General features: G+C 35.6%; 5 protein-coding genes across 6 annotated transcripts; 1 reads left to right on the top strand and 4 right to left on the bottom strand.

Moving 5' to 3' along the window:
- Positions 1 to 9,915: 9,915 nt before the first annotated feature.
- LOC128555244 (uncharacterized) lies at positions 9,916 to 21,642 on the bottom strand. Its single transcript, XM_053537037.1, has 5 exons — positions 20,524 to 21,642; positions 19,883 to 20,040; positions 19,350 to 19,728; positions 17,790 to 17,858; positions 9,916 to 17,376 (listed from the first exon to the last, which is right to left on the bottom strand). The coding sequence occupies exons 4-5, from the start codon at positions 17,800 to 17,802 to the stop codon at positions 15,020 to 15,022; spliced, it is 2,370 nt and encodes a 789-aa protein (XP_053393012.1). The 5' UTR covers positions 17,803 to 17,858; positions 19,350 to 19,728; positions 19,883 to 20,040; positions 20,524 to 21,642; the 3' UTR covers positions 9,916 to 15,019.
- An 8,706-nt stretch (positions 21,643 to 30,348) lies between these two features.
- On the bottom strand, positions 30,349 to 63,846 carry LOC123564394 (uncharacterized). 2 transcript variants are annotated; one of them, XM_053537036.1, is made up of 5 exons: positions 63,157 to 63,846; positions 55,971 to 56,089; positions 51,847 to 51,914; positions 42,695 to 42,769; positions 30,349 to 41,629 (listed from the first exon to the last, which is right to left on the bottom strand). In XM_053537036.1, the coding sequence occupies exons 1-4, from the start codon at positions 63,844 to 63,846 to the stop codon at positions 42,717 to 42,719; spliced, it is 930 nt and encodes a 309-aa protein (XP_053393011.1). In that variant the 3' UTR covers positions 30,349 to 41,629; positions 42,695 to 42,716. The 2 variants fall into 2 exon arrangements, with proteins under 2 accessions (XP_053393011.1, XP_053393010.1); XM_053537035.1 differs by having other exon boundaries at positions 30,349 to 42,769.
- A 68-nt stretch (positions 63,847 to 63,914) lies between these two features.
- Positions 63,915 to 97,105, bottom strand: LOC128545945 (uncharacterized). Its single transcript, XM_045357942.2, has 5 exons — positions 96,790 to 97,105; positions 77,363 to 77,537; positions 70,376 to 70,471; positions 65,140 to 65,278; positions 63,915 to 64,207 (listed from the first exon to the last, which is right to left on the bottom strand). Exons 2-5 carry the CDS (start codon positions 77,534 to 77,536, stop codon positions 63,915 to 63,917), a joined length of 702 nt encoding a protein of 233 aa, XP_045213877.2. The 5' UTR covers position 77,537; positions 96,790 to 97,105.
- Positions 93,176 to 94,513, bottom strand: LOC128549630 (uncharacterized). Its single transcript, XM_053526745.1, has one exon. The coding sequence runs from the start codon at positions 94,511 to 94,513 to the stop codon at positions 93,176 to 93,178; it is 1,338 nt and encodes a 445-aa protein (XP_053382720.1).
- A 9,423-nt stretch (positions 97,106 to 106,528) lies between the features above and the next one.
- LOC123564393 (caspase-3-like) lies at positions 106,529 to 128,738 on the top strand. The gene is made up of 7 exons (XM_045357940.2): positions 106,529 to 106,669; positions 113,563 to 113,637; positions 114,776 to 114,833; positions 117,369 to 117,619; positions 118,769 to 118,989; positions 120,761 to 120,902; positions 123,862 to 128,738. Exons 2-7 carry the CDS (start codon positions 113,604 to 113,606, stop codon positions 124,113 to 124,115), a joined length of 960 nt encoding a protein of 319 aa, XP_045213875.2. The 5' UTR covers positions 106,529 to 106,669; positions 113,563 to 113,603; the 3' UTR covers positions 124,116 to 128,738.
- Positions 128,739 to 144,179: the final 15,441 nt, after the last annotated feature.

The raw sequence follows: 144,179 nt of genomic DNA, 5'->3' as shown, positions 1-144,179 counted from the left end.
CCGGTCACGACTGACCAAATATCCCTGTCAGCAGATGCTCACTTCGGGACATTTCTATTTTAGTTCAAGACGTGATTGACAGAATAAATTCAATCGACCCCGGAAAGGCATGTGGTCAAGATTTGGTCAGTCCCCGTCTTATTCGGGAGGGATCCAGCGTTTTTGCTAAACCCCTGTCCATCTACTTCAACAAGCTCCTTTAGTAATCTTTCTTTCCTTCTTCTTGGAAACTCGCTAATGTCACGCCAGTATTCAAGAAGTGCGACCCATCCAAACCGTCTAACTATCGTCCTGTCTCGCTCTTAAGCTGCATAGGCAAACTTATGGAACGCTGTATCCACAAGAACGTCTACAATTACCTTGTCGCTAACAAATTCATAACCCCGCATCAATCTGGTTTCATAAAAGGTGATTCAACGGCTGACCTTCTTTTTCAATGAAATATGTCAAGCACTGGATGAGGAAGTGCGAGCGGTGTTTTGTGATATATCAAAAGCCTTCGATAGAGTCTGGCATCGGGGTCTCCTTCACAAACTTTCTTTTTTTGGAATCCACGGAAAGCTCCTAGAGTCGTTCTCGTCACACCTTTCGGGCCGTCAGCAACGAGTTGTTATTTCAAATACTTCTTCGTCCTGGCGAGACATTTCCGCTGGCATTCCTCAGGGTTCAATTCTTGGACCGCTTTTGTTTCTCATCTATATTGACGATATTGTAAATGATCTCCAGGCCAACATCTGGCTGTTTGCCGATGATACTACACTTTACATAACTGTTGATTCCTCGGATGCATCCGCTGTTATCCTAAGTTCTGATCTTCGTAAAATAACAAACTAGTCAAGATCTTGGCTGGTGGATTTTAACCCCCAAAAAACTGAAACTGTTCTCTTCTCTAGGAAGACAGATCGTGTAAACCACCCCCCTCTAATCATGGACGACGTCCCTATTTCTCCTGTTAAAACTCACAAACATCTTGGTATTTCATTTTCCGAGGACGCTAAGTGGAAGGAGCATAATTATATCTTCGTCTGTACATAAAGCCTGACAGAGGTTAGGCATAATGCGATCGCTGAAATTTATCTTGTCACGTTCCAGTTTGGAAAGAATGTACTTTTCATTCGTTAGGCCTCTTCTTGAGTACGGAGATGTTATATGGGACAATTGTTCTGTAGAATTAAAAAAAAATGATATAGATGCTGTACAAAACGAGGCTGCGAGGATCGTTACTGGTGCGACCAAATTATGCAATATTCAAACGATGCTGTCAGAGCTTCGGTGGGAGACCCTTTCAATAATGCCTAAGAAAAACAGGCCCTTTCTATTCTACAAAATGACAAACGGTCTTACTCCTCATTATCTCAGTAGTTTGATTCCTGAAAACAACCAAAAGCGATATCCTTTAAGAAATTCCGATAACATACCTACGATACCATCCAGAACGCAACTTTATAACTCTTCCTTTTTGCCAGTAACTAATCGCGACTAGAATTCTCTCACATCTGACGTTCGAAATTGTAACACTCTTCACACCTTCAAAACCAAAATCACAAAACAACAAACAAAGTCTCCCGTCCTTTTTAACGTTGGAACACGTAAAAACCAGATATTACATACTCGTCTACGTCTCGGGTGCAGCTCTTTAAATTTTGACCTTCACAGGAAAAACATTACCGACACTGCCCTCTGCAGATGCGAAGCCCCTGAGACTTTTTCCCATTTCTTGCTTCAATGTCCCCGTTACACCAGAGACAAGAAAACCTTAGAAATCTCCCATGTGCAAATACAGTTAGCAATCTCCTTTATGGAGATGAGCACCTCACGTTCGATCAAAACAGTCAGATGTTTCTAAAAGTGCAAAGCTTTATATCTTCTTGTAAACGATTTGGTTAATGATATAGCCGGATGTTGTGATATTCGTATTTGGACTGATGTCAAGAGCTGTGTGAGCCCCTCCTTTCTCTTCTTTTCTTTTCTATCGATTTTATTGTTCTAACTCATTTCTCACATTAAAATTTTATTTGATAGTAGTAACGTGATATATACATATATTTAAAAGTGTCCGTGTACTTAGTACTTAGGTTTCTTCTCACGACGGGTTACCCCAAACAATTTTCCAACTCTTGAAACATTATTCAACGTATTAACTGAAATATCTCGTTACAATGTATATTAATGTCATACTGATCGTAACCTTGTACATGTACTACTTAAGAAATAATTTATAGCAAAACAGTGCTTTATCGTTATTTATACACGATGGGCGGTTATACGTCGGGCGTAATAATTTCACGAGGGCGCAAATTCAGATTTGTTGATTGGGGTATTTGTACTTTACAGAACGTAACTAGGAAGGAGTGGATGGGTGGGGTCCAAATGGGTTATTTTTGTATCAAATATAAAGCAATACTTGTGCTTCAAATCCATTATATGTTTTACATTTTAACATAACTATGAAAAATCTTAGTCTTTTTCTTGTACCGATCTGTTTCCTTAAATCCAAATAAAATGCATTATTTGGTACACTGTGGAATGGAACGGAACAAGGACACGCAATACAACATAAAACTATATTATTATATACGTTACTATAAATAGTAACACAAAAGCTGTTTAAAACGGTCATTACGGCTTCTATTGACGAATCCACAAAGGCGCACTGCGCCTCACGCGCCATAATCATAACCGGAACATCAGCGCGTTCTGACGTTGACGTCATTTAGCAACGTCATTATGGTGGGTGAAAGTGTGCTGAATCATTTTCAGATCGATTTTCAAATAATGACGGCACTGTTGATGAAAAAACCAATACAAATCATGCTTATGTCCCATAAGTTTGAAGAAAAGATATATAAAAGGAAAATAACAAGATGAGTATGAAGCGAAGGTATATAATAAAAAGGTCAATAAACGGCTGGTTGTGCCTTCTAGACATAATGGCACACCTAGTTTCACAATGGCCCTCAGGCTAAAGCCCTCGGGCAATTACGACACTAGGTGTGCCATTATGGCAGGAAGGAACAACCAAGCCGTATATTTACCTCTTATTAAAAATATCAGCATTAACATTACCAGAGGAAGTTAGCTAAAATTAGGTTTGACTATACATATTAATTATACTAGATATTATAATATTTATAATTAAGTCACTTTACCTCGAGTAAGGCCTTACAAATGCTTTTCGATTTTCATTAAAAAAAATAGTAAAAACAACTAATTCTCATTTATTTTCATAACATATAATCTGTCAGTAATTAAGTTTCAACGCATTCTTATGATATATACCATTAATTTTCTGATAACTATTTTTTCTCTCTTTTTTTGTTGCCGTACGATCTGGAGGCCAGTGTCTTTAATGCGTTTTTTTTCAGAAAGCGTACATGTATGTACATATAAATAGGCGTGTAATTAAATACTGGTCATTCTACCAGTCTACTCCGAACAAGTCAAATTTTATCATATAGCACGTGGTAGCCGGATATAATGGAGCAGGAAAACGCCATGATTTCGAGATTAGAGACAATGATAAACAGCAAGTTTGAGGCTTTTGAGAAACGGATAAGTCATACGCAAAAGGAATTATCACAGTCACAGAGTTCAGTGATTCAAGAAAATCTTCATGACCATTACGTATTTAAGAAAAAGGGACATGAACAGCAGTACAGGGTTCGACAAATTGCGAAGAGCAGAGGGTTTTTGTAAAAGAGGCGAGCAGAGAATTTTCATGCGAGGCCGCAGATACTGCCATCAGCACAATTATCGAAGGTTTTGCTTTCTCCAGCATTGTCAAAAATGTATTAAGCTCGCTGATTCCTCGGAACACTCTTGGTAAATAGTACACAAATACGAAGCTCATCCATTAGCAGACAATTCTGATGATGAGAAAAAGATTTACAGAGCTCAAATGCAGACAGAACGTAAAGTTCAGCGAGAGAGACGCACGAGGAGCAGACGTTACGTTCCCTACACAATGCCCGGTAACCAGTCCAGCGGTACAGCGTCCATATCAACGCTACCACAGACGCAGACGGCGAACAGGAAACCAGTTCTTGTTTCCGGTGCGGCAAGCCAGGCCATTGGAGATTTGATTGTCGTGTGTTGCAGACGGAGTCTCAGTCGGACAAGACTGTTCAGATAAGCACTTTTGTCAGTTCTTTTAGTTGTAAAAATTTGAACACCGGGGAGAGTGAAAATGATTTTCTGTTAAGTTCAAAATTATATGAAAATACTAAAATATTAAACAAAAGTGATAATTCTGAGTTAGCGCAGATGGAAAATGGAGATAAAGTAAGTCACCTGTTGGTAGACTAAGGTCTCCTTTCAAACGCTGGCAAGATGCAGGTGCAGGGGAGTATATTTAGACATAGTTCAGAACGGTTACAAGTTACCATTTCAGAAAGTTTCCAGTTCTATAGAATTAAACAATAATAAACCAGCCCGTGAAAATGCATCCTTCGTTCCAAAAGAAATTCAAAGCTTATTATCAAAAGGCTGTATTCGAGAAGTATCAGTACCGCCGAAGGCGGTAAATCCACTCACTATAGCAATCAATCGTTCGGGCAAGAAAAGGCTTGTTTGGGACTGTAGGCATTTAAATTTAGATTTATTAAAGTGTAAATGTTGTTTTGAAAATCATTCGGTAGCCAGAGACACATTATCAAAAGGAGACTATTTATTCAGTTTTGACATAAAGGGGGCTTATCATCATAATATTATAATGATTTTCCCCGAGCATATGACGTATCTCGGATTTGCTTGGTTGGAAAATGGGTGAAACGTTATTACTTTTTACTTAAGTTTTACCATTTGGAATTTCTACTGCCGGATTTATATTCATAAAAAATTTAAGAAAATATATTAAACAAAAAATATCTTTAAAAATGATGGTCGGCGAATTGTAATAAGGAAAGAAGTTTATGAATTTTTCATCTAACATTCATCTTTCATCTAACATTTTTTCAAATTACAAAACTAAACACCGCACTTTAACAATTTAAATGGTTCTCTTTTAATTTTTCGCAAAGGTTTCGTAGGGTTGCAATTTTGTTTCGTTTATCCTTAGACGAATAATTACAGCAGTAGTTTGATGAGGATTTATGAAGCGGTTCATGAGAAAAGGTCATTAACCTATCCCCATTTGTACAAAAATAGCAGGAGACCTTATGATATTGTTACACATCAAATTTGATAAAAATCCATTACATTTTAGTTGTTAATGAAAAGAAAGGCATATCTCCTTTTAGCTATAGTGGTCCCTAATAGGGCCCAAGTTCCTATATAAATAAAGAGGACCTTATAATGATGCTCCAGACCAAGTATGACAAAGATCCACCAAGCTGTTCATGAGACGCTGTATAAAGGCATTTCTAATTTTAGCTCTAAATGCCCCTAAAAGTGTCAAATGTCCCAGCTGAACAAAGTTGGCTGCTGGCCTTATAAAGATGCTACAAATCAAGTTTGATTAGAATACATGAGAAAAAAATCAATTAGAGGATTTTTTTATTTATTATTTTTATTTATTTCTAAAATAGGCCAACTGATCCCGCTTTAACAAATGCATATTCGCTATTCATGAATCTTTGGGCAATGACGTCACACCTATAAAAAAGTGAAGGTCAAGCAAAACATACAATTGTAATTATTTCAATATTTCTGTTTCATAAGCAAAGTTTGACCGTAGTCATATCACATAGATAAACTGTATGCAGCGTACCTTCATTTCAGTGTAATGAGATTCAGTTATTATATAGCATATATATAATAAAACAGATTTCAACTGAGTTCAATATTTGCATACCATACTAAAGAAAAATATTCATATATTATAATAAATCAGTTAAATAATTTATAACAAATATATCAAAGCAAACAAGTACTCATTTTAATATGCAATCTGAATAAGTCACAAAAGCAAGAAACCTTTTCATATACAGACGACAATTGTAACAAGGAAATTCTTTTAAAAAGCACTTCTCTACATAAAAGACTCTTATCACACCCTTATTCTTGTGATACGCAGACCGTATTCAGCTCTTTCTTTAATTTGATATATGTTGGTATTTGAACAGGTTTTTATCATATTTATTAAACTTACTTATCATTTTGAGATATATCAATATTCTTGCTAAATATACTGAGCCAAAGTTAGCTTTAAAACTGTGAACAGCGTCGTTTAGAATAAACGCTTTGTCTACATTTCACTCAGCGTAGCACAATCAACAGAGTGAAAGAAATTGACACTCTCGGCCAATCAGGTAGAGTGTTACATAAATCTTCCATGTTGATAAATTATCTATAATGCGTTATCGAGTAGTTTGATTTGCAAACTGAAGTCACGTGGCATAGGTAACGAAAACGAATTTAGACGGCGTCGCCGAAAAATGGAAGGAAATGGGGTTCAAAATCGAATTATACCTAGACGATGGTTTGGGAGGAGCGAGTACAGTTTGGTCGCCAATAACGGATCACTTACGAGTCTTTTTTAGCGATAATTCATTTCCTCTCACAAAAACTGTTTATCAGCTGGCCTTCAAATATGCATTATTATCCCCTTAATAAAACAAAATAAAAAAATATTTAAAATATTTCAATACAGTGTAGAAGTGTTGATTTGTAAGTCATCGGTGTTTTCTCCAATAGCGGATCATATTCACCAATACCGGATCACGTGCCAGTGTAGAGTGGAGATCATCTTAAAACCATAAAAAATAACAGAAATCAGCTGTTATTTATTCTTTAATAAACAATCTAGACATATGAAGAATCATACTTAAAAATGTTCATGTTTCGCCCTTTTTAATAACAAGACAATGGAAATAACCTTTAAGAAACCATTTTTAGTCTAAAAGACTCTAACCAATTAATACTGTAATCTATTCCATTTCTTCCAGTTCCATTACACCACCTGCTTTGATAATTTTAAGCAATTGACTGAGTTTGGCACGACTTTTTTGAAAATATAGTCACATGGCAACACAACACCATCACCTTTCTTACCAGCATCCTGTGAGTCTTGTGAACCAGTTAACCGCTAATGGCAACTTCACGAAAACTTGCTTTGATAGCTACAACATCTTTGTAAGAGCAAATTATAAGTCATTTCTTGGCCTAGAATGGTTTACCTCTTAGTTGCTGTAGGTTTCAGGTCACTTTATTTCGTTGAAAAGAAACGGGAGAGTCGTCTGCAAAATTTCACTTTCAAAGTGCGGGTTAATTTATGTGCTGAGCAAATGCTTGGTCAAGCGGTTCATTGACCTTGATTGTAATGACGCAACAAAAGTAAACAAACATTTTGTATTCATAATTGTAAAACATTAATATTCTTGACCACAAAGTTTCATTACCTTTGATAAACTTTTTTAAAAAATACAGAAACAATTATCAAAAGTGATCCGCTATTGGAGAAGATCCCCTATTGGCGACCAAACTGTACTTTTGAAACAGCCCTCAGTACTGCAACATTCATAAGCCAAGATCTACTTAATTTCAGGTTTTTATTAGCAGAAAACAAATGTCACTGGTTACCGTGTTTATATGTGGTTTGGTTGGGATATGAATGGTACATGTCAGATGGTATCCTAAAAGTGACCGAAGATAGAATTTGTCGCACTGAAATGTTGCTTGATTAACCAAACTGGTAACGATTCAGTTCTTGTGCCCGTGAGGAAAATAGCTTGTTTGATAGGCCAGCTCATTTCTATGCAGAGTGCTATCGGTGATACGGTTAGGTTACGTTCAAGGTCATTGTATGATTGTGTAGCTTCCAGATCAGGCTGGAACGCCCATGTAAAGGTTAGTTCTACCGCCTTATGTGAAATAATTTTTGGAAAGATAATTTGAGAAAACTGAACATGAATGATTTAGAAAAAAAAATCTGATAACCAGGCATGCGTCAGTGTTGACACCAGTGGATCTGCATCTGTAGACTATGCTGACGTCTTTGTTGACGCCAGTGGAGTTGGATTTGGTGGTTTTATTGAAGAAAGCGAGAATAGCGAAGTAACCGGAAGTTGGTAAGGTTCCGAAAGTATTTTGAGTTCCACGTGGAGAGAATTACAGTCTGTTTACCGCGTGAAGAAAAGTCATGTTACACATTTGCAGGGCGAAAATGTAACTGTACATACAGATAACAAAATGCAAGCTCAATTTTACGAATCGGCAGTAATAAGCCGTATTTGCAAGATGTTTCATTGAAAGTGAACGAATTATTTCTTTATTTCCCAGGTGGTTGCCAAGAGCAGATTACCTTAGTCGACGACTGGTCCATTTTAGATTCTATTTTCAAGGCTTTAGACGAAAAATGGGAACCACACACAGCTAATCGTTTCGCTTGTAATTACAACACAAAATGCAGTATTTTTAATTCTAGGTACTGGTGTCCTGGCAAATTGGGTGTTGATGCATTTAAGCAAATTTGGTCTCAAGAGAACAACTAGATTGTCCCTCCGCCTAGATTGATTTTGAAGTACATTCATAAGATATTAGCTGATAGATGTCGTTGTACAATTGTAGTTCCTCAGTGGAAGTCGGCGCCATACTGGCCAGAATTATTTCTGGGCGGATGTCAAGCTATTTTTTTTAAAGAATTTGTTTATTTTCAGCCTGGAAAGTTGACAAAAAGAGGAAAAGGTAGAAATGGGATTTTTGACGGCAGACAATTATCGTTTGGCCTTGTTGCTGTAAAAATTGAATAACTTGTGTAACAGAAATTGTTTGTATACTTCAGGTTTGAGCTTGCAGCAATGCATTGCAAGTGAAGTCGAAAAGACTGGATTAACAGACAGATCTTTTGATGGCCTTACCCCGAAAATGGCCGGATTTTAGTGAACTCTAAGAATGACAATACAGTTAAGAAGTACTTTCATTATTTTAAAAAATGGGAACATTTTGCAAGTTCAAAAGGGAGTCAGTTTATACCTGCTTCTACAATTATTGTGTGTTTATATTTCAAATTGACAGATCTTTTGGATAAAACCTTTTCAGATAATGTTATTTCATCGACAGTATATAGCATTAAGTGGGCACATTCATTGAGAAATCTTACAGATCCAACGGACAATTTATTTGTGAAGAACTAATTAGACTCTGCGAAACGTATTTCTCACAAAACTGTAAATAAAAAGGATCCTATATCTTCGCAGATGTTGATAGACTTTTGAAGCAAACATATCAATACGAGAGACTTTCTGTTTCTAAGAGATTTGTGCATGCTTCTTTTAGTGTTTTCCGCCTTTTTAAGATACGACGAAATCCGGAATCATTCATTGTAATGATATAAAGTTTCATGAAGATCATTTCAGTTTATTTATTCGCAAAAGCAAAACTGACCAATATCGTTTCGGTAACGAAGTTGTAGTTTCAAAAGGTTCTACCTCAGCATGTCCAACTACTCCAGTCCCTAGGGGTGTTTCGTGTGCAAAAAAAGGTCCAGAGCTAATTTATACATCAATGTGTAGGGAAATATCTCAACTTCCAGAAAATCTTAGGTGCATTTGCCGCATCATGGTACGTTTTTAGAAATCCAAGATGGCCACCAAGATGGCCGCCAAAATTTTAGAAATACACTAATTTTCACTTTTGGGTCCTTATCTTATAGAAATACGAATGGATTAAACGTTATTTAGATGTTTCCAGTCAAACTTCTGATAGTGAACAGTTTTTGTTTAGAACTTGTTTTAGATCGCATGACAAAAGTCGTCTCATAAATAAAAACAAATCTCTGAGCTATACAAGGGCTAGGGAAACTATAATTTCTAGACTTAAGGAAGACACAGCTACTAGAGATTTAAACTTAAGTTTGCATTCACTTCGTTCAAGTGGCGCTTCAGCAGCTGCTAATTCGTAAATGAACGCTGTTGGAAAAAACACGGTAAGTGGAAGAGCGAAAACAGTAAGGACGGATATGTCGCTGATTCTTTAGAGAGTAGACTCGCAGTTTCTAGACAGTTACATTTATAACGACACCAGCCTTCTACACGTAGATTAGATCATTTATTATAGTTTCATCCATTTACATTTTATACACATATACAAACATAAAATACCACATATCATACAAATAAATAGCCATTTTATATAGCATTACAAGAGACTACATATGTCTCATACCGTAAAATGTTACACAATGCACATTTTTGTTTAAATAAAAGTATTGATAAATCACAGTAAACCTTTGGCAAATGATATATTATTATGATATATGACTGAGAATGTTTCATGTGTGCGTGTGTGTGTGTGTGTGTGTGTGTGTGTGTGTGTGTGTGTGTGTGTGTAGTGTGTGAGCGTATGTTGTGTGTGGTGTGGTATGGTGTGTGTGTGTGTGTTTGTGTGTGTTGTGGATGTGGTGTGGTATGGTGTGATGTAGTGTGGTGTGTGTGTGTGTGCGTGTGTGTGTGCCTACAGTAAAGTATTACCTCTGAAATGAATGACAAAGTTCGTACTTATATAGTGAATCAATATCAGTATAGGTAAATTAATATTTAAAATGCTAAAATACATATTTTTGCATTAACCCTTATCTTATTTACAGCATAAAACACAGAAACCTATGCTAATCCAAGGTTAACAAGAAATATCTTTAAAAATGATGGTCGGCGAATTGTAATAAGGAAAGAAGTTTATGAATTTTTCATCTAACATCCATCTTTCATCTAACATTTTTCTAATTGCAAAACTAAACACCGCACTTTAACAATTTAAATGGTTCTCTTTTAATTTTTCGCAAAGGTTTCGTAGGGTTGCAATTTTGTTTCGTTTATCCTTAGACGAATAATTACAGCAGTAGTTTGATGAAGATTCATGAAGCGGTTCATGAGAAGAGGTCATTAAACGTGTTTATATTTTTAGCTAAATTGGTCCCTATCCCCATTTGTAACAAAATAGCAGGAGACCTTACGATATTGTTACACATCGAGTTTGATAAAAATCCATTACATTTTAGTGGTTAATGCGAAGAAAGGCAAATCTACTTTTAGCTATAGTGTTCCCTAATAGGGCCCAAGTTCCTATATAAATAAATTTTGAAGAGGACCTTATAATGATGCTCCAGGCCAAGTATGACAAAGATCCACCAAGCTGTTCATGAGACGCTGTATAAAGGCATTTCTAGTTTAAGCTCTAGCAGCCCCTAAAACGGGTTAAATGTCCCAGCTGTACAAAGTTGACTGCGGGCCTAATATTTATTTATTATTTTTATTTATTTCTAAAATAGGCCAACTGATCCCTCTTTAACAAATGCATATTCGCTATTCATGAATCTTTGGACAATGACGTCACACCTATAAAAAAGGGAAGGTCAAGCAAAACATACAATTGTAATTATTTCAATAATTCTGTTTTATAAGCAAAGTTTGATCGTAGTCATATCACACAGATAAACTGTATACAGTGTACCTTCATTTCAGAGTAATGAGATTCAGTCATTATATAGCATATATATAATAAAACAGATTTCAACTGAAACCAATATTTGCATACCATACTAAAGAAAAATATTCATATATAATAAATCAGTTAAATAATATATAACAAATATATCAAAGCAAACAAGTACTCATTTTAATATGCAATCTGAATAAGTCACAAAAGCAAGAAACATTTTCATATACAGACGACAATTGTAACAAGGAAAATCTTTTAAAAAGCACTTCTCTACATAAAAGACTCTTATCACACCCTTATTCATGTGATACGCAGACCGTATTTAGCTCTTTCTTTAATTTGATATATGTTGGTATTTGAACAGGTTTTTATCATATTTATTAAACTTACTTATCATTTTGAGATATATCAATATTCTTGCTAAATATACTGAGCCAAAGTTAGCTTTAAAACTGTGAACAGCGTCGTTTAGGATAAATGATTTGTCTACATTTCACTCAGCGTAGCACAGTCAACAGAGTGAAAGAAATTGACACTCTCGTCCAATCAGGCAGAGTGTTGCATAAATCTTTCATTTTGATAAATAATCTATAATGCGTTATCAAGTAGTTTGATTTGCAAACTGAAGTCACGTGGCATAGGTAACGAAAACGAATTTAGACGGCGTCGCCGGAAAACCTCTGACTACGACACACTTAAACCTGGAATCAGTAAAGGAGCACATAAGTGTGTGTGTGTGTTCGGGTTTAACGTCTTTTTCAACAATTTTTCAGTCATATAAACGACGGTGTCTACTTGTAGCAGTGAGCACAGTGCCCAACCTTATAGTGCTGCCTCACTGGAATATCACGCCGTAGACACGTGGCATGATACCCCACCAAGTCACATTATACTGACACCGGGCTGACCAGTCCTAGCACTATCCCCTTAATGCTGGGCGCCAAGCGAGGAAGCTGCTAGTACCATTTTTTACGTCTTTGGTATGACGCGGCTGGGGATCGAACCCACGACCTCCCGCACTCGAAGCGGACGCTCTACCACTAGGCTACCGAGGCGTTTGAGCACATAAGTGCAATGTAAAAACAAAACAAAAGTTATAGACACTAAAATATTTAACTCCCCTAAACTAATTTTAAAAAAAAATAGGGTTAGAAGTAAACTGTTGTCTCTTGTTGGTAGTTATTACAGGGTAACTAAAAAGACGTATATACACTACTTAAAAAGACGTTTCTGCGTTGCAGTATATTAAAACAGGTTTTGGCAGAATACCTAACCATATTAACATTAGATAAAATAACATTTTGTTTTCAGCCAAAAGTATATCAAAGGTTCTAACAACCTCCATAGCTAACACGAACGTCGGTCATACATATGGTGCTATTTGTGTTTTTAAAAATGTAGTACAGACTTCTTATTTCACGCGTTTCGAAGTATAGTGTGAAATATTTGTCTGAACGCGGAACGCTTTCCATAGGGTGGTCAGTGTGGATTTTGCACGTTTTTTTTCAGTAAAGCGTACATGTATGTACATATAAATAGGTGTGTAATCAAATACTGGTCATTCTAACAGACGACTCCGAACAAGTAAAATTTGTTTTGGTTAAAATTTGTTATTAATATTATACATGATGGCACTTTTTTCCGTAGAAAAGAGGCTTCTGTACATGGCAAAGAAAATGTGATTTCTCTTTGATTTGATCTATATCCAGTTTCAGTTTTCATATTCAATGTTTTGTGTAATTTTCTCAAATATGAAGTACGTTTCAAAGACATTTTTATTTACTCCTATGTCATCTAATGACGTAGTCAATATATATATTATATGTCATTTGTTCTACTCTATAAACTCAGTGTTTGAGAGAATGATCAAAAATCTCACTATTAATGATTTATATTATGATCATGATGATATCATACGTCTACAAACGCAATATAAATGGGGTCCAACATTCAGCGATCTGACATTTGACAAAAGGGCACATGTTTCTTAGATTAATTTCATTTAAAAAAATTGTTTTGATCTCTGTGTTTTTTCTGGGCGAGTCAGTTCGCGTCAGCGTGCCTTCGTCTTAACTCAAATACTGGTTATGTTTTTATTTATTATTTTTGTTTCTATCTTTAGTTTGAAGGCAAGAGACGTATGGTATTATCTGTGTGACCAACCATAATTTAGCAGGTTTATAAAAAATTTCTGTGAAACATAATCGTCTCATTTTCTGATGTACTGTTATTATCCGGCTACTTACATTGTCTTAATAAACACGCATGTCTGGTCAGGCATGTTTGTATTAGTAAAGTGCAGACAGGAAATTATTGAGTGGACGCAGTGTCTCAGTGGTAACACTGTCGGGATAATACACATTTTTTGTGTATTAACGTCTGCAGAAGCCTGCGGGAATGTTTGTGACCGATACAGCTATTCTTGAATTAATAAACAGTACACGACGACTAAATGTATTGTTTTCATTTGTGATGACTTTAAGATTCCGAAATATTTTAATTACCATTCTGTTGTTCTTGGAAACGGTAAACATGTTTTAAATATCCATAACCAGGGCCAAGAAATCAGCAACATTACCAAACGCATGTACTGAAGGCTTTTATAATAAGTGATTTTTTTTGTTTCATATTTCTTAAACATTTGGTAAACAGGAACACAATTTCAAGAATAATAGCTTTATATTCGAGTTATTTTGAGAACGAACACATTTTAAGTACGGACGAGTACAAACGTAGTGACAAACTCTAAATTCTTCGAGAAATAAGATAAAAACATAACGACGACTTACCAAAATGATTAAAATGATTCCAAAAAAACAAACAATCATACAAGTTACACGCGATTCTTATACATTCGCGGTATAAAAAAACTGAATCGATGCAGACTCCAAAAACGGGAGTAAACGACGGGAAGAAACGAGTAGGAACTTTTTGGGGTTGTAACTGATACATCAAAACATACAATGGATTTATTTGCATCTTTTATGCAACAAGAAGAGGTTATTATGGAAGAAACAAGACGCAGATACTAGATGTCAATCTGCGCAGAAATACACTAAGAATTTCAAAAATAATCATGTATTAACAGCACTTGAATGGCCTTGTTTGCATACGATTTTTCTCCCGTTAATATACGGGCGGATCCAGTGAAAAATGTAGTTTTAATGCAAGAATGTCTGACAAAACACATAGGGTCGTGAGGTTGACCCCCGCTCCTCCAACTAAAGTCCAAATTGCATTTAGCTCCTTCGCTGATAAGTATCCGTTCCGACTCTGTAAGCTGTATGTTTGACTTTTAACAAGACTAAAGTCTTGTCGAAGCAGTGATAAGTGTAGTTCCAGTCCGCATTGTGCATGTTTTGATGGTTGCACAGTTGAACACTCGTTCTTTGCGAACGTTTAGTCCATCAAATGAAACTGTGTAAGAATCAGACTTCCTTATGATATCTTTTATCAGTTCGTAGTCATAATCTGGCGTTACATGGCAGTTTTCAAGACAAATATCCACATTGTGTGGAAACCTTTCAATAGTATCAAACAGAAGTCTCAATGTGGTGCTTGTCATTTTAACTGCATTCAACGTTACGATTTGAATGTTTTTCGTATGTGATGCCAGTCTTATAACTCTTCTGCCAAAGTCAATATGTCAGAAACTGAGATGCTTCACTTGACATAAACTTGGAAGGGATTGTAGCATAGCGCATATGTCGTCATGTTTTAGGCGATATAAAGTATGAAGATTTCTCGAGTTTTGAAGATCTGCAAATATTTTTGACAAAATATGGGATGGCAACTGTCCAATCCAGCATTCCTCTAAAGAGGCTGGCTTCAAAATGAACCGCGATAATGGAATATTGTCTAAGCCAAATACCTGGAGATTCTCGTGAAGAGACAAATCCAACGTATGACCATTGCAAGTGTTGTTTTTAGTGCACCTGATACGGTACAAAACTATTTGCCTCATACTGGTTTTTCTCGTGAGAAATCTGAGCAGAAGGTCCATATCATTGTGACTCATACAAAATGATGCAAGAGTTAAGACTTGTAAGTACTCCATTTCAGATATTATTCTTAAGTGCTCTGATGGAAGATTTATTTCTTCATTGTAATATCTGTACGCAGATTTTCCAAACTTAAACGAACAAAGATCCAAACAGCGTAATGATGTTTTACTTCTCCTAAGCAGTGCTTGAAGAATAAGTACCTCTGGGATGCTTCTTAACTCTAATTTTCTGAGATAACAAATGTTCTGTGTGTTTAGCTTTTGTAATACATTGTTTGCTTCATTTGCAGAAACGCATTCATGAACGCACATCGATTTGAGATTATTTTTACCTAATTCTACAAAGGATTTCAGTGCATCTAGATAATCGTCTTGAGTTGTATTTTTGTCAATAACAATATCTTGAACGAGAAGCCTCATTTCCATGTGTCCACTGTTAAGACTTTCTTTCCAACAATCTGCTACAAGCCTTTGAAAATGTTTTACTATTTTTGAATTTACAATGGAAGATCTGACTATTGAGCTTGTTGTCCTGAATTCGGATATTATTTCAGTTTCAGACATAACGACGAGTACACTTTGCAATAAATCCCGTGCAAACTCTTGTTGGAAGCCACATATGAAAACGAAAACTGCAGAGAGATCTAAATCAGATGGTAGAGACTGACATTTATTGAGGATTTTCTGTTTTACCCTTTCAAGTATTTTGGGCTCATGTTTTGACTGCGCATAAAGTGCAGCAAAATATTCTTGCATTGATTTATGCTGGAACGCAAAATGTATATGTCTAAATGCAACAGTGTCATTGGTTTTACTCTGCGTTAATAATCCAAGATTCAAACACATATCAAGAGTGTAAGAAGGCATATATTTTAGTACAGTGGTTTTCTCAAATATCGAACTGCATTCCTCGTCTTCGCTGAAAAGCTCCTCAAATGCTAATCTTCCAGTAAGAAGCAAAAGTCCGTAATTCTCCTTGCATTCTTCATTATTGATGAAACATCGAGGAAGTTGTTGCTTCGACTCAAGAACATAAGACTGAGTGTGTCTTAATTTTGCACGTCCTCTGGACAATATGAGTTCAACTATGTTACTGTATAACTCACATTTGGATCGACTGATAGGTTTCCCGTCAAACAATAGACACACAAACTGCAAAATAATATATGGAATGAATCGCATTTCATCTAGTTTCGACTTTGCAACTGCCTCTTGTATTTTCTTCGCTGACTTCGGGGGTTTGCTTCTGCCATTGAGCAGCGACACAGCATTTTCAATCAGTTTAGCAGAAGTATCTTCATCGAGCTCACATATTCTTACATGTTTGTCTATCTGGCTATCTTTTATCCTTAAAGCATTTAACTTCCATGGACGGGTGGTTGTCAATATAGTACATTTGGAACGAGCTTTTCTTTGAGGAATTAGCGACGGTCTACAACCAGGTGCACTAATATTTGAATGAGACCATTCGTCTAAACCATCTAAGATGATGAGACAAGCTTTACTGTGTAAGATATCTGTCAGAAATTCTTTAGTGTAATGATGAGATAATTTTGTTATAACCTGTGTCTGAATCATGTCATCAATATCACAGTCGGAAGAATCTGCTTCACCAAGTGTAAGGAAAAATAAGAAATCGAAAGTTCTAATAGCATCTATATCCTCTCCTTTGAAAATAGCAGAAGATTCTTGTTTGTGGGCTTGACACCATATCAAGCAAAGTTTCTTTGAAAGCAACGTTTTTCCGACACCAGCTTTTGCCGTGATGTATATATTTCTGTAATGTTCGGAACCGCAAAAGAAAAGATCTTTATATGACTTGACCGGTGTTTGAGAGGGAGAATCTTCAAACTGGTAAAACGTTTTGATTAGATCAACAGAAACGAGTTTCTGAGGAACATCTAGTTTAGCGAGAGGCACGTCACGCTCTTCTATTAAGGGTGATAATGGAACTGTGCTGCAATTTGTTCTGTAGTGAATAATAAGATCTTCCCTCAGACCTACAATAAATTTAAGTTTAAACTTAAACAAAGAATTAAATGATGCGCAGATTTATGAGCTATATGGAGAAATATTATCGAAAACAACTGAAATAAGTTTTCGCTATTAGTGTTGGAAAATAGAAATGGAAAGCTAGCCCTGTGATAAAATACCTAGTGTAAGCGTTAGTCTTCATCTAAAACATTAAAACAGCGCTAATAAATAATAGATATCTGCCAAAATGATTGGAATTTACGCAGACTGATATCTTTGATTTAACTGTATTTACTAAACTTTAGGTTTAGCTTGTTATCTCAATTCATTAGAAGCTCTTGGTCTTATAAACTTACATCGATCTCATTGAAGTACGTTTGAATTTAACAATTGATTGTTTAAAGACAACTGTTTATATATAAAATATGTACATGCTTACTTTCAGTTAGCATTGTCTTCTCAATATCTGTTTCTTTGCTTTTCGTTGGTGATATATTGATTTCTTCAACTATTATTTGAAAAACAATTATAAGTAAAACTGAATATTTAGTCACAAGCTAAGTACCTGAAAAAAGTATCTATTCTAGGGACGTCACGTAAAGCACATCATAATGGTTAAAATCTTTAGATTTCTCGGCATGATATATGACAGAGTCATTTTTAACAGTAGATCGCGTTAGAGTCCCTGCTCCTACCTCTAAAAGTACTAGTCCCGCATATAGGTTTTTCGCACTTAGCATACTAAAGAACCCAGGGAGTTTCAGAACTACAGCGTCTTCTGTATGTTGCACTATCCTCCCAGAAAACATACCAGAGTCACCATATAGGCTACCGGTGGTGACTATAAATAAGCTCACACACACACTTTGTTTGTTTTCGTTTGTTTGTTTTTGGGTTTAACGCCGTTTTTCAACACTATTTCAGTTATTTAACGGTGAGCAGTTAACCTAACTAGTTTTACTGGAATCTGTACCAGTACAAACCTGTTCACCACAAGTAATATCAACTTCCCATTATGAATCAGAAGTAGAGGATGATTAATTCAGACACAATGTCTTTTATTAAATCGTCACGGAGAACGTACGCCCCACCCGTTCATCGAACTCACGACCCCGCGATCCGTATATCTGCACTTTTCCTATTGAGCTAAACGGATGGGCTTACAACACACTCGGTAGACCGGTAAGAGCGGTCACAATGAACCAACGGTAACACTATCTGACTTCAAAACCAGAGGTCAAGAATTCGATTCCCTACTTTTCCAATTAAACAGCTTATATTGCCATAAGAGTCCTTTGTATGGCCTGCTAAAGAACAGATGTTAACAGTCTTTTAAAAATGTCGCAAATATGCATGGGTAACGGTGGTGACTATGATAAACAAACAAGTAGATAGATAAGAGTGGTCGCAGTGTTCCAGAGGTAACACTGATTTATTACGAAGCCATGGATCATGAGTTCGATCTCCCGCTCCTCTAGTTAAACAATAACTGATATTCAAATGAGAGTTCCGTGTGCGGATCTTTCACACTTCGAACACTTTGAAGTTTCTTGAATCGGAGCGTCTTTTGTAGCTTGCACTATCCTCCAACATAAAATTACAAACATTCTACTGGAAGAATCGTCCATACGGTATGGTCCATACCTGTGGCGGCTATCAATAAGCACGCAAGCACACAAACACAGTATATCGATTCGGCTCGAACGTATTTTGCCAATCCTGGATCACACGAGGCGAGCGAGTTGCTGTTAAAATAAACCTCCTTCACCTCTATTTTCTTGTTTCTATTTGAACCACATATGCCTATATACTTTACCATGTCATCAATATTAATGAGATAATCAGGGACAGGCATGATGATGATTCGGATATCTACCTGATGCATTTCAGATTTTTATCCTGTCAGATCATGTTTATTCGAGCCATTTTAACAGAATATCTATAAATAAACATCATTTCAAAAAAAGTTTTGATATATAAATATACATTTAACGTTTACCTGGTTCTGGTAAATAGATGATTACTGAGCGATATTTGTCGCTACTCCTTTTAGCAACCAAGCCTCTTTCCTTATCGACTGTTGTTTTCACGTTTCCGGCAGCTACCTCAATATCTTTTAAAACCTTCCTTCTTTTCAGTTCAATGTTTTTCAGTGCGACTTTTGATGTGTCAGAGATTTGCTTTAAGCTTGTCCGTGTATTAGACTGTATACCGTCGTTGTTTGCTTTTCGTAACAATAATATACTGTCTTTGATTTCTTTCACCGCGTAGTCTGTAATATCTTTTGCCTTTTCAGACACCGATTCGATTAACTTTAATACGGCATCAAGAATCCTTTTGCTGTCTTCCTCGTTTAACGATATTCCTTTTGTTTTTAGCTGTAATACAGAATGTGGTATTTTATAGATATGAACAGTACTGGTATTTATTTTGTTGCATACTTTATATATAATACTTAGTATACAGATGATTTTGTGCATGCCAGATAGTTAGTGAAGTGGAAAAAAGCGTATAAACAACAAAACAACAAACCTGCTGTAACTTAGCAACTGCTATCTTGGCCTTTTTGTCAAGAATTAAATACTTCGCATCAGAGAGAAGACCAATCAGGGTGTCTATGTATTTTGTTAGGTCAGCATCAGATATAGACAGACTGGCTGAATGTCGAATAAGTCTCCCATATCACGTGCCTAATAAAAAGTAATAAATCATGATGGCCGAACACGTGTTATTCGAGAGTTACGTGCGGTTTTAGAATAAGTGCAGTCTGTGTGGTTATTTTTTAAAAGTATAATAGTGGTTTTGATTATTTTCTACAAATAAAAATATTACGAAGGTCTCTTCCACCCCATTAGAAGGTTACGTAGGTCATAGGTCATAATTGTTTGTCCCGAAATCAGAAAACGTCAAGTACAATAAATTAGGGTCTGAAAAGATATATGTAATGTTCATATAAACTTTAAGTCTATACATAATGGCATTCATTCTGACCGAATAATATTTCTCAGATTCCAATCAATTTCAAAGTAGAATAAAATGTTTGAATAATATCATGACATTTTTGAATCACTCGAATAGCAAAATAGAAAAGATTATGTGATTGCATTCATGATGTTATGAAACATCCATTATCGATATCAAATACAGTGTAAAATAATTGGGTTTATACTTACCTCATTAAATATATTTGACTTTTGAAATAATTTTGCTGCGATTTTGTTCTGAAACCTCTTGTTGTTAATCACCACATTGATAACTCCATTGAAATCCGTTTCCTTTAACGATTTCACGTTACTGTATCCATCAGCCGACATATAGCATTTGGCAAGTTGAAACGGATCAATGCAAAACCTTGTCGCATCGGCATTTTTCCAGGAAGGCTCATACTTGTTCGGGTGAAAGAATCTATGCTCACGTCGAATCCCTCCCCGAATAGCCTGGCAAATGTTGCTTTGACATGGAACATCTGGTTTCCGTGCAGGATCTTTCAGATCGTGCATTTTACATCTTCCACCAAATGTGCAGAACCCGACAGTCGGACATGGTAGTATATTAGCTGTCGTGCAGGAATTACACGTTGTTCCAACTGGTATACCGACGTTACGGCATATTGACGACAGCAAATCATTCTGGAACTGTGTGATGTCATCTAATACAAAATCCTCAAGACCTTCTTTGGTAATATGCAAGGCCACAGCGACCTTGATCCAATTTTGATGATCATTATGTTTTGGTTGTGCAGCAGCAGTTGCCATGTTTAACCGTACAGTAGCCCGAATTTACCTGGAAAATGATTATATTAGTCCAGGATTTGTATTGTATTTGTAGATGTCTTCGGACATGCACATACACGACAAAAATGCCTACTTACGTACACTGTCAAACTGAAGAAATATGCATTTTCGTTATTTTTTTGCTGAAATAGGAGTTTCTTGTAACATGATTTAGCAATTATCACTAATTTGTTTCAAGAAATGTTAAAAACGTCCTTTAGAACTTTGCTACTTTAATTTAAGAATTAGATACTGACGGGTATAAACCACGTTGGTCTACTTGCAAATCCATGAATCGCTTAATGCAATAAAATAGCATTAGATCATTACATTTACATTTTTGCAGTCCATTGCTACAAAAGGAAAACGGTTTGCTTTCCATTAGCATAAGAAAATTAACATTAATTTGTAATCCCCCTTTCGATTAAAATACATTTCCTGACTTTAATTCAAAATATCCTTAAATCTAGAAAAATATCCTGTAGCTGTGTCGATTCATTTTTGATCATTATTGACAGCCAAAATTTAAGTTTAGCTGTAATTCAATGTTCTATTTTAAAGTGTGCAGATATCATCGAACGAAAATAAAGGCTTTTCTCTTCTATGCAAAACAAATAGTGAATGTAAAAATATTAAATTACCTCCTATTCATTATATCTTCAGGGTGGTAATTTTGCACATGGCTATTCATTCCACAAAACGTTTCATTCATGTAATTCAAATTCTATAGTGAAATTACTTCAGTAGAAGTATAAAAAGTATATATTTTTTCTTTGTTAAGGTTCTATTCTAAAAGCGGACAAATGTTGAAATTTTTTATGATCTAAGGAGATAAAATGCATTCAGTAATCATAAAAGAAGGAATATATATATATCAGAAATGAATGTATAAACTGCAACGTCTAATGTTGCTCTGTAGTAATATATTGACTGTCAAATATTAAGCTAAGCGTGCGACAGAACCAAATTATTCGACATTGAGTCATTACAAAACAATGAATATATAAACAAGAAATATCTTTAAAAATGATGGTCGGCGAATTGTAATAAGGAAAGAAGTTTGTGAATTTTTCATTTTAACATTCATCTTTCATCTAACATTTTTCAAATTGCAAAACAAAACACCGCACTTTAACAATTTAAATGGTTCTCTTTTAATTTTTCGCAAAGGTTCCGTAGGTTTGCAATTTTGTTTCGTTTATCCTTAGACGAATAATTACAGCAGTAGTGTGATGAAGATTCATGAAGCGGTTCATGAGAAGAGGTCATTAAACGTGTTTATATTTTTAGCTAAATTGGTCCCTATCCCCATTTGTAACAAAACAGCAGGAGGCCTTACGATATTGTTACACATCGAGGGCCTAATAAAGATGCTACAAATCAAGTTTGATTAGAATTCATGAGAAAAAAATCAATTAAAAGATTTTTTTATTTATTATTTTTATTTATTTCTAAAATAGGCCAACTGATCCCACTTTTTAAATTAACAAATAGCATATTCGCTATTCATGAATCTTTGGACAATGACGTCACACCTATAAAAAAGTGAAGGTCAAGCAAAACATACAATTGTAATTATTTCAATATTTCTGTTTCAAGTTTGACCGTAGTCATATCACATAGATAAACTGTGTGCAGCGTACCTTCATTTCAGTGTAATGAGATTCAGTCATTATATAGCATATATATAATAAAACAGATTTCAACTGAGTTCAATATTTGCATACCATACTAAAGAAAAATATTCATATATAATAAATCAGTTAAATAATTTATAACAAATATATCAAAGCAAACAAGTACTCATTTTAATATGCAATCTGAATAAGTCACAAAAGCAAGAAACCTTTTCATATACAGACGACAATTGTAACAAGGAAAATCTTTTAAAAAGCACTTCTCTACATAAAAGACTCTTATCACACCCTTCATCATGTGATACGCAGACCGTATTCAGCTCTTTCTTTAATTTGATATATGTTGGTATTTGAACAGGTTTTTATCATATTTATTAAACTTACTTATCATTTTGAGATATATCAATATTCTTGCTAAATATACTGAGCCAAAGTTAGCTTTAAAACTGTGAACAGCGTCGTTTAGGATAAACGCTTTGTCTACATTTCACTCAGCGTAGCACAATCAACAGAGTGAAAGAAATTGACACTCTCGTCCAATCAGGCAGAGTGTTGCATAAATCTTCCATTTTGGTAAATTATCTATAATGCGTTATCAAATAGTTTGATTTGCAAACTGAAGTCACGTGGCATAGGTAACGAAAACGAATTTAGACGGCGTCGCCGAAAAATATGGACAAATAGGCGTGTCTCCATGTTTAACAATTGGACAAAAGAAACGAAGAAAATTATCTTAAAACTAAATTTGGGCGCCGTTTTACTACTGACGGTACTGTACTTGTGTGACAGCCTTTATGAAAAGAATGCAAGGACTCTCCTATTGGAATATTACCTTCTTTTAACAACAAATCAGTTGAATGCAGCATGGGTTCAAGAAATATAACAGCTGATTGGAATATTACATGACGATTTAATTTTTACTCTACAACGAATCAACTGAAGGCGGGTATAATTAAACGCGACATACATTGTAGATACGTTGCAGAATTAAAACTCAATATCATTTTCTAAGTGCAACAAGGAAACAATTTGTAAAAATGTAAGTTAAGAGTCACTGCACTTGGTATGTGAATTTATTCCATGACCCTAAATGTATGTTTCGAGTAGCAAAGTTATCGCTGTTTGTTCTAGAGATGTTAAAGCAAGTCTCATTTTCATTTTTAGCTCCCCAGAACTTTGTTCAACGTAAGCTGTCATAACTATAAAGGGATGGTTTATTATTAGGTGGGCCGGTGGTCTAGTGGTAACACCCTTGACTGTCATTCCAGAGGTCCGGGGTTCGAATCCTGGTCCATTGGAAATTTCTGAGATGCTTTTGAGTGTCTCCCACCTAACTAGAGGCCTGTACTGGTTCCTCCCAGGAAAGACGGCTTCGCGTGTATCGGTGCTATACACCGGTCACGTTAAAGAACCAGACTGTCTATTCGCCAAGACCTAGGCTAAGTTAGCCGGGCACGTCTGTATCTAAACCGTTCTCTCTGTCTGTTCTGGGGGCTTTATCTCACTCTGTTCCTCTGGTCAGATCGCTCTGTATCTGTACTAGTAGAGGATGAATTTCGCGCCCTTTGTGGCTGCGTTTGCTATATGTAAAGCGCCTTTGAACGTGTTTATCATGAAAAGGGCGCTATATAAATCTGGTATAATAATAATAATAATAATAATAATAATAATGGTCCGTGGTCCGGTGTGCGTCGACCTGCGCCAACATTCTCACTTATACATCTTTTCTGAATCCGATTCGCAGAAGTTGATAAAATTTTGTCTGAATAGGGTGGTCCTCTGCCAAGTTTATATCAATGTCACGATAATTTTCTTTTTCTTCAAGAGTAACGATCATAATACATTCATAATATTGCAAATTCATGAATTTATTAAGTTAATTACTCTTGGAAAAAGAAACATAATGTTGATATTCATTTTATGCAGCATAATATAATTCCTAGTTATGTGTATTTTGCAATCATAAACTGTGATACCACTCACTTAAAAGTTAAAGAAATCAATTGGATAAAAAAAATTATCTTACCGTCACTGTATGTTACGTGGTTCTATGTTTTCCTCCATGATCAAATATTAAATATCAAATACTTCAAACAGGCATGAAATCAAGGTAGTGCACTTTCGTATAGGGAGTTCATATTACTATTTATAAGGAAAGTGTGTATAATTTAAAATAAATGCATGAATAGTTAAGCGTAAATTTAAAGAATACGCTCCTTATAAAACTAAGAGATATATTGGTAATTTTCCCATGCACACCGTCATTTAAAGTCAAGACATTCCCCATACTGCATTCAAGGCCGCATTTTATTAACCCTTACCATGCTGGACACGATTGGTTCTGCCTTTGCGACCAGCGTAGATCATGATCAGCCTGCACATCCGTGCAGTCTAATCATGTTACGTATTGCTTATGTTAGCTGGGTTTGTCTCCTGTGCCAGAGCTAAATATATGACTATTCCTCAAGTAGAAAGTTAGACACTAGTTTCCGTAAAGCAGTACCATAATAGAAAATGCCCCAAAACCATCCCCTCAGGTAGAATTAATATACTCTGGGACATCACGAAAATGCTGCTCCAAAGCGAAAGGGTGCTTCACAAATTTTGTATGATATATATTTTCTCCAACTTTTTATAAAACTCCTCAGGAAAGTGCAGTAATTCATCATGTTATAAGGTATACATTAACAGCATGTTATTGAGCCCTCACTTACACGACCGTTTCCATTCTAAGCCGTTTTTTAGATTTCAAACATCTGTATCTTTTTTGGAGACGATGAACATGTCCGTATATCCCAGGTTAGTCTAGATTACCTGCCCCTTTACTATCGTTATCTGTTTGCAGTACGACGGGAACCAGACTAATCCCAGGTATCTTTTACCAGTGATGCAAGTTTTATGGTTTAACGGTGGATCGAATACTCCCTTGATGTATAGGTTATAAATTATGGCGCCAGAACAGAAAAAAAGTTTGGCTACGCATCTAATTTATATCCAAATAAGAATCAATATACTTGCTGGAATCACAGAAATACAGTAGAACCAAGTGTTCAGACCCAGTCACCTTATAAGTCGCCTCCTACCAGACATAGCTAAGTTCCAATTCTTCATAAAATTTGAAAAATCTAGACAGACCGGACAAAAGTACCAAACTTTGCACAGAGGTAGTTTGGACCAATACAAGACTTTTGGCTGTAAGGGCCAAGGTCACAGCTCTTTGGAATTCTATTTTTAGAACATTCAAAATGGCCGCCATTGAAACAGATAGCTATTTTTAGTAAAAGTTAGTTTTTATCTTATTCTTGATATAAACTGATTCATACCTACTCTTAGAGTTAAAGTGATACATTTGAAGTGATGTCAATTTTCACGTCTGTTTGTCTGTCTGTAAATCCGTCTGTCTGTACGTCAAAAATGCCGTTTTTAAACGGTATACTTGTGGTTATAACTATAAGATGAGCCCCGTAATGTGCAGCTTGACTTTAATTATGTATTGGTGTAGCTGAAAAAAAGTGTTTCACCAACTTTTAGGTGAAGCATGTTATTATTTGTTCCGTCCGTCTGTCCGTCCGTCCGTCGCAAAATTCATATAGTATTATCTCAGAACAGCTGTTGTGGCTAAATCTGAGGTTTTTTTTAAAGATTTTTGAAATTATCTTTTTCTATGAATTGTTAAATGCCTATTGCTTTTTGTAATATTCAAGTGACTGTTCCTGAAATACCCTGTGTATAGAAACGATTTGTTTTAACTGCTTAAAGGGCTATTATGGCTTTGTTTATTTAAAATAAATGTGACTGCCGCATGTGCTGTTATGAACATAAAATATATTAATAACTTGTTAAATCTTATTTTGGGGCCTCCGTGGCCGAGTGGTTAGAGTCGTTGACTTCAAACCATTTGCCCCTCATCGATGTGGGTTCGAAACCTCATTTGGGGCGTAGAATTCTTCACGTGAGGAAGCCATCCAGCTGACTTACGGAAGGTCAGTGGTTCTACCCAGGTGCCCGCTCGTGATGAAATATGCACGGAGGGGCACCTGTGGTCTTCCTTCACCATTAAAGCTGGAAAGTCGCCATATGACCTAAAATTGTGTCGGTGCGACAATAAACCCAACAAAATAAATAAATAAAAAATCTTATTTTTGATACTTTATTAATGACATATTTTTCAAAGGTTTTTAAAGTATGATTCACAAAGTATAAAGTAATACTGAGTCCATTATTTTTTATTACCTTTCTTTTATGTAAAAGGATAAATACATGTGCAGTACTGAAAGAAGTGCTTTTCCAATCACGTAATTATGCATATTCTCTTTGTTTTTGAGAGTTGCTGTATCGGATTTTAACATTATGGAATTTTAACACAGTGAAGTTCACCTAAACAGGCGTGACAAAATATCCTACTGAAAAGTACTTTAGGCATGTTGAACAAGTGTTAAAGATGGTTTAGGGAAACATTTTCTTAATCTCTATTCAAAATCATGTTTGATACATGTACCTATTTCTTAATGTCTTGTATAGAGAGCACCACTTGCTACATGTACCTATATTATCTATAACAAATGTGTTATCTTATGGCAAAGTTTTTAATGCATACTAGGGGTTATTTCAAGGTTAGAGAGTTCGGTGTAAGGTCATTTCAGAGCATTATTAACTGCAAGTTGCTTTATTAATCAATGTAATGATGATTATTGTATAACAGCTTATGTATTTTACTTGTTGAGAAAGAATGCTATGCTTATAAATGAATTATGTATAGATCAATCATTAATTTAAGTAGGCCTATATCTGAAGTAAATTAGCTAATTGCCCGAACAATGCCATTTTAAGCCAGTGTGATGAAAACATACAAAATTAACATTGAAGATAAAGGGAAAATAGTTTCTTCCATTTCTTTTATTGCTGATGCAGATTGTGTATGCTGCTTTCAATCTATTAAGACATGTTGTTGTCGTTTAAGAAGGAATTGTGGTCATTAATCTAAGTGGTACATTTCCAAGTATTTAAAAGGCAATACATGTATGCTGCAAGCAAGGCTTTGATTGATTCATTATGCTTTACAATTTTGTTGCATAGTATTTCCATTTATTCATAAGGAATATGTCATAAAGGTGCATATACTTCTGATGATATAATCTATAATTATTTGGGAGATTTTAGTTATAAATGTCAGCATTCTATATCTATCTATATCTCCTTTTGGCTTTTAATCACCATACAGAAGAGAATGTCTATATAAAAAAAGAGGCTTTTTAAAAAAAAAAATCAGTGTGATCACAAAATTCATGTGCATACATCTATCCCATCTCTTTTCTATATGAATATCTATAGCTTTTTAGTTTATACTAATTTATCTTTAAGCTCAATTGTGATGAAAGCTAGAAGCTTATCTGAACCACACTCGAATCCTTTCCCTGGAAAATCGAGTACTGGTGTCATTTGAGAAGGCTTGGTTATGATCCATGTCGGTATCAAACTCTGGGTTGAGCAGCCGACACCTTAAACTCTAGACAACCGCTTCCCTTACCTATAGTTTCTTAACAAGTGACTTATCCCAACAAAAATGTTCTAGTACCAGAAGGCTCTGACATGATATGTGACCGGGATAAACATGAAAGTATCAAACCAGAAGACGTCGGTTTGATGATTTGAACAGGAAAAATGTCCTGTGTGGTCAAAGCTTTCAGTTAAAAGTAAGGTTAAATTTGTTTGAGGTAACTATTTGTTCATGCAAAAGATGAAGTAAGCGGTGCATACAAATCATGTAAACATCTCTAAATGATAAATTATAACAATAATCCAGTAAATAAAGACATAATCATTAAAGAAACGTTTTAACTTTCCATTACAATAAAGCTTTTCAAGATACATGCATATAGATATGATCAAACATTGATACTTTGCAATATCAAAATAAAACTATCTGAATATAGAGATTTTATGTAAATATAATTATGTAATATGTGTTCTATTATGGAAATTACAAAGCTTATCACAAAGCTTATTTAGTCGCCGTATGACCTAGAGTTGTGTTAATGCGATGCTAAAACTACCAAAACCAAAGAGCAAAGCTGATTATTAGATACATGTATATAATGCAAAAGAACCATAAATGAAAATGAACCATGTCTCCCAGTATAAGAATGGAATTGGTATCTACATAGTTTTGTCATTTGAGGCCCTAGCGGACATGAAATGCTGCCTTTATATCATTTGGTCTACAATGTTCAACAGTAATATAAAACTTATGTTGCGTTCCACATGTGGTCTCATTATGACTACAAATACAGAGTGGACACGATTTTGCGACAGACAGACAGACAGACAGACAGAAAGACAGACGGACGAACGAAACAAAATGGAACATATCTTCTACAAAAATTTAGTCGTTACACATATTTATCACTTCTAGATCAATCGAGATCAAGCAGCGCGTCACAGGGCTTATGCATACACGTAAAAGCGTATAGTTTTAAAAAAGATGACATTTTTAACGTACGTACGGACAAATATAAAGACATACCGTTATGTAGCATGACCTAACTTTATGATTATATATCACTTGACCCTAACAGTAAATATGAATTAGTTTACACATAATTATGTATCAAGAATAAGATAAAAATTAACTTTTACTAAAATAGCTATTTGATTCAATGGCGGCCTTTTGAATGTTCTAAAAATAGAATTCCAAAGAGCTGTGACCTTAGCCCTTACAGCCAAAAGTCTTATAGTGCTCCAAGCTACTGCTGTGAACTTTGCCCTTAATGCCAAAAGTCTTATATTGTCCCAAGCTACCGTGGTCTCGGTATGAATAAAGTACAGAGCGGACACGATTTTGCGACAGACAGACAGACAGACAGACAGACAGACGAACGAAACAAAATGAAACATATCTTATACAAAAAATTAGTCTTTACACATATCTATCACATCTAGATCAATCGAGATCAAGCAGCACATTACAGGACTCATGATGTATGTTTGTAAAATCTTACGGTTTTAAAAAAGAAGACATTTTAAACGTACGTACGGACGAATCGTACGGACAGGCCGTTATGTGGCATGACCTAACTTTATAAAAATGCATCACTTGACACTAAGAGTAAGTATGAATCAGTTTACATATAAATATGTATCAAGAATAAGATAAAAACTAACTTTTACTAAAATAGCTATTTGTTTAAATGGCGGCCATTTTGAATGTTCTAAAAATAGAATTCCAATAAGCTGTGACCTTGGCCCTTACAGCCAAAAGTCTTATATTGTCCCAAGCTATCGCTTTACAAAATTTGGTACTTTTGTCCAACCTGTCTAGATCTTTCGAAATTGGCACTCTACTAACAGTGGTCCAATTTCGTTTCATACAGAATTTGTCCCAGAACCACACGGGACGCACACAAACCAAGGACATAAAGGATAACTGTTAATATTCCATTTTGTTTGTTCTGTTTTTGTTTCTTTGCGTTTGTTGGGTTTAACGCCCTTTCCAGATTTTTATGGTGGATACGCCAAATCAACTTCGTGTTAGCCTAGGACAAATTGTTAAGTATAGTAAAGGAGAATAAAAAACTAAGCAAAACTTGCATTATTTTTAAAGTTTATTCTTCAAATAAATACATGTGTATAGTTAGCACAGACTGATCTGTCATTAAAAAGTGCACCACTTTGTGAAAAACCTGTCACTGTATAAAGTAAACCTTTTTTGCTACACAGCAGACACTGATTTTTCTTGAACTGCAGCTTAACTTTGCATAATCTAGATATCAGAAATAATCATTCAAAGTGTCTCCATGGGTGGTAGTAGGATCTACTTGAATATTCAAGGTAATTGTTTACGTCCATTTCATGGCCAAGTAAACAGAAAGTTTTCGAAACGTTTTGGTGACTGAAATATACAACAGGAAATGCCCTTTTCCAAAGTGCTTTTGACAATAAATTCGTAGCTTATGAGGGCATTTTGAAGGTAAAGAAGTTCCTATTATCACCACTGGAGTTCTTTAATATGATGCATAATATAAATGGTACTCAAATATATATAAAGAGAAATCAAGGAAAAACGTTGTTATAAAGCAGGTGGATCAAACAGCATGCACAAGTTCTTTTAACATTACACACCAGAACAATTTGCCTGTCAAAAGTAACAATTATTGCTCAAGGTCCAAAGGACTTTTATAACGGTTTCTTGGATATAAATTTTAAAGTAACCATTTAAACAGCAAACTTCCTTAAAATGTAAACTATACCAGCCATGCCCTTGAATATCATATGACTTTTAAAAAAGACAGTACAGTATGTGATAAGAATCACAATGGTTTTTACAGCATATCATTGACTAACACTAAAAAGTTACAAAAAACTGAGATCAGACCTGATTAAATATACACAAACTTGTGTAGTAAAAGGGTAGGATCGGTCCTATACAATACACAAGTACCATCATGAGGCTAACTCACTTGACATTGATTATAAGTATAATGACACAGGTTTTATGAAAGGGAACAACTATACTTAGTTTAAAATGTGATAGTGATCACTCATACAAGACACCAGGTATATGTATGGCACTATTAGAAGCAACACAGCAAAAAGTATTTAAAATCAAATTCATTTTCTGAAAAATATTTATATCTACTGTACTTAAGACAGGATAAAATGACCAATCTAAACCTTATATACACAGAACAAGCAGCTAACGCCTGACAGCGTTTTGGCTGGGTTTTCCGAATTAGGTCATAATGAGTTAAAGTTCTAATAAAGGCATACAATAAATAACCCCCAAATTAATAAGCACTATTGAAGGAAAAAGGGGAAAAAAGAAATGGACAGGTAGAAAATGAAATTAAAGAAATAAATTGGTGTTAAAAAATCAAAGTAAGACTTGAGATGCTTTTGAGAAAAGCGCATGTCTCCCACAACTGCCTAATTATCAAAATAGTAAGTCAGTCTTTATATACTGTTTACTTAGACAACATGCGCACGCACTTTATTGACCTCAAAAGGACCCATATACTACTTTTAAAAGTAGTATAGGGGTCCTTCTAAGGTCAAAAATGTGCAAGAAATCTGAGCGTTTTTTGGTAATTCAAGGGCCATAGTTCCGAAGTGCCTGGGCCGATTTGGCTAGTTATCGAATTTGGCCGAGCACTTATTGGCAAACACATTTTGTTCAAGTTTGGTGAAGATCGGATGAGAAATGTTCGACTTAGAGTGTGGACAAGCTTTGTGACAGACAGACAGATAGACAGACACACACACAGACAGGAGTAAATCAATATGTCTCCCACACCACTGTGTGGCGGGAGACATAAACAAGAGGACCATGATGGTCCTGAATCGCTCACCTCTTCCCACATGACCCAGTTTTGAGTATGACGTCGTTTTTTCTATTATTAGACATAGTGACCTAGTTTTTGAGCTCATGTGACCCAGTTTTGAACTTGACCTAGATATTATCAAGATAAAAATTCTGACCAATTTTCATGAAGATCCATTGAAAAATATGGTCTCTAGAGAGGTCACAAGGTTTTTCTATTATTTGACCTATTGACCTAGTTTTCGAAGGTACGTGACCCTGTTTTGAACCTTACATAGATATCATCAAGGTGAACATTCTCACTAATTTTCATGAAGATCTCATGAAAAATATGGCCTCTAGAGAGGTCACAAGGTTTTTCTATTTTTATACCTACTGGCCTAGTTTTTGACCGCACGTGACCCAGTTTCGAAACTGACCTAGATATCATCAAGGTGAATATTCAGATCAATTTTCATGAAGATCCATTGAAAAATATGGCCTCTAGAGAGGTCAAAAGATTTTAATAATTTTAGACCTACTGACCTAGTTTTTGATAGCAGTTGACCCAGTTTCAAACTTGACCTAGATATCATCAAGATGAACATTCAGACCAACTTTCATACAGATCCCATGAAAAGTATGGCCTCTAGAGAGGTCACAAGGTTTTTTTATTATTTGACCTACTGACCTAGTTTTTTAAGGCACATGACCCAGTTTCAAACCTGACCTAGATATCATCAAGGTGAACATTCTGACCAATTTTTATGGAGATCCATTCATAAGTATGGCCTCTAGAGAGGTCACAAGGTTTTTCTATTTTTAGACCTACTGACCTAGTTTTTGACCGCACATGACCCTGTTTCGAACTTGACCTAGATATCATCAAGATGAACATTCAGACCAATTTTCATACAGATCCCATGAAAAATATGGCCTTTAGAGAGGTCACAAGGTTTTTCTATTATTTGACCTACTGACCTAGTTTTTGACGGCACGTGACCCACTTTCGAACTTGACCTAGATATCATCAAGATGAACATTCTGACCAACTTTCATACAGATCCCATGAAAAATATGCCCTCTAGAGAGGTCACAAGGTTTTTCTATTATTTGACCTACTGACCTAGTTTTTGATGGCACGTGACCCACTTTCAAACTTGACCTAGATATCATCAAGATGAACATTCTGACCAATTTTCATGAAGATCTCATGAAATATATGGCCTCTAGAGAGGTCACAAGGTTTTTCTATTTTTAGCCCTACTGACCTAGTTTTTGACCGCACGTGACCCAGTTTCGATCTTGACCTAGATATCATCAAGATGAACATTCTGACCAACTTTCATACAGATACCATGAAAAATATGGCCTTTAGAGAGGTCACAAGGTTTTTCTATTATTTGACCTACTGACCTAGTTTTTGATGGAACGTGACCCAGTTTCGAACTTGACCTAGATATCATCAAGGTGAACATTCTGACCAATTTTCATGAAGGTCTTGTGAAATATATGGCCTCTAGAGAGGTCACAAGGTTTTTCTATTTTTAGACCTACTGACCTAGTTTTTGATGGAACGTGACCCAGTTTCGAACTTGACCTAGATATCATCAAGGTGAACATTCTGACCAATTTTCATGAAGATCTTGTGAAATATATGGCCTCTAGAGAGGTCACAAGGTTTTTCTATTTTTAGACCTACTGACCTAGTTTTTGATGGCACGTGACCCAGTTTCGAACCTGACCTAGATATCATCAAGATGAACATTCTGACCAACTTTCATAAAGATCCCATGAAAAATGTGACCTCTAGAGTGGTCACAAGCAAAAGTTTACGGACGGACGGACGGACGGTCGGACGCACGGACGGACGACGGACACCGCACGATCACAAAAGCTCACCTTGTCACTTTGTGACAGGTGAGCTAAAAACACCAATTTAAATGTTCAGGTCTCTGTGACCTTTGACCCAGGGAGACCCCAAAATGAATAGGGGTCATGTACACATCAAGACCAACATACCTATGAAGTTTCAAGGTCCTAGGTGAAATACTTGTCCAGATATTGAGCGGAAACCATTTTCAATGTTCAGGTCCCTGTGACCTTGACCTTTGACCCAGTAACCCCATCCTCAATTTGGACCAACTAGGATAACAGGGGATCATTCTGACCAAGTTTCTTGAAGTTTGGATAAGTAGTTGTTAAGAAACAATAGCTGTCACAGGAGACAGCGTGCTCGACTATTTCGATGGTGGATAGTGAAACTGGGCACATCTGAGAAAACTGGAACTGTCACTGGAGTGTTTATTAACTCCAATGGTGGGTGAAGATATTGCACAATAGCCTGAGTCTGTGTCAAAAATATTAAGTAATAAGAGAAGTACAGATAAAGTATATCAAAACACCATACAAGTACAGCCTAAGCAAAAAGGGGGCATAATCAATTAAAATATTGGTGCAAGAGTTATGCATCTTGTATCATATGATGTGGGTGATGATGTGGAACAATACTTCAAGTTTGAATCAAATGCATTTCATAATAACTGAGATACAGCGAAAAATGCATCAAAATTAACTTTCATTTCTAAATAAAAGGGGGCATAATTCATGAAAAATTGGTGCCAGAGTTATGCACCTTGTGTTAAATGGTGTGGGTGATGATGCTGAACAACTATTTTAAGTTTGAATCAAATCCATTCAGTAATAACAGTGATAGAGTGAAAGTGCATCAAAACTTTAACCTGAAATTCTTAGTAAAAAGGGGGAATAATTCATGAAAAATTGGTGCCAGAGTTATGCACCTTGTGCCAAATGGTGTGGGTGATGATGTTAAACAACTATTTTAAGTTTGAATCAAATCCATACGGTAATAACAGTGATAGAGTGAAAGTGAATCAAAACTTTAACCTGAAATTCTAAGTAACAAGGGGAAATAATTCATGAAAAATTGGTGCCAGAGTTATGCACCTTGTGTCATATGGCGTGGGTGGTGATGTTGAACAACGATTTTAAGTCTGAATCAAATCCATTCAGTAATAACTGAGATAGAGTGAAAGTGAATCAAAACTTTAACCTGAAATTCTAAGTAAAAAGGGGGAATAATTAATAAAATATTTGTGCCAGAGTTATGCATCTTGTGTCATATGATGTGGGTGATGATGTTAAACAAGTATTTTAAGTTTGAATCAAATCCATTCAGTAATAACAGAGATAGAGTGAAAGTGCATCAAAACTTTAACCTTAAAAACTAAGTGAAAAGGCGAGATAAATCATGAAATATTGGTGCCAGAGTTATGGCCCTTATGTCAGATGATGTGGGTGATGATGAGGAATAACTATTTCAAGTTTGAATCAAATCCATCAAGTAATTACAGAGAGAAGTTGAAAAAAGAGAAAGTGTAAAAAAACTTTAACCAAGGTGGGGACGTGGAAAGACGCCGACGCTGACGCAGACGCCGGGTCGAGTAGGATAGCTCTCCTTGTACTTCGTATAGTCAAGCTAAAAATGAATGAACAAAAAGGTTAACATGAGACTCATTGTGACCTTGACCTCTGACCCAGTGACCCCGAAATCAATAGGGGTCATGTTTTATTTATTTTGTTGGGTTTAATGTCGCACCAACACAATTATAGATCATATGGCGACTTTCCAGCTTTGATGGTGGAGGAAGACCCCAGGTGCCCCTCTGTGCATTATTTCATCACAAGCGGGCACCTGGGTAGAACCACCAACCTTCCGTAAGCCAGCTGGATGGCTTCCTCACATGAAGAATCTACAAGCCAGATTTTTCCTCGAAAACCTGGCCAAAAAGTATATTAACATTTAAATCCAAATTCAAAGTACAAACCTTCAATTGCATGTTCACATCAATGACCAGTGTAGTACATTATAGCAGTCTGACCTCTTCTGTGTCTAGTGTTTATATACAGTTTCTGCAGCTGTGTTAGAGCAAGTTCAATTTCTGGGTTAAATCAAGTTTATATGAACTGGCAAGAATACAGCTAGAGGATTTCTGTTATTCTGTTTATTCTGTTTCTAATATAAAGGTAAACAAGAATGATGTCAACATTGTATGGCACATGCCCCCCTGAAAAAGCTTCACAGACAATATCAGGGCCATTTCTCCAGTAAAAATAACTGGACATGATAGTTCCAATAATACTGGCACATCAATTTCATGCAGATGATGTATCTCAAGTTTCATTTCAACTGGATGGGAACTGTAGAGCTCAGTACACAATGTTCTGACATAGTTGTAATACCTCAAGTTCAGAAAAGGGCCGAAACATCAGAAACATGATCTTTCATTTATATGGTAAGCATACGCACTTGTAATTACATGTACAATTGGAAGTGGTTTCAGTCCATCAATATTTGCCATTATTCAGCACCCTGAATTGAAAATTCGAACAATATCTTAGCAACATACTTGCTCACAATGAATAAAGACAATACTGCATGACTGTGATCAATAATCGCATGTTAAGGAATTTACCTCGAGAAATAAAAACAGTTCTGACAATTTGGCATCAATATTTAAAAGGACGCTGTTACGCCTCTCACAACCTGTTTTGCAAAGATCTGTCATGAACGTCGCTGACTGACTGAATTATTTTACCTGTAATGTAACAAACTAAACATATGGGCCAAATGCGCCAGTTCAACTAGGGAACCTTAGTAAACCTCTGGTATGTGAGATTGGCATCAACCAATTCATGAGAAAAAGTTGTTTGCACAGGTTCTTATTCTTAGCTCTGGCGGCACCTGAAAGGGGTCAAGTAGTAACATAATGCAACAGACAAAGTTAAAAAGGTTGACAATTGACGATGGACCATCCACCTATACTAATAGCCTACCCTGAACCTTTGGATCAGGTGGATTAACAATTGTAATATGTGCTACTGGACTAATTTCTCTACTTTTCATTACACACAATGATAACACATGCTTTTGACATAAACAAATATATCTGTTTAATGGACTTCAACATTTCTTCCAAAAATTCAAGAAGAAATACAAACATTTCTTATCAAAAATATAGGACAATACTGGTATACAGAAATTTGGCTACTAACAACAATGCACTTTCTCTAAGTCTAAGACAAAAATATACTTTCAGCAGCATTTTAAATGATTTTGGAAACAATTGTAGTTAGTCTGTACTTGTTGTTCACAGGCAAAGCTGCAAAGGAGAAAATAATCAATTCTATAGATGACAGACTTTAAAAATATCCAAAAATACATGAACATAATTCAAGATATAGAGGAAAGTAAAGATAATATACGAGGTATGCAGCATGAAGGAAGAAATGTGCAGTGGTCTCAAGGTATATGGTCTTGACTTCTAACCCCAAGGCTGCAGGTTCAAATCCTATGAGATTATATAGAGATAGTATCTAATTTTTTCAAATAATAGGTATGAAGTTTAAAAGCTTTGAAATGAAGGCAAATGTCCATATATTTCTTGAAAATAGATATATTGACAATATTTTAACCAGAAGCATATAGCTACTAGCATTTGATATTTTCATATAAAAGAAAATTTTGTGATCAAGGAAATGTAACTATTCTTGAACACGGAGAGCAGAAACATCAAAGGGACATAATATATTGGATATTTTCTATTTGGATGCATTTCATTTTACATTCAGCAGTGAAATGGACTGCTAAATAATGATTCATGATACTGTTCGCTAAAAATACAGAACATCTGGAACAGTCTGATAACCGCAAATACATGCTGTAACAGAATGCAAATATTTAAGGTCTGACCGGGACTCGAACCCAGGACCTCTCACACCCAAGGCAGACATTTTACCACTTCCCTATAACAGCAGTAGCTACAGCTAGGCAGTTTAAATGCACCCCTTTTCTCTTCCTGGCTACATTACCTGAACTGGAACAATTTTGTGGCAATAACATGTTTGGTGTACTCCGGATTATTGGCATATTCGCTTTGTTACCTAATGCCAATTTTCATATAAAGAAAAAATATTATCTAATTTTGCCAACATTTCAATCTGTCAAAACTGCCCAAATTTCTCTGACGTGTTTCTTAGAGTATGAACTTACTAACTGGTAGTACCAGTGAAATATAACTTACACTGAATCTTTTATATTTGCCCTTTTAGCAGCTGGCGAATGGCGAAGACAGCGAGCTTTGTCCAAATTTAAGCAATCATTTTAAAAGTTTTGAGAAGATTTCAATTGACAGGAAATTACAGTTACAAACTATGAAGTCATTAGCATTCACTGTCAATTAGTATTATGACTAAGATCGACTGTCATTCATTCATTCCAATGATTCATAGACAGAGTCCGTTGTTTACATTTTTACTCGTAACCGGTGCAAAACCACTATATTTGCAAAAGCTGAAGTATGCAAAGAACTCTTGTATGGTCCCTAGATTATAATTTTGACCCCGGTCCGTATAATCCATTACTCAGCCACAAGTACTAGTTAGCAGTCCTAGAAGCAGTCACAGGATGTAGTAAATATAAGTTATAAAAACTTCTCTTTAATGTACAAAAAATAAATTTAAACTAACAAACTATAGGAAATAGAATAAAATCAAAATAATAAAGAAATCAGCTGAAGGTCTATGTCCAACGTTGTAAAACTATGTTTGGTGACCAGTCTAACAGATCAAGCATCTGATTGGTTGATTTTGTGTGGACACCTGATATCAGCCAATGACGAAAGCTGCATCCTGAGACTGGTCTGCAAACTCAGCTTTATAATCTTGGACTATGCTGTTATAAATACTACAGTAGCTGTCTTACAATGTACATTTATCAAAACCTGACTAGAATCAAATACAGTTAATACATTCTTGTTTGGTTAAAAAAAAACAATCCAGACATAATATTGCAATTATATATATATAGTATGAATTTTCAGCAATCAAATACTGGACAACTGTTTTCAAACAGAAAACTTGAAAACAGTTGAAAAATGTCGTTGGACATATATTAAACAGACAAGTAAACTAACTAAAACAGTTTTCTCACTAGCAAATAAAATCAAAAATCAAAATATATGGACACTGGAATTACTGTAGTTAAACAGCTAAATAAAGATAACAAATATCACTAACCTAACTGAGATCTGTAGCAGCACAGTAGCTAGATGAAATTTGTTAACAAGACATAAGTAATACAAAATATTTTGAGATTAGAAAAACTGAACAAAGTGTATAGTTAACCAAACCTATGAAAATATCAACAAAAATAAATATGAAAGATTTTCTCAGCATAGCAAATATAAAATCATAAAAATTCAAAACTGATCCTTCAAATTCATTTACAAAAATAAAACATTAAAACTGTGTTACAAAAATAGTAAACTAATGCAACTTTTTGATTTTGAAATATATACATGGCACTACTATGTACAGCCTTCTCACACATAGCTAGGCCAATTTTAGACTACAAATTCTTACTCCATTTTGAAGAGTATCTATGTTAATAGTAACATAAACCAAGGAATAAGGCAATATTCCTAATGTAACAGAGATTTGCTCTGTCACTTTTTTTTCTTACAGAATTACATTCAAGTTACACTGCTAGGCCTTGGAAATAACTATTCATACTTACAGTGTTCTACTCCACCAAATAAAACATCCTTTATCATTGATTTCTAATTCAAAAATACATTCACCAAAAACTGTCTTTGACAGATACCTCTCTGGCCATCTTGAGTAAAAACAAGAGCACCGCCTTGTTGGTGCAGACGCTCATCTGATTTTTTTGTCTCTGTTTAATACATGTAGTTTTAAAGCAATAGCTTTGACCGTTAAGGAGAAAAGATGACCTAAACACAAAACTTAACCAAGAAATCTGATATTTTTTATGTCTAAAAGGGGCCATAATTCTCGCAAAAAGCAAGATGGAGTTATGTTTCTTGCTGTACAGAGTCAGCTATTGATGGTGACCAAGTGTTGCAAGTTGTAAAGCAATAGCTTTGACAGTTTAGTAGAAAAGCTGACCTAAACACAAATTTAACCAGGCAACGCCGACGCAGATCAAGTGATGACAATAACTCATCTTTTTTTTTTCAAAAAATCAGTTGAGCTAAGAAGAGTTTTTTGTAAATTAAGTATGCCCAAAACAATGGCTGGAAGTATAGGTTAAAGTTACAGGTATGATGTGTGTTTGACCTTTGGCACAGTGACCTCCAAAACAACATGGCAAATCTACTGGCCTTCTGAACAAAAAAAAAACAAACAACAACTATGAAACTACAGTCAATCTACTGACCACAGGCAATCATCAAATCAGATTAAAAGTCATCCAAAAGCATACTCCACCTATTTATTAACAAAGCATTTCTGTTTTGAGGTCCCCTTAATCTACTGAGCCACAAAAGAATAGTTATCTCCTACATGTAAGTACTGACAATAGACATAACAGCCTATGAGGTTTGGTTACTAAATGCTCAAGGGTTCTGCAGTGCAGTTCATGATCATAAACCAAACGGTATTTGTTTCCAAATATACTGTCAAAACAAAATACTCTCTTCCTTCAAAGTGGAGGGAGTGGAAGGATTAAAACACATCTCTAACAAGTTTTTCACTATAAAAACAATCTGAGTCTACACTTTCAAATAATATCATTTGTGTTAAATTGTACCAATTTCATAACCACTTAGTCTTCCTACTCAAAGGTGAACACACTTGAATTAAGATTTCACACAAACAACTTTACAACTGCTTGCTGTCTATAAATTGGCAATCAATTTTTTCATTAAGGAAGACATTCAACCATGCCTGTATTTATCAATGTTTTAAGGCTGAAACTTTAGACTAAGACTCAGAAATGCTAAATTTTCAATTTGCTCTTGCTTTGTGAAACTTGTACAGATTGTAATGGAAGATTACAGGAATGTATGTTCCACAAATACGGACATCTTGGCAAAATTTGGTAATTAAAGGTTTCCTATAAGCAAAGTTAGAATAAATTCAATAGTTGCTGTTTCAGACTTCAAACATTACAGGCCCAAGTTCTACAAATGTCACTTTAACAACAAGTCTAACAGTGCAAGTTTCAAAATCCCTGAATATGCAATGTAGAGTAATTGAAGAATATTTTGTACCAGCAGTTACGGCTGTTACACAGTATTACTTTACAAACTGATTAAGAAGACAGATGTACACATATGTAAAACATTCAGTTGCTCTGAAATTAACAGCAGTTTTTAGTACCTGCAAGACCAATAAATAAATAGTCTATATTTACAGTCGAACAATCTTTCAAAAGTCCATTCCCGAGAGTCTCATTCCCAGTGTTGACACGGTAATCCAATGTTTGTGAAACACAGTTGAACCAGCCTTAGTCTGTCTCCTAACTTCCTAAATTGGCATAATGTTCTTATTTCATTTGGTCTTAAGCAGACAGATTCTATTGCTCCACTGACAGGTCTCAAAATTAACAGCAGCAGTCAGTTTCTGGAAGATGGGAGTGTATTATTGCTGATCATGCTGACATAGATCTCTACGTATGCAGAATCTGATTCTCTACACAGACGTGTGAGTCACAAAGAGGTTTCAAGTGGTGAACACACCCTCCTAGAATCTGTAGATAAGATACTTCTTCACTATATAATTTGGCATTCATACTGAAGTCTTAGTTCTGCATCCAAATGAAGTGTAAAATAATTCAATTTCTTAGACATGAAATTTCCTGGTTTTGGTCAAAACAGCTGTCTCATGGGGATATAAATTAGAAGACTTCAAGTTTTGAACATGAGTGCCAAACATCCGCAATGTAAGTCCATCACAGCATATAACTTTTAATTGTTACAATAAAACTACTTATTGAGCAGGTCTGTTGTCAATTTTCTCAGTATCAACTTAAACAAGGGCTCCAAATCAACAAAAAATTTTTCTAGTTATCAAACTTGGCCAAAACATTGTACCCATAAACATTCTTACTATAAGTTTGGAGAACACTGAATAAGAACTGCTCAAGTTATTAAGCGGACACTGTCAACTTTCAAAATTTTAAGTAATTTTATGGACCATATGTCAAGAGAGGCTGGGATTATCTGGCTGGTTATCAGACTGTCTGACATATTATGCCTATAAACATTGTGACCCATTTTGGTGAACAATGGATAAGAAATGCTTAAGTCAGGGAGCTGAAATTGTCAATTTTCACAATTTTGACTTATTCAAGGGCCATAACTCAAGAGTGACAGAGGATGCAGCTGGTTATCGCTTGGCTGACATATTAGGCCAATAAACAGTGTGACCAGTTTGGTGAATGTTAGATAAGAACTGTTCAAGTTAACAGAATGGAGACTGACACTTTTAGCAATTTCAATTAAGGCCATAACTCCCGAGAGATCTGGAGGATCAAGTTTGTTATCTAACTTGGAGGAGATATTATACCCATGAACATTGTGACCAAGTTTGGTGAACATCTGAACTGCTTTTTAATGGATTGTCTTGACCTCAAAATCCACGAAAATTAATCTGGACCATCACAAATATTAATGACACAGTAACGTTCAAAACCAGAAATAAATTTTCTTATAAAAAGACAATATAATTTTCTGAAATTTGACCTTTTAGTCATATTAAACAGGTTTTGGTAAGAAAATCTAAATGGAAAAAAATATATTTCAAGTAGCTTTACATTTTACTCCAGGCACCTCCAATCATTCATCTGCTCCTGTCTGCAGCTGATGGCAGGTCAATTTGCAGTTGTAATCTGAAAGATAAGATAAAAAAAAACCTAGTAACAGAAAACATCCAAACATTTTTATGATTACATTAATCACTATAATTGGATCACTAAATACAATAATAGCAAAAAAAGTCTTTTTTTCTCAAGTTTTTGGATGACCTTCCACAAACATTAAAGCGCTATATGTTAACTCATCAATCAAGTGGCTATACCTTCAGTGATCTCAGTGTTACAAATAAAGATATTCCGACTAGCCACAAGAAGTCAAAAATCAGCTGGGCAAGTCAAATTGCTAAGTAGATTGCCTTTACCCCACCATAAACTTCAGCCAAAGTAATATCTCTGCACTAACAATCATTACTTTCAAATAAACAAATATTTACAGTATTTCACCCAAATCTGAAAGAAAGGTCTCTATGTTAAATCAAATATCTTCAAAGTTGAAATCACTTTGGGCAGGTTAATGCCAAGTCTGAATGCTTCATCCGAAGTCTTAGCAAAAAGACAAAAACTTTCAGAAACAAGAGCTCGTAGAACACGAAATGTCCCCTTTGATGCATTCAGTAACTGCATAAGGAACAGAAATTATTTGGTCACTGTGCATTGGATGTTTGACGTACTGACCTCAAATCAATAATTATGGGTCATTTACCAATCAGCAAAAAAGTTCTACTATTCTGGGTCAAAGTGACCTTGACATTTGACCATCTCTCAAAATCAATAGGGGTCATCTGCTGGTCATGATCAACCTCCCAATAAAGTTTTGTGATCCTAGGCCCAAGCGTTCTCAAGATATTGTCTGGAAATCATTTAACTGTTCCGCTTACTGTGACCTTGACCTTTGACCTACTGATCTTAAGATCAATAGGGGTCATCTGCTGGTCATGACCAACCTCCCTATCAACTTTCATGATCTCAGGCCCAAGGGTTCTTGAGTTATCATCCGGAAACCAATTGGTCCATGGACTGGCCGACCAATCTACCGGCAGACAGACCAACCTTCCGACATCAGCAATGGTTTATGGGCAGGCAGACCTAACAACATCAGCAAAACGGTGACCCCCAAAATCAAAAGAGGTCATCTACTAGTCATGATCGACCTTCCTATGTTTCAGCATATTGATATTTGACGATCCTGGGCCAAAGCATTCTTGAGTTATTATCTGGAATCTGTTTTACTTTTCAAGTTATCGTCCGGAAACGGTTTAATTGTTCTGTGTCACTGTGACCTTAACTCTTAAAGTCAGTAGGGGTCATCTGCTGATCATGATCAACCTCCCTATTAAGTTTCATGATCCTAGGCCCAAGTCTTCTTAAGTTATCATCCATAAATGGTTAAACTTTTCAGGGTCTCTGTGACCTTGACCTATGACCTACTGATCTCAAAATCAATAAGGGTCATCTGCTGGTCATAATCAATCTCCCCATTAAGTTTCGTGATCCTAGACCTAAGCATTCTGAAGTTATCGTCTGGAAACGGTTTAACTTTTACGGGTCACTTTGACCATGACCTTTGACCTACTAATCTCAAAATCATTAGGGTCATCTGCTGGTCATGATCAACCTCCCTTTTAAGTTTCGTGATCCTTAAGGCCCAAGCATTCTCAAGTTATCATACGGAAACCATTTAACTGTTCCGGGTCATTGTGACCTTTACCTTTGACCTACTGATCTCAAGATCAATAGGGGTCATCTGCTGGTCATGACCAAACTCCCTATCAACTTTCATGATCCTAGGCCCAAGCGTTCTTGGGTTATCACCCAGAAACCGATTGGTCTGCAGACCGACCATCAGACCGACATCAGCAAAACAATATACCCCTCCTTCTTCAAAGGAGGGTATAATAAAGTTAAGCAACCAGTAAGCTAAGAAGGCCCTAAATCACTTTAGCAAAAGTAGACTACTACTAGGGCTGTCCTAATAAAGTATAGACTTTTGGAATAAATTGCAAATACATTATGCTGCATAATAATTTTATAATGCACATATGTATTTAGAAACTAAAAATGTCTTTTATCATAAAGTAACTTTGCCAAAAAAAACAAGAGCTGTTGGAGGACAGCAATGCTTGACTATTCAATAGCCTTGTCAACTGAATGAATATTAAAGTCAACAAGGGTGCCATAGTCACAAAATACGCCCGTCAAGAGCTTGTTAAGTTGTCATTCTTGTATCTGATCTTTGACCTCTAAGTCTGACCTTGACCTTAGATCTAGGGACCTGGTTCTTGTGCAAGACACTCCGCCTCATGGTGGTGAACATTTGTGCCAAGTTACATCAAAATCTCTCCATGCATGAAGAAGAAATGCTCCAGACAAAGTCATTCTTGAATTTGACCTTTAACGTCTAAGTGTGACCTCGACCTTAGAACTAGGGACCTTGTACTTGTGCATGACACTTTGTCTCATGATGGTAAACATTTGTGCCAAGTTACATCAAAATCCCACCATGCATGAAGACGAAATGCTCCGGACAAAGTTTGTGGACGCCGCCCGCCTGCCAAGGGCATTCCTATAGTACGTCCCATCTTTCAGACGGGCATATAAACAAAGGGCATTATTTTGTAAAAATGCTAAGCAGAGTTGTGGAACCTGTGCACTGCATGTCAGATCATCACAGTGAACAAGTGTGTGAAGTTTCAATCTGCTTCCATTGGTGGGCACTGAGATACCAGCTTACCTACATAAATTTAGTTGTAACAAGAGTGCCAGAATGTCACAATATACGTCTGTCACAGCAAATTTCTTTACACTAGCATCTGTATTTGCAAATGGAATTTTAATTTTGTGGTTGTTTACAATGATTTTTTTAGTAATTATTTAATTCTTTTGTTTTTCTAAGTCCACAAAAAAACTCCTTCCCAGGTAGAGATACCTTAAAATACATCTAAAATTTGAAAGTAACATCTATGTTGTACCACAGAAAAGTGGCATTGGTTTTTCCCTATGGTCAATTATAAAAAAGTTACAATGTAAGTTATTTATAGTAACAACTAAGGGAAGTTAACCTTAAAAAAAAATTAAAAAAAAAAATTGTTAGTCCACACAAAAATCCTTACCAGGTAGAGATAGGTCAAAATACACCTCAAAATTGGATGTAACATGCATGTTGTACTACAGAAAAGTGGTCTTGATTTTTCCCTATGACAAGTAATGAAAAAGTTACAATATAAGCTATTCATAGTAACAACAAAGGGAAGTAATTCTAAAGGGACCTGCGCATGACACTCCATTTCATGATGGTGTACAACTGTGCCAAGTTACATCAAAATCCCTCAATGCATGAAGAAGAAATGCTCCGGACAAAGTCATTCTTGTATCTGACCTTTGGCCTCTTAAGTGTGACCTTGAGACCTTAGACCTAGGGACCTGGTTCTTGCACACGACACTCTGTCTCATGGTGGTGAACATTTATGCCAAGTAATATCAAAATCCCTCCATACATGAAGAAGAAATGCTCCGTACAAAATTTTCATTCTTGTATCCTTTGCCCTCTAAGTGTGCCCTTGACCTTAGACCTAGGGACCTGGTTCTTGTGCATGACACTCCGTCTCATGATGGTGAACAATAGCGCCCATTTGCATCAAAATCCCTCCATGCATAAAGAAGATATGCTCCGGACAAAGTCATTCTTGAATTTAACCTTTGACCTCTAAGTGTGACCTTGACCTTAGACCTAGGGACCTGGTTCTTGTGCATGACACTCTGTCTCATGATGGTGAACAATGGTGCCAAGTTTCATCAAAATCCCTCCATGCATGAAGAAGATATGCTCCGCACAAAGTCTGTGGACACCCCCCGCCCACCAGGGGCGTTCCCATACTACGTCCCGTTTCTGAAATGGGCGTATAAAAATGGAGTTACAGAATCTGTGCAGTGTAAGTCAGTTTATTACAGTAAATAAGTGTGCTAAGTTTCAATCCATCCCCACAAGTTGTGCCTGAGATACCAGCTTACATACCACAACAGCTGTCAAGGAGACAGCATGCTCAACTATTTAGATACTGGACAGTGAAATTGGGCACATCCAAGGAAGCTGGAGCTGTCACTGGAGTGTTTAATGACTCCAGTGTGGATGAAACTATTGAAAAATAGCTTAAATCTGTGTCAAAGGTATTAAGTAATAACTGAGATAAAGATAAGTCTGTGTCAAATGCATTATGTAATAACAGATACAGAGAGAATTTATTTATTTGGGTTTTACGGAGCACCAACACAGTATAGGTTATATGGCGCCAAACAGGACTACAAATTTTGGTTCCACATCTCATTTACATCGAAATAAAAACATGTATCAAACATCAAATAAGTATAAAAGGGACATAACTCATGGAAAATTTCTGCAAGAGTAATGCACCATGTGTCATATCATGTCACTAATAATGGGCAATAAGTATTTTAAGTTTGAATCAAATCTATTTAGTAACAAGCAAATTCGATGAATTGGTATCCCCCGCCGAAAGGGTTTGTGGTGAGGAATGGCAAAAAGATATATCTGGCAAAAAGTTAAGGATGTTAATAAGAAGCAAATAATTTCATTAGTCAAAATCAATTTAACAGAAAACAAATGTTTAATTAAAGAGTACACAATAAATGTATGATACTTTGATCCGGACTAAAGAATTTATTTTGAATGGGATATGCTTACTGTAATAAGCTTAGCTTTTAAAATTAAATGCAGTTAATTGAAATGTGAGCTTGAAGTTTAACTGGAATGAAATATTGTCTTTGAGTGGTTTGGCACCAGGTGTTGCTGTTTTACATGTACATTTGAACTTAAAAGATCAGATGTCCTTAAGGACGTATGCTAGAATTTGGTGCGAAAATTTTCCCAATAATAGAATTTCTTCAAACTTTTGATATTGAAGGACAATCATCTAAGAAACAAAAAAATGCAATTAAAATCATAGGTCACCGGTATCGAAAAAGAGTTATCTGCCCTTGAAAACCGCATTTCCCCCAAAAATGGCGTTTTCAAGGGCAGATAACTCTTTTTCGATACCGGTGACCTATGATTTTTATTGCATATTTTTGTTTCTTAGATGATTGTCCTTCAATATCCAAAGTTTAAAGAAATTCTGTTATTGGGAAAATTTTCGCCCATCTCATATACAGGGAATTCTAGCGTACGCCTTTAAGAGAACACAGATAAGTTATCTTGAACATGGCTGAGGGCAAGGTTTGTGCAGTCACAACTTAACATGTTGAAGGTTTGAACATTTAAAAAAAAAAAAAAAAGGATGGAAATATATATATATAGATATATGAATATATTTATTTTTTTAGGGGGTGGGGGTGCAGGGGAACGGGAGAGGAAACAAAATTTCACATGCTGATTATAAATATTGATTGAAAATTAAAAATGAAAAAAAAAAAAAAAAACAAGAGCTGTCTCCGTAGGATGACACATGACCCCGATGGCACTTTGAATGAATAGTTATGGCCGATGTTAGAGTTTAGGACCTTTGACCTACAGAGCTGGGTCTTGCGCTCGACACATCATCTTACTGTGTCACACATTCATGTGTAGTTATTTTAAAATCCATGCATGAATGACAAAGATATGGACCGGACATGCCCATCAATGCACTATCATGAAAAATGATCTTTAACGTCTAAGTGTGACCTTGACCTTTGAGCTACGGGCCTGGGTCTTGCGTGTGACACGTCATCTTACTGTGGTACACATTCATGCCAAGTTATTTGAAAATCCATCCATTGATGACAAAGATATGGACCGGACACACCCATCAATGCACTATCCTTTAACACCTAAGTGTGACCTTGACCTTTGAGCTACGGACCTGGGTCTTGCGCACTGCACGTCGTCTTACTGTGGTACACATTCATGCCAAGTTATTTGAAAATCCATCCATCGATGACAAAGATATGGACCGGACACGCCCATCAACGCACTATCCTTTAACGTCTAAGTGTGACCTTGACCTTTGAGCTACGGACCTGGGTCTTGCGCACTGCACGTCGTCTTACTGTGGTACACATTCATGCCAAGTTATTTGAAAATCCATCCATCGATGACAAAGATATGGACCGGACACGAAAATTGCGGACAGACCGACAGACTGACAGACTGACAGACAGTTCAAAAACTATATGCCTCCCTTCGGGGGCATAAAAAAAGGTAAAAGGGTGAAGTTGGAGTGGGGGGGGGGGGCAGAGGATGCATGATCAGTGGTGGGCATGACTGGGTGGAGAAGTGAGGTGGGGGAATAGTACATCTTGGAAGGTTTGAAAAAAATCTAAAATAAATGAAAAAAAAAAAAAAAATTGGGAGGGGGGGGGGGGGGGGGGGGGGGGGGGGGGGGGGGGGGGGGTTGTGACCAAGGCAAGTGGGTGACCAGGTGTGGGTGCGCAACTTCACATGTTTATAATAAATGTTCACAGAAAAGGATGAAAGAAATTTAATGAAATTCTGCCAAATGGTAAGTTTGTTATGTACAAATATGTGGATTTTTAGACAATTAAAGGGCAATAACTCTTAAGTTAAAAAAAGAAATCCGTACAAAATTGTCTGTGCACAACCACATTATAGTGCTCTAAATTCCGTTAAAGTTTCATAATTCTAGGTCAAATATATCAAAAGTTATGATGCAGAAATTGGCATATCTATAGATCTATAGTACTCTATATAGTTAACACTAGAAACTTCTAAGGGACATAACCCTGGTGTTACTTGGGCAATCTGTCTGAAACTTGATGGGCCCCATAACCTCATAGTGGTGAACATGTATATGAAGTTTGTTTGAAAAAAATCTAAAATAAGGAATGATTTTTTTTGGGGGGGGGGGGGGGTCGGGGGATGGGGGGGAGGTGTGTGATCAAGGTAAGGGGGCGACCAGGTGTGGGTACACAACTTCACATGTTTACAATAAATGTTAATGGAAAAGAATGAAAGAAATTTAATGAAATTCTACAAAATGGTAAGTTTGTTATGTACAAAATATGTGGATTTTTATACAATTAAAGGGCAATAACTCTTAATTTACAAATAAATCCAAATGAAATTGTGTGTACACAACCACATTATGGTGATCTAAATTCTGTTAAGTTTCATAGTTCTAGGTCAAATATATCAAAAGTTATGATGCAGAAATTGCCATATTTATAGTACCCTATATAGTTAACACTAGAAACTTCTAATGGCCATAACTCTAGTGTTACTTGGGCAATCTGACTGAAACTTGACGGGCCGCAAGAACTCATTGTGGTGAACATGTATATGAAGTTTTAAATAAATATTCCCAACCATTTCCTAGATATGGCTCCGGACGGACGGACGGACGGAAAGACGGAAGGACGGACGGACGGACGGACAACGCCAAAACTATATCCCTCTCACTTTCGGCGGGGGATAATAACTGAGATAGAGCAGAAGTGCATCACAACTTGAACCTGAAATTCTAAACATAAAACTTAACCAAGAAATCTGATATTTTCTAAGTACAAAAGGGGGCATAAATCTTGCAAAAAGCAAGATGGAGTTATGTTTCTTGCTATACAGGGTCAGCTTATGATGGTGAACAAGTATTCCAAGTTTCAAAGCAATAGCTTTGATAGTTTAAGAGAAAAGCTGACCTAAACATAAAACTTAACCAGGCAACGCCGACGCCGACAACCGCTCAAGTGATGACAATAACTCATCATTTTTTTTCAAAAAATCAGATGAGCTAAAAATTGGTGACAGAGTTATAGAAATTGTGTCATATGATGTAGGTGATGAATCAAATCCATTCAGTAATAACTGAGATACAGCGAAAGTACATAAAAATTTTAACCTGAAATTCCAAGTAAAAAGGTGGGATGATTTATGAACTATTGGTGCAAGAGTTATGATCTTTGTGCCATATGATGTGGGTGATGATGAGGAATAACTATCTCAAGTTAGAAACAAATCCATAAAGTAAATAACAGAGATAAAGTGAAAGTGCACCAAAACTTTAACCAAGGTGTGGATGCAGAAGGATGCCAATGCAGACACCAAGTCAAGTAGGACAGCTCTGCATACTTCTTATAGTCGGGCTAAAAACTTAACCATATCAGGACACCAACATGGATGACAACACCAACTCATGGATAAAAAAGTTCTGGGTCGGAAATCAAGCATCTATTTTGTAACATTTTGAATTCAAATTTCCAAAGATATGTGGCTCTAGATGCTAGAATAATTAGACCTTTATGATGGACTAAAAGTGTTAATATTTTGTTATAATTTAAGAAAAATCACCCGCATAGCACTGTGTCACTTGTGAGCAAAATACTGGTATATCTATTGTAGTTGCTATATTTTACAGTAACTATGGCGTAATTGTTAATTTATGTTCATTGTATGTATATATGCATGACGAGAAACTGTGTACAGTTTAGGTCAATAAAATGTTCTGTTCTGTTCTAAATCAGTTCTACATCAAGCTGCCAATTTTCAAGTATGGTAAGTGTTAATGATATTGTCATTTTTTTTATCAATACTTGTTTCATGCATATGAGTGATCAAATGCATCTTGTAAAAGTAATGATGTTTGAAGATGTTACAGCACACCGGAAGGTCATCAGATTCAATGTAGTATACTGGACAATTCCTACATTTGAAGAAGTTGAAACATGTTAATGTTTCAGGGGCAGTAGTTCGTAAGTAAAATCGAAAGTTTCCTATGGGACATTTAGAGATCAAGTGTTAATGATATTGTCATTTTTTTTATCAATACTTGTTTCATGCATATGAGTGATCAAATGCATCTTGTAAAAGTAATGATGTTTGAAGATGTTACAGCACACCGGAAGGTCATCAGATTCAATGTAGTATACTGGACAATTCCTACATTTGAAGAAGTTGAAACATGTTAATGTTTCAGGGGCAGTAGTTCGTAAGTAAAATCGAAAGTTTCCTATGGGACATTTAGAAATCATGTCCTGACGATGACTGAAAAACTGCTGAGCATGCTGAATAAGGCTTAAAACTTTGTGAGTTGATTTACTATTCCCAATGTCTATGATTTAAAGGGGGCAGCCCTCAAATGCTTACAAAATTAGTTACATGGAAACGGATCAAGAGAACAAATATTGTAGATGTACATGTCACATACCAGGGAAAAGACAGTCTGTATCATCAAGACACTGTTCAGCAAACTGGCAGGCATCTGAGCTGTTAAGCCTGTGAAATGATAAAATGTAGGCAAAATTAAAAACTATCAAACAGCTGTACACCTGTAATGTAACAATTTAACCCACACTGTGAAAAGGAACATTTTTTTTAAAGTTTTACAGAAGTACATTCCAGTTTAATATAATAATGAAATAATGAAACATTAAACATGTTAAACAAAACAAAACAAAAAGAAGTCAAGATTTTTTTTTTGGTGGGGGGGGGGGGGGGGGGGGGGGGGGGGGGGGGATTAATCTTGGGTAAGATTTCTGCCTCATTCCCAAAGGCATCTGGAAAGATTGATGTTCTTAAACAGTGAATACTGCCATCTGCTCCTGAGTGAATGAATGAAACCCAGCAAGGTAAAATGAAAAGTAAACTAGAGATGCTTTTGAGAAAAGCGCATGTCTCCCACAACTGCCTAATCATCTAAATAATAAGTCAGTCTTTATATACTGTTTACTGAATCCACATGTGCATGCGCTTACTTGACACCAAAAAGACCCCTATACTACTAGTTGGAGGTAAAACTACGCAAGAAATCTGAGTGATTTTGGTAATTCAAGCGCCATAATTCCAAAGTGCCTAGGCCGATTTGGCTAGTTATCGAACTTGGCCGAGCACTTATTGGCAGACACATTTTGTTGAAGTTTGGTGAAGATCGGATGAGAAATGTTCGACTTAGAGTGTGGACAAGCTTTGTGACAGACAGACACACAGACTGGAGTAAATCAATATGTCTCCCACACCACTGTGTGGTGGGAGACATAATTACACTAATTGAAAGTGAAAGTGTTTGTACGCTGAATTTTAATCAATACAAGGTTTAGAAATAGAAATTTATTATATATAGTTCTTTTAAATCAAAAATTCTTCTGATTTATTTCCACTATATCAGATAATTGTCCACATTTGCCTAATTTAATACACATAAAAGTGTTGATATAGAAATAAACTGTGCTTTATGCCTCAAAAATTGGCCAAATATCACAAATATTCTAACCCTTACCCTGCTAAATTTTTATAATGAACTTGTCCATCTTCCACTTTGGACAGTACCATTAACTGTTAAAAAGGGTGCTTACCAAAAAGATACTGGCTGAATAGCGAACAGTGCAGATCATGATCAGACTGCATGGATGTGCAGGCTGATCATGATCTACACTGGCCGCAAAGGAAGAACCAATCATGTCCAGCATGGTAAGGGCTACATATAAACTAAATTAAATTTCAATTCTACACAAGAGTCATGAATGGCCCTAGGTTGCTGACCTGGCTTTCACAGCTGATTAAGAACACTTTTGGTAGAGGTTAAACAAGAAATTATTTTGAAATCAAGCTAGCAGTTTTTCACAAGATTCTCAAACTTTCCACTATATTTGCAAATCCTCTTCTCAGAAATGATAGGTTGTTTGTGAAAAACAGTACTTTTGAGAAAATTGAAAAAAAAAAGAAAAAAAAAAAAGAGTACATTTTGTTAACAGATTTCTCACCAAAACTTAATTAAGTAATGATCATCATATATTTATCCAGCTGAGGTTTTAAAGAAGTTATTTTAAGTTTCTTATACAACTGTAAAGAGAAAACAAACACTGGACACTGGCTGCAATGTTTTTTGATAAATCAACATGGCTTGAAGGTATTTGGTAGAAGGCTACCAAAACTACATTTGTGAGAAATCATTTTTAAACTGAACCAGCAATTTCAGAGAAGAAAGCGAAATTTTCTAAGGTGAATAAGGGGCTAAAATATAAGCGATAAATACGAAACTTGCTAGGTGAGGTCAACCCACAATGCCATGGCAACCAGAATTCTGCATGGATGACATAGGTTTGAAGTAATATGAAAGGGAACCACCTAAAGAACATTTCAATTTAGTTTGGTTGAAAATGGCTTGGTTGTTTATGAAAGACATAACACACAACAATTATAAAAACTTATCCTAAAAGGTCAGAGAGCTAAAATGTAAAACAAGAGGGTCATGATGACCCTGGATCGCTCACCTGAGTAATTTGAGTTACATGTTTCAAATGTCAAACTAATGCTAAAATATTAAGAAAGTAGGTCAGTAGGTCACATTCATGGTCACTGAGTCAGTTTTAAGATCGGTGTGCAAAACTGTATACGTCATCCAAATTTCAAGGCTGTATCTTAAAAAAACAAGAAAGTAGGTCAGTAGGTCAAGGTCACAGTCAAGTGACCCCTAATTACTTGGGGCCATGAGGTAATTATAATTAACAGTCTTAAGAAATATCATCAGATAATTTTTGAATTATTTTTTCCTATATAACTCATATACAAGGGACCCCCAGGGCGGGGCCTCTTTTCACCCCAGGGGCATAATTTGAACAATCTTGTTAGAGAACCACTAGGCAATGTTACATACCAAATATCAAAGGACTAGGCCTTGAACTTTCAGACAAGAAGATTTTTCAAGTTTTTTCCTATGTAAGTCTTTGTAAAACTTTGGACCCCCAGGGCAAGGCCTCTTTTCACCCCAGGGGCATAATTTGAACAATTTTGGTACAGGACCACTAGGCAATGAAACATACCAAATATCAAAAGCCTAGGCCTTGCAGTTTCAGGCAAGAAGATTTTAAAAGTTTTCTCCTATGTAAGTCTATGTAAAACTTGGGACCCCGGGGCGGGGTCTCTTTTCACCCCAGGGGCATAATTTTAACAATCTTCATAGAGGACCATTAGATGATGTCACATGCCAAATATCAAGGCTTTACGCCTTGCAGTTTTGGACAAGAGGATTTTTTAAGTTTTTCCTTTCAGTTGCCATGGCAACCAGTTTTGTGTGGAATTCAATTCTTTGAAAAATTTTGAAAGGGGGCCACCCAAGGATCATTCCTGTGAAGTTTGGTGTAAATCTGCCCAGTAGTTGAAGAAGAATATTTTTTTAGAAATTGTTGACGGACGCACGTTGCACAACGGACATTAAGCGGTCACAACAGCTCACCATGAGCCTTTGGCTCAGGTGAGCTAAAAAGTATTTGTGGTACATCTGGAATGTTATGTGAGTGGGAATTTGGTAGAGTATCACCCATGGAACATTAGTGTCAAATTATTACGGGTTTGAGAAGATTTTTTTTATAAGTTTTCTATATAGCTATGTAGAGAATATTTAAGTCCCACCTTCAGGCAGCTATGTTTTTTATCAAATCATTATGGCTTTAAGGATTTTGTTAGAGGGTCACCCAAAAAAAACATTGGTGTAAAGATAATTTGAAATAAGACAAGCGGTTTCAAAGTTGATGATTTGTTAAGTTTTCAACAAAGCTATATTGAGAAAATTTGACTTGACCCAGGGAAGCCATGTTTTTTAAAAGAAACAGAATGATCTGACAGACTTTGGTAAAGCATTTTCAAAATTTCAATATAGGCATTAATTTAAAAGGAAAATTAGTCCGCCCCCAAGGCCATAGCTTTTAACTGTACAGAATGATTTGAAGAAATTTGCATAAACCTTCACTCAAGGAACATTTCTGTGAAATTATTCTGAAATCAGGCCAGTGGTTTCTAAAGAGGGGATTTTCTGAGTTTTTCCTTGGTTGCTATGGCAACCAGAATTCTGCATGAACTCTAAATATTTGACTTAGATTTGAAGGAATATGAAAGGGGACAACTCAAGGAATATTCCTGTGAAGTTTGGCTGAAACTGGCTTGGCGCTATAGGAGATGTTCTATAAAGAAATTGTTGACAATGCACGATGGATGTGTAACATACATCCAACAATCCTTAAAGTTCATCATCAGCACTTCATGTTAAGGTAAGCTAATAAAAATTTATAATAAGTAACATGTCTGATTATACAATAAATTATGTTTCCCTTACACTTCACCATTCCTCAAGTGAAAAGAAACACTGAACTTTGAATTACTGATGGATACAGGTCCTATGCTTATGAGAATTAACAGTATAAATTTCTTTCATTTTCATACTATTTTCTTTCTAGAGTATTCCACAAATGTTACCTCAAAAATTGTTTTCCAAGGATTTTAGGCTGAGAACAAGGTGAGAGTATAATATATTCATTAAAAAGTTTTTACTGTACTTACTTAAATCTAACAGAATCTTTCCCCCTGACATGTAGGACTTGGTAGTCCAAAACAGTACCAAATCCTGCCACCATACTTTGCAATTCTGACAACTCACAGTTCTGTGGTAGACCATCTACCTATAAAACAAGACAATTGCTCTTGTATTCTCTATGGTATACCTAACAATCTTCATTTTTCACTATAAAGAGTTAATTCCATAATAAAATTTCTGTTAGTGTATAGGTTATAGGAAAAAGATGTTTCCTTTTGTGAAGAAAGCACTAAACTTTGTATGTTACTATTTCGAAGTATGCTAATCCAAAAAAAAGGAGGAGACACGCAGTTCGCTAACCCTAATTAGCTTAAAATGAGGCCCCAAAAAGGGACCTATGTTTTATGTATTTTAATCATATATTTTTGAAAGCAATGTCCAAAAACTTAATTTATGACCTGAATAAGTAATCATTCTTGACATAATATTTATTCAGTTACATTTTATACACATTTAATATAAAGACACAGACAAATGACATAGATGAGGCCCTAAAAGGGGGGAAATTGTTTAAAATCTCATTTACAGGATGACTTTATTTTTAAGTATGAATATTATATCACTAAAGAAGACAAAACTAATTTTAGTATCTAATTATATCAAAACATTATTTAAACATTCTTTACATTTTGAGGTTCACTATTAAAGGTATTTTATAAAACAAGTTCACATAATACGTACACACTGTAATTCGTATAATAGTCTGCATTCCTTATCCGTACAATTTTCATTCTCACATCAATTTGACAGTATTAATACTGTACACAAGGTACTGATAGTTAGGTTTTCCTATGAATATAATTACAAATGTATTAGGCAAATATATTTACATTCAAAAGCTAAATAAGGGGTTATTTTGTGTTTTTCTTGTATTGCAATATCTAATTTAAATCCCTGTAAAACATATTATACAACACTTTATTTTATATGTTTTTCAAGACAATTAATTCCCTGGGGCCGAAATGCGACTATAGGCATTATATTTTCTACCCCTGTTGCGTCGATATGCGACTATACGCGCATTATCAGGACTCCCCAGGACGGCGATTGACGAGTATAGTCGCGGCACTGAGATCATGATAATTGCGATAAGTACTTGTTAATTTTTGATAATCTTGACAAAAGCAAAAATACTTTGCATACTTGTTTTTTTTGCTGTAATAACTACTAGTTGTGCTAATAATTAGTTCCCTTGTTAAAATAAATGTCTGTAACTATGCGGTAATGTAAATGAAATAAAAACAAGATCTCCACTGTGTTCGTTCATACTGTATTTCAAAAGAGTAAAATAATGTCGTCGGCCAGAGATCTTTCTTAAAATGAAGAAAATATTTATTTATTATCATGCTGATTCTGAAATATCAGTTCCGTCGGATGATGATTCGATGCGATTCCATTATCAGACAAATGAATGGTTGGAAAATGTTAAGTTTTAGAAGGCTGAAATATTGGTACACTTACATCACATACAATACAAATAGATAAAAATAACACAACAAAGCATGTTTCATAAAATACAAAAAAAATGAATATGTAAATAAACGCATGTTTGTAAATTTAATAATTATTCAAAGATGGATGTAAATATTACAACTTAACTGTCTCAGCGCGTGACACACAACATTTGTGTACATGTTTAGAAATAGATTATACATCAAAATAAACCACTGATATTCACGAAAAAACGGGTGTAAATTTATGTAATGCTGATGTAAATATTCAGTGATGCATTTCTATTTATTAGAATTTAATGTTCAAATATCTATTAAACGCAATAGGTGTGTTAAAATTGTTTAGTGAAAATCAAGTTTGTTCTATTTGGATATAAGCTACGGACGAAATTTGATATAAAAAGTATTTGTTCAAACTTCGAGTACTTTGTAAGTATATTTTAATTTACAACCAAGTTAATAAATGTTCCCTGCATGTTTTCAACTGACTGTACGCGAGTGTGATTATGATAAGGTTAGATAATGTTCTTCGACGTCAGGTGGTAATTCTTATCCCGCTGCAGCAGGTATGTTAAGATATCGGCCTCAGGGAGTTAATGACTTCAAGCTAAAGCATACCATCATCCTAATGCTTTTTTTATAACCAAAGAAAATGGATGTGTGCTAAATGTATTGTTGTATTTATTATTGCTAATTTATACCATATTTAATGAAACTAACTTATTTAAATTTGATTCAGATTTCAAGTTTTAGAATTAGTCTAAATTCTGCTTTCTTGAAAAGAGCACTGGCATTGTATGATAGATTGGCCTTTGTACAGTTTGAACCAACAACCTTCCTATTGATCTGGCAACACCTTTACCTTTACCACTAGACTGCCTCTGCCACTGAACCCCTCCACGTTTCTAAAGTGCAGTGATTTACTGACACCCCAAGAACGCAAATAGTTAAATATAAAAATTTGCTACAGATGAAAATAATTAATACAGATATAAAGAAAGTCATGCCAAAAAGATTTAGATGTAAATCTTTGAAAGTAAAGATTAATCGATTAGTTTATAAACAATGTCTCCTTAAAATAACTGCACCACAGTTATCATACATACTAGTAAGCCTTTTGGACAAATAATGAAACAGTGTATTTTTTATCTTAGGTTCCAAATTGGCCTATATAATAACATCATGTATCTAATAAAGAAATGATCATGCAGAACACTGTATGTGTGGGTCAGAGTCGAGTATAACACTTTGCATCTCCGCATAGCCGATGGAGCTCATTCAACATGGTTTAACTGACTACTGCTGGCTGTCCTAGTTATAATCCTAGCCGATATGTGCTCTTTGTTCAGTATAGTGTTAGGAATACCTCTCAGTATAGTGCAATTATAAGGCCTAGAACAATTGCTTGTTTAGGATAATGCACCAAAATTCGTCGTTAAATTTTAGGCGTAACAACCCTTTCAGTAGTTAACTAAAACTGTTATAGGTTTGCCAGTACTTTACTATCTAGCACAAAGGTCTTCAAAATGTTATGTCTGAGTACACAGCATAGGCTTGATATATTTATATCTGCCTTTGTATGTATTCTTGTAGTTTCATTGACGAGTTTCCTCCAACTTATATTTATGAAGTGTATAACATAATTAAAGCCAAGTACCAGTTCTCCTGTCCATTTCCAGTCGACAGGATTAGCAATGTCAATGCATGCGATATAAATGCCTTTCTACAACCTGCTTGATACAATGTTCTTTGCTACATACGTGAACATTTCTTAGAGGATTGCTTTCAATACATCTAATTGCTTAAGAAAATATATTCTCTGGCTTCATTTCGATATTACCTTGCATGATAGAACAACCTATCCTTCCAGTTGTCATGTGCGCTTCTCGAATCTTTTAACGAGGCATAGCCGTAAGCAAAGATATCCTATGCCTGCAAACGTATTGAGACAGTATCACAACCAGATAATGCATTATAAAGAATGTTAGCTTTAAGTGTTGTATAGGTGGCTACGTTCTTTGATGTGTCTTTTCCTGTTGGATTTTTGTCCTAGCTTGTTTTTATGCCAAAAAGACGGCTTACTACGGAATTAGTCAGCATGTACCAGAACTGTTTGGAACGGCCAAAAGAAGCTACTGCTAACAACTAGCAAACTGTTTTACTATAGAAAATACAAGTGTGTCTCAGTGTCTGTTGCTCGTAACATTATCCCTTTGTGGTTTTGTTTTAATTCATCTGCGGCAAACAAATGCATACCATGTACAGCTTTCTCTTGGGTGCATACAAAGTGCTGGATGTATCGTTGAGCATTATGTTCTTTCATGTATTATTTGCGTTTGCAGGCATTAACATGAAGAGAACCTTTATTTATGGCACTGCTTCATCGCATACCAGTTAGTGCACCACATGTTGTGACTTTACATTTTTGGAACAATACATGGTCATGTTATAAACAAATGCATCAAGCTGTAAGTCAGTTAATGGAGCCAGATAAAATTCTAATTCCTTAAAGGTCCAATACTAAGGAAAGTGAACATTTTAATTTCTTTTAAAAAGCACAGAAACTATTTCATTTTATTGGAAAATGAAAGCTGGTATGTAGAAATTCGAAATAAATCGCAGTATATGTACAATTATTTTTCTATGAAGTCTGAAGAAAGTTAAAAAGACCTGGGGGGTCATTCTGTCGATTCATTGAAATTTCAACATAATACACATACATTTCTTTGAGTTCCAAAGACCTTCTGTAAATTTTGACCTGCCAATCTTCATTATTTAGTGTCTTGCAGAAGTCTATGCACTGGCTATGAAAAAAATTGCCAACTCACTTTCCCTTAGTAATGGACCTTTAAGGAAATAGACAGATTGAAAACATCTAAACTACCTGATGTTCACATTTCTAATATGTCCACAGAACAATTTATCTATAAGGCCATGTTTGGGGAGAGACATTAAGGTATGAACATACTAAATAGCTGGCCTTCTTTACTCTAGATAAAATTGCCAAATTTCAATGGCTACAGCACACAGCAGGACCCGTTTTAAATGTCTTTAGCTAACATTTTCTTAAAGAATATTTTCAGTGCTGAAAAAAAATCAAAAGAAAATTGGGGGTCATGTATTTCAGTCAAACAAACAAACTGCAAAATCAGGTAAACATGGTACCACAATGTGTATGACCTAAGTTTCAATAATAAATCTGTCATGCTATCATATATTACGAAAATGCTTCCTAAATGTCAAGGATAGATCTGTTATGTGATTTCAGCAAAATAATGCAAAGAAAAGAAGGAAAATAGCTCTACAGAGTAAAAAAGGAGGACCCTTTTAATCCTAATCCATCATTTTGCGACTACCATGATTTTTTCCACGCCAGTTTCCTATTTAGTGTCTGTATACCTTTATTGTGACCCTTGCATTAACTGCTTAATTCTGTTGACTCTGGATGGACCAGTAATGACACTTGAGTTTCATTACTGTGTAAACTTCATAGAACCAACTAAATGCCAATGCAATAACACAGTCATGTATAGGGAATGTAAATTTGTCAAACAAATGTATTAGAGAAATATTGAAACACCTATTACAGTTCTTACGGTAGTTCCCCTTTGGGGCTTTTTTTGTTGTTGATTCAAGCCAACAAATCGTATATGTAATCCATTTCTGATTAAGTATACTTTACAATACTTAAATACAAACTTTCGTGCCTTCTTCATAAGAAACATCTTTTCACACTCTGTTTTAAAATTAAACATACAGTCAATATCTGATTACATCCCTTTTTAGCATGTTTCTTGAGAAATGTGCATTTTAGGGGTAAACTTTGTATAATTGTCAATATCAAATGGTTGTCCGACCATGTTAGTGATATGTTATCCATGTTTAGATGATATGAAACAATACTATATAGATAAATTTCAATTTAAAGGAAAACAAGGAGCTGCATTCAATAAATGCTTGATGCCCCCAGTGGCATTCTTGTCGATAGATTTTGCACCTAAGTCCAAAACGAGGTCAAGGTCAAACTGAGGTCAGGTGATGTTTGAAGATGAGGAATGGTCACAGTTTACATCTGTATTAGTATCAATTCATTCTTGTAAGGGGTATTGATGCTAGATGAAACGGTCCCATTTGGTTAACCGAGAGATGGCCCGTATAAAGCAACCTAAGTCCAAAATGAGGTCAAGGTCAAGGTCAAACTGAGGTCAGGTAAAGTCTGAAGATGAGGAATGGTCACAGGTTACATCTGCATTAGTATCAAGTCATTCAAGTAAGGGGTATTGATGCTAGACGAAACGGTCCCATTTGGTTAACCTCATACGGATGGACAGACGAATGAACGAACGAATGGATGGACAGGACAATCACTATATGCCTCCCGCATCAGTAGATGCTGGGGGCATAAAAATATTTTTTTCAAGACATTTTTACCTCCCTTTTTAAGATTTAAAAGGAGGTTCCAGGGCAGATAGAGCGTGTCTCCTCCTCTTGTAGGCTTTGGGATTCCTGAAATTTCATGCAAAATTTGGTGCTTTCTTCACAAACGGGAACATCTTTGCCATTTTTTGTTTCATATCTTACTCACTATTCTAGACTGAGAAGTATATTAATGACTTACTGGCATCTCTTTCTTGTTAAAAATGATATTTTCATTCAACATGTTCATTTGGAAATTTAACATCAGATGAAATGGTCCATTTTAAGGTTAAGGAATAATCAAAACTGACAAAAGAACAAGATTTACCTACTACCATGTGCATGTTTTTGTTGCTTTCAATTTTAGTGCCAAAATAAGACACAACTTACTGTTATCTGAAGTTTTAATGTTGCCGAAAAACTTTAACCTTAAAAATAACCTAAGTATAACACCTTGGTGACCTTGACCTTGGGTATAATGGGCCCAGCCGCTGTACATACTTTGTTTGTATACTGGACAATGTTTATGTAAAGTTACAGTAAGATATAAGCAATAGTAACAAAGCTATGACAGAAAAACTTTAACCTTAAAAATAACCTAAGTATAACACCTTGGTGACCTTGACCTTGGGTATAATGGGCCCAGCCGCTGTACATACTTTGCTTGTATACTGGACAATGTTTATGTAAAGTTACAGTAAGATATAAGCAATAGTAACAAAGCTATGACAGAAAAACAAAGGTTGCCGAAAAACTTTAACCTTAAAAATACCCTAAGTATAACACCTTGGTGACCTTGACCTTGGGTGTAATGGGCTCAGCCCCTACACATACTTTGTTTGTATACTGGACAATGTTTATGTGAAGTTATAGTAAGATATAAGCAATAGTAACAAAGATATGACAGAAAAACAAAGGTTGCCAAAAAACTTTAACCTTAAAAATAACCTAAGTATAACACCTTGGTGACCTTGACCTTGGGTATAATGGGCTCAGCCCCTACACATACTTTGTTTGTATACTGGACTATGTTTATGTGAAGTTACAGTAAAATATAAGCAATAGTAACAAAGATATGACAGAAAAACAAAGGTTGCCGAAAAACTTTAACTAAGAAAGGTCATGCCGGGGCGAGTAGAATAGCCCCCCTTTCTCCGAATAGTGGAGCTAAAAATAGAGGAAAATATAAAAAGGTTCCCAGAATTACAAGAAATTCAAACAATAAATACTTATGATGACAACTGCAGCATTATACTGTATACTGCGGGATAAGAATGTGAACTACCTGTATGGCATTTGTCCCATGAATTCTCCAAACTGACTGATCATCACTTTGAACACTTCTAGGTGACATTTTCCTCTTAGAAACAACTTTTTGAAAACCCTCTAAATCCTCTTCTTTACTGTCACAATCAGCAGCACTGATCACTGGTCCACTCATCAATTTAATCTCATCTAGTTCCCCAATATCATTTTTCTTGACTTTATAGCTTTGTTCTGTTTCAGTTACAGTTTGGCCATTCATTTCATTAACACTTAATCTGGGTGGTTGATCCGAACCAGAGGTAACACTATCTAATACTTTGTTTTGACATTCAGCAGTTTCACAAATGTGGTTACATATATTATTGACAGTTTCAACATTTCTTTGAACAATTTCAACACAGTTATCAATAATTCCAAAATCATTTTCACTTGGTGAACTTAAATTTGACAGATCTGATACAACTGAGGCATTTAAAACTGCACTCTCAAACTTTTTACTGGACGGAGGTTCACAATTTGCTTTGTTTGCAAAATATGTTTCTGGATTGTCACAATAACTGTCCATGGCTTCTAGAAGGTTAGCAAGATGACCTTTAACTTTTGGAGGCACTTTGGCAGCTTTGGATTTCTTAATGTCATCTAAAGTGACAGCGTATCTTTGATAAACAGGGACATTGTCTAAATTTTCCAGAGTAGAATTATGGGACATTAAATCCTGGCTAGAACAACTGCTTTCCGTATCGCTTTCTCGGAGAAATTTTTCTAAATTACATGGAGTCAAACTAGAATCTTAAGTCCTGACTGGCAATAGGAAATTCTTGTAAGTTTTTTATTTGCTTTGGTAAAATCAAATTTTTTCTTAATAACAGTTTTTGGTTTTACAATTTCTGTTTCAACATCTGGTTCTTGCACCAAATTTTCAGAAATACATAGTGCACGTGACTCTTCTCTACAGCTTTCCATTTCCGTAACTCTTTCTGTCTCTTTTGCATCACTGGATTTTTTACTCCGTTTCGAGCCACTGGTCATATGTTTGCATTTCTTTTTTGGAGAACCTTCCACAGTTTGCTCTGCAAAATAAGATATACGAATAATTGTGGATGTTAATCATTTCCAATAATTGTGGGTGTTAATCATTAAAGTAAGTCAGCAAAAAAGTGAGATTTCTGTAATACTACTGCATGCATAATATGTCCCAATGTCAAACTGACCTCTATATACAGACATTATGAAAATCACTCATAAAAGTATTTGTTAATACGCTGTTTAAATGTCTCTAGTTAGCATTTTCTCTTTAAATGATGTATATTTGTATTATGCACATTAATAAATTTGTTGGGTTGCAAGTCATGACGACAAAATTTCATATGGAGACTTTCCAATGTTCACAGTGGAAAGTCCAAATGTGGTTACAAAATAGCATTCAATCCCTATTTTTATATTTTTACCATAGCTTGCTGCAAATTAAGTTGTTTGCTACCTATGAGTACAAGAAAATCCAAATAAATGTCAGGATATCAATCATTCCAACATTTAAAAGACCCACCCATGTTAAATTGTAATTCACCTTCCAATCAAAAAACAGTTCCTCACTTTTATTTCAAATATCCTTAAATTCAGCAAAACATCAGATAATCCTGTCATATAAGTTTTGATCTTTTTGGCGAGTTTGAAATTTTTTTTGAATGATGCATTTTGTTCTCACATGTATATACTGTTCAATGTATCATAGTATAATTGTTAAATAGGCTCATACTCATTAACATTTTAAATCTGAACTTCAAAATACAAAACTTTTCTTGGCTCTGTGATTGTTAAATTTGTAGACTGTGATGAAAGTTTGTATCAATGTGTATTTGGCAGCTAAATGCAGCTTAGGCAACTTTCATTAGCCAAGCTATGCTATGGAAAAAGTGATGGAAAAGTTAATATGGAAAATTTAATATATGTAGTCTTAATTTCAGACTTTGAACATTTATGAATAGAGAGCCTGAATACTTACCTATCCCAAGACTAGGAAAATCATTCTGATTCCAATGATGAATGTACATATCCTCTTTTCTGTCTTTTGATGACTCTACAACTGGAGCATCTTCAGTTACTTCCCTTTCAACTTTTGGTGCCACTTTCTCCTGCTTTTTCTGGAGGAAAAAATTACACTGTGAAATTGTGAATTCGACCAAATGAGCTTTTTTGTAGGACCACAACATTTATTGTCTTTGAAGTTAAAATGACATGGAAATTGTGTTTGTTCTTTCAGATAAATTTCATGAACTACCATGACCTCAAAATCCAAGAATTTAAGTCCCACTCATTTTAGTTTTTACTGATTTTAAGGTAGTTTTAGGTTTAAAATTCCAATGTATTTAAAATATTTCCTTTCTCGTTCTGGGAAAAGCTTGAAGTGACATACTGTGAATCACCAGGATAAACTTTTTTCTCGTAGAAATATACATGTACACTAGTAGCCTGACCATAGGTCAGCAATTTTAAACTCATTAACAAAAGTGCAGTGTTAAACCAGCATTACTTTTGATAAAAAAAAACTTCTCCCTCTATGTTAAGGGTAAAAAATTTCATCTGATATATGTGTGTGTTAAAAGACTTTTTTGATAAAAGAATGCACAATTTCCTGCATTTACTTGTCAGATTTCATCTTCCAGTAATGAAAACCTCTTATTATTTTGTAACATGTAGTAGATATCATATGAGTCAAGAAATATTTCTTTCAAGTGGTTATAAGATATTGAATTGACAATGAATACAAGCAAAATCTTACACTGTCAACAAAAATATAAAACAGGAGTACAGGAAAACTGGGTAAAAGATAATCAAACTGTAGACCAATCTCAGAATACTGAACTGCCATTGGTGAACCTTTAGCCTGCTAGTGGCAAGTGATTCTGCCTTTGCGACCAGTGCAGACCAAGATCAGACTGCACATCCATGCAGGCTGATCATAGTATAGACTGTTCATTATTTAGTCAGTAAATTTTCATTGAACACCTCTTTGAATAATAAATGGTACTGTCCAAATTAAATGATGGACCATTCCATTTTAGAAATTTAGCAGGCTAAAGGTTAAATCTGGAGTTCAATGAGATCAGAATCAACTAATCAGACAGGGAAGATCAGACACTGGTCTCCAAACTTCTTAACTGTAAGCCTAGCACATACCATGATGCAAGTCAATATCCCCTAATGCAGTTTATTAGCCTATAATCTGGTAAGTAAAAGCCTGAACAAACAAGGAAACAACAAAATTGTATCTATCTTAATTCATTAGACCTGCATTTCAAGCCTTCTTCACTGAAAGCTTTTTCCTTTATTCTGATGTAATAATGCTATTTTCAGGGTTTACAAGGTCTGAGTACATAAGCCAGTATTAGCAAAAAAAAAGATGAAATTTTCATTAGTTTATATATGGTTAGTCTGACAACCGTTATCTTTTATTGTAGTCTATACACATATTACCTGGGTTCAAGGCTACAATTAAACTTGGAAACTGGTCTCAGCATGGAGCCTTTCCATTGGTCAATTTTCAAATTTGTGTAAGTGAAACAATAAGTAATAGTTATAGTATGTGTGAGAGTGTGTTACCAGGATATATCAGAGCTAGGGGTACATCGAGGGTATTTTTCTCTGCACATATTGTCGAGGCCGGTAGGCCGAGACAGATATGTGCAGAGAAAAATACCGAGATGTACCCCTAGCTCTGATATATCCTGGTAACACACGAGCACTACATATTATAACTGTTTTATCGCATAGTTTATCATTAAAATTTATATATTATTTTCATTTAAATTTGTTTATTATTATTTTACTATTTTGATTCCCTTTCTGCGCCTCGCTGACTGAAACACTAAAACTTCTGTTTTAGAAAATGTGTTCCCCAGATAAAAGTACCCAACAAATTTCTGCATTGGTTTTAAATCTTTGCATTTCATTGGCCAGACATATTGTAAACTTGTTGTTTTGTTTGTAAAAAAATCAAAGAAAAAGAAACATTTGAGAAATCTCAGAATTTCATATATTTCATGTATTTCTGAATTTGGCAATAACTATCAAGTTTTTGAAATATTCTAGTTTATTTATTCTTTTACTTTATAAATGTAGACTGTGTTTGTGACAATTCTTTCTCTGTGAACTGTAAATTGGAGCTAAAATCATCTTTTCTTTGAAAGGAAAAAATTATACTCCCTTGATAGGACCTCAATAGAGAAAAAGTGTTCCGATATATATCGGAACAGTTTTACTGTGCTGATATATATCGGAACACTTTTTTTCTTATGAAACTCCATAGAGATTTCCGTGTTGATATATATCGCAACAGTTTTGTAAGATATCAGCACAGTTTTGTAGTAATAATGTGTGTTACTATGTATAACATGCTGCAAAGATCAAAGGAAAATTGCCGCACTATGCGATAATTAGTCAGATGCTGCTGTTTTGAAACTGGTATAGTTTCATAACCATGGGCCCTTGTCAGAAAATTATGAAACCATTCAAATAATAAATTGTATCTTCAAATAATAAACTGTATCTATCTAAAATAAATTAGAACTACTCCTTAAGCTTTATTTTTACTAAAAGCATTTCAGAGTGCATTAATTAACTCATTTTATAAGAAAAGAGGGTTTAGGATTTTAATGTCTCCATCTGTTATCAGTCTCTAATTACTAGTCTGAGTGTTAGATTGCAGTACCATTTACAAAATTCCAGAACAGCATCCACTATAGATACTTGACAGGTAACTTTCATCAAATTGGTTAACTCCTTTTATCTTATTATCTCAAAAATACCTCTGTTTGTTTTGTTGTGTTTTAATGCAAAGTTTTGCAGTATGTTTTTTTAGGAGTTAACCTAACAGATGTTCCTTGATAATGTTTCCCAGGAAGGTAGTAGGACCTTAGTTTAAACAAGCAAATTCGATGAATTGGTATCCCCCGCCGAAAGGGTTTGTGGTGAGGAATGGCAAAAAGATATATCCGGCAAAAAGTTAAGGATGTTAATAAGAAGCAAATAATTTCATTAGTCAAAATCAATTTAACAGAAAACAGATGTTTAATTAAAGAGTACATAATAAATGTATGATACTTTGATCCTGACTAAAGAATTTATTTTGAATGGGATATGCTTACTGTAATAAGCTTAGCTTTTAAAATTAAATGCAGTTAATTGAAATGTGTGCTTGAAGTTTAACTGGAATGAAATATTGTCTGAGTGGTTTGGCACCAGGTGTTGCTGTTTTACATGTACATTTGAACTTAAAAGATCAGATGTCCTTAAGAGAACACAGGTAAGATATCTTGAACATGGCTGAGGGCAAGGTTTGTGCAGTCACAACTTAACATGTTGAAGGTTTGAACATTTAAAAAAAAAAAAGGAATGGAAATATATATATCTATATATAGATATATGTATATATTTATTTTTTTAGGGGGTGGGGATGCAGGGGAATGGGAGAGGAAACAAAATTTCACATGCTGATTATAAATATTGATTGAAAATTAAAAATGAAAAAAAAAAAAGGTAAAAGGGTGAAGTTGGAGTGGGGGGAGGGGGGGGGCAGAGGATGCTTGATCAGTGGTGGGCATGACTGGGTGGAGAAGTGAGGTGGGGGAATGGTACAACTTGGAAGGTTTGAAAAAAATCTAAAATAAGAAATGAAAAAAAAATTTTTTTTTGGGAGGGGGAGGGGGTGTGACCAATGCAAGTGGGTGACCAGGTGTGGGTGCGCAACTTCACATGTTTATAATAAATGTTCACAGAAAAGAATGAAAGAAATTTAATGAAATTCTGCCAAATGGTAAGTTTGTTATGTACAAATATGTGGATTTTTAGACAATTAAAGGGCAATAACTCTGAAGTTACAAAAAGAAATCCGTACAAAATTGTCTGTGCACAACCACATTATAGTGCTCTAAACTCTGTTAAAGTTTCATAGTTCTAGGTCAAATAGATCAAAAGTTATGATGCAGAAATTGGCATATCTATTGATCTATAGTACCCTATATAGTTAACACTAGAAACTTCTAAGGGCCATAACTCTGGTGTTACTTGGGCAATCTGTCTGAAACTTGATGGGCCCCATAACCTCATAGTGGTGAACATGTATATGAAGTTTGTTTGAAAAAAATCTAAAATAAGGAATGAATTTTTTTTTTTTTTTTTTTTGGGGGGGGGGGGGGGGGGGGGGGGGGCGGGGGATAGTGGGGGAGGTGTGTGATCAAGGTAAGAGGGTGACCAGGTGTGGGTACACAACTTCACATGTTTACAATAAATGTTCATGGAAAAGAATGAAAGAAATTAAATGAAATTCTACAAAATGGTAAGTTTGTTATGTACAAATATGTGGATTTTTATACAATTAAAGGGCAATAACTCTTAATTTACAAATAAATCCAAATGAAATTGTGTGTACACAACCACATTATGGTGATCTAAATTCTGTTTAAGTTTCATAGTTCTAGGTCAAATATATCAAAAGTTATGATGCAGAAATTGCCACATTTATAGTACCCTATATAGTTAACACTAGAAACTTCTAAGGGCCATAACTCTGGTGTTACTTGGGCAATCTGACTGAAACTTGACGGGCCGCAAGAACTCATTGTGGTGAACATGTATATGAAGTTTTAAATAAATATTCCCAACCATTTCCTAGATATGGCTCCGGACGGACGGAAAGACGGACGGAAGGACGGACAACACCAAAACTATATCCCTCCGACTTTCGTCGGGGGATAAAAATTATGGAAGGAAATGAACCTTTCTTTGTGTCAAATTCTAGCACATGATTTTTTTTCTAAATTGTTATCTTTGAAAAGAATTTGTTGATTTCATGTTTCAAAGAGAAAATTAATGGGAATTTTGTTTGTTTATTGCGATTTAACGTTTTTGTTGCATCAATTAGTCCCCAACAAATAATGACCTTACAGTATGCAGAATGTGTTATTTAATATAACAATCCATCAATAAATAAGGCCAAAATTTAATATTTAATACTTCTCAGTTCCCAAATGGCTGAAATTTACAATAAACAATGCTTTTATTTTTACCATTTCAAAATCATTTGACAATAATAAATTTGAACAAGTTCCTATTACCATTTACCTCTGGAGTTCTTTAGAATGGCATTTAATATGAACAGTATTGTCTTTATTTAAAAAAAAAAACATCAAGGAAAAGCCTTGTTGTAGAAAAGATGGATATAACAGTAACCGATGGTATACCTGGTGTAATCCATGAGGCCTGTTAGATCTCGCTCTATCCTGTAAAATCCTTGCTCTACCTCTACTCCCATGCTGTCTCCCAGAGTTTGATGACTCCTGAAATGTTTATATTTAGTTTTACTGTGATATCATAATACTCAAGGGGAACAAAATTTGGTGGATTTCACACGTTTAATACCTTAATCCACCATGATATTAAATGCAAACAAACAAGTAAAATTCTCATTAAATTTTCTTGATAAGTGCAAAACTACAGCAGTGATTTTTTTTTTGGCTATAATTTTTACAGCCCAAAATAGGTTGTTTCCTCTAGCCAAAAATAGCCTTATTTTCCTCTAAAATTGTAAAATAATAATAATATATATTCCCCTAAAGAATCTCATATCCTCTCCTTGGATTTTAAAGAAAATGTTTAGTTAATATATTTTCAACCCCAATCTTCAAATTTCTAATTATGTACACTGTGATTACTTCTCATCAGGTGCCAAAATTCAAAAGTAAATTGGCACCAGTTCTTGCAAATTGGGGCTGTTCCTGTTATCATGAAATTCCAATGTCTAATTTGGTTTCAAATTTGGATTTTTCCCCAAATTGGTCCAAATTTGAAGCATGTAGCTTCAGAAATGTGAAAGTAGGTCACTAGGTCAATCTCAAGGTCAAAGTTAATTTCGGTATACAAAACTATCCATGTGGTCCAAATTTGAAGGATGTAGCTTGAGAAGTGTAAAAGTAGGTCACTAGGTCAAAATCAAGGTCAAATTTCATTTCAGAACACAAAACTTAATGCATGTGATCCAAATTTGAAGCCTGTATCTTCAAAAATGTGAAAGTAGGTCACTAGGTCAATGTCAAAGTCAAAGTTTGTTTCGGTACACAAAACTATGCATGTGGTCCAAATTTGAAGGCTGTAGCTACAGAAATGTGAAAGTATGTCACTAGGTCAAGATCAAGGTCAACTCATGTCAAGGTTCATCTTGCCACTCAAAACTATATATATGGTCCAAATTTAAATGTTGTAGGTTATGGACAAGAAGATTTTAAAAGTTTTTCCCTATATAAGTCTATATGAACCATGTGACCCCCGGGGCGGGGCCATACTTGACCCTAGGGGGATAATTTGAACAAACTTGGTAGAGAACCACTAGATGATGCTACATTACAAATATCAAAGCCCTAGGCTTCGTGGTTTGGACAAGAAAATTTTCAAAGTTTTTCCCTATGTAAGTCTATGTAAACCATGTGACCCCCTGGGTGGGGTCATATTTGACCCTAGGGGAATAATTTGAAAAATCTTAATAGAGGACCACTAGATGATGTCACATACAAAATATCAAAGCCCTAGGCCCTGTGGTTTTGGACAAGAAGTGTTTCAAAGTTTTTCCCTATATAAATCTATGTAAATTATAAAAATAAACAAAGGGCCATAACTCACTCAAAAATTGTTGAACCAGTCTGATTTTCAGGGGGACACAACTAAGGTACCAATACATCATTCTGGCAATGTTTGGTCAAAATCCCCCCAGTAGTTTCTGAGGAGATGTGATAACGAGAAATTGTTAACGGACGGACAGAAGGACGGACGGATGCCGGACCACGGACGCAGTGTGATTTGAATAGCCTACCATCATCAGATGGTGGGCTAAAAAGTTACAAAATAAGCTACTTATAGTAACATAAAAGGGAAATAATTAAAAAAAAAATTGTAAGTGAACAAACAGAGACTGTCATCGAACTTGGCCTAATACAAGGGCCATAATCCAGGAGTGCCTGAGGCAATTTGACTGGTTATCAAACCTGGCTGGGATATTATGCCCACAAACATTGTCACCAATTTTGGTGAAGATCAGACGAACTGTTCGACTTAGAGAGCGGACAAGGCTAAACTTGCAGATTGCAATTAATTCAAGGGTCATAATCCAAGAGTGCCTGAGGTGATTTGGCTGGTTATCAAACTTGTCTGAGATATTATGCCCACAAACTTTATCTGCAAGTTTTGGGAAGAGCGGATGAAAACTGTTCAACTTAAGAGAGTGGAAAGGCTAAATTCGCAGATTTCGAGGGCCATAATCCAAGAGTGCCTGGAACGATTTGGCTGGTTATCATATTTGGCTGAGATATTATGCTTTTTGATATTTGTTAGTGATTTGCTTTTGTCCACCAACATTTTTGGGGGGCATTCAAGAGTTGCCCCCCAATTCCGATGTATGAATTTGTGTTGTGCATATCTCGAAAAGTATCTGACCAAGAGTCATCAAACCTCACAGAACTGTTATTTAGCGTGGAAGTTGTGCACCCCACACTTTAATATGGATCTCACCAACCAGAGTTTTGGCCCTTGACTTATTCGAAAATATGCATATTTTTCAAGGGCCTATGTTTGTGTTGCATGTATCTCGAAAAGTATTTGGCTTTGAGTCAATTTATAGCACACATGTGAAGTTGTGCACCTGGTGTTCTGTTTGGGATTATACACAACCAGACCAGAGTTACGGTCCTTGAGTTAGTGAAAAAATGCTCATAAAGTGCTTAAAAGTTTGTTTTGCATATATCTTAAAAAAACAACAACATTTCACCTAGAGTCATGAAACCATTTAGGAATATTGTAGAGCATATGAATTAGTGTACCTGTGTTGTTTTTTTTTTTTGTTGTTTTTTCACTTTGCACCTGATGTTCTCTTGAATGGGATTTCACTCAGCTAGGCCAGAGTTGTGGTCCTTCACTTAGTGCAAAATACACATAAAGTGCTTAAAAGCATAAAACCATGAATAATAACAGGAGTAGGGGGGGGGCACCTCAGTGTCCTATGGACAGACGTCTAGAGTGAATAGGTGACAGAGGAGGTAATTTAAAAAATTTAAACTGCAATAACGTTATCGGTTCTTGGTCAGCTTTGGTGAAATAAGATGCATAATGCTTCTGATAATTAAGCGATATCATCTCAATCAAAACAATAGCATTGTTCTAACAATAAAATTTCTGTTGATATCACTACAAAACTAGAGCTGCTTTTGAGAAAAGCGCATGTCTCCCACAACTGCCTAATCAAGTAAACTTTGGTTCAATAATTCAAAGGGCCACTCAGTTCAGTAAGTTTTGGTTTAGTGATTCAAAGTGGACTTGGATGAGTGGTTCAGTAAGTTTTGGTTTAGTGATTCAAAGTGGACTTGGATGAGTGGTTCGGATCAGTAATTCAAGGGCCATAATTCTGAAGTGCCTAGACTGGTTTGGCTAGTTATCGAACTTGGCCGAGGACTTATTCGCAAACACGTTTTGTTCAAGTTTGGTGAAAATCAGATGAGAAATGCGGACAAGATTTGTAACAGACGGATGGACGTACACACACATGGACAGACAGGAGTAAATCAATATGTCTCCCACCACAGTGGTGTGGGAGACATAATTATCTCCATTGTTCTACACAAAATTGTCCTTTATTTGCAGAGAATAGACTTGCATTGTAGCCCATATACTTATGATAACTCCAGATACTGTGCATTTACTGACCACCATTATATAAGATCAGTAATTTTGAAAAATGAATCTACAAACTTTGAAATCATTTAATTTCATAGACATAGAATTTTTTATACGCCTGAAGGGACATATTATGTTATACCAGCGGTATCCGTCTGTCCCTTCTTACAAATGGACCTTTACTAGGTATTTCTTTCATTATAAAGTACCCAACAAGTGACAGAAAGTACCCTATAAGCAGATTGGAATCAATAGAATTTACTGTTACTTCAGTACCCAACAAATGCTCTCTCGTTTGCTCAGACAGACAGACAAATGGACTGACAAGGTAGCGACCATATGCTCAACATAAAAAAACTAAACCCCTCAATTACTATAAATCTTGTGTAGACCTCAAAGTGGATAAACATCAAAATTGCAATGTAAGAGAGAGAGAATCAACATTTTATCAAGAAATTAAACAAGGAGTGTTACCTCCCTTGATTTTCCCTTTTGCTATCCCTATCTCAGCATTTCAGATTAACTTTTGAACTTGGTAGCAAGCTGGGCTCCTAGACTGAAAATTTTGGTAGCCCAGCTTGAAACTTGGTAGCCCAGCTATCTGAACAGTATAATCGGAAGAATACTGAATCTATTACAATAATGACATATATAAGCCAGACAAACCACCATTGCATAATTTCTGAAGGGTCTTTGAAGACAAGGAATTATGTCTCCCACCACACAGTGTTGTGGGAGACATATTGATTTACTCCTGTCTGTGTGTGTGTGTCTGTCTGTCACAAATTTTGTCCGCGCTCTAAGTCGAACATTTCTCATCCGATCTTCACCAAACTTGAACAAAATGTGTTTGACCATAAACCATCGGCCAAGTTCGATAACTAGCCAAATCAGCCCAGGCACTTCGAAATTATGGCCCCTAAATTACCCAAAATTGGCCTTTTTACTCTTGTCCACGCTCAAAGTCGAACATTGCTCATCCGATCTTTACCAAACTAAAACTTAATGTTTTTGACCATAACTCCTCGGCCAAGTTCATTAACTACCGAAATTGCCCCAGGCACATCAGCATTATGGCCCTTGAATTACCCAAAATCAGCCTCTTTACTCTTCAAAGGTATATTTGTAGTTAGTAAACAGTATATAAAGACTGACTTACTATTTAGATGATTAGGCAGTTGTGGGAGACATACAATTTTCTCAAAAGCAGCTCTAGTTTTATTATGCTATCTAACATGAAAATCAGTACTCTTGTTTTAAAGTTATATGAAAGGTAAAGAATCTGAAAATGAATTAAATTTTTTCAAGAACATACAGTAGTAAAATTTGTGACAGTCTCTTCTTAGTTAACTTCATGAACACAACAACCGTTAGGTATCGTTAGAAATATCAGTAGGTCATAATAAGCTCTAGTGAAAGAGCAGTTTATGAACACATCATAGTAACTGATAATAACCTGTGCAAATAACCTCCTACAGGCAGGCACTACTTTAACACCTTGAATAAAATGCTACTTCTTAACATAATTATAAACATATAACATATTATTCACATCGATGCAAAATTTGGACATTCTGATGTGATTATGTCGCAGTTATAATACAACGTGAATTGTAAAAACTTCACATCTGAACATTTTGGAAAAGCGGTACGATCTGAAACAGATTTCCAGATACCTGGAACGGGATAAGGTGGCATTTAAATGTGGTTAGGTGCACATGCTCATGCATTATTTCCCGCATAAACAAAACATGACGGCTCAGAAAATCGCTCGCAAGCTGGGCTCCCAGCTTATGATTTATACTCGCACAGCCCTATTTTTGGTCATACTGGGTAACTGGGCGACCGCTAACCTGAAACACTGCTATCTATTGGGCCTATGCTGACTTTTAAGCTAAAAGGCCAAGTTTTAAAGTTAACAAATGATTCTACAAAAATTGTATGACTGGAATAGTTTAGAAAACACTATTATTTTTTCTCTTTAAACAGGGTGTATTAAAGAGGGCTAGGGGCCTACACCTGTTATTGGTGGAAGTTGGGGTTGGAAATGCTTGGAACTTGGTCAAATGGAAACAAAAATCATGATGAAAAATCTTTTTTTTTGCGTGGAGTGGAGAGGGAGGGAATTGCATGATTTGCTAGAAAATTTCCAAAAGGAAGATGCTAATGTTATAGAAAGGTAAAAAGCCATGATAAATGTAAGTAAGTTATAGTTTGAAAGGATATATAAAGAACAAGAGCTGTCTCCATAGGATGACACATGCCCCCGATGGCACTTTGAATGAATAGTTATGGCCGATGTTAGAGTTTAGGACCTTTGACCTACGGACCTGGGTCTTGCACGCGACACGTTGTCTTACTGTGGTACACATTCATGCCCAATAATTTTAAAATCCATGCATGAATGACAAAGATATGGACTGGACACGCCCATCAATGCACTATCATGAAATATGACCTTTAACGTCTAAGTGTGACCTTGACCTTTGAGCTACGGGCCTGGGTCTTGCGCGCGACATGTCGTCTTACTGTGGTACACATTCATGCCAAGTTATTTGAAAATCCATCCATGGATGATAAAGATATGGACCGGACACGAATGCACTATCATGAAAAATGACTTTTAACGTCTAAGTGTGATCTTGACCTTTGAGCTACGGACCTGGGTCTTGCGCGCGACACGTCGTCTTACTGTGCCACACATTCATGCCAAGTTATTTGAAAATCCATCAATGGATGACAAAGATATGGACCGGACACGAACACTATCATAAACAAGAGCTGTCCATAAGACAGCCAAGCTCAACTATTCGAAATATTGTCCCAGAAGCAGGAAAATATTACCCAAAAAGGTTAAATATCAAAAGAATTTTAAGTTCAAAACGAGGCATAATTTGACCAAAATGCATATCAGTTATGGGACTTGCTGCTATCCACTAGTTTTATAACCCCGAAGGCACATGTGAAGTTTCAATTCAATATCTGCATTAGTTTTGGAGATAGTAACTTGCATGTAAAACTTTAACCAAAATTTTCTAAGTCCAAAAGGGGGCATAATTTGCTCAAAATACATGTCAGAGTTATGGGACTTGACCCAGAGAGGTTGGTAATTGACCTAGAAAAAGAAAAAATAAGTTTCAAAGCTATATGCCTTTAATTGATGGCTGTATGTACTTGCATGCAAAAACTTAACCAAGGTGTGACGCCGACGCCGACGCCAGGGTGAGTAGAATAGCTAGACTATTCTTCGAATAGTCGAGCTAAAAATGACCTTTAATGTCTAAGTGTGATCTTGACCTTTGAGCTATGGACCTGGGTCTTGCGCGCGACACGTCGTCTTACTGTGGTACACATTCATGCCGAGTTATTTGAAAATCCATCTATGGATGATAAAGATATGGACTGGACACGAAAATTGCGGACAGACCGACAGACTGACAGAATGACAGACGGTTAAAAAACTATATGCCTCCCTTCGGGGGCATAAAAACAATTTAAGGTTAAATATCTACATCTAAGAGCTTCATCCTCTGAATCATTGCCCGCAGCGGTAGTCGTGGTACAAAGCGATGCTCCATGCTTCCTCTACCTCTCTTCCTGAAGCACAACAGTTCCTCAGTATCGTCTGGCTCCAGTGAGTCTTTAATTTCCAGTGGCACATAGTCCAGCCAGTCCTCATCTTCCATACTAGAAAAATAATCAAGCATGTCTATTACTGTTAAATCATTATTCAGCTCATAATCTGCAATTTGCATATTCACATACATGAAGTACATGTCTGGTTATCTTGAATAAAATGGTTTACAGTCACTGTTATGTTTACCATTTCATTAGAGGCAGATAGCATATTTGATTAAGAAATAATAGATCCCAAACGGTGATTTGTCATTGAATAAAATCACTGGAATTCAGATGGGAAGGTTTTTTATCATGAGGGCACAGTCCAAGTGATATAATAATATCCATGTAAAGAACATGCAATGATTTTATCAAGAGTAAATTACTGTTTGAGATATATTGTTTCAATTATGTTATCAAGATTATGTACATCCACCAAATATTTGCCTGTTTTGTGAGGGCTTCTTTACCAGACAGAAGTACAGTTGTACTGGTGCAGTGTTCACTTTGCTGCTTGTTACCATTGTCAAAAGTTTTTTTTAAATTCTTGAAGTGCTGATAAATTGCGCAAGGCCATGTTTGTTTGAAATACTTTTTACCTTAGGTTTCTTTCATTGAAAAAGATGGGAAAACTGTGATCCTAAGATTGAGGTCTTTCCAAAAACATTTCCATTTTTTTTTTTGAAAGTTCATATTTTTTAAAGGGATGTGTTGCTTTTATAATATAAACTAAAAGATTTCTTGGAACTTTTATATAACTCTACAAATAAAGCTAAAACTGAAATTTAAAAACATTTTGGTGAAAAGCACCTACATGTATTAAAATTGTTTTCAAGACAAGTTCAGTATTAACCAATATATTTTGAAACACTAAGGTCCTTTTACCACTATAGAAGTTCTTTAGAAAAATGAATACTGTGAAATCATTAATGTTCATGGGGGTCTAATTTTCGTGGATTTCGTGGTTGAGCCAATCCATGAAATTCAATCGAAGCGAACAAGTGAAAATTCCCATTTATTTTATGTTCGAAAGTTGAAATCCATGAATTCATATCCCAACGAAATTACCATTTTGACCAAAACCACGAAATTTCATGCCCACGAAATTAAATGATTTTAAATTAATATAAATGGTGTTGTCATGAACTAAAAGAGAATCGGGCTGATCTTGGTCTGCACTGGTTGCAAAGGCAGAATCACTTGCCGCCTGCAGCTAAAGGTTAAAATAAAATATTTTAAATAAAAAAAGCATTTTCCCAATCTACTCTGGACCCTCACTGGCATATGGGTCATGGGAGGGGAACCAAAGATGTTTTTAAGGCTTGCATAATCTACATTTTGAAAGGAATGTAAACGGTAAAGTGGACGCTGGTATTAGTGAACAATTTAGATTCAAGCTTTTGGTGAATATTGATTAAATGTTATTTGATCTTTCATTTGCAACAAAATTAATGATCAAAATAACACATACGGTAATAATATAGAAGAAAAGCACTGCCTTGCGGGTGCAGACGCTCATCTGATTTTTTTGTCTCTGGGCTGCATTTAAAAAAGTCTTTGTTTGCTGTCTCCCGACCCTACTTTTTAAAGTTGGGTGACGGTAAGGTAGGCAATTTTTTTAATTTTTTTTTGGTGGAGGGATTATACTTTTACCAGTAGATATATGATCGTTTCTTACAGAATATTTCTTCTGTAAAAATAAGGCAAATCTGTAAATGTTTTATAAAAAGATGAATTATATAATACAATTAAAACTTTCTTACTTACTATTTTGCTTACCTGAAATATATGTGGCACTTGTCATATCGCAACTTAAAAAAAAAATTGACCAGCATTGTCCAATAAAAACTTTTGGGGTGCAGTATTTTAAGCGGGTAGGTAGGGAGACAGCAAACAAACATGTTCTTAATTTTGGCCCTGTATAATAGAAATATTGTCCTACCCATGATTTTCTAAGTCCAAAAGGGGCCATAATTCTTGCAAAAAGCATATGTAGAGTTATGGTACTTGCTGTGCAGAGTCAGCTTTTAACAGTGAATAACTGCTCCAAGTTATAAAGCAATTGCTTTGACCGTTAAAGAGAAAAGTTGACTTTAAACGCAAAACTTAACCAAGAAATCTTCTATTTTCTAAGTCCGAAAGGGCCCATAATTCTTGCAAAAAGCAGGATGGAGTTATGTTTCTTGCTGTACAGAGTCAGCTTTTGATGGTGAACAAGTGTTGCAAGTTTTAAAGCAATAGCTTTGATAGTTAAGGAGAAAAGCTGAACTAAACACAAAACTTAACCAAGAAATCTGATTTTCTAAGTCCAAAAGGGGCCATAATTATTGCAAAAAGCAGGATGGAGTTATGTTTCTTGCTGTACAGGGTCAGCTTATGATGGTGAACAAGTGTTGCAAGTTTAAAAGCAATAGCTTTGACAGTTTAGTAGAAAAGGTGACCTAAACATAAAACTTAACCAAGAAATCTGATATTTTCTAAGTCCAAAAGGGGCCATAAATCTTACAAAAAGCAGGATGGAGTTATATTAATAATTTCTTGCTGTAATGAGTCAGCTATTGATTTTGAACAAGTGTTGCAAGTTTTAAAGCAATAGCTTTGATAGTTTAGTAGAACAGCTGACCAAAACATAAAACTTAACCACGATCAAGTGATGACAATAACTCATTTTTTTTTTTCTTAAAACAATCAGATGAGCTAACAAGAGCTGTCAGTTGACAGCATGCTCGACTATTCTCAGTGCTTGATAGTATAATATAAGCTATGAGTAAAACTTTAACATTACAATAAGCATATTCTAAGTCGAAAAGGGGCCATAATTCAGTCAAAATGCTTGATAGAGTTGTCTGCTCCTGTTTACAGAATGGGGTTATGATGGTAAACAAGTATGCAAAATATCAAATTTTAACAATATCTCAATGGACTTTGAAAATATTTGGGGTGGTACGCAAACTTTTAACATTTGTGTGACGCCAACCCTAACGCTCACGCTTACGTCAGGGCGAGTAGGATAGCTCCAGATACAGATCTGTACTCCTAGACACATCCTAAAATTTACTAGGTAGTAAAAATTTTCATATAGGTTAATTACCCAAGCACTGGAAGTCTCGCAAGGCTCTATGACAAAAACGCAAAATTTAATGGTGTCATATCAGAGACTGGGATGAATCAGAGACCCTCAAGAATAATTTTAGTTGTCTTTCATAATTAGTGGTCCACTTGAATGTTGTCCAAATCAGTATTATAATACCATTTTCCCACCTTGCATAGGCCATTTTTATGCAAAATATTTTTATAAGCTTTACTGATGCTTGATCATAAAGACGAGTATCTGCGTCTGATTTTAAGCTATGTTACATATATGTGAACTACTATAGTATACTACGGTTGAATAATAAAATGGCAATAACTCAGTGAAAAATCATCCAACCGGAACATGAAGACAATATGTGCATCTCCTTTTGATAGTTAAGCTTCCTATGAAGATTCCCAAAATTCCAACCAGTGGTTGCAGAGAAATACTCTGGACAAGAATTGTACTATAATATACTATTGTTGAATAATCAAAGGGCAATAACTCTGTATTTCTATTTTTAGCTCTAGTGGCCCCTAAAGGGGGCCAAGTGCCCCCATTTGAATAAGCTTGTGAGAGGACCATATAATTATGCTACAGACCAAGTTTGATGCAGATCCATCAAGCGGTTCGTGATAACAAGTTGTTTAAAAGATATTTCTATTTTTAGCTCTAGTGACCCCTAAGAGGCCAAGTGACCCCATTTTAACAAAATTGGTTGAGAACTATATAATGATGCTACAGACCAAGTTTAATGAAGATCCATCAAGCGGTTCATGATAAGAAGTTGTTTAAAGGTATTTCTATTTTTAGCTCTAGCAGCCCCTAAAAGGGGCAAAGTGCCCCCATTTGAACAAATTTGGAAGCGGACCATATTATGATGCTACAGACCATTGTCACCAAGTTTTATGAAGATCCATCAAACGGTTCATGAATGAGAAGAAGTCGTTTAAAGTAATTCTATTTTTAGCTCTAGCGGCCCCTAAAAGGGCTTAAGTGCCCCCATTTAAACAGATCTGGAAGAGGACCATATAATAATGTTACAGACCAAGTTTGATGAAGATCCATCAAGCGGTTCATAAGAAAAAGTAGTTTAAAAGTATTTCTATTTTTAGCTCTAGCAGCCCCTAAAAGAGGCCAAGTGCCCCCATTTTAACAAAATTAGGAGAGAACCATATAATGATGCTACAGACCAATTTAATGAAGATCCATCAAGCAGTTCATGATAAGAAGTTGTTTAAAGGTATTTCTATTTTAAGCTCTATCGGCCCCTAAAAGAAGCCAAGTGCCCTCATTAGAACAAATTTGGAAGCGAATCATATAATGATGCTACATACCAAGTTTGATGAAGATCCTTCAAATGGTTCATGAGAAGCAGTCATTAAAGGTATTTCTATTTTTAGCTTGAGCAGCCCCTAAAAAGAGTCAAGTGCCCCCATTTCAACAAAATTGGGAGAGGACCATATAATGATGCTACAGACCAAGTTTATTGAAGATCCATCAAGTGGTTCATGAGAAGAAGTCTTTTAAAGGTATTTCTATTTTTAGCTCTAGCGGCCCCTAAAAGGGCTCAAGTGCCCCCCTTTGAACAAATTTGGGAGAGAACTATATAATAATGTTACAGACCAAGTTTGATGAAGATCCATCAAGCGGTTCATGAGAATAAGTCGTTAAAAGGTACTTCTATTTTTAGCTCTAGCGGCCCCATTTGAACAAAACTGGGAGAGGACCATATAATAATGCTACAGACCAAGTTTGATGAAGATCAATCAAGTGGTTCATGATAAGAAGTTGTTTAAAGGTATTTCTATTTTAAGCTCCAGTGGCCCCTAAAAGGGGCCAAGTACCCCCATTTGAACAAAATTGGGAGAGGACCATATAATGATGCTACAGACCAAGTTTGATGAAGAAGTTATCGCAGTTTATAACCCATTCGAGTTATTGCTTACACTTTCATAACTTGTTTCAGTTATCATAAAATATTACAAAGCCCTCCTGTGCCAATTCCTCATTTTGAATGGGACTAATGCAGTTATTTTCTGAATCCTTGACCTTTTATCTTTCCAGCTATGCAGTAAAAATTCTTACGCAAGGCTGATGAAGTTTTACGCAAAGGTTTTAAAGCTATAAAACTCTTAACATCCCATTATGCTTATCCGGTCATGATCAGGCTAAAAGAGAATTTGATTAACCACAGTTTGCTACTAATTTCAATTTAAAGGATACTTTGTGAGAACAGCAAAAAGACTTTTTTTGAATAACTTATCCATGTTAACTATATTTTATAACTAATACAGGTTATAAAATGCTTGAAAAAGTAACTGAAGTAGGTTACATAACTTAAAACAGTTACACCCCTGACTGCTAAAGGGGCCAAGTATCCCCATTTGAACAAATTTGGCAGAGGACCATATAATGATGCTACAGACCAAGTTTGATGAAGATCCTTCAAGCGGTTCATGAGAAGAAGTTGTTTAAATGTATTTCTATTTTTAGCTCTAGTGACCCCTAAAAGGGGCCAAGTGCCCCCATTTGAACAAACTTGATAGAGGACCTCAACAGGATGCTACAGACCAAATTTGATATTATTCTGACCAGTAGTTTCAAAGAAGATGTTTAAGAAAAAAATGTGGATGACGGAAGATGGACGACGGATGCCAGATCATCCACCCCATACTAATAGCTCATCCTGAACCTTCGGATCAGGTGAGCTTTAATCAAATTTCCTTAATATTGCCGTCAACCTTTGTTGTGGTCACTAATTATTAAAATATTTATTCAATTCCGATGCGAGTTGACAGTTTACTTTCTTTTTCGATTCATTTTGGAAACCCATAATATTATGTTACGTAATGGGCTGGTGCTAAAGCTCGATAATGCTTGATATCGGTAATGTATGGAAATTATTCACTTGCGCATTACATAGTCAACCACGCGACTTTGACGTCACATGTTTGCCTGCAACAAAATGGTGCAACAAAAAATTTCTGACATGCTTGGAGCACTTTAATTTTGTCATCCCCACTTTTCCTTTTTCAGTCTTGTTTGGCTGGAGGTGAAAATACCCCTGGCTAAAAAATGTAGTGGAACAATGACTAACTTGGTGAAAAATCATCCGACTGGAATACAAAGATGTTATCCCCTTACAAAATGGTCAAAAAGCTGCAAACATGCCGTGAACATACCTATTCACAGGAAGTATTTGCGGGATATTCGCTGCTACCGCAATCATGCCGCGATTGATTTGATACTAGTTCAATGGATATTCGCAGGAAGACCAATGATCGCGGCATGTTCGCGAGAAGAACTTAGATTATAACCTTTTGGTAAACTGTTAATGAAGAGCTTTTATAAGAGTAGGTAATTGTAAATCAATTAATTTGTAACATTATCTGTAAGGTCACAGTATGAGTCTGATAAGTTAATTACAACCAGATATTCTGGACTAGTTTAGAAGGAAATCTGTGTGCGTTACAGACAGTTTTCTTAAGTGATTCTTAGAGGTTGATAGAAATATATTCCTTTTTGTGGTAAGTGAGAAAATTTATGTGTTAATATCTATACTCATATATCTCAATAAACATAAGGACTTTTGAAAATGAAATAGATATGCTTAAACTTTTGCACAGCTGAATTAGATCATCTAAAAAGAAATATAAAACTGGCTTATTTTGACAATTTCTAAGCTTCATAAGTCTGATAATTAACATGTAAAAATTTGACAAATTTGTATTGATACTGATATAACTTATAAACAACTTTTGAAGAAAAAACATTGGGATGAAATGAATATATGCACTCAGACACTGTTATCGAAATAACAGTTAACAGTAAAAATTCAAACATATTTTATCATTAAAATTCAAAATGCTCCAAATATGATATGAAAAAGTTCAGACATTGACAATTTGAATTTGTTACAACCTCAGTGTTCAAGTTTATTCAATAAATTTATATCCCTGATTCCTATTAATTTATTTGTTTTTGCACTTTTTCTGTGCTTTTTTGTACACAATTTCTGTAGTGATGGTTTCCAGCTAGTTCGCGGCATGTTCGCAGCAACTAGTTCGCGGGATGATCGCAGCAACTAGTTCGTGGGAAGTTCACAGCTACTTGTTCGCAGGAAGTTGGCGGCAAAACTAATTTGCATGTGAAAAGTGAACACCAAATGAACATCCCACGAACAATTATACCAATTGTATCAAAGTGTTCGCGGCATGTTTGCCGGATATTTGTGGCTTGATCGCAGCAAGTGTTTGCGGCAAACTATAATATTTCCGTCACTGCATCTCCTCTCGATAGTGAAGCTTCCTATGAATTTTCGCAAAATTCCAACCAGTTGTTGCAGAGAAATACCCTAGACAAGAAATGCGGGACGGACAGATGAAGTGGCGACTATACTGGTATGCTTCCCCTTCTGTCATCAAATACCATATTCAGTATTCAAACTGATAACCTAGACCTTCAGACATTGCTATATGTTTTGTCTAGAGGTCCGGTAACCAGACCCTAGACCCTGCGTCTAGACTAGAGTACGGACCCTAGACCTCTAGACACTGCCTTTTGTAAACCTAGAAGCCTTCCCTGACAAATGACAATTCAAACTGGGCCTCGATTAACAAAAGATAAAATTCGAGAAATATATGCCATTTTCTCGTTATTCCGAGCCCCTAAGCCGGTTTTTTAGTGCTGGTCAGTAATAGATTCAAGTTTCAAATGAGTTTTTGGCTTTTTGCTATAGTTTGATACTCCAACATCTAAACTTATAAAATCCCCATGAAGAAAAATTCTAAGGATTTTTGTAAATGAATAATCCAGGCTTTCACATGATGACCCTCACCCTCTGAAACAGCCAGATTCTTTCTCGTTAAAACCGAGACTTGCAATCATTTGTACTAGCTCTGAAAAAATAAGGCTTTTTTTGAAAAAATTTTGTTAATATTAAGAACAGATATATTATTGTGTTAGCGGACAAAAAAGTTTTAAAATAAATGCTTTCTGTTTTCTATAAGAAGGTTATATATTACCCCAATGATATTAGATATGGGTTATTCTACAACTAGCGTAAATTTTGTGTCCCATGAGTTTCTTTACTTTTAAAACTAATAAAAGCATGATTATGCGGAAATATTATAGTAAGTTGCATTAAATAAAGTCAACAAAATATGTTTGCATCGTGTTTTTACTTAAATTCCGCTCTTTTTCAGCTATTCATGGAATACAAAATACATAGGTACCAGAAAAATCCCATGTCCCAAACCCCAATATATAACTTTCAATGTTATATAATGGTAAACATCCAATGTCCATTCTTATTAAAATGAAGTTTTAAACAAAAAAAAAATAGGTCTATCAAAATAATAAACAACACCAAATGCATATCTAGAATAAAAAATATTATTTTTTGCTTATTTAAAATTGTCCCAAGGATTTGCAGTCCACTCCGCGACATCATCCGTTTTTATCAAGTATTTGAATGCGTGTACGAAGAGTTAACAATTTCAATGACGCAATGACTGATGACGTCATTTACCTCCACGTGCAAGTTCTTTTTCCGCCATCTTAGAGATGTCAACCGCTGAGAATAACACTGAAGCAGGTAAATATGAGCCGTACCTTTTCTACCTTTCCACTCCGTATATTCAATTTTTGTCAAACTATTGTATATACAGACATGAAAACTTGCAAATGAAATCAAGGCGACTTAAGGAAGAGCATGTGTTGCAAACAGAAAACATTTCTGATATAATGAAGAAAGTTGTGTGCGATACATCCAGTAAAGATTGCATGTATCGCGTATGCCCTCGCTGTAAAGATAAGCGGCTAGATCTCATACAAGAATCTGATGAAAGCAAGATGGTCAATTTCTTTATGTGGAAAACTAAACGTGTCGAGGTAAAAATGTTCAATGGTGAAACAAAGATGACATCAATGACTGTCAAAGAAAAGGACACGCTTTCATTGAAAGTTTTGTGTGACGAGTTTGACAAGGAACTCAGAAACTGTTGTCAACATGTGTATAACATTGAACACCAATATAAAGCTATCCGTGAATTGAAAGATAAGCTTACAACACATACATGTTGATTTTTCGGAGAACCTAACGTGTAAGTACGAGTCCGAAATACAGTCAGTACGTTTTGGCGCATCTCAGAGACAACTGTCACTACACACAGGAGTCATATACACGGCATCTCAAACTCAGCCCTTTTGCTCAGTATCAGACAATCTTTCTTATAACCCAACGGGAATATGGGCACATGTTCGACCTGTTCTTAAAATGATAAGAGGGCGATACCCTGATATAGTGAATGTATTCTTCTTGAGTGACGGCCCCACAACCCAGTATAAAAACAAAGAAAACTTTTATATGATGTCATCAGTTCCATTTGAGTTAGGATTCAGGTCAGTAAATTGGAGCTACACTGAAGCAGGTCATGGAAAGGGCGCTCCTGACGGCGTGGGAGCCGTGGTCAAACGACAACTTCATCGGACCGACTTGTCAGTCATGGAACGGATGTCACGGGAGCACAGCAACTATGTACACTGTTAAATACCACCAACCTACACGTACAGATGTTCTATATACCAGACGAGCAGTTTTCGGTGTCTACAAACCACAATCTACATACTGTTAAAGGAACATTGAAAATACACCAGGTATGAATGTTTTCCTTGTTTCAAAAGAAACATTAATGTCTATATATTATACTCAAACTTGACGAAGTATTACTAATTACAAGAGCAGTATTATGTAATATAATAACCATTAACTGCTCATTAACTAAATACCCCATGGCCACGTGGTAACGCCCCTGTCTTGCAACCCTGAGGTCCCAAGATCTAGCCTCGGCTCGGCCTGTCGGCCACATTAGTTATGTAGTGATTGGTCATAGAATTATTTCTATGCCATTTGCTCCCTACCTCTGATTCAAGTATGGAAGTTGTCGGTTACTTGTGGGAGTATGTGCACTAAGTACTGGTAAACCGTTCAGGTCGGCTGATTCTGTGCAGGAACAGTGTGAGCAGGTTAACTGACCGCTGTGATATGACTGATGTAATGTTGAAAAAGCCTTAAAACCTATTAAAACAAACAAACAACTTAATACATGTTAATAGTAATAGCAATGTACAAACTATGTGTGCATTTATGTAAGCCATTGTCGGGTCGTTTCTTCATCTCTATTGCAGGTGTTTTCGACATCGAAGCACGTGATCAGCTATCGGGACGTAAGCTGCTTTTGCAAGGCGCCAATGGCATGCAACTGTTATTCCCCAACGGTGAACAAATTTTCAATAGATACCGATTTCCTGCTTCCATGCTCAAGTACAGGTAATTTATACAGTCTTTAGTTTAAAATATAACTCGGCCAACAATTATATGCCTGTAATTATTGCATTATTGTTTCGAAAGGTTAATCTTACATTGTTATTTGTATTTGAATATAGAGTCACAGATGCTACAGCCCACGATTGACCAGCCTCTGCCGCCCACAAGTGACCAGCCTCTGCCACCCACAAATGACAAGCCCCTGCAGCCCACAAGTGACCAGCCTCTGCCGCCCACAAGTGACCAGCTTCTGCCACCCACAAGTGACAAGCCTCTGCCGCCCACAAGTGACCAGCCCCTGCAGCCCACAAGTGACCAGCCTCTGCCGCCAACAAGTGACCAGCTTCTGTAACCAGCCTCTGCCATCCACAAGCGTCTTGTCAGATATCACAGGTAGGTGGAATATTTCTATGGCTTTTCTCTCCATACCGCTGTTCCATGGTTTCTTACAAAATAAGCCTCACAATCGTTTACACAAGATAGATAGATAGATAGATAGATAGATAGATAGATAGATAGATAGAGATAGATAGATAGATAGATAGATAGATTTATTCAACATAAAATGTAGAGCGCCGTCGGGTATTTCCGGATACTTTATGTCTTCAAAGACATATTTGGGAAAACAAGTAGAATTTCGCGCCGCCATATATCCGAAAAATAAAAGGAGCTTCTTACCGGCCTTTGACTCTAGTTTCCAATATGCTATATAAACGGAACGCATCTGTAAACAGGGAACCATGCGCCAGTTTAATTTCGGGTAAAGTCGGATAGTGCGGGTAATCTCGGATACTAAAAATATTTTTAAAAAATAATGTAACAAGTGTCTTTTAGAAACAGTGCAAGTATTCTATTTCTTAGTTAAACAGAAACATGATTTATGACAATAAACTTTTACATTTCGTAGCTAAACAGAAACATGATTTATGACAATGAACTCTTACATTTCGTAGCTAAACAGAAATATGATATGACAATAAACTTTCAATTTCGTAGCTTAACAGAAACCTAATTTATGACAATATTTTGTTCATTGTCCTAAGTCAACAGAAATCAGACTTATGACAACATTTCGTAGTTTAACAGAAACATATTTTAATGAAATATTATTTTTTCCATTTCGTTGCTTCATAGAAACATGATTTATGACATTTTTTTTTCATTTTCGTATGTTAACAGAAACCCAATTTATGACAATACACTTTTAACGAGTTTCAGAGTTTCATTGCATAACACGGCTGCAGTATTTAACAGTAGAGACATTCAAAAGGAAACCCTTGAATCTCCTCCTCTGACATTATTTCAAACTCAATATCTGTACATTTTCTATGAAAGAAACGGAAACAACGCTGACAACCAATCCACCCAGAATCATCATCAGTACCATCGCATCTGTAACACTTGTTTGGGTCAATCGGCATGTTATCATCAGAGTCGTCCTGCACGGAGAAATCACTACCTTCGTCATCAGAATATACGACCTCGGCCTTTTTTATTTTTTAATGATACTTTTCATTTTGGCCAATTTTTCCTTTTCCTCCTCCTTCTGTTTTTTCTTCAGAAGACGCTGCTCGGCCTTAATTTGTTTCTCTTTTTCCCTTTCAAGACGTTTTTGTTCCCTTTGCACTTTGCGCCTTTGCTTTTCAGCCTCCTCTTCCTCCTTCTTTCTCTTTTTTTTCACTCAGTATTTTACGAAATTCTTCCCCTGTAATTGCTTTTGGCAATATTTCTCTTTGAAACTTCTCTTCTTTGTTGTTTTAGGCTTCGGAATATTCAGGATCTTGCTCATTGGCGATGCAGCCCCCGATGTTGAAGGTTGCGGACTTAAACTATTATCAGTGGTGACTTTTACGTTTACTGTAATTATCGACTTTGGGTCAATATTCTCCTTCTCCTTCGATGCTTCATCTTGCTTTTCATTCTCAGTCTGTTTCTCTTTATTAACCATCTGACGGGTTTCATTCTGTTTTGCAACTGTTTGTTCTACTTGTCTCATCTGAGTGTCTGGTCTGCTTTCCTCATCTTGGGCTGTTTCTGTCTGTTCAGTTGTTCTATTATCTTCTGTTTCATTTGATTTACTTTCTTTTTGTCTGAACAGAATGCTTGTTTGAAACTTGTCAGTCTTTAATACTTTGTCTTTATCTAATGGAAAAAGGCCTGCGTCTCTGAATCCATTCACAGCATTCTCAACCTTTGATGCATTTACCCATGCCTTTTTGAATATCGCAGCAAATTCAAACTTTGTCACATACTGACCTACATGATCTATCTGCCATTCACGTAAAGAAGATTTCCATGTTTCCTTTAGGGACGAAAACAGTCTTAGATCACATGGCTGCATTAGATGACTAGCATGTTCCAGTAGGCAATATAATATGATCCCATTATCTTTACATACATCAGATGCTTCAATAGTCATATGTGTTTTATGTCCATCAACAAACAAAATTACTGGCTTTTTCACCTGCCTTTCTTCTATATCTGGGATGAAAACGGTTTTCAGCCACATGACAAACAATTCACTATCCATCCATCCGTTTTCTGACCTCCCCAATACTGCATCATCAAACCCCTCTAACATATTTCTGGTAAATCTCTGCCCAGCAAACACTATCATCGGGCGCAGATAATGAGCAGCGGCGCTCATTCCAGCCATAACTGTTATCTGTGATCTATCTGATGCAGTTATATTATAAACCGATTTTGCACCTCTTAGACCCAGAACATGCCCCGTTTTTGGACACATACTGAACCCTGTCTCATCGGCGTTGTACAGCCGCGTTGGGTCTAGAAGTATGACTGGATCAGGGACAGTATCCTTAATGAAAGACTCGAAATCTGTGAACCACTTTTCAACATGTTCAGGTTTAATGACTGCCCTTTCTTTACCTAACTGTCTCGGCGATCTTAACGAAATTTCAGGATGCCTGTTCATAAAACTGTAGTACCAATCTTTACCTGGTCTGTCATCTTTACAACGACTTGGTCTACCATCTGCCCGGATTATTTTTTGCACAACGTCCAGTAGCTCTTGTTTACTACGTCCATACCCTATTTTTGACATGTCTGTCAACCACTTAACGATTCGGGATTCCTCTTTCGAAGATAAAAGAGTTGGAGATCCCTGAAAGCTCTCAACGGATGATTTACCAACAACCTTATCATAGATAGTTGTTCTTGGGACACCGTACAATTTTGATGCCTTTAAATAGCCCATCGATTTTGACTTAACAGCATGCACTGCATTTTGCAGAGCTACTTTGTCGTATTGTTTCCCTTTCAATTGCCTACTCATCCTGTCGAAATAAAAAAGATAAATGTTAGCTAGAGAATCTAGCCGTATCTTACTTTAAATTACACATGTCTATATCTACTAGATCAAAATTATAGTACGTATCTAATGTGTGCAAAAAAATCACTTTTTATTATTATTATTTGTTTTGCAACAGTCATGATGAAGATTTAATATCATTTTCAGTTTTGAAAAACAGGTATCCGGCAATACCCGAAACATATTACATTGTGTCGGGTCTCCGGATACCTACACTATTGTGCTTAAATGACCTTCAAACATTCCAGAATCTGGTGGAATCACGTGTTTACAAATAATCAATACACACTTTAAACTCTGATACACTGTAATCGTAGAAGTTGAATCAAACTGAAAAAATCAATACATGCAGTACGCTTAGCGGACGGTTTAAATTCGATGTAAAATATTACTGTACCTGTAACACTGGACCTTTCCGTTCCTTGTTTTTAAAAACTCCCGCTCGTAAAACTTTTAAACCGGAAAAGGAAAGCTATATTCTCTGCTCATGCGCACTGCAGGTTTCAAGTATGATTAAAATTAACGGAAACGCCGATTGGTTAAAACTATCCGAGTTAAAACTATATCCGAGATTACCCGACGGCGCGCGCCGTCGGGTATTTCCGGATACTTTATGTCTTCAAAGACATATTTGGGAAAACAAGTAGAATTTCGCGCCGCCATATATCCGAAAAATAAAAGGAGCTTCTTACCGGCCTTTGACTCTAGTTTCCAATATGCTATATAAACGGAACGCATCTGTAAACAGGGAACCATGCGCCAGTTTAATTTCGGGTAAAGTCGGATAGTGCAGGTAATCTCGGATACTAAAAATATTTTTAAAAAATAATGTAACAAGTGTCTTTTAGAAACAGTGCAAGTATTCTATTTCTTAGTTAAACAGAAACATGATTTATGACAATAAACTTTTACATTTCGTAGCTAAACAGAAACATGATTTATGACAATGAACTCTTACATTTCGTAGCTAAACAGAAATATGATATGACAATAAACTTTCAATTTCGTAGCTTAACAGAAACCTAATTTATGACAATATTTTGTTCATTGTCCTAAGTCAACAGAAATCAGACTTATGACAACATTTCGTAGTTTAACAGAAACATATTTTAATGAAAATATTATTTTTCCATTTCGTTGCTTCATAGAAACATGATTTATGACATTTTTTTTTCATTTTCGTATGTTAACAGAAACCCAATTTATGACAATACACTTTTAACGAGTTTCAGAGTTTCATTGCATAACACGGCTGCAGTATTTAACAGTAGAGACATTCAAAAGGAAACCCTTGAATCTCCTCCTCTGACATTATTTCAAACTCAATATCTGTACATTTTCTATGAAAGAAACGGAAACAACGCTGACAACCAATCCACCCAGAATCATCATCAGTACCATCGCATCTGTAACACTTGTTTGGGTCAATCGGCATGTTATCATCAGAGTCGTCCTGCACGGAGAAATCACTACCTTCGTCATCAGAATATACGACCTCGGCCTTTTTTATTTTTTTAATGATACTTTTCATTTTGGCCAATTTTTCCTTTTCCTCCTCCTTCTGTTTTTTCTTCAGAAGACGCTGCTCGGCCTTAATTTGTTTCTCTTTTTCCCTTTCAAGACGTTTTTGTTCCCTTTGCACTTTGCGCCTTTGCTTTTCAGCCTCCTCTTCCTCCTTCTTTCTCTTTTTTTCACTCAGTATTTTACGAAATTCTTCCCCTGTAATTGCTTTTGGCAATATTTCTCTTTTGAAACTTCTCTTCTTTGTTGTTTTAGGCTTCGGAATATTCAGGATCTTGCTCATTGGCGATGCAGCCCCCGATGTTGAAGGTTGCGGACTTAAACTATTATCAGTGGTGACTTTTACGTTTACTGTAATTATCGACTTTGGGTCAATATTCTCCTTCTCCTTCGATGCTTCATCTTGCTTTTCATTCTCAGTCTGTTTCTCTTTATTAACCATCTGACGGGTTTCATTCTGTTTTTGCAACTGTTTGTTCTACTTGTCTCATCTGAGTGTCTGGTCTGCTTTCCTCATCTTGGGCTGTTTCTGTCTGTTCAGTTGTTCTATTATCTTCTGTTTCATTTGATTTACTTTCTTTTTGTCTGAACAGAATGCTTGTTTGAAACTTGTCAGTCTTTAATACTTTGTCTTTATCTAATGGAAAAAGGCCTGCGTCTCTGAATCCATTCACAGCATTCTCAACCTTTGATGCATTTACCCATGCCTTTTTGAATATCGCAGCAAATTCAAACTTTGTCACATACTGACCTACATGATCTATCTGCCATTCACGTAAAGAAGATTTCCATGTTTCCTTTAGGGACGAAAACAGTCTTAGATCACATGGCTGCATTAGATGACTAGCATGTTCCAGTAGGCAATATAATATGATCCCATTATCTTTACATACATCAGATGCTTCAATAGTCATATGTGTTTTATGTCCATCAACAAACAAAATTACTGGCTTTTTCACCTGCCTTTCTTCTATATCTGGGATGAAAACGGTTTTAGCCACAATGACAAACAATTCACTATCCATCCATCCGTTTTCTGACCTCCCCAATACTGCATCATCAAACCCCTCTAACATATTTCTGGTAAATCTCTGCCCAGCAAACACTATCATCGGGCGCAGATAATGAGCAGCGGCGCTCATTCCAGCCATAACTGTTATCTGTGATCTATCTGATGCAGTTATATTATAAACCGATTTTGCACCTCTTAGACCCAGAACATGCCCCGTTTTTGGACACATACTGAACCCTGTCTCATCGGCGTTGTACAGCCGCGTTGGGTCTAGAAGTATGACTGGATCAGGGACAGTATCCTTAATGAAAGACTCGAAATCTGTGAACCACTTTTCAACATGTTCAGGTTTAATGACTGCCCTTTCTTTACCTAACTGTCTCGGCGATCTTAACGAAATTTCAGGATGCCTGTTCATAAAACTGTAGTACCAATCTTTACCTGGTCTGTCATCTTTACAACGACTTGGTCTACCATCTGCCCGGATTATTTTTTGCACAACGTCCAGTAGCTCTTGTTTACTACGTCCATACCCTATTTTTGACATGTCTGTCAACCACTTAACGATTCGGGATTCCTCTTTCGAAGATAAAAGAGTTGGAGATCCCTGAAAGCTCTCAACGGATGATTTACCAACAACCTTATCATAGATAGTTGTTCTTGGGACACCGTACAATTTTGATGCCTTTAAATAGCCCATCGATTTTGACTTAACAGCATGCACTGCATTTTGCAGAGCTACTTTGTCGTATTGTTTCCCTTTCAATTGCCTACTCATCCTGTCGAAATAAAAAAGATAAATGTTAGCTAGAGAATCTAGCCGTATCTTACTTTAAATTACACATGTCTATATCTACTAGATCAAAATTATAGTACGTATCTAATGTGTGCAAAAAAATCACTTTTTATTATTATTATTTGTTTTGCAACAGTCATGATGAAGATTTAATATCATTTTCAGTTTTGAAAAACAGGTATCCGGCAATACCCGAAACATATTACATTGTGTCGGGTCTCCGGATACCTACACTATTGTGCTTAAATGACCTTCAAACATTCCAGAATCTGGTGGAATCACGTGTTTACAAATAATCAATACACACTTTAAACTCTGATACACTGTAATCGTAGAAGTTGAATCAAACTGAAAAAATCAATACATGCAGTACGCTTAGCGGACGGTTTAAATTCGATGTAAAATATTACTGTACCTGTAACACTGGACCTTTCCGTTCCTTGTTTTTAAAAACTCCCGCTCGTAAAACTTTTAAACCGGAAAAGGAAAGCTATATTCTCTGCTCATGCGCACTGCAGGTTTCAAGTATGATTAAAATTAACGGAAACGCCGATTGGTTAAAACTATCCGAGTTAAAACTATATCCGAGATTACCCGACGGCGCTCTATATATTTACATGGCAATTATAATATTAAAACATGTCTAAATTAAATATTCATGGATTAATAGATTAGCCATGTCAAGTCAACATTAAATGTCAAGGATAACACAAAATAGGGTTAAAAATAAACCCTTGTTTCCTTGTGGTCCTTGAGATGTAGTGCTGTTATGACATAGGAAATACCTCATAAGAATATCACAATAAGGATAACAAAAATAAATTAAGAGATTAAATATTACATAAATAGAATTACTTATCACAGTTGGTTGTAATTTAAAAATTTATAACATGGATTAATTACAGAATGTGTTTAATAATAACATATACATGTAGCTATAGTAAAGAGTTAAAATTAATACTAGCAATTGGTAAAAATCAATATCATATGATATGGTTGTAATGCTATATAAGTAGCGCAAGTAAGCCAATCGTCGATATCATTGAATTTACTTATTTCAGTTAATGACAGCCTTCTCCATCAGTATTGTGTGGTGAAGTACGATAACGTGCCTTATCCTGGGTTAATCACGAACGTCGAGTCTAACGGTGACGGTCTTGAAGTCAGTGTATTACATAGTGTTGGTGACAATATGTTCTTCTGGCCAAGGATGGAGGATGTGTGTGTTTATGCAATGGATGATGTGCTCACCCTGATTCCGCCTCCCAAGAAAATCACGCGCCACTACCAGGTGGACAGTGAGATTTGGAGAAATGTAAAAGATAACCAGAACATTTAATCCAATGCAATTATGTTACTGTTTGGTTTCAATTTGTTAAGACATATTTGTGTTAATTACTTTTTTATCATACTGTGACATATTACACGCAAACACCATTTCCAGGACACAAATTCAATACCGTGACGCAAACGTCCACTCCAGAACGCTCATTCCATATCGAAACAATGGTCAAATCTTAATTTAGCATTGCTTTCTAAATATATGCTGTGCTAGAATTTTTTTCAATGTGTATCTAGGCGTGAAATGTAGCTATATAGAGAAACACATCACACAAATTTAAAACCATGTTGAAATAAAAGAATTTTAAAAATCACTTTGAATGAGACTGTTTCAGTTTGATATGAATAATATTGAGTTTTGTTAGTTTTTTAGCTCCAAATTCGTTTTTTCTTGTATTCAGTTAATATTCTCATAGGCACTAATACATTTCAAGTGATTTTGGGACAAAATCTGGTAAAATTAAAACGTTTTGGTCCATTTTCAGAACGTCACGGAGGGGAAAACTTTACATTGGGTCAATCTTTTCAATGTCATACATTAGTCCTTTACATCAATTTTTTTCATGGCCAATCATGATGTGTGCCACTTAATGTTATGTGAATATAAACCACAAAAAATCTATTTGAATTTGTTATATTTTTATTATCAGAGTCAGTACAACGAAAGTTAACGCTAGTTGTAGAATAACCCATAAGCAAATTTTGTGCCAAAATTTTCTGTTGTGTATATTTCTATTTTAATGTAAGTAATTCTATTTTCTTTTTATTTTTGTTTAACTGTCATATGATTTGCTCAAACATACATAAAATTTAGAAACAGGAAATAGCTGCAAGTGCAAATTTTCCAAAGGCTCGGATCAATGAGAAGGCTCGGAATTACGAGAAAGAGGCATACTAGACTAAGCCATAGTTTTTACCTTTTTTTTTAAAACAGAGCAAGAAAACACAGAAGAATGGACAAAGAGTAAAACAGTCTTTGTCGTTTAACGCTTGCATTTTCAGTCTCTTGACCTCAGTAGCCTTATAGAGAATAATAGGTTAGTGCGTAGTTTATCTGGCGAGGTGGAGGAGGTTATCGGGTGAGCCTATAGCTATATCTATCAGGTACTGTGACTCTGGGGAGATCGAAAATGAACAACATGCTCTGAGGGCTTATTTCATCTGAAATGTGTAAAAAAATCGCTACTATCTGATATGAACAAACTTATATTTCTCCTAAGTAATGATGATGTGTCCATTTTAAACCTGTTAGCCAGATATATATATGACTGTTTTTTGTCTTAGATATAGCAATGAATCTAATAGTGGTGAAGGCTCTTTGAATAATCCATTCTCAGTTTTCCTCATGTCATTAATGTATATAAGTCCGTGATAATTCAAATCATGATGAGATGAGATTGAGATTGAGATGATAAGATAAGATAAGATAAGTTTTGTCCTCGTGTGTTGGCTTTGTGTGTGCGCGCGTGTATGTGTGTGTGTGTGTGTGTTTGTGGTGTACACGTCTACGTGCTGTAGGTTTCATTTTGGGGACGCTGCGATTTTGGTACGTGGCATTTCCTGTTTGATATTTGTCTTTTTTTTTTTTATTTAAAGTCGACAAGAAGGCAACATTTAAGCATAAGCTCTGAAGAGCTTTTGAACCGACTATGATATTATATAACTAGTCATAATAGTTTGTTATACTTTTCTGCCAGTATTACATTATTGTTTATATTTACTAAAATATTACAATTTATTTCTGTTGATTTGTAGTGTTAGTGATACCTGTTTTGAAACTTTGTGTATATATCAAAATTGTCATGCCATAGAGGGCCCGAAATTGGAAATAAAAGATATTCTTGATTCTATTCTATTTGAATATTTTCGTTTGATATGACCCCCTGTTTCATGAAACCATGTATAATGTCAAAATGTATAATTTAAAAAAAAACATTCTAAATGCACCAACAAGGTTCAATTCTAAAATCAAATCCTTTCTTGTTTACATTACTGACCAATCAAAACGGACTAAACATTACCTTATTGTCATAAATAAGGTTACAGCACCTTATCCCTAGTCATAACTTCTATTCCGTCTAAACAGCTGGTCGCATGTATATACATGCTGCCATGTAGGGTAGCCAAATTCGAAGCTTTTTATATAGATCTACCTTATTCCCAGTAAGTTCCCTGTGCAGTAAATTTATAATTAAGTTTACTTCATATTCTATATAAAATTAATAATCTTCTGAGAGCTGTCACATAAAACCGTGCTCATTTTAAAAAAGAATTACTAGATTTATGTTCATAAATGACCTATGAATTACAAGAGGGTCCATAAGCCACATAAACTTACCTAGCTTATACCCAAGATAATTTGATTTTGATTTTACACAGACACACATCTTGCATTTGACCATGTTCTATGTGAATCAGGTAGATCATTTACCAAGGTTTACAATAATTTGACATAGTGACCTAGTTTTTAACCAAAGTGACCCAGTTATAAGTTTTTTCTAGATTTTTTAGAGACAAACATTCTTACAAAGTTTTATGAAGATCAAGTGTAAACTGCGGCTTCTGAAATAGGTCCTCTAGAGTTTAAGAAGGTAGGTTACCTTGTTACCAGGGAAAATTCAAATTAGTTAAACTGTAGCAATTTATTGTATTTCGTGTAAGTTAATGTTTTAGCTGCTACAATCTCAAGTGCGTTTATCTCTGTCCCTTTGAGTACACGTTTTATCCAGGTTTGAAGTACATGAACCTCCAAAGTTGTTTTATATTGAAAGAAGAAGGAAACTACGGATATTTAACCCTTTTCAGTGTATTTTGATGTCACTGTTATCCGTAGAAGTCTGCGTAGTTGATAATTTTATTAGTATGCACGTTAGCTTTCTTAAATGAGCTTGAAATGTATATGTCGCGGGGCTCGTGCTTCCATGGTACATATACCTAACGGAAATATTATTAGCAGAATTCTCAACACTCTACATGGTACCCTATTTATCTTAACGTTTAAAGTAACCATGGCAACAGAGGCGTTTAAAATATCTTATATCTTGCTTTTTATCGTAATTTCTTTGGAAAAGATCAAATAGAATTACATTTCTCGTTAAATGTAGCTTTAAAATATTTTATTTCTAAAGTTGGTAATATGTTCGTTTTATTTGCATTTATTTAAACAAATTTCAAAGCTTAAGATACTTACTATAGGTTAGAGACCACCAATTGTTTTCCTACAGACTTTCATTATAACATTATGGCGTGTACGGCCTTCCATAAATCGAAACATGTATATGTAATTACATGCTTTTCAAGAACTATCTTTGTTCTACCAAAATACGGACTAAAAACATATGAATACTGATACATTATTTAAGTAATTTTCGTGTGAAAGTGACCAATCAGAACGCACAGACTCTACCTTATTCCCATGTATACACTTGCCTCATTCCCAGTAAGTTTCTTGTACTTTTTTGAATTGGTGGTCTCTGACCTATAGATGAATGTTTCATGTTATATTTTCCAAATATACATGTAATTATTATCGCTTCGAAATTAACTATCCTTCATTAGTTTTATACTTCATTGGTTTCTATTGTATATGTTTTGGCGGGCTTTTGCACGAACATTTCGTGCAATTCTGCCAGTATATATAGTTTTTTCGCGCTTTATCTCCACTCGAGGTTAAAATTTGGCAGCAAACATACGTTTATGCCCACCCTCCCTCCCAGTTAAATTTGATAATTTGGTAAATTTGTTCGAGGCTTTCAACTCTTAAGAGGGAACCGCTTTAACATTCATTTAGTTGTCATTATGCTTTCCATATTTTAAAGTGAAATGTTTAATTTTAAATATATTGCTTTGTAGCACAATAGATGTAAAATAGGTATTTCATTTTATAGCATCTATATGTTAACATGATTTTCACATTTATATTAGTGTCGTTTCAGATCTTTACAATCACACAAAGTCATCCCAAGAGACGAGGGCACTGTCGAGGACAACGTTACATAAATTTGACATCTTGTATTGTTGAAGATTTACTCCGCGATACATTTTTCGCGATATTTGCTGCCAAATATATACCTTAAACTTATTCATGTTTTGGTTTTATGTTATTAGTTAATTGAGATAAGAGAATAATTAATTTACTCACAGCTTTAGCGTGACTAACAAATGTTTTACAAAGTTCAATCAAGAAATGTTCAGTTTTAAGAAAGATATGGACAGTTTATTAAGGTCACCCCCTGTCGATTTATATGCCCAGATTCAGATCCTGTCGTCATCTAATTGCAATTTTCCTGAAAGTTTTAATTATCTGCATTGGATTTGGCTTGGAAGCTGAAATATGATTCATTTCGTAAAAAGATAGAAATAAAGTGTATTAATTTTGTTTATTCTCTGACAGAGATAAAAATGATCCTTTTTGGTCAAAAAGCTCAGATAAAAATGGGAACACCTGTCAAAAAAAGAGGCCAAATTTACAAAATATTCAAAATTCACGCTTATTTTTTGCGCGAAAACGTCTATCTATATCATTTACAACAGACTTTTGAACGTTAACATTACCTGTGATGGATTCCGACAAAAGTCATTTTTTTAGTTCTAATATAGGTTAGAAACCACCAATTGTTTTCCCATAGACTTTCATTATAACATTATGGCGTGTACAGCCTTCCTTAAATCGAAACATGTATATGTAATTACATGTTTTTCAAGAAATATCTTAGTTCTATCAAAAATACGGGCTAAAACATACACATATGGCCCATTTTCTGTCCAGTTTGCCATAAACCTACGTATTGTAAGAATTACTTACAATCTCTTTCAGTATGTGCACGAGTTGTAAGATCTTTTTAAGTAGGCATCCATCATTTTTACATTTCATCACTAACAAAATTATATTCTTACAAAAAATCCTTACTGCGAAGAGTGGGGACTAATGCCCTTCAAGCTCCAACTTCCCATATATTATATTTCCCTTATGCTACTGACAATGATTTCATACACATAAAATGTAGCAAATTTTGTCAAAATGTATAATAAAATACTGTAAATGCAGTAAAAAATCTCAGTTTTGAAAAATAATCACTCTCGGGTTTGTTTACATGACTGACCATTCAGAACGCACAGTTCTATGCTACCTTATTCCCAAGTATACACTTACACTAACAGTTACTGTTTTGTAAAATTAATTTGTGCTAATTTTTAAACCCATTTTATTATGTTGCTTTTACTGGATTGTATTTAAGTAAGTTTTATACTACTACCTCTGTATAAGCATTAATTGTTAAGGATTGTTTTGCATTTGTTAAGGATTGTTGTATGTTGTGTATCGTGTTGTTGCTATGTCGTTGTTTTATGTACTAAGTTTATAACTCACTCTTCTACTCCTTTAGGTACAAAGCTCTGTCATCTTAATGTAGGCATAGCTATGCCCATTCCTCTTTCGGTAATCAACACCAAACGTATTACACAGTATGTACGTCTGGAACAAATATCCATAAACAGTGTCTTATATTTTTACTTTTATACTTTGATTTTTTTTAAGTTAAGTATCTATGTGTTTAATGTTTGATATGCATAATTATAATCAAACTTTTTACAAATGTCACCTAACAATAAGGCAAAAGCTGGCCTTTGAACCAAGGTGACTTGCATTTTAAAGTATCTTAGCTCTATTATCTCAATATAGGTTACTTACAGGGTGACCTTTAGCAATATCAGAACAATGGTCTTTCTTGAGATGTGACTGATTGCACAACATTGACTGTTTGTCCTTCCAAAATACCAGTTGATCAATATATATCAATATATAGGTGTTTATAGTAGTGAACTCTCCTTAGGAGGAGGTGAAGAAAACAACAAAAACAACAATACCCTCTAAGTAAATACACCAACGTAATCGTCAACATGTAACACTTGGGTTATAATTTTCTTGTTCCTTTTAAACGCCCCTATGCGGGATAAAATGATGTTTGTTGTGTTTCATTCATTGTACATCTTAGTCCTTCCTCATCATTTAACTTGAAAGTATCATATAGAGCCCACATTCCTGATTAGACATTTATCAGAATAATAGTCTTGATAACATCTGAGCTAAGTTTGAAACTCGGTCATTTTGGATGAACAACTACGTACGTCTGTGGATGAAAGCACAACCTTGTGTATGCAATACATTTCATTCCATATACCGAAACTTAGAGGTCAATTTCGCATGTGGGTCATGATCAGTCAATAATTAGGTCACTAAATACAATAATAAAAATCCCGTACAAAGGCAGCGTTTTTTTTCTCCAACATTCATGAAACCACATCAGACTGTCTGTTTGCCTATGGTCTACAACAAGGACACCCGTATCGTCTATCTATCTCTATCCAAAGAGCTATAAAATAAATCCTATCCTATCCTATCCTATCCTATCCCTATCCCTATCCTATCCTATCCTATCCTATCCTATCTATCACGAACTTGAACTACCCACGAACTTAGACTAGACAACGATAATAATGTCAACTCCTTTCTCGGCTGTTATAGACATGGGATTATATCATCTTCTGTTCTATCAGCTAATTACACTGCTTTGTTTGCCGCGGAGTTTCTTTTTGCTGCATCTGCATCAACTTTCATACTTGTTTAAAGATATTTAGGGAAAACAAAAAATATCTTTAAAAATGATGGTCGGCGAATTGTAATAAGGAAAGAAGTTTATGAATTTTTCATCTAACATTCATCTTTCATCTAACATTTTTCAAATTGCAAAACTAAACACCGCACTTTAACAATTTAAATGGTTGTCTTTTAATTTTTCGCAAAGGTTTCGTAGGGTTGCAATTTTGTTTCGTTTATCCTTAGAAGAATAATTACAGCAGTAGTTTGATGGAGATTCATGAAGCGGTTCATGAGAAGAGGTCATTAAAGGTGTTTATATTTTTAGCTAAATTGGTCCCTATCCCCATTCGTAACAAAATAGCAGGAGACCTAACGCTATTGTTACACATAGAGTTTGATAAAAATCCATTACATTTTAGTGGTTAATGCGAAGAAAGGCATATCTACTTTTAGCTATAGTAGTCCCTAATAGGGCCCAAGTTCCTGTATAAATAAATTTGGAAGAGGACCTTATAATGATGCTCCAGACTAAGTATGACAAAGATCCACCAATCTGTTCATGAGACGCCGTATAAAGGCATTTCTAGTTTTAGCTCTAGCAGCCCCTAAAAGGGGTCAAATGTCCCAGCTGAACAAAGTTGGCTGCGGGCCTAATAAAGATGCTACAAATCAAGTTTGATTAGAATACATGAGAAAAAATCAATTTAAGGATTTTTTATTTATTATTTTTATTTATTTCTAAAATAGGCCAACTGATCCCGCTTTAACAAATGGATATTCGCTATTCATAAATCTTTGGACAATGACGTCACACCTATAAAAAAGTGAAGGTCAAGCAAAACATACAATTGTAATTATTTCAATATTTCTGTTTCATAAGCAAAGTTTGACCATAGTCATATCACATAAATAAACTGTATGCAGCGTACCTTCATCTCAGTGTAATGAGTTCCAGTCATTATATAGCATATATATAATAAAACAGATTTCAACTGAGTTCAATATTTGCATACCATACTAAAGAAAAATATTCATATATAATAAATCAGTTAAATAATTTATAACAAATATATCAAAGCAAACAAGTATTCATTTTAATATGCAATCTGAATAAGTCACAAAAGCAAGAAACCTTTTCATATACAGACGACAATTGTAACAAGGAAAATCTTTTAAAAAGCACTTCTCTACATAGAAGACTCTTATCACACCCTTATTCATGTGATACGCAGACCGTATTCAGCTCTTTCTTTAATTTGATATATGTTGGTATTTGAACAGGTGTTTATCATATTTATTAAACTTACTTATCTACATCTACATCTTTCACCCAACCGTCGATTTCCGACTATCACTGGGCGGCGCTGTCAGAGAAACAGTTGTTAAAGAACTGATATGTTACAATGTTAAAAGAATAAAAGCTAAAAAAGACAGTATGCTACAGTTAAAATGGGACAGAGGCAACAGAATTACATACTGACCACCGCCAGCCTCTCTCTAAAGATACTGAGACTGGGGCTAGATTTAACATGAGTTGGTAGGGAGTTCCAGAGTCGGATGGTCCTAGGGAAGTAGGAGTTAGAAAAGTACTGAGTGTGAGACATGGGGATTAAGTAATTTAGGTTTCTAGTTGGAATAAGATGAGATTGGTCGACTGCAACTGTCTGGGTCCTTATTTTATAAAACATTACTAATGAATTGTGTAACCTTCTATATTGGAGTGTATTCCATTCTAAGGTTTTCAGCATTTGTGTAACACTACTGGTGTAACTGTAGTCATACATGACGTACCTAGCAGCTGACCTTTGGACATTTTCGACTTTGCTAGTGAGGTTTTTTTGCCAAGGATGCCAGACGCTTGAACAGTACTCAAGTTGAGGGCGGACATAGGTGTTATAGGCAGCAATTTTGACCTTTTTATTATCAGTTTTGACATTTCGTTGTATGAAGCGAAGAGTGGAAGTTGCTTTGGAAGTGATACTGTCAATGTGTTTGGACCAGTTTAGATCTTTGGAAATGGTTATGCCTAAGTATTTAGCTGCCTCACAAGTTTTTAACTCTATGTTGTGAAGTTTGTAGGGGTAGACTACAGGATTTTTCTTTCTAAGAATTCTAAGGACTTCACACTTGTCCGGGTTGAACTCCATGGACCATGTCTTCTCCCGGTTTCTAAGCTAATCAGGTCTTGTTGCAGAGATATACTATCTGAAATGGAGTTGATGGTAAGGTATATTATGGTGTCATCTGCAAACATTCTTGCGTTACATTTGACGGAATCTGGTAAGTCATTGATATATACCAGGAAGAGACATGGCCCAAGAACAGACCCCTGGGGAACTCCAGACAGTACAGGAAGTTCACTGGAAAAATGACCATCAACAGCGACTTTCTGGGAGCGGTTGGACAGGAAAGATTTGACCCATTTGGTAATTTGTGGGTTGACACCAAGGCTTTGTAGTTTATAAATTAGTCTAATGTGATCGACCTTGTCAAACGCCTTGGAGAAGTCCATGACAATAACATCTGTTTGTTGACCCTGTTCAGTGTTATTGTAAAGTTCCTGAGTGAAATTAATGAGCTGAGTCTCACAACTGTGACCTGATCTAAAGCCGTGCTGGAACTGGCTAAGTAGCTTATGCTTGTCAAAATAGGTCATAAGATTGGAAACAACAATGTGTTCAAGGAGTTTGGAAGCAATGCAAGTTAGGGAAATTGGGCGATAGTTACTAGGTTTAGACTTGGGACCTTTTTTAAATACGGGGGCTACGGTGGCTTTTTTCCAATCACTGGGTACTAGGCCAGATTCGAGAGATAACCTGTATATATGGGCAAGTAACAGGAGCAATTTCATGGTGGAGTTCTTTTAGGATGCGTGGGGATAATTCATCAGGTCCTGAGGCTTTATGTGGGATAGGCCATAGAGCAGTTTTTCCACACCTTCAGTGGTGACCTGGATCTTATTCATCATGGAGACTGGGGATGTGAGGACGTTGGAACATATATGCTTCAGACTAAGGGGCTGGGGAGGGGAAAAGACAGATTCAAATTGTTTGTTTAAGATAGTAGCCTTTTGGATGGGGTCTGTGTAGTAAGACCATCTGATTTAAGGGGGCAATGCCGACATTTTCTTTTTTGTTGTGCTTGATGAAGCTGTAAAACTTTTTGTTTTTACCAGGTTGTGAGTCATGGTCAAATATGACACTTTCCATATATGACCAGTATTGGGCTCTTATTTGCTTCTGGATAGAAGACTTAAGGGATTTGAATCTTTGTTGGCGGGCTGAGCAGGGAGATTTGTGTAGTTTCTGGTACAGTTTATCACGCTTATGTATAAGCCTGATAATTTTCGGGGTTAACCATGGCAAGTCGGCACGGGGTTTAGACATTTTAGATGGAATGTGTTTTGACTGGGATTCATTAAGGCAGTCCTTGAAAGAATTCCATGCTACTTCAGGGTCTGAATGGTTTTCGGTGAAAAAGCTAGCACCAAAAGCCTTCATGTCAGATTTTAGCCCTTCCCAATTAGCCTTCGTGTAGAGTTTTATAGGGCGTCTAGGTTGGGTTGGGCGGCCCCTATTAAGATTCAATTCATGAAATATAATATCATGATCCGAGGTGGCTAGACTCGGTAGGGATTTAACCAAGTGAACATGGGATGGATGGTTTGTAAAGAAGAGATCAAGGGTGTTGGATAACCTAGTTGGGATCTTAACTATCATTTATCATTTTGAGATATTTCAATATTCTTATTTACCTTGGGAGAAAATAAAGTTATCTGTCTCTCTGTCTGTCTTGCTAGATATACTGAGCCAAAGTTAGCATTAAAACTGTGAACAACGCCGTTTAGGATAAACGTTTTGTCTACATTTCACTCAGCGTAGCACAATCAACAGAGTGAAAGAAATTGACACTCTCGTCCAATCAGGCAGAGTGTTGCATAAATCTTCCATTTTGATAAATTATCTATAATACGTTATCAAGTAGTTTGATTTGCAAACTGAAGTCACGTGGCATAGGTAACGAAAACGAATTTAGACGGCGTCGCCGAAAAAGGAAGTCTTTAATTGTCGCATATAAATGTGTCGACTTTAAAAGTGAGACCGATTTTAGGCTTATGAAGATTTGATATATGTAAGAAAGCCTCAACGTGACCTTGATCAAGTAAACGACACCACCAACAACAAATAACGAAATTTAAAGTATTTTCTCGCAAATTTTAGACTATTCTGTTTAGTTTTGTACTCTACAGTATTTCATGAACTTATCTGATCTCTGTGTTCCATTGTTTTATTTGGCCAAGTGGTAACCTGCATGTATAAAGGAACCGGTCATATATTCGGATACATTATACTGCTTTTGGCACCACTAAATCCGACTGTTCTTTATTTCATGTAAAATCCACTTACTTAATTATGTTTTTTCAGCCTTTTCTAGCATATCAGATTTTCAGATACTAATATATTTCCATAAAAACTATATTGTTACTTTAGAAAAACAAAAAGAAAAGGAGGTGTTAACTTGTATACTGGTACTGATGATAAATCCGGACAGATGATAAAGTCGAACACCTTGGAAATATTCGTTGCAATCGGTTATTTATAAAATTTAACACAGCATCTAATAGTTTCCACTTACAACACCAACTGGTGTAAACGAAAACAAAATTGGTAAATATTCTGTATAAATAAATGACATATAAATTTGTATAAAAAATTTTTATCCAAAATTACTGGGGAAGAGGGTGTTTTTTGCGCATGCTCACTGTCGAAACATGAAGGCCTGACATTTGTTAACTTTTCATTACTTGATCAGGAATGACTGTTGCAGCTTTTTGGGGAAAGTTTTAATATAATAATACCAAGAAAATTTTGTAAATGAGAAAGGGTTCGAATTTATCATCAGTCAACGTTCATAAAGTCCCCTTTTTACATACCCCTTTCAGGCCCTCACTTCGTGTAGTTTGCTTACTAAATATAAATTTGAATTATGTAAAGTTTTCAGCAAAGGTTAAGCTTTATTTTGATACCGACCATTGATTTCAATTTGCAGAAATAAAAAAGTTACAGGTAAAAAACCTCATTTTCTGTTCGGGCTTATCATCAGTACCAGTATATTAGAAAACTACAGTTAAATTTAAGGCAGCGGCTAGAGAACCGGAAATTATTATCGTTCCCTAGACTGCGAAATTATTCGTCCGGGACCGGTTCTCTAAGCAAAATACCGTGCATAGGCTAGGGAACCGGAATTTTACTTCTATGCATAATGCTGCCGAAATCCACTTTGTTACTTGGTAAGTGCCATGCATATTATTATCTTAATTAATTTTATCATGCCCTTGCATTTATCTGCATTTACTGTCTCCAAAAGTGTACTAGCCGCATATATACCGTGTCTGCCGTATTGGAATGACATAAACTAGTACGAATGAATGCGTGAAAACTACTTTGCAGTTTTTTTATAAATTGTTTTGATTATTAAATATTTGCTTATAATACGTTATGGAATACTACTAGTATTAAATTATTTAAATATAAATATAATATGTTTGTTATTGTGTATTACATGTTTATAGATGAACAAATTAATTTAATTGCCCTTAAAACTTAAAACTTCATACAGAATCTTTGATCACTTTAAATACTTCTTTGTAACACCTCGGCATTTCACGTTCAAAGATATGTAATCAATACTAATTAACAGAAATTACTTAATTTGTTTTAATCGTTTCTTTTATTGTCTTATACCTTTTAAGTTTAAATTTCAAGTTTATTTCGGCTCCAGTGTCAACGATTTCGCATTCATTCGTACTAGTTTATTTTATCATTCCAATATGGCGGACAGTATGCGGCGAGTACACTTCTGGAGACACAGTAAACACAAATAAATAAAAGGGCATAGCTTGCTGAAATGGTAAAAATAATTAACTTATTAAGATAAGAATATGCACATGATACTTACCAAAAGAAACAAAGTGAATTTCGACAGTTTTATGCATAGAAATAAAATTCCGGTTCCCTAGCCTATGCACGGTACTTTGGCTAGAGAACCGGTTCCGGATGAATAAGTTCGCTGTCTAGGGAACCGATGCCTAAATTTAAGGCAGTGGCAAGTGAACCGTCACCGGTGCAGCAGACCCGAGGTCTAGTGCACCGTCACCGGTGCAGCAGACCTGAGGTCTAGTGCACCATCATTTTTGTTATATATAAAATATAGCATTTATGTAAAGTTTAATCAAAAGATATTTTCACCAGTAAAATGCAAGAACATAACTAAAAGAATGAAGTAAGATAAACCTTGACTTACCTGTTAATTTACCGTTTTACCTAAAAGGGCTGATCTCTGTTCTCCGGTAACAGAGGTATCCATCATTTACTTAGCTATTTCCGAATGACATAATGAATTTCATTGATCCTTTTTTTTTTGGATTTTCATGAATACCGTATATCATTATTTTTGTCAATTAATTTTATTCAAGTTGAATATATAAGATTAATTATGTCTCCCCCAGGAGACATATTGTTTTTGCCCTGTCTGTCCGTCCGTCCGTACGTCACACTTCATTTCCGAGCAATAACTGGAGAACCATTTGACCTAGAACCTTCAAACTTCATAGGGTTGTAGGGCTGCTGGAGTAGACGACCCCTATTGTTTTTGGGGTCACTCCATCAAAGGTCAAGGTCACAGGGGCCTGAACATTGAAAACCATTTCCGATCAATAACTAGAGAACCACTTGACCCAGAATGTTGAAACTTCATAGGATAATTGGTCATGAAGAGTAGATGACCCCTATTGATTTTGGGGTCACTCCGTCAAAGGTCAAGGTCACATGGGCCTGAACATTGAAAACCATTTCCGATCAATAACTAGAGAACCACTTGACCCAGAATGTTGAAACTTCATAGGATGATTGGTCATGAAGAGTAGATGACCCCTATTGATTTTGGGGTCACTCCGTCAAAGGTCAAGGTCACAGGGGCCTGAACATTGAAAACCATTTCCAATCAATAACTAGAGAACCACCTGACCCAGAATGTTGAAACATGATAGGGTGATTGGTCATAAAGAGTAGATGACCCTTATTGATTATGGGATCACTCTGTCAAAGGTCAAGGTCACAGGGGCCTGAACATTGAAAATCATTTCCGATCAATAACTAGAGAACCACTTGACCCAGAATGTTGAAACTTCATAGGATGATTGTACATGCAAAGTAGATGACCCCTATTGATTTTGGGGTCACTCCATTAAAGGTCAAGGTCACAGGGGCCCGAACATTGAAAACCATTTCCGGTCAGTAACTTGAGAACCACTTGACCCAGGATGTTGAAACTTAATAGGATGATTGGTAATAAAGAGTAGATGACCCCTAAGATTTTGGGGTCACTCTGTGAAAGGTCAAGGTCACAGGGGCCCGCACATTGAAAACCATTTCCGGTCAGTAACTTGAGAACCATTTGACCCAGAATGATGAAACTTCGTAGGATGATTGGTCATGCAGAGTAGATGAACCCTAACAATTTTAGGGTCACTCTGTGAAAGGTCAAGGCCACAGGGGCCTGAACATGGAAAACCATTTCCAATCAATAACTTGAGAACCTCTCGACCCAGAATGTTGAAACTTCATAGGATGATTGTTCATGCAGAGTAAATGACCCTTATTGTTTTTGGGGTCACTCCGTTAAAGGTCAAGGTCACAGGGGCCTGAACATTGATAACCAGTTCCAATCAATAACTTGAGAACCACTTGACCCAGAATGTTGAAACTTCATAGGATGATTGAACATGCAGAGTAGGTGACCCCTATTGATTTTGGGGTCAGTCTATTAAAGGTCAAGGTCACAGTGGCCTGTTCATGTAGAATCATTTTTTGGAAATAACTTGAGAACCACTTGACCTACAATGTTGAAACTTAACAGGATGATTGGACATGCAGAGTACATGACCCCTATTTATTTTGAGGTCACTTGATCAAAGGTCAGGGTCACTGGAGCCTGAACAGTGACTTGAGAACCACTAGGCCACGAGTGTTGAAATTTAGCGGGATGACTGGACATGCCAAGTAGATGATCCCTATTGCAGCCAACATTCAGTGTCTCTTTGACTTTCGCTCCTGACCCCTATTGACTTCTTGCCTATAGGACTTTGCATTGGGGGAGACATGCGCTTTTTTACAAAAGCATTTTCTAGTTATTGTCTGCATTTGGATATATATGTACGTATATCAAAATTGAAATTCGATCTTAATTTCAGATTTATTATGTCATTGACAATTGACAATTAACTCTTCATGAAACCTGAAATTCGGAAATGTTGACATCTTGCAAGCAAATATTTTATAATGTACATTTATGGTGAAAACTGTTATGATTTCAATATTTGTTATATTATCAATTAAAAAAGCTACATCTTACGAAATCTATGATAAAAACTGTGAAAAACAATAATTTAAAAGATTAAATTAAAACAAAGAAGTATAAAATACACAGAATGGCAACTGGCTGTAATCTCGTGTCAGAGCATGAATCAGCGTTATCTCAGTAAAAACAAACATTGGCGAGCATGGAGTTACAATTTGTACCTTTAAAACTACATTTAAAATACATGTTGGCTTCTAAAACAACATTAGTTTAATGTGAAATAGTCTTAAGACACCAAGTACAGGTTTCTTGTCATCAAAAGAAGCGTGGTCATACGGTGATAATTAATTTACCTTTGAATAATTGTTTTTGCATACAAAATGGAGCGTGGAGAAAGCGTCACTTCCGGTAAACAAGATCTCATTCAGCTGTCACGGGATGTTAGCGAGATTTGCTCTATATGCCTTTCAAGTTGCTGATCTATTTATTTTTATAGTTCTTTGTTAATTTTTATAGTTCTTTGATTTAAATAAAAAATGGAGGTCTACAATGTAGGCTTTGTTGGTAGCTTGTTAAAGTTATTTAATAATTAGCTTGGGCGTGTTTGTCTTTTGTATTGGCAGCTCTGATCATGAGATAGTGAATCTAAAATTAAGTTCGGATTTCAATTTTGATGTATCCAGATACAGACAATACTAATCTTAAATGGACATAAATATACTAGTATGCTATTTATGAAAATTAAAAATTAATTATTTCTTTCAATGAAACTCATTCTGTCATAACTGAACGTTCTTTTTAAGAATCATTCCGCCATAATAAAATTTCTATTAATAGACCATATCTGATAGCGGCACAATATTTTTAATCGGTATATTGGTAAATTAAAAGGTAAGTCAAGGTTTATTTAAATTAGAATCATCTTACTTCATTCTTCTAATAATGATCATACATATAACTGGTGACAATAAGTTATAATTATAATTCAAAGAAAAGCTATATTTTATTTATAACAAAAATGACGGTGCACTAGACCTCAGGTCTGCTGTACCTGTGACGGTGCACTAGACCTCAGGTCTGCTGCACCGGTGACGGTGCACTAGACCTCGGGTCTGCTGCACCGGTGACGGTTCACTAGCCACTGCCTAAATTTAAGGAAGTGTCTAGGGGTATGGATCCAGTCTAGGGGTATGGGATCCATACCTCTACTGGCTAGCGTCCTACAATCGGACACTTTTGGAATATTTTTTAGGATAACTTGAGTTAAAGATATATCTAGTGGTTGAAATTTCACGTGAACAAAGCTAGGTTCTCCCAACTAAAGAGCTAATTTGTTAACTTCTAAATTTAGGTCAAGTACTTTTTTGAGGCCGGAATAAAGGGCCGCCAAATTACGTTGTTTTTTAGGTCAAACAGTACCATGTTTACGAACTGCGAGTTGTCACTTAATTGATTTTTAACTTACGTTCAACATTGAATTAAACTTTATTTTCAACCAAGGGAAAGTATTCGCACAGTGTCTGGGTACGAATTGCCTCTCTTGAATTGTTAATTTGATCGTATCTCTCCCGACTAAATCTTTTAAAATTTCACTTTTCGATCTGGATATTTTGATATGTAAAAGTGTTTTAGGGTGTATTAAAATCATGCACTTATCAATCAAAGCTGTATTTCCCCGGTTCAAGTGTTTACTAAACGTCTCGTCTGCTTACCTTTTATTTTAATGGCGGGACCCTACGGAAATGCTGCACATGCACAACGCGCCACTTCCGACTTTCCCCAACATGTAAACATGCTTCGTGAGTGCAGACGAAATGAAATGTAGCATTTCTTGTAAAATACTCAAATTTAACCGTTGTAACTTCGCTGTGTTGTTGAAAATCAAGCATCCATTTGATGGTAAATAGATAAGCAAGGCTAAAGACCGAAATAAAGCGTTTACGGGACTGTCCGGTTTGGTGGTCATCCAGATTTGGTGGTCGCTAGCCAGTAGAATCAGCAGATAGGGACCTTTCGTTTTTGTGCACAACATTTTTTTGCAAACAACATTTTATTTTCAGCGGAAATACATCGGGTTCTAATTGCACTGAGATTCAGAGGACACCTCAGTCAATTGCTTGTGTTAAGAAAGACACCAGCAGATATTTTCAGTAATATGTTTTAATATAATAGATATGTAAATAAGCATTATTAGAGAGAAATACAATAAAATACAATAGTACATCATCACACAAATACACACAGAATGCCTCTAAATTGCGCAAAATGGCGCGCATGATTTCAAAATTTTATGGTGGAGCATGCCTCCGGACCCCCCTAGCCCCATGCCCTTTTTTGACTGCCCCATGCCTTTTTTCCATCCTGGATACAACACTACATGGATCTAAGATAGATAATACAAGCATTTAATAAATGTATTCTGCCTTTTTTAATATGAAAGGAAAAGTAAACATATTACATGATATTCAAACCATGATGTAAATTTCCATAAATGACACCTTTATTATTCACTGTTAGAGTTTTTTTGTCTTCTCCGGATGTGCGACTGAAAAATAAAAAAAGTAAAGAAATCGGTTGAAAATAATTATATTAGTTGAATGACTTCAGTACAATATAATACAAAACTGCCGTACAAGTTAGGCGCTTCCAAATTTTAAACATGGCCTTTTATAATTTGATGTGTTAAAATATCTTTTTGATCTGTGATTATTCTTATCTTTATATTTCGTTTTAGAAGCCTGCATTTGGATTAGGAACAGTAATACTGATTGATAAATGGAACCTGGGACAGAAGAAATACATGCTGATGGTAAATTTTCTTCACCGTCTAATCGTAGTTGCTAAAGCTGTTTGTGTTGAAATCTTTATTTGTAAGAAACTAGAAAGGAGGAAGCATAGCAAGTTAGCAACTGACCATGGTTTCTTTATGATTAAGATTTCACATCTTAGTGTTTTTACTTCTTTTCAATAAATCAGCCAATTAACTCTCTTTACAGATGTTGTACAGTTTTTACACTCTTTCATATGAATAAGTCAGTGTTGGAAAAACTTGAAAATGTCTTTCAATTGATTGTACTTATGGCTTACCTGAGAATTTACTAGAGGTACATGTATAATAATAATAATATTAAAGATTTCCAAAAGAGCCAAATTTGACGCGTACTTTATGAATAAAATAAGCATAACTTTATTTTGTCTTTGGTTATATTTTGAATAAAACAGGATTTTAACCTGTACAAAGACTAGCTTAGGAAATCATATATTTATCAACTTGAATCATAGTTCACTTAAGCTTTATAATTATGGCCTACAAAATTTGGAATTTTTTTTAATTTGTTATAATTAGAAAAAAATATACATTTTTTTGCTACCAGAATGTTTATCCTGTATAGTGAAATACAGTTTTTTTTAGAAACAAATATACTATTTTGATCAAAATATGTCACTGAATACTTCTGAAGTCAATGATTTTTTAAAAAAGGGAGCATTTTTTGCCATATTTATGTCACATGGGAATGTTTTAGTAGTTAGCACAGTTAAGGACCACAATAATATTTTGAGCATAGGTCCAGCTTCTGTCACAGAATTTATGGTCATTTTTTATGGTGGTTGATAGCAGCGGTGCTCATATTGAAAATTTCAGGTTTCTTGAAAATTTAGTTAAAAACTAAAGGTTTCCCATACCCTGAATGTTAAAAGTATTTTCATTTACGTCAGATATTTTCTTTGATCATGAATAAATTGTAAAATATTTCATGCTGTTTGATAAAACAATACTTCTTGATGAAAGAAAACTTGTTCTTCACTCCATTTTGAGACTTTCAGTTTTTAGGCCATTTTTGGGCAAAAGTGAGCCTTCTCCTTTCATTCTTTGATTTTTATACTTTACAAAAACTTTAAAAATATGATAGTTTGTTGTTAACAACTAACATTTTTCATTACTTCAGATGAGACAGAGTTCCCAGGCTCCAAGACTGTTTCCAGAATAATAAACACTGTAACAAGGTACAGTATTATATGGTATTCTTGCCTTTAGTGACTACTGTAAAATAGGTAATATTCTTGGGGCAGTACAATGTAACTTTTCTGGATTTTATGGTTGAGTTGGTTCACAAATTTAAATCTCAAGGAACAAGTTAAATTCCCATTCATTTTCAACTGTCCGTCCGTTCGTCACAATGTCCGTTCGTCACAAGGTTAACTTTTTGCATGAAGACACTTTACTCGTGAACCACTGCACCCAGGACCATGAGGACCTTCAAACTTCACATGCTGATAGTACTTATTAGTGATGTCCCAATTGTCGCCGATGTCCGATTAATCATCGCCAAAGTTTCGATGTCAGCGACATCGATTCTGACCAAAAAGAATCGATTCTACTCGCTGATTTGTTAAAAAATCAAAATCCCGCTTCAGGACTTTTTCAGATACTTCTCGCTATTTGTAGCTTAAGTTTTTGCTCTTTTATAATCCTAGTGTTAGTATTTCAAAATAACTGCTCTTTAAATTAGAGAACGCTGTCAGGCCAGCTGTCATGATCGTAACAATAATAAAAACTTTGTTGCCCTGTCAGTAAAATATCAGTTGCCTTGAAATATTTTGGGTTCTGCATGAAGCCTGAGTGCCGAGTGTTGGCTTCTTTTAAGGAAAATCCTCATACTACTGGAGTTGTTTGCAAAATATACTTTAAAGCGTGCAGTAATAAAAGTACCCTATCCACTTTTTTCTCATTGGAGATAATTTTCAGGTTTTATTTGACAAGCTTTTATTATTCCTTCAATACAAAATTGTGGATTGACTTCTAAAAAGATAATAAACTACTTCCAAACCTGCCAGCAATGTCCCCAGCACAAATAATTCATGTCAACTTTGGCAGTTAATTTGAAAAACATATTTTTTGAGTTAAGGACTGCCTTTAGAGTGAAATAAAAAAAATCCCATCAAGATCTAACCAGCAGATAGGTTAGCAGCAAGTTAAATATTCGAATAACTGGACCATAATTGCCCAACAGTTGCTAAAGGCTGTACAGGTCAGCAGCTGTGTCAAAGAATTCTTCATAAAAAGTAATAAAAATAGTCATACAATAATCTGAAAGTCCTTAGGGAGGTTTTATCTTGCTACCTTATTGCCACATTAAAAAAAGTCTGTATTGATCTTCCGGTTCTGATTCTTTCGATTAATCGAATCGGAGAGAGATCAGAATCGGACCGATTAATCGATTCTGCTTAAGCTGCCCGATTCTCATCACTAGTACTTATTGAGTACACGACCCCTACTGACTTTGGGGTCACCAGGTCAAGGTCACCAGGTCAAAGGTCAAGGCGATGCGGGGGCATTTGTCACCATTAGTGACAGCTCTTGTTATATGCTTAAAAGTTGAAATCCGCAAATACATGTCCCCATGAAATAGCAATATTGGCAAAGACCAGGAAGTTTTGTGCCCATTAAATTAAATGATCTCCCAGTATTTACTTCATTAAGGTATTATCTTATGATCTTCTTGATATGTATTTACACCACAGCATGGTAAAAAAGCTTATTTGTACATATTCTTGCTTAGTATAATGATGGAAGACTAGTACGATACAGACCCGCCCGCTTAGCTCAGTAGGTAGAGCGTCGGTCTACGAATCGGGGGGTTGCGAGTTTGATCCTCGGGCGGGGTGTGTGTTCTCCGTGACTATTTGATAAATGACATTGTGTCTGAAATCATTAGTCCTCCACCTCTGATTCTTGTGGGGAAGTTGGCAGTTACTTGCGGAGAACAGGTTTGTACTGGTACAGAAACCAGGAACACTGGTTAGGCTAACTGCCCGCCGTTACATGACTGAAATACTGTTAAAAAACGGCGTTAAACCCAAAAAACAAAAACAAATAGTACGATACATGTAGGATGAATGGAGAAACGACCACAAAACCTTTACTTACAGAGTCAAACCTGTGACGAGAAAGCATTTTGACCACTAGCTTTAAATTTAGGTATACAGTCAGACTTTTCCATAGCATTCACCTGTATTAATCAGGCACCTGCCTTAAGTAGCTTGTCAGCTAACTTATTGATAGTTTGTCCTGATTTCAATCTGTTTTAAGCAGCCATCTGCCTGAAGCAGCCTCAGTTCCTTGGCTTGCAGGTTAATACAGGTTTGACAGTAGTAAGTAGTTAATCTTTGATTGAAAACCATCTGCAGAAAGTGAAGGTCATGTTTCTGTCTCTTCACAGCATGACCTTTGTCATAGGTTTGATTGTTTAAAATAGGCAAATTATTTGACATCTTGAAAGTTTTAAGGTAAATTGAAAATGAATATTCAGTCATACTAAAGATTTACTACTGTAAAACTTTCTTATAACTATCACTGTTTTCTTTTCAATTTAACCATAAATAGTGCAACTTAAACTGGGTTTTGCTACCACTTGTCAACAATGACCACTTTTTCCTTTTCCTAGGCTGGTCTGTAAAGACAGGTTTCACTGTGTTAGGTGGGAATTGTCAAATTTTATTCCGCATAGAATTGTCTTAACTGGACTTTACCAATTTCAGATCATTTCAACATTTTTGGAGCTCGGAACTTGAACCTCCAGTGTGGGACGAGGCAGACGAGTATGACTTCACACATCCATGTCGAGGAACTATGATTATCTTTAACAATGAACATTTCAAGGGTCATTCATCACGTCCGGGATCTAGTGTAGATGCTGAGAACCTCTATCAAACCTTCACTAAGCTTGGATTCAATGTCTCCTGTCATCATAATCAAACTCGAGATCAGATGATAAATGTTCTCAAAAAAGGTTTGTAGAAATACTTAATATTAAAACACTGATAAGCCAAAATCCCAAGTGGATGAACAAAATGCTAGAGTTAGCTAGGGTTTTGATTTGTTTGTTTGTTTTGGGTTTAATGCAGTTTTTGAACAGTATTTCAGTTATGTAACAACAGGCAGTTAACCTTACTATGGTTCCTGGATTCTGTACCAGTTCAAACCTGTTGTCCGCAAGTAGCTGCCAACTTCCCCACATGAAACAGAGGGGGAGGATGAATGATTTCAGACACAATGTCTTTTATCAAATCATCACAGAGAACTTATGGTTCCTCCCTCTCTCCCCCCCCCCCCCCCCCCCCCCCCCCCCCGTGAGGATCAAACTAATGACCCTGCAATCTGTAGATCCCACCATCACCACCACCACCACCCCCCCCCCCCCCCCCCCCCCCCCTCCCAGGATCAAACTAATGACCTCGCGATCCGTAGATCAGTGCTGTCCTTATTGAGCTAAGTGGGCGGGTTCTAGGGTTTTGAGCAATCCAGACAAAAATATATAAGGGAAGTCGCCATGGACCACAAGAATTGTTTGAGTCAGCCCTGGTGCTTGAGCTGACGGCGCTGAAGTTAGTGTGGTTTCACTGCTTGTAGATATTGCAATTTTTGTTTTATGTATATATTATATACCTTAACATAATGTCACATTTTTTGTTTGAAACATGTATTATGATAGTTGTTATTTCACATTATTTGAAGCTTAACGACTTTGAATCAATTGACCCTTGCTAATTAGGTTTTGAAATTCTACTTGGAGTGTAAAATTCTTTTATAGGACAGGTTTTATCCAGATGTCTTTTGGAAAGTTGTCATATGACTTAAATTGTGTTATTTAACTGGCTTGTGGAATGCTGGTTATTCCATCTAGGTGCTTGCACTTATCTGGGAAAAAAAAGCCAAAAGGGGCACCTGTGGCTTTTTAACACCACTAAAACTGCCATGTCTCCAAATGACCTCAGTTGTGCCAGTATGACTTATAACCCAACAAAAGAGTTGTCTAGGTGTAGGAAATGATAATAGATCTTGATTGCTATTGAACTGCAGTTTAGTTACACACAATTTTGACATTTCTTACAAGGTGTAACACATGAAAACTAATTTTTACCTTTTCTAAACTTTTCAGCATCTAAAAGTGATCACAGTAATTCTGATTGTTTCGTATGTGCCATTCTCTCTCACGGTGATGAAGTCCATGTTGTGGATGACAACAATCCTGGTCGACATGTTAGAGAAGATTTAGTCTATGCCACTGACCAGATAGTACTAACTAGAGAGCTTGTCAATTTGTTCAGGGACAAGAAATGTAAATCACTTGCAGGAAAACCTAAACTTTTCTTCATGCAGGTATAAATATGTGCAAGCTTGATCACAAAAAGATTAAAAAGGCTTTAAATTTTAAGATTGATTTTACTTTAAATGCACTTATATACTTGTACACAATGGTCAGAAAGTTTGATATGTAGAGCCCAAAGATTCTCAGTTATGAGTGTACAAGTTTTGATTTCAGATGAATGCAAAGTCAGAACACAACTGAAATCCAGAACATTTTACTTCCATGAGCATGAAGTGCTAAGGGTGAGCTATTGTGAACACTCACTGCCTGTGTTAAATTGCAGTTCATTTTCTGATAGAAATACAGTTCCAGATTTTGATATAAAATAACTTTAAACTCAAAAATCATTAAGTTGTGTTGATTCAATATTGATCTTTACCATTCACATTCACTGAATGTGTTTTTGTTTGGAGAATTTGAATGATACTTTTTTGGATTGGTTTTTGTGAAAACATTTATTGTCATATTATATAAGCAGTCTCCCTAAAAGGAGTTTATTGATAATACAGTGGAACCTGTCTAATCCGAACATGCTCAGACCAGAAAAAAAGTTCGGATTAGAAGGGTTTTCGGATTAGAAAGGTTTCTATTTTAGAATGAAAAATTATTCTATTTGTTACACATGATATGTAAAATCTTTTTGTGTACAGAGTAATAAAAATAATCAAATTATAAGCAGCATGTAGATTGCTTTAGTGTAATGTAGATTTCATGTTAATTCAACTTCTCAATATCACTTGTAAACATTTTACCACTCCTACATTCCCAGAAAGTAGCTAAAAGGAGAATATTTTACTTGTCTGGTTATTGTAATGATCCAATTTAGTACCACTTTCAGTGAATAAATTTGCTGCTTTAAAATGAACAAATCGCGCACAAAAAATTGAGGAAGGTACATATTAATAAGGATTTATTACATTGGCAGTACTTATTGCACGTTTGTCAATCTTACAAATTTCTGTTCAAACAAACTACTTGAACTTGCTTCTTTCACACCTGTGCTTATTGCATGGATCTACAAAGCAAAAATTTTACATGACTTTTGATTTCCAGTGTTGGAGCCTATTGTTGTTGACACCTGTATAAAGAGTAATAGTTACAATTGTAAACAGTCTGAAAAATGTCAAAAGTGATCAAGATTTACATCAGAGACATTGTCCAAGGTTCGGATTAGAAGGGTAGATTTTAATGTAATTAGATATAAAAATCACAAAAGTTTGTTCGGTATTCGGAGTAGAGAGGTTTCGGATTATAATGGTATTTTTACAATAGAGAATTAATAAGAAAAAATGGGACCAAATAATTCATTCAGTTTTGAGAGGTTTTCGGATTAGAGGGGTTCGGATTAGGGAGGTTCCACTGTATACCAATTTTGAGTAAAACAGCAGCATATCATTGATTAATACAGGAGATATGCTAATTACTCAGCTATACTTGTCTATATGTTGTAGTCTTGTTCAAGGGAATGTTTGTAATAAATCTTTTCATGTATATTTGTATTCTTTTACCTTGATTTCATAAACATATCAAGCTTTGGTGTTGTTTTAGCAGATAGGCAAATAGAAACATGTTTTTGGAAACATTGCCTCTTAGATAACAATGTATTATATGTATTATATGTATCATAACATTGTTATATCATAATATATTGCAATGCAAAATTTCTTTTAATAAGTAACCATAGAACTTTACTCTTACAAAGAAGTTTTTTTTTCATCAGACATAGATGTACAATGTCGTGTACATGATGCTTGAATATAATTTTTCCTTGTTTTCTTGCAGGCATGCCGAGGGTCAACTCTAGATTCTGGTGTAGATTTGAATGTACTGGTAGATGAAGTAGATGCATGTCTAGCTGATACAGTTGAAGTCACACCATGTCCTATATACAAGGACTTCCTTATGATGTACGCCACACCTCCAGGTATAAAAGCTGAACTGTGTGCTTAAATAATAAGGGTTTTCTTCACACTTGTTAGCTCGACTATTCGAAGAATGGGGGAGCTATCCTACTCGCCCCGGCGTCAGCGTTAGCGTTAGCGTGAGCGTCACACAAATGTTAAAGTTTGTGTACCACCCCAAATATTTTCAAAGTCCATTTAGATATTGCTTTGATATTTTGCATACTTGTTTACCATCATGACCCCAGTCTGTAAAAAGGAGGAGGCAACTCTATCAAGCATTTTGACTGAATTATGGCCCCTTTTCGACTTAGAATATGCTTATTGTAATATTAAAGTTTGCATACCACCCCAAATATTTTCAAAGTCCATGGAGATATTGCTTTCATATTTTGCATACTTGTTTACCATCATGACTCCAGTCTGAAAAAAGGAGGAGGCAACTCTATCAAGCATTTTGACTGAATTATGGCCCCTTTTCGACTTAGAATATGCTGATTGTAATGTTAAAGTTTTACTCATAGCTTATATTATACTATCAAGCACTGAGAATAGTCGAGCACGCTGTCAACTGACAGCTCTTGTTTTTTTTTAAATCATGAAGTAGATTTTGTAACTTCCAACCTTTGTAAATTATTTTAAAGAAATAATGTATGAGAGAACGGAATAATTTCATGAAGGAGTAGCCCCAGCACATTATACCTGTAGTGTATAACCAATTTATATTGCTGAGATATGTTAAAACACGGTTCTAGTAGATATTATTTCTATTCTAATATATCTTTTTTGTAAGTCAGTGGCTAGAGAACTGGAATCAGTTCCCTAGACAGTGAACTTACTTGTCCAGAACCGGTTCTCTAGCCAAAGTACCGTGCATAGGCTAGGGTACCGGAATTTTGTTTCTATGCATAAAGCTGCCAAAATTCCATTTGTTTCTTTTGGTAAGTATCATGCATGTTATTAATTTAATTAATTTTACCATTTCAGCAAGCCATGCCCTTGAATTTATCTGCGTTTACTGTGTCTCCAAAAGCCGCATACTGTCAGCCATATTGGAATGATATAAACTAGTACGAAATTGTCGGCATCGGAGCAAGCCGAAATAAACTTACAATAATAAAAGTAATTTTAAGTAATTTCTGTTAATTAGCATTGATCACATGTTGTTTTTTTTCAATTTGCTAATCACTTGCAAACTTTAATCCATTAAAAAAAACTGATGAGTGTGAAATATACAAAACAATACAATTTTACATTTAGATCATTTAAACATAGCACATGATTAAAGCAAATAACATTTAGAAACGGCAAAGTAGTTTTCACGTATTCATTCATACTACTTTATATCATTCCAATATGGCAGACAGTATGCGGTGAGTACACTTTTGAAGACACAGTAAACGTAGATTAATGCAAGGGCATGGTAAAATTTATTAGGATAATAATATGCATTATACTTACCAAAAGAAACAAAGTGAATTTCGACAGCTTTATGCATAGATTCCGGTTCCCTAGCCAATGCACGGTACTTTGGCTAGGAAACCGATTCCAGTTCTCAAGCCACTGCTGTTTTTGTAAACAAAGTAGATGAAATAAGCAGGCGCCAGTTCTATTTCATGGCATATGTATGGCACCAAATGTAGTAGGCAGACGTGACTACAATGCGTAACTGCATTTTAACAGTGTTAAATAGGATATGTAACACATCCTGTGGAATAACATAGGAGTGCATAAAGGTCTGATGATTTGAATTTCGTACCTTGTAACCTATACAGTGTGTGCGAATTAAATGTAACACCATTCTGTTTCATCATTTTTGTTCAGAATCGTTTTTATATATTAAGTAGGAGACAAATATAGTAGCACTCTGTTTGGTGCCAAATAATACATCGGCTTAAGGTCAGATTTCTGTATTTTAATGGAAGTGTGCACACATTTTTTATGCCCCCAAAGGGAGGCATATTAGTTTTCAACTGTCCGTTCGTTAGTCACAACGTTAACTTTTTGCATGAAGGCACTTTACTCGCAAACCACTGCACCCAGGACTTCAAACTTCACATGCTGATAGTACTTATTGAGTACACGACCCCTACTGACTTTGGGGTCACCAGGTCAAAGGTCAAGGTCACAGGGGCCAACGTTAACTTTTTGCATGAAGGCACTTTACTCACGAACCACTGCACCAAGGACCTTCAAACTTCACTTGCTGATAGTACTCATTGAGTACACTACCCCTACTGACTTTGGGGTCACCAGGTCAAAGGTCTAGGTCACAGGGGCCAATGTTAACTTTTTGCATGAAGGCACTTTACTTGCGAACCACTGCACCCAGGACCTTCAAACTTCACATGCTGATAGTACTCATCGAGTACACGACCCCTACTGACTTTGGGGTCACCAGGTCAAAGGTCAAGGTCACAGGGGCAAAGGTTAACTTCTTGCATGAAGGCACTTACTCGCGAACCACTGCACCCAGGACCTTCAAACTTCACATGCTGATAGTACTCATTAAGTACACGACCCCTACTGACTTTGGGGTCACCAGGTCAAAGGTCAAGGTCACAGGGGCCAATGTTAACTTTTTGCATGAAGGCATTTTACTCGCAAACCACTGCACCTAGGACCTTCAATCTTTACATGCTGATAGTACTTATTGAGTACACGACCCCTACTAACTTTGGGGTAACCAGGTCAAGGTCACAGGGGCCAATGTTAACTTTTTGCATGAAGGCACTTTACTTGCGAACCACTGCACCCAGGACCTTCAAACTTAACATGCTAATAGTACTTATTGAGTACACGACCCCTTTTGACTTTGGGGTCACCACGTCAAAGGTCAAGGTCAAGGGGCTGCGGGGGCATTTGTCACCATTAGTGACAGCTCTTGTTTTATATTTGAATGAAAAATATAATTTCAACTTAATAATATATACATTTGCCCTTGTTTTAGCATGAATTTGTACATGTGCTTTTATATTACAGGTTACTATGCATTCCGTCGTCCGGACACTGGTTCCTGGTTCGTTAGAGCTCTTTGTGAGGTTCTGTCACAACCAAATGCAGGGAACCGTACTCTGAATCAACTTCTTACATCTGTGATCAAACTTTTCAGCCAGCAATACCAGTCAAAATCTGCCAATCTAAAAATCTCAGGAAAGAAACAAACTCCATGTTTTATGTCAATGCTGGTGAAAGATTTATACTTCAAACCTAAGGAAGGTTCAACACCTGTGTAATTATTGATATTGATATGTTATTGTTGTTTAAGGGGATAACAGTTATGTTTATTTTGTCTTTTAAGGTCTCTAGTCATCCAAAGCAGTGAAAAAAATCAAATTCCACTCTAAAATGGGAAAGTTACCAGTATGAATATTTTATTGTATATAAGAATGGCCGCCATTTTGTGTTCCTTAGAATGTACAGCAAAATGATTGAACGTATACCTTAAACTAAAAACTATAGTAAAGAGCTTTTACTTAATAATATATATAAGCATTGTCTTATTGATATCGTAAATACTAAAATGGCTGCCTTCGTGGTTCGTCATTTTATTAAATTTCAAATTGCCATTTCTTTTTGAAAGCGCAGTCTGATTTTGGCAATTCTTTTGTTGTTTTGAATAGTTGAACAATGCTCTTGGTGCTGGCATCACATTCATGAAATTTAGGAAAAACGAAAAATCTTTCAAAATACATCTTAATCTAATGTACATAATTTTTATGCCTCAAAAATTTTGGGATGAAGGGCACTTAGACACAAAGTATAAAATATTAAATCACAATTTAAAATTTACTTTATATTATTTTGTCACACTAGAGTTCTTGACTGGCCGTTCAAGTACCTGCATTACTTCACCACATAATTAGTGACATTAGTTCCCATAGAGTTGTATGAAATAATGCGTCTTTAGCGCTTTTTTTTTGAACTTTGGAAGGTCTTGCAGTCTGTTATAACAGATGGGAAGGCATTCCATAACCTCCCAGCTGCTGTATGAAAGCTCTCACAGTATCGCACTGTCTGATATTTGGGCACCACTATGTTAATGAATTATTTTGGGATCTCAGATTTCTGGATGGCATATATATTTCTAACATGTTTGCTACATAAGCTGGTGATTTATCATTGAATGCCTTTTATGTATGTATTTGAATTTTGTATTCTACTCTGCACTGCACCGGAAGCCAGTGGAGTTCACGCAGCACAGGTGTTACATCATATGATTGTATCTGGATGTTCTGGTATAGCATGTGAAGTTGTGTACCTGGTGTTCTGTTTATGATTTCACTCTGCCAGACCAGAGTTATGGTCCTTGACTTAGTGCAAAATACACAGTAAGTACTTAAAAGTTTGTATTGCATAAACCTAAAAAAACATTTCACCAAGAGCAATGAAACCATGCATTATTATTCATCATCTGAATTTGTGTACTGGAGTTTTATTTTGATTTCACCTCGCAAGACCATATTTATGGCCCTAGTAAAAATTATGCATCTCAAAATGAACATGACCTTAGTTACAAAACTTTAATAGATTGTTATATAGCATGTTAAGTTGCGCACCTGGTGTTCTTGTTGGGGTTTCATTCAGCTAGGCCAGTTGTAGTCCTTAACTTAGTGAAAAATACACATAAAGTGCTGAAAGGTGTGTCACCTAGAGTCTTGAAACACGTCTACTTTTTTTTTCAGTTGTGTCATTGAGGTAAATTGTGAAAGATAATTTTGATCTTACATCTTTTTATGCCCCCGAAGGGAGGCATATTAGTTTTCAACTGTCCGTCCGTTATTTCGTTAGATCGTTCGTCACAGTGTAACTTTTTGCATGAAGGCACTTTACTCGCGAACCACTGCACCCAGGACCTTCAGACTTCACATGCTGATAATACTTATTGAGTACACGACCCCTACTGACATTGGGGTGACCAGGTCAAAGGTCAAGGTCACCAGGTCAAAGGTCAAGGCGCTGCGGGGGCATTTGTCACCATTAGTGACAGCTCTTGTTATTTCATGTCTTTAGAATGGTTTTAACAACATTTTACACTTTTTCCATGTAACGTCTAGTGAAAAATAATCAGCGCAATAAGCATGGTGTCATTTAATCCTTGCTCTTGGAATAAAGGAGATTTTGTTACATTTCCTTACAGAAATATTTCATTTCAGAAATGTATCTGTTCAATACCTTTTTCAATTTGTCGGTCAAGTAAAAGTCAGTCATATAAACTTGATCAATCAGCATTAGTGCCAGTAGTGTCAACACAAACAACAAAATGGTGCTTAAGTAGAGAATATACTGTACTTAAGTTCCGTGGCATATAGGATTTACTTTGACTATAGACATACACATTACCTACAGACAGATAACCTTTGGGTAGAAGATTTTTCACACTCCAGAATTATGTGAAACAAAGGCTTCTACATAATCTTTGTTGATAATTGTAACGTTTCACTTTCGTATGAAGATATGCATTTAAAGAAATCATAACGTATCTCTTCCGAAATAGCTACTTCTTTGGATCTGTCTCACGAGGTTTGATGGATTAATTTACATCTTGCTCATAGAATACTTGTGTATTTCACATTTACTTACATAGCACCTATTTCAAAAATTACTTCCATCCAGTATCGAAGCTAAATATTGTAGAAACAGAACTTTTTCCTGGAAACTATTACTGCTCTATTGTAATGTAATAATACCAGATTATCTACCTTTATTCACAGCATTTTATAGTCTTGTATCTTTTCTATAGAAAAAAGAACTGATTGAGCCAATTTATGTTAATTTATTTAAAGAAAAGGAATTTTTTTATACGCCCGAATGGAATATTATGTTATACACCAGGTGTCTGTCTGTCCGTTGAAGGATTTCTAAGAAACTTGACACAAATGTTCACCACATCGGGACAACATGCAGAGCGTATGTTCTGGATGGCTCCCTTCAAAGTCTAGGTCATACTTAGGGGTTAAATGTCATATGAGTGTGTTTAGTGTCCGCTGTGTAACTCTTGACCCACTTGAAGGATTTCAAAGAAACTTGACATAAATGTTCACCACATCTAGATGATGTGCAGAGCGCATGTTCTGGATTGCTCGCTTCAAGGTCAAGGTCACACTGAGGGGTCACTAGTCATAAGAGTGTGTTTCTTGTCCGCTCTGTAACTCTTGAACTGCTTGGAGGATTGTAAAGAAACTTAGCACGAGTTGACATGCAGAGCGCATGTTATGAATGGCTAGCTACAAGGTCAAGGTCACACTTAGGGGTCAAAGGTCATACCTTCGGGCATATATTGCTCAACATTGCGGTTCTCTTGTTATGTTATCTTTTTTTTTTTTTCTTTTAATTAAAAGTGTTGTCTGCAGTAACAACAGTGGACATCTGAATAATGAGGTGCGATTATACATATAGTTTTACCAGTGTTGAAGTAAATAGTTATTGTTAATAGAGAAATATATGCAGCACATTCTGTTCTGTTTGGAAGATTTAACGGTTAACCTATTATTAAAATCATCCCTAATTTATACCTAACGTTAAGTTTTTGGTATCAACTTGATTTCACTATATTTGAACATAAATTAGTTTAAGTGATGTGCTAATGTGGAATGTTGACTAAATAGACATTAATTTTTAACTGTAAATCTTGGTATATATTTCGGTTTTTAAGCTACTGTAAAATACTTGAAATTCATGCAAACTTCATGAAATGTTGAATTTGCCATGTGAAAAATGAAAGGTGATATGCATTTGGATATACGATGCACATGTATACGCTGATTATGATCTTTTCAACTTTTTCCCCAATAATTTTGAAGAAGGATGGAACTGTAAGCTAAAATAAAGTTCTCATGAATAAAAAGTATTTTACGATATCAAGATATTGGAGTTATCATTGTTTATGAATTCTGTGATTTGCATTTAAAGGGAACAATATTTTGTTTTTGATGTTGTAATCTCACCTAAGAAGTTTATATTTTTACTTACGCCTATGATATTATTACAAATTTGTGTATTGTTTACCTGTATGATTTGTATTATTTTTATTGTAACAATTTTTAAACATATCTGCCAATGTCTTCCCATCGTTTTACTTATCAAGCATTGATGGCTCGAGTACCAAGAGCTGACTTGAGCAGTTCATGTAGTCCGTGGACCTTGTCCTTATATAATGTTCCGAGGATAACTTGAACCCTTTGCTCAGCCTCTTGTGACTTTGAGTGATCAGTGTTACACTGTGCATTATATTGTTTACATTATTTTTTTTGACACCACTAGCTACCATGTTTAGAAGCTGCATTTTCTTTGATACTATGCCTTTCATTTAAAAAAGACTATTTAGATTTATCTCACTGATTGCATGAATTTTTTTCTACTACAGAAACCTCAGGCTCAATAATTAATAGAGATGACTTGGAATCAAGCGTTCCTCTTTAGTGGGCATATATTTATAAATGTTTAGTATACTAGAGCTTTGATAAGTACTGGGCGCCAGTAAATCAAATCCAGTTTGTTAGGAACTAATGGGAAAGTACCCATAGCCTGACATGATAAGTAATTCATTATGAAATTCATGAAAGTAAATAACTTCAATGCAAATATAATACACGACCATGATTTCTCATATGACACCAGTACTGGGTTTTCCAGCAAGCGGACTCGATAAATAAATTAGTATAAACTAAAAAAATTCAAATCATTTTTCAGAAGTAATACCTTCTTTTTTATAAAATTTGTTTGCAACTGTAGACTAGTTTAGGAGAAGGATATGGTGAATTCACTTAATATTGCATTCATAAAAGTTGTTATTTAAGAAAAAATGGCTATTTCATGTGAACATGAATTCATGGATTTCAAAATTTAAGTTAATTGGGATTTTTAGCTCACCTGTCACAAAGTGACAAGGTGAGCTTTTGTGATCGTGCGGTGTCCGTCGTCCGTCGTCCGTCCGTGCGTGCGTGCGTCCGTCCGTCCGTAAACTTTTGCTTGTGACCACTCTAGAGGTCACATTTTTCATGGGATCTTTATGAAAGTTGGTCAGAATGTTCATCTTGATGATATCTAGGTCAAGTTCGAAACTGGGTCATGTGCCGTCAAAAACTAGGTCAGTAGGTCTAAAAATAGAAAAACCTTGTGACCTCTCTAGAGGTCATATATTTCACAAGATCTTCATGAAAATTGGTCAGAATGTTCACCTTCATGATATCTAGGTCAAGTTCGTAACTTGGTCACGTGCGGTCAAAAACTAGGTCAGTAGGTCTAAAAATAGAAAAACCTTGTGACCTCTCTAGAGGCCATATATTTCACAAGATCTTCATGAAAATTGGTCAGAACGTTCACCTTGATGATATCTAGGTCAAGTTTGAAACTGGGTCACGTGCCTTCAAAAACTAGGTCAGTAGGTCAAATAATAGAAAAACCTTGTGACCTCTCTAGAGGCCGTATTTTTCATGGGATCTGTATGAAAGTTGGTCTGAATGTTCATCTTGATGATATCTAGGTCAGGTTCGAAACTGGGTCACGTGCGATCAAAAACTAGGTCAGTAGGTCTAAAAAAAGAAAAACGTTGTGACCTCTCTAGAGGCCATATATTTCATGGGACCTTCATGAAAATTGGTCAGAATGTTCACCTTGATGATATCTAGGGCAAGTTTGAAAGTGGGTCACATGCCATCAAAAACTAGGTCAGTAGGTCAAATAATAGAAAAACCTTGTGACCTCTCTAGAGGCCATATTTTTCATGGGATCGGTATGAAAATTGGTCTGAATGTTCATCTTGATGATATATAGGTCAAGTTCGAAAGTGGGTCACGTGCCATCAAAAAGTAGGTCAGTAGGTCAAATAATGAAAAAATGTTGTGACCTGTCTAGAGGCCATATTTTTCATGGGATCTGTATGAAAATTGGTCTGAATGTTTATCTTGATGATATCTAGGTCAAGTTTGAAACTGGGTCAACTGCGATCAAAAACTAGGTCAGTAGGTCTTGAAATAGAAAAACCTTGTGACCTCTCTAGAGGCCATACCCTTGAATGGATCTTCATGAAAATTGGTCAGAATGTTCACCTTGATGATATCTAGGTCAGGTTTGAAACTGGGTCACGTGCCTTAAAAAACTAGGTCAATAGCTCAAATAATAGAAAAACCTTGTGACCTCTCTAGAGACCATATTTTTTAATGGATCTTCATGAAAATTGGTCAGAATTTTTGTCTTGATAATATCTAGGTCAAGTTCAAAACTGGGTCACATGAGCTCAAAAACTAGGTCACTATGTCAAAGAATAGAAAAAACGACGTCATACTCAAAAGTGGGTTATGTGGGAAGAGGTGAGCGATTCAGGACCATCATGGTCCTCTTGTTTGTTTATGTTGGGATTAAATGTCGCTGACTGACCAGTCTACTAAATCCACAAAAATTAAACCCTGTCAAAGTTAATAAGATGAATATCATTAAATATTAACACACTACAGCTACACTTCTATTCAAGCGCTATATGTTGATAGTAATGACAGAAGGCATGAGGCAAGTATGAAATTATTTATTTTTAGTCCTCAAGCATCCTTGGGAGGTAGTTTATCACCCAGTGGGTATTTTAGTTTGTAAATTTTGGGTTTTATGGGTAGTAGGTGAATACTTGTTTGGCATTTCAGTTTTATTTCTAGCTGTCGTAACCATAGTGCCTGCTGGTGCCTTAAAGCTATGCCCAGACTTACACTTAAGGTACCCCTGTACCACTCAACCTCGAGATTTATTGTAAGACTGTACATGCAATACATCATTTTATATTCTATGTAATAGCCAACAGAACTCAATGGAGCATCTTTCCCTATTCAGTTTAATCTTGTCCAGTAACTGGCCAAACAGTAAATATTTGTCTTTAAATATACACTTTTTGTGGGTGTTTTATATGGTATGAGTTTTAATTTATCATACCATGTATAGAAGATGTCTTTGCTGGTTTACCAGAAGCTTTTGTTCCTTTAGTGAGGCATATCCAAATATTTATAATGGATTTTCAAATGACTTTTAACATAAATGTTCTCATATTACTAGAATATACACACACACACCCTGGAAGTCATTAGGAGTTAGGTCGCACTGAGGTTAAATGTCAAAAAGTTACTTTATACCTGTTCAGCATATTATGAATCACAGGAAGGATTTTGTTTCCACCAACATCAGTTGTTTATCTAATCAAGATCATATGCAGCACTTACCTTTCTTGTCTCAAAATGGAGCCTTGGAGTTCTAATCAACTGGTCATAGCTCAAGTTTAATTTAAAATTCATCTTTTTTGTCCAGATGCTGCAAAAGAAAAGAAGAACACTTTAGTTATACTCCTTTTGTTTTAAATGTTGTGTAGCTTCTAAAGAGATGTGCATTGTAGAGAAGCATGGTGCCAATTTTATGTTTGTGTTCAATTTAAGTCAGATCCCATTTGTGGGGTGTAAGGCAGGGCTTAAGAAAATTGGCTGCTTTTATATAAATATGTTAGTTATGACACAAGAGCTTGCATTTTACTCACTGACATGTTTATGTTCCATGTTGTATGTAGGTTATGTATTTCATTTTAGGCAAAATGCACTTATATTCTTGCAAATATAGATGATTTAATATTCAAATTAGTTAATTTTTGCTAATACTTGTGAATGAAGTGGTTTACAAATTGAAACGATTGTTAAATATATACTATGCCCTGCTTTCATTATGAAACTTTTTATTTCATATTAACTTTGCTGTAGAAAATCCTCATCAAAGATATCTTATTTGGCCAGCTATATAAACTAATTCTGTATTGTAGAGCTGAATTCACACTTTAATGTCATATAGTAACAGTCAGTTGTTTAAAAGACTGCATACTTTTTCAGTTGTTGAAAGAATTGACTTTCTTTAGTTTCACATTTATTAAATGACACTGTGTTCTATTTTAACACACTCAAATATGTCTGTTTTGTGTTTACATAGACATTTTGTAGTTACTCTTGATTTGTTTTTTCAAATACTAAATTTTAGCATAATATATCTTTGACTAACGTTCTGTAAAATTCGTAATAGTTGGGATTTATTTTCATGGCTTTGACCGTGGATTCTGCGACAATTAGTCCTCAGCAAAAATTAATGATTTCACAGTTAGTATCATTTACATTTTAGATTTATTTTGTTTTGATCATCATTGTGCTGTTTAGTTTTTTTTAAATGTTCAACATGTTATTTTATTCCCTTTATCAACTTATAAGCCTCCCAGTTTGTAATTTACATTGTACATTATTTTTTATACATTATTTACTTTAGATTGCCAGATGTTGGATATTTTAAAGTATGACATGAAATCTTCATTTTCTTTGTACATTAATTTTGATATGAGCCGTGCCATGGGAAAACCAACATAGTGGGTGTGCGACCAGCATGGATCAAGACCAGCCTGCGCATCCGCACAGTCTGGTCAGGATCCATGCTGTTCGCTAACAGTTTCTCCAATTCCAATAGGCTTTAAAAGCGAACAGCATGGAGCCTGACCAGACTGCGCGGATGCGCAGGCTGGTCTGGATCCATGCTGGTCGCACACCCACTATGTTGGTTTTCCCATGGCGCGGCTCATATTTATTTTGTGTTATGTATAGCAGAGTTTGTTTTATTTGTGGTGCTTACATTGTTATTGGATATTTTAAACATACCTCCAAGTTTTGTCTTTGTTTATTTTTAAGACTTTTGACATGTAACTTCAAAAGATCAGAACTGTTTGTTCAACTTTTTAAACATCTTAATTGCAACAAAAACAGTTCTCTCAAATTATGATAAACAGTGTGTTTTCTGTTTTTGCATGATAAAAGTGGTCAATCTAATTTAAGCAACATTTTATGACAGTTTTCATTTTACATATTTTCTATTAGAGATTTATTTATGGAAAAAAGCCAACTAGAAATATATGTTTTATTGCCTGTTATGGAAGTTTGCAATTACACCGCCTTTGCCCACCACAGCAAAAAGGTATCTCAGAAGATGTATGTCTTTCAATTTCAGTAGAACTCTCTGTTTTATATTTCCACTGATAGATACTTGGACAGTTTTTACAATTTGAACCAAAATATTAGTTTTAAAACTACTTTAAATTTTAGAATTAACTCATTTTCAATCAGTTTCATTTGTGCAACCAAGACAGAGAGAAGGGAGGTAATAATTATGTTACAGGTATGCATTTCTTGTCAGTTAACTGCTGATCATGCAGATGTCAGTGAAAGTATTTGACAAATAAAATATTTTTTTCTTATATTTCGATTATTCTGTAATGTAAAGTGTGTTAATAAAATTGACTTTATATCGCATGGGCAAACCAGGTTAGAAAAAACACTTTTCAAAGATCCTCACATGTTTTAAGTCGACATTGAATTTAATTAAGGATAAATGATTGGTCCTTAAAGCTTTTAAAGAATTCTTGACATGTCCAAAATCAGATTGACCACTTTAATGTTACATTTTTAATACTGTTTGAGTGTAATACAGTTGATTATAAGTTATTGCTAAGTGAAAGCAATAACTTTAGTTAGTCAGAATGTGTTCATATGTATCATGTGCCATTAAGGTGATGTAATGACTTGATCAGAAATTGACGTTATCATTTGATAGTCATAGACAATATGGTTAGAGATTTAAAAGACCTGTTCAGATATGTCAGGTATACAAACTTTTGTATAATAATACAAACGTTTGAAGATAGTGGGTAAAATTTCATCAAGTGTATTACGCTACCTTAAGAAATGAAATATGATGTGCAATACTTACAGTTATACACAGCTTACGTTTTAAATCATCCTTATACTATTTTTATAATTTAAGTTTTTGTAATGTTCCTGTCAAAGTGTGTGTTCCACAACACATTTATAATCAAAGAAAGTGATTATTTAGAAAATTTATTACATGCGAATCGTAGTTTCTTATGCATGTTATGTTTTAGAGCCAATAATGTTTTATTTCAGGTTATTTTGATACATTTTATAAAATAAATGCAAAGGTAATATTTGCTATCAAAGTCTGTTAAGCTATATTCCTAGGAGTGGCTTGTATTGTAAACTTACTGGCCAAAGTTACAGGGCCTGTAAAGTATAGAAACAATGTTTCTAAAAGATTAAAGCATCTGCAATGTTTTTGAAACTGATGAATAGAATCCTAGAAAGCTTTTTACAAATATTCAATACGACTTTTCCCTTCTTTTGTTATATCAGTGTGTGCACCAACATTTTTTAAGTGAAGGTGTTCAGCATTTTTACCACAATTGTGTGTAAGTAATTTTTAACAGAATTTAATGTAGAAAAAAACTTTGTTAACACTCTAGAAGCCACATTTTCTGTTAAACATTAATCTTCTCAAAACTTTGTCAGAATGTTTGTCTCCATGAAATCTAGCTGAAATCTTAAACTAGGTCATTATGGCAGATTATAAAAAGACTTTGTAAAGTTAACACTCTAGAAGACACATTTTCTACTTGGTTTTCAGAAAGCTTTGTCAGAATGTTTGTCTCTATGAATTCTAGGTCAAGTTCAAAACTGGGCTCTGAAACTATGTGATTTTATTTGAATTTACACTGTATAGTTGTATACATTCATGCATTTTTAGCTCACCTGTCACATAGTGGCAAGGTGAGCTTTTGTGATCACCCTTCGTCCGTCGTCAGTCCGTACGTGCGTGCGTGCGTCAACAATTCCTTGTCTGCACGATAGTGGTTTCATTTATGATTTTATTTTAACCAAACTTGCACACAACTTGTATCACCATAAGATCTCGGTTCCTTTCTTGAACTGGCCAGATCCGGTTATGGGTTCCAGAGTTATGGCCCCTGAAAGGGCCAAAATTAGCTATTTTGACCTTGTCTGCACAATAGCAGCTTTATTTATGATTTGATTTTTACCAAACTGGCACACAACTTGTATCACCATAAGATCTTGGTTCCTTTCTTAAACTGGCCAGATTCCATTATGCGTTCCAGAGTTATGCCCCCTGAAAGGGCCAAAATTAGCTATTTTGACCTTGTCTGTACAATAGCAGCTTCATTTATGATTAGAATTTAATCAAACTTGCACAAAACTTGTATCACCATAAGATCTTGGTTCCTTTCTTGAACCGGCCAGATCCTTTAATGGGTTCCAGAGTTATGGCCCCTGAAAGGGCCAAAATTAGCTATTTTGACCTTGTTTGTACAATAGCAGCTTCATTTATGATTTGATTTTAACCAGACTTGCACAAAACTTGTATCATCACAAGATCTTGTTTCCTTTCTTCAACTGGCCAGATTCCATCATGGGTTCCAGAGTTATGGCCCCTTAAAGGTCCAAAATTGGCTATTTTGGCTTTTGCAGCCATATAGAGACTTCATTTATGGTTTTATTTGACACAAATTTCCACAATATCTTCAACAACAATAAATCTTGGATTCCATGACAAATCAGATCCAATCATAGGTTCCAGAGTTATTTTATATCTGATTACCTCCCCTGATTGTAGTCAAAATGGATTTATATCAGTAAGTACTTACAGGACTTATTTGAAATTTCATTATTGTCATTAGTTGGACTGAGCCAATCAGGGTAGATAACTGTTGACTGATTTTATGTCAAATTAACTCCCTTTATTTCAAATTAAAGTGGGTATATCTCCGTAACTAATGAAGATACTGATCTGAAATTTCATTCATGTCAACAGATTTATTTGGCAGATCCTTGTTTTGTTCACTTACAATTTTTTTTTAATTACTTCCCTTTTACGTTACTATAAATAGCTTATTTTAAGTAACTTTTTTATTATTGGCCGTAGGGAAAAACCGAGACCACTTTTCTGTGGTACAACATGGATGGTACCTCCAATTTTTAGGTGTATTTTGACATATCTGTACCTTGTAAGAATTTTTTTTTCTTTTTGGTTACATTTCTTCCCTTTGTTGTTCCTGTCCTTTGGACTTAGATATTTTTTCTGAGGACCTTCTTGTCCTCAAGTGCAATGATAACAGGTGAGCGATATAGGGCCATTATGGCCCTCTTGTTTAAAAAAAAGGTCTACATGAATATGAAAACCTATGTAATAATAATCATGTGACTTAAATCAATAAATGCATTGACAAAGGGAGAATTTAAGAATTTTTTTTTAATTGAAGTTACACCACTTGAACTTTGTGCATATAACTAAACTGTTTTATACACTATCCTGTTTGGACTACAAATAATTTATGTGTTCTTTATAGTTACAGACTTGTTAATGTCAAATAAAATGTTATTGTGCAAAAATTATTTATCAAGGCTTTTTGATATTCAAACCCTTACCAGCTAGCCAATGATGATTTTAAGCTGTTTGATTTTTAGCTCACCTGAGCACTAAGTGCTCGGGGTGAGCTATTGTGATCGCTCTCCGTATGGTGTCCATCCGAGTCCACATTTGCATACGTAAGTGGCTATAGAAACAATAGCCTTAAGGTAACTACTTTTTAGCTCACCTGAGCAATGCTCAGGTGAGTTATTGTGATCGCTCGATGTCCGACGTCTGTCGTCTGTCTGTCGTCTGTCAACATTTAGCTTGTGTATGTGATAGAGGCTGTATTTTTCAACTGATCTTCATGAAATTTTGTCAGAATGATTACCTTGATGAAATCTAGGCCAGTTTCAAAAATGGGTCATCTGGGAGCAAAAACTAGGTCACTAGGTCAAATCAAAGAAAAACCTTGTGTATGTGATAGAGGCTGTATTTTTCATCTGATCTTCATGAAATGTTGTCAGAATGATAATCTTGATAAAATCTAGGCCAATCTCGAAAATGGGTCATCTGGGATCAAAAACCAGTTCACTAAGTCTAATCAAATAAAAACCTTGTGTATGCAATAGAGGCTGTATTTTTCAATTGATCTTTATGAAATTTAGGCAGAATGATTGCCTTGATAAAATCTAGATCAGGTTAGAATATGGGTCGTCTGGGATCAAAAACTAGGTCACTAGGTCAAATCAAAGAAAAACCATGTGTATGTGTAGAGGCTGTATTTTTCAATTGATCTTCATGAAATGTTGTCAGAATGATTGCCTTGATGAAATCTAGGTCGAGTTTGAATATGGGTCATCTGAGTCAAAATCTAGGTCACTAGGTTAAATTAAAGAAAAACATTTTGTATGCGATAGAGGCAGTATTTTTCAATTGATCTTCATGAAATTTGGTCAGAATGATTGCCTTGATGAAATCTAGGTAGGTCAAATATTGGTCATCTGGGAGCAAAAAGTAGGTCACTATGTCAAATCAAATAAAAACCTTGTGTATGCGATAGAAGCTGTATATTTCAATTGATCTTCATGAAATTTGGTCAGAATGATTGCCTTGATGAAATCTAGATAGGTCAAATATGGGTCATCTGGGGTCAAAAAGTAGGTCACTATGTCAAATCAAATAAAAACCTTGTGTATGCGATAGAGGCTGTATATTTCAATTGATCTTCATGAAATTTTGTCAGAATGATTGCCTTGATGAAATCTAGATAGGTCAAATATGGGTCATCTGGGGTCAAAAAGTAGGTCACTATGTCAAATCAAAGAAAAAGATTGTGTATGCAATAGAAGCTGTATTTTTCAATTGATCTTCATGAAATTTGGTCAGAATGATTACCTTGATGAAATCTAGGCCAGTTTCGAAAATGGGTCATCTGGGGTTAAAAAGTAGGTCACTAGGTCAAATCAAAGAAAAACCATGTGTATGCGATAGAGGCTGTATTTTTCAATTGATCTTCATGAAATTTTGTCAGAATGATTGCCTTGATGAAGTGTAGGTCAAATTTGAATATGGTTCATATGGGGTCAAAAACTAGGTTACTAGGTCATATCAAAGAAAATACTTGTATAAACTCAAGAGACCACATTTTTGGTCCAATCCTAATGAAAAATTGGCCAGAATATTTGTTTCCATGAAATCACTAGGTCAGACATGTTTACACTTTTATGGTATGTTTCTCAGGTGAGCGACCTAGGGCCATCTTGGCCCACTTGTTCTTTGATGTCATTCATTCTGTAAGCTTTTATGTGGCTTTTTTTCTTTTACATGGCTAAAAGAACAATAGAGAGAACAAAAGAGAAGCCACATAAATACCCATAATTATGTATAAACACACTTTCCTTTAAACAACATCTCCTCCTAAACCACTAGGCCAGTTTTGATGATCAGCTAGTGGGTCTCTACCAGGATTGTTCAAATTATATCACTAGTGTCAAATATGGCCCTGCCCTGGGGTCACATGGTTTAAATAGACATAAATAGGGAAAACTTTGAAAATCCTCTTGTCCAAAATCTCAGATCCAAGGGCTTTGATATTTTGTATGTAGCATTATCTAGTAGTTCTCTACCAAGGTTGTTCAAATTATCCCCCTAGACTAGCCCTGGGGGTCACATGATTTATATAGATTTATATCGGGAAAAACTTTGGAAATCTTCTTGGCCTAGGGCTTTGATATTTGGTATGTAGCATTATGTAGTGGTCCCCTACCAAGATTGTTCAAATTATCCCACTAGGATCAAATATGGCCTAGCCCTGGGGGTCACATAATTAACATAGACTTATATAGGGAAAATTTAAAAATCTTTTACAAAACCACATGGCCTAGGGCTTTGATATTTGGTATGTGGCATCATCTATTGGGCCTCTACCAAGAATGTTCAAATTCTATCAGTAGCGTCAAATATGGCTCAACCCCGAGGGGCACATGGTTTATAATGAAAAAACGTTTTAAAAAAAATCTTGTTTTAACCATAGGGCCCAGAGCTTAGCTATTTATGTCTCCCACACCGCTCTGTAGGTCAAACATTTCTCATCCGATCTTCACCAAATTTTATCAAAATGTGTTTGCCAGTAAGTCCTCGGCCAAGTTCGATAATTAGCAAAATCGGCCAAGGCACTTCGGAATTATGGCCCTTGAATTACTGATAGGTCACTTACCCCAACACTTGCCCGATAGGCCGCTTACTCCAACACTTACTCCAAAACTATCAAGGTAAATGTTCTGTTGAGTAAAAAGTATATAAAGACAGACTTACTATTCAGATGATTAGGCAGTTGTGGGAGACATGCGCTTTTCTCAAAAGTAGCTCTAGTTAATATGTGGTATGCTCTAGTGGTTCTCGACCATGATTGTTCAAATCATGACCCTGGGGTCAATATATGCCGCGCCAAGGTGGGGTGGGGGTGGGGGCGTCCCTTTTTTTACATTGTCTTATATAGGAAAAATCTTCTTATCCAGAGATATTTGGTATTGTCTACTGTCCCATTATCAAGCATTACATTCTTCAAGAAGTCACAATAACAACATCGTAATAAAACCAGTAGATAAAGGGGGAGAGATTTTGATTCTTAATAAAAGTGACTATATAAATGAAGGCCTCAGACAATTGGGAAACACAGAGTTTTACCGTGAAATACCCCGTCATAACACTTTCAAAAGCACTAAGTCTTGTAATTAACAGTTTTCTCAGTTACCTTTGAAAATATGACTTATTGCCTAGCGAACATATAATTATACAATTCTAACAACCAAAAAAATGCCTTACTCCCATTTTCTACATGCTTCCAAAGATACATACGAAAAATGTTTCCGCTTGCGAAGGCCAACAGAGAAGCTATCAGAGTACATTTTCTTCGTAAAACCATTAGCTCAACAAGCCCCATTATATCTTAAAGACACAAATGATTTCTTGTCGAAACTGAACAACGTAGGTAAAATTCCACCGGAATCTGTGGTCACAATTGATATCAGCGCACTTTTCACTTCCATACCACATAAGGATGGTATACAGGCACTAAAAGCTGCACTAGATAATCGTCCCATACAAGAACCAAAACATGTATCATCCTCAGATTTATGCTCTTCGTTCTTAAAAAATGGTGTTCAAATTCAGTGACAAATATTATGAACAGATATCCGGTACCACGATGGGAACAAAGTGCACCCCTAGCTAGAAACAAAATTAATCGCCACACGCAAACTTAAATCGTTAGTATGGTGGAAATATATTGATGACATCTTTATGGTTTAGCCCCACTCACGACAGGTAATGCATTCCTTCATAGAGGCCCTAAACAGTTTCCACAGCTCCATAAAATTAACCAGGAAAGTCTTAAGAGCGAACTTTTTAGATGTCACGGTCACAAATAATGTACAGGGTTACCTTAACACCAGTGTTTACAAAACCAAAAGATGCTCCCCTATACTTGCACTATACTTCGTTCCACCCACACCACAAAAACAGCATACCTTTTAGCCAGGCCAACAGAATACGACGCATTCCTAGTACTTTGGAGGCTTACGAAGAATGCACAGATGGACTGGAAACAAACTTTTATGCTAGAGGATACCCGATCACGCCCTTCAAAAAAGCCGTTAGAAAAGCATAAAGTCTAGATAGAACTCTGTTTCTCAGCCGCAATGTAACACAAGCCCCTACCAGAACGGTACTATTTACATACACCTTCAATCCAAACAAATCCTCTGTTAAGCAGAATTTTAAACACCTACAAAAACATCGTACACAAGAACGAAACCACCAGATTTATCAAGAATACTAGACGACTTGCAGTACCAAGACGAGCAACTTGCTTAAAATCATTACTGGTCAGGTCCGCATTACTCACACCATCAAATCCTACTGGAAGCTACCCCTGCGGTGAAAATTGTAAAGCATGTCCGTCCGTTATCTCCAGTTAAACTTATCAGATATAGTGTTGCGATAAATGTCGAAGACGATTGTCAAAAGATCTTTTGGGGCGGTTTAATTAAGAAGAGTTTGGTTTAATCGCGTCTTGAAAATTGCTAAGATGGACTTGTTCTAATATTTTCTGGTAGATTTTTCCATCCACGTGTAGCTGACGGAACCTAGGAAGAATCACGGTACAATTTGCATTCGTAGTAAAGAGATATCGAACATGTTTCATAATGTGTATCTAGTCGGAGGAGGAGGAGGAGGGGTACGGTCTTTCAAATAGTTAGGTGTAAGGTCTATTTTTTTATTTTGAAAAAAGAATAAACATGTGTTTTGTTTTGATCTATAGAATTGGGTTTCCCTTTTTACCTCGTTGTACATATTTTGAATGCTTCGAAGTTTAGCTGCCCCTCTTCTATCTGAATAGTCTTATGTTAGAATTTCCGCTTCCACAGGAGAAGTAAAGTTTCCTGTTTATGATGAAACTTGAGAGACCTGTTAATACCTATACGCTGCCATGCACGGTAAGCTATTAAGGGTATGTGTGAACAACATTAAATTTTGTCATCGCTGGATATTGTGATTCCAAAATGCTTGTGATCTGCAACTTCTTTAATGTTAACATTGCTCATCATAGGGATTTTGTAAGGATTAAGACTTGAGACACAACGCATGGTTGGTATTCAGCCCTTTTTCAGTTTGAAGCTACATTTTCCTTGTCGAAAAGGTGAACTACTCTATAATAGGTAGTTCTTAAATTCCATCGGAACTGAGCTTTTTTTATTTCTGCCTTCTCGCCTGTTTTGTCGGGCCCTTAGGGGCTCTCTGCAATAGCATTTCATATAAATATACTAAAGCATTTTTGTGTTTCACATAACATACCTTCTTTTGCCATTGCGTATGCTAAATATCTGGGATAACGTTTATTTATATTGTCCTGTGACTTTGGAACATGGTGGGGGTAAGAGTGAGGTTAGGATGTTAGGTGCACACTAAACCAGTTTTAGCTCTCTAGTGGTGGTTTTGCCGCTGACAGTTCCAAATCGGTGCCCCATTGTGTTTCTTTATTTGTTCGTTTTTTCATAGTGCGCTAGCTTTGTGTGAGTGTATGTGTTGGTCGTGTGCTTGTCCGCGTGCTGTGTTATGGTTTGGGTAGGCTGCGTTTTTGGAAATGGCTTTCGCTGTTGGATATTTATCCTTGCTGTTTCACTGTGTTTTTTTCCGAAATCCTATTCATTACAACTGCATTGCTCTTTCAAGACGATTGCTAAAAAATTAGGTAACCTTAAAGGTATGTTTTTAGAACACGAGTATACACTTCATATACTTAAGAGTTTATAGAGTTGTTAATTTTTATTTTTATTTGAAAATTGTTAAAATAACACAAATATTAAATGTCTTTTACGACAGGCCACGACAGCAAAGTTTTATTTTGTAGTAATTTTCTTTCTGATACCGTTTTCTGCTAATATATAAATTATAAACATTATGGTGCATTTTTTAAAAAATTTACAGCAAGAGTGCCAGAATGTCACAATATACGCCCGCCACAGCAAATTTCTTTATACAAGCACCTATATTTGCAAATAGATTTTTAATTTTGTGGTTGTTAAGTAATTATTGTAATTCTTTCGTTTTTCTAAGTCCAAAAAAAACCACCTCCTTGCCAGGTAGAGATACCTTAATACACCTAACATTTGAAAGTAACATCTATGTTGTACCACAGAAAAGTGGTCTTGGTTTTTAGCTACGGATAATTATAAAAAAGTTACAATATAAGCTATTTATAGTAACAACAAAGGGAAGTAATTCTAAAGAAGGGACCTGGGCCTGACACTCCGTCTCATGATGGTGTACAATTGTACCAAGTTACATCAAAATCTCTCCATGCATGAAGAAGAAATGCTCCGGACAAAGTAATTCTTGTATCTGACTTTTGGCATCTAATGGTGACCTTGACCTTAGACCTAGGGAACTGGTTCTTGCGCATGACACTCCGTCTCATAATGATCAATAATTGTGCCAAGTATCATCAGAATCCCTCCATGCATGAAGAAGATATGCTCCGGACAAAGTCTGTGGACGCCGCCCGTCCGCCCGCTACGGGCGTTCTCATAATACGTCCCGTTTTTCAAAAGGGCGTATAAAAATAGACGGACGCCTATTTTTGATTTTGTTCAGTTGAAAAATGTTATCAAAAGCATATTGTTCTAAACGAACTCTAAATTTCAGAAAATAATTTCAATCTTTTTAAGATATGGGCAAAATAACAAATGGGCGGGATAACTGTTTTGTTCAGTATTATCCCACTAGAAAGAATAAAAAATTACAAATTGTATACTATTTTGTGACTTCAAGTGAAAAATCTGTGTGAACAATACTGAAGGCAACATTATCACATTCTGTATAAATGATAAAATTTCACGAAACTGTCGATGACCCAGGAGCACATAGAATGAACAGTATTACAGCGAATATATAAAAGAAAATAAAACGCACAAAATTGTAAACGTAGAAAAAATGTTGAATCAAAATAATTGATAATGCGGTTCATGAGTGTCATGGCAATCCTGCCAAGCGTGTCTAGATATTCAACTAATATCCGAAAATAGCCTGCACGAGAGTGACAACAGGCGTCTCCGTTGTGATGAGAACCAGGAGGCTATGACATTATGAACTTTAATTTACATTACAGAGAAATATCAATTGCGCTATTTAAGAAGATAAATGTTAGTGTTTGTCCATATATTAGCTAGCATCAGTAATATCACCGATATCACCCTCTTTAAATTATATAAGTTAGATGCGTTTATCTAAACTAAAATTAATATCTATGCTTTTTTAGTCCAATTGCTAGGCTTATATTAGAGATAGGCCCTATAATTTTCAGTGATAGTATTACATTAAATAAAGTCTAGAAATTAATTTCCAAGTCCTTGAAATAACCAAAAATGATTTTCCAAATGTGAAGTTTATGGTAGTTTTGTTAATATCAATAACAGAAGTTTTAATTTTTAATTTAAAGTTGTGATTCCCTTGCAATTACACAATTAAGTGGAAAATGAAAACTGTTTCAGACACAATATCATACTTTTTTGCACAACAAAATCATTAAGGATTTATTCATTTGTGTTTGATTTACCCCTCAAGACATGGTTCCTATGATTCTGTCAACTTACATATGGTAAAAAATTAACTTTTAACAAGCCAATAATAAAACGAAGTACCAGTAGGTAAATAATAGTGCAGATAATACAGTTTTGCTTGTATCAAAATGTCACAATAGATCCACTTTTGTAATACAGAACACCTGGTAGGATTAGTAAAGGTGCAATTATATTGATCTCTGTTTCCTATGCCTACTTATATGTGATACTAGAAACTTGTTTCAGTTTTTTTGTGAACGCTGGCATATCCATGGTGCTCCTTGGGTAGCTTCTATCTATATTTTTCTTTATTATTTCAGCAGTCTATTAGTACCGTAAGTCATTTGTCTGGTTCGTTTTTACATAATGTTTCTCTGTAAAAGAATTCCGCTTAAAGAGCAAATATAAACACAGCATCCATCTAACCATAAAATAAACACATATCAGCATTACAGTGTGTTA

This window comes from Mercenaria mercenaria, chromosome 2 (assembly GCF_021730395.1).
Source record: "Mercenaria mercenaria strain notata chromosome 2, MADL_Memer_1, whole genome shotgun sequence".
NCBI classification, from domain to species: Eukaryota; Metazoa; Mollusca; class Bivalvia; order Venerida; family Veneridae; genus Mercenaria; species Mercenaria mercenaria.
The sequence above is the reverse complement of the archived record's forward strand: the minus strand, read 5'-3'. Positions and strand labels throughout refer to the sequence as shown.

Bases quoted from the DNA above. Each gene is read 5' to 3' on its own strand.
- LOC123564393 (XM_045357940.2), top strand. From the start codon at position 113,604: ATGGAACCTGGGACAGAAGAAATACATGCTGATG. The intron at 114,834-117,368 runs GTACAGTATTAT...TACCAATTTCAG, and splicing joins ATAATAAACACTGTAACAAG to ATCATTTCAACATTTTTGGA. The intron at 120,903-123,861 runs GTATAAAAGCTG...TTTATATTACAG, and splicing joins GATGTACGCCACACCTCCAG to GTTACTATGCATTCCGTCGT.
- LOC128545945 (XM_045357942.2), bottom strand. From the start codon at position 77,536: ATGGAAGATGAGGACTGGCTGGACTATGTGCCACTGGAAATTAAAGAC. The intron at 65,279-70,375 runs GTATACCATCGG...TTTTTCCTCCAG, and splicing joins GGCCTCATGGATTACACCAG to AAAAAGCAGGAGAAAGTGGC. The intron at 64,208-65,139 runs GTAAGTATTCAG...CTTATTTTGCAG, and splicing joins TTTTCCTAGTCTTGGGATAG to AGCAAACTGTGGAAGGTTCT.
- LOC128549630 (XM_053526745.1), bottom strand. From the start codon at position 94,513: ATGAGTAGGCAATTGAAAGGGAAACAATACGACAAAGTAGCTCTGCAA.
- LOC123564394 (XM_053537035.1), bottom strand. From the start codon at position 63,846: ATGTCCCATAATTCTACTCTGGAAAATTTAGACAATGTCCCTGTTTAT. The intron at 56,090-63,156 runs GTAGTTCACATT...CTTGTTTTATAG, and splicing joins ATGGGACAAATGCCATACAG to GTAGATGGTCTACCACAGAA. The intron at 51,915-55,970 runs GTAAGTACAGTA...ATCATTTCACAG, and splicing joins AAAGATTCTGTTAGATTTAA to GCTTAACAGCTCAGATGCCT.